Below are 144179 nucleotides of genomic sequence, written 5' to 3'. Positions count from 1 at the left end.
GCTAATCAGATTTGTAGAAATACAGGATTGATGCACCCTCTAATTTTCAATGGAGAGGTCGAACCCTCTCGCTGTCTCTGCGTCTCTCTCTCTATCTTTCAGCAGCCAGTGTGACACACTGCATTTAAATGAGGTAACTTCCTGGAGCCTGTCAACGCATTATCAATTAGCAAATCACCACGTGTGGTAGATAAAATGCAACATGTTTAGAAACAGTGACTGGTAAAGTAGACATACACATTTCTTTAAAGTGCCTTTTTGTCATGCTGTCCAAGCATCTTGATAATAAGCGCCTCATTTGTATTGGTTAGAGCAATTCCAGCTTTGATACAGAGTCAATGGAATCTTTAATTCTTGTATTCATTCTCTGTGGGGTTTTTCCATTTCACAAAAGCTCATTTGATCTGTTTGATTATCGGTTTACAGCTCAGAGGAAGTGGAGCTGTTTGCTTTTTGTAACTGCTTGTTTCAGAAAGAGTTATGAAACACAATGGTCTGTATTTTGTCTACAGTAAGCAATCCATAACTACAAAACTATCAGTTATAAGATATGCAGAAATACTAAAATGATTTATGTGTCAAATTCTTCATAGGCCAATTCCCTATCCATTTGGCTACAGCAACCAATCATATTTCATGTTGTTTATCAGAGATGAGGCTGCAATGACGCTGAATTGTAAATAGCAAATCGCATTATGGTGTGATGTGCCAGCTCCGGCTGTACACTTGGATATATATATATAAAGAAACAGGAGAGTTTATTAGCTTTCAAAGGTAGGTACCAATTACTACTTCTGTCAGGCCAAGTTTATAGTGTTTCAATCTAATTTCGGAAGATGACCGTGCTGGCCGCGGGTAACAAATTATCTGCACTTCCATTGGGCTGCTCTAACCAAATTACCTGCAGTACCTGCATAAATACAAGTAGTTCAGCATATCTGAAGGCAAGTTTGGGAAAATGTATGGAGGTAATCAGCCGTTGATTATGTCAGAGGTAGGAGATACTAAATACTTAAAATGCTATTTTTGCAACTGGGTGCATTGCCATGATGTGAAATGCTTGAAGACAGAAAAGAGCTGCTTACTCATTCTTGACAGTTGCAAAAGGTCACAGGTTGTAATGAGCTCTGGTCACTTTCCCAGGTGAAGCAGCAGTGCATATTTTCTTATCGCTCCAAACAAAGGTGTTTCTGTTCTGCAGCCTGCAGCTGATGAGAAACAGAGTCACTCATACTCAAGCTCTACACTGTTAGAGTAAGCTCAGAGACACTGCTGCTTCAGAAATACAAAATATGAAAACATTTGTCAGGTAACAGTGATTTGAAGTGTAGTTACCATTGCAAAAAATGCATCAAGGTAACACATATTTGGCTCTCAGCCTCGCTCCTATATACTTTTTGCTAACAGCATCGCAAATTAATTGCACTGCATTACTACAAACACTAGACCTTGGTGCAGGTACAGAAAACAACTCTTGCTGCCTATTAGCACGAGCACTCGAGAGCTCTCCCCTCTCCAATCACGCTGTCCTTGGGCTCGTGGTGCTTTTTGGTCCTTGATGGTGAGTCAAGTTTATTTAAAGTGAAAGGTTATTCTGAGCAGTGTCCTGATAATAACATTGCAATGTTTCCAATGCTATCCCAATACACAGACACGGCTCTGATGAATATTCAGTAGTGTTATATGCTGCCTTACAGGATATTACAATGCAGTCTCTCAAGCATTCAAGGGTTATAGTCATCAAGAAACCTTTCAGTTGTATTACTGCCGTGAAATATCTGGTACAAGCTGCATATTATGGTTGGAAGAATATTATATTTTGAGGGTGTTTATTCCAATTCGCACAACGGATCACCTTATAGCTCGTTTTTTCTTCTATAGGAAATGTAATTGTATTTAACTTTGAGAAGGCAGGGGAAATGTAACCAGACCTTAATCCGCAAGCTCTTCTTTGAAATAGCTTCTTGGGATATCTAATATCCACAAAATAGGTATGACCCCAGAAAGCCTCACCTCCATCAGCACAATGCATACACCACCTAGCCATGAGTTTAGGCTCTGAAGTCAGATTTCTCCCTACAAAGCCAGCTACCACATTTCCAGCAGTATCCGATGTCTCTTGGAAGTTACCTATCCAAGTAAGGTTCAGTTTAGATTCTGAAGGTATGGTTACAGACTGTTTTGGAAATAAGAACAGATCAAAAGGTTACTAATGACTTGTCACAGGAAATCATTTGTAGAAGACTGTCAGAAGCAGTATGTCGACACAGAAGCGAAGTTTTGTTTTTTTCAGTCACCAAAACGGTTGTGATTTTTTTATGGCATGGTGTGAAGTAGTGAATTCAGATAATTCTGCTGATGTTTTTGTTTTCAATATTTGGGATAAAGGTTCTGCTCTGCATTTGGCAGAAAAACACAAAAGTAATATTGTAAGTAATATTGAGGGAGGCAGTCTAAATTATGTATACACTTTAATATTTCTAGTCTCTTTTGGGTGATCAAAATGAATCAGTCTTAAAGATTAGTTTTTTTTTTTTTTAAATCTCATTAATTTATGATGAAAGTGTAATTTAAATCCTGCGAACCAAAGGTAATGAAACACCAGTTTAGTCGTACTGGAACTTTGTAACTGCATATTTCATATACACTTGGTAGCAATGTTCATGAATTAAAATGTAATTATATTAATGGTGCTTGCATGGCTCTATAAGATTAAGGCAGTGTTACAGGGGATCACATACATGATCTGTGGGGCCTTACTGGGGTGTCATTCATAAACTGAGGACCACTTATACTTAACAGCTAAGTCTCAACTTGAATCATTTATTTCATGGTTACAATAAAATTGGCAACCCACTTCAACAGGTCTTCCATTATTATTATTATTAATTTCTTAGCAGACGCCCTTATCCAGGGCAACTTACAATTGTTACAAGATATCACATTATTTTTACATACAATTACCCATTTATACAGTTGGGTTTTTACTGGAGCAATCTAGGTAAAGTACCTTGCTCAAGGTTACAGCAGCAGTGTCTCCTACCAGGGATTGAACCCACGACCCTCCGGTCAAGAGTCCAAAGCCCTAACCACAATAAAAGTGCCAGCATTCTCTAAAAAAACATTATTATTATTATTATTATTATTATTATTATTATTATTATTATTATTATTATTATTATTATTAGACCGCACAGATATTTTTTATTGGTAGGTTATGCACTAGTCCTATACTTTTAACAACATATTTACAGCAAGAGCTCTCATCATTGCCACATAAGTAGAGACGGTAAAATGGCGAGAGGTCTCATCAAAGGCACTGAAAAGGTCAATAGAAACTAGTGTTACTTTCAAGTCAAGAAACACAACATGTATCAACTTTAAGTGCGTCTGCTTTAACAGGTATAGGTAATGGAGTTGGGATTTCAGAAACAAACATGATTGTTCATGCCCCCCTGTCAGGATTGTATCAATGTCTGGCAACAAGTTTCAGCAGGCAGTTCTCACTGATGAACATGGGAGCCAATCATGGATTTCACAAGTTGACACAAGAACCAAAAAATCTGTCCTGTTGGCATCTAATAATAAGATAAAAATGATTGTCTGCGGCATCTACTCAAATAAAAAATAGCGCAGATGTACAGTAAGTTGTTGGGACACTCCAAACGTTTTTCTGATTTTAAATATAGTACTAGTAATAATCTGCAGGAGGCAGAAGATGACAAAAAGGAACCCCTAATATGTTTTACAATAGTTTCTTTTATTTTTTTATTTTTTTTTCACCATACAAGTCAAAGCACAACACACACAGTCTAATTGATCTAACACAGGCTTTCTTTTATGTTTTATGTCTTTATGCTATTTCCCTTGTATGGACTTGTTTCAAAGTGAGATTGTGTGTTTAAAAATTCATTTTGTATTGCTTCGTTGCTTTATCGGTCTTGCTTTTTTGCTTTCATGTTGTAAAACTTTTATTTCTAGCTATGTTTTCAAGTGTGGTCCAGAGGGAGAGTGACAAGAGATGTTTTACTAGTAATGTATCCCATGAAACAGAAAAGGCAAGTAACTCCTCCTTGTCTTTCTCAAAGTCTATCCCAGATATAGAAATAAGGGGAATAACAGGCCAGAAAGAAAATATTTTGTCCAAGTGTCAGCACCCAGGTTTAGGGGATGTCAGGTTCTTTCTGTTTTCTACGTACAATTTTCAATAACTTCAATAAATATCATATTTGCATTTTCTTCATAAATAGCTTTATTTTTCGTATAATATTTAAGAAGAGAAAAGTAATTATTTAAGAAAGTTTACAAACGAGAGGAGGCCATTCAGCCCATCTTGCTCTTTTGGTTGTTAGTAGCTTATTGATCCCAGAATCTCATCAAGCAGCTTCTTGAATGATCCCAGGGTGTCAGCTTCAACAATATGGTATACTTAATTAGGAGATTTTGTTTTTATGCATGTTATATGTTCAAGTTACAGTTTTTTAACATTTTGTTCATTCTTATTTCTCTAGAAAAAGAAAAAAAATGTGTGTGTATATCGTGTAATATATACACAATGTGTGTGTGTAAAGTACAGAAATACACACTTTACTGAAATTCGGTATTGTTTTATCAGGACAAACTCAATGTGAATTGCAATGCCAATTGGGCAATAGCATCTATCTGCTGTTGATCTTTCAATCAAAATTGAGACAGAGAAAGAGAGAGACGGTGACCATCAAGATTTGTGAAATATTTTCTGGCATATGTATAAAATAAGCAATATACTCACTATATAAATTGGCTTTGGCATATTCAATTCCAGTGGGCTATCTTTAATGAGGTTTAACAGCTTCAATCCGGCAATCTTTTATAGCCACTGGCCAATGAGAATGCAAAAGAGACCTGGAACTAAGTGTCTGGCGCTGCTACAAAAACTGCTGATGGCCTCCACTAGCATTGTGCTTGTGCTTAATTACCTGCGGTTTATGACACATGATGAATTACAGCCCCATAATGACATGCATAAAGATCGATAATTGTCATTTAGAATTGTGAATACTAACTATCGTTAATCTCTTCAGTGCATGTGTGACATTCATGTATATCTTTTCACCAGCTAATTGCAACTCAACATGCCATATATCAATCTATAAAGTGAAAAGCATTTTTTTATTTCTCCTGCAGCCAATTCACCTGGCCTGACTTTAGATACTGATGCACAAAAGAAACGCAACACTCAGGTCTAATGGATTTTATCAAATATTTTAAACATAGATATCAAACAAAATCACAGAAAGATACAGATCAAAGAATCATGATACGTTTTTAGTATGAAACGTGACACATTGTCAAAATGAAAACATTTCAAAGTTAGTATCGGATATGCCCTCCCTGAGCATTAACACAATCCTGCCAGCGGTGATCCGTAGGCTGGACTGCTGTGGGATGGTCCGCCACTCTTCCTGTGCAGCTGCAGCCAGCTGGCGAAGTTTGGCTGGTCGCGGTGGTCTCCTGTGGATGGCACTGGCGATTTGGTCCAACAGCTGTTGTATTTGACTCAAGTCAGGAGAAAAAGCTGGCCATGGCAGGACCTCGACATTGTTTTCTTGAAGTCAGGCAAATTGTAATCATTGTTCTTGCGTTAATTAAAATCATGTCTTTTCGAACGTCTATTTATACAGATTCTTAATCAACTCATTTTGGCAATTGTAACTCAACTCAAATACCAAATACTGAGCACCTGGCATATTTATGAAATCACATGATTGAGCTCAGTATTTTGTTTTCCCAAGGAAGAATACTACTCAAACAATCAACAAACCTATCTGCTCACTATTTAAAATGTAAATAACATTGTGTATGTGCCCAATGAGCTATTGATGTAAAACTTACCGTTGCGTTTTCAGTGTGCATCAGTATATTTCTAATGCTCTTATTTCCAATAAATCATACACTTGTCTTTTGGAAATACATACAATTATCATGCAAGGATGTGTGTGAGAGTGTACATTATATATATACACACACACATACACACATACACACACACACACACACACATATATATATATATATATATATATATATATATATAGGCAGAGTAAGGGGAGGAAAGATGTTTATTTTAAATGTAATTACTACTACTGTATTTTGTAATAAAGTTACTGACTCGCTACTGTTATGTAGCGCTCTCGGCGTGCAGGCCGTTCAATAGAATGCTCCACGTAATGCTCTGGAGCGCTGTGCCTATTCAACGCACCCCGGGTCTGAAATGTTTGAGGCATTCTGGGGGATGTAGTCCTGCATCAAACCCCTGGACTACATCTTTCCTCCCCCTACTCTGCCACTATATATATTCCATGTGTGCTGCTAAACTGCAATGCTTTTCAATGCATTTGGCAACAAAGACCAGTATCCCCTCCTCACATTTGATTTGATTTAATTGGTCAGCAAGGGAAATCAGCCATCGAAACAATTGTACTGAGATAGTCCGCTGCCCCGGCTAGTGATTGCTGGGGAGATCTTTTTTTTTTCCTGTTGGCATTAAAACATGTATGAGATACTTCAATTACCTGCCCATCTGAGAATTCATTACTGCAGAAGGCAAAGGGAAGGGAAGAATGAAAATGCCAGATAATAACAGAAAACAAGTCAGGCTGTTTAGTTTAGCAAAGAATAACTGTTGTGTACTTCGGAGAAGATTAAAGTAATGTTATGTCCTTTTTCACCTTTAAAATGACCTCAAAAGACACAAGCCATCTACATAACAACCCAATATATTTCCATGGAATTTTCCTTACAGCTCCTAAATTACAGAATTACCTTCTCTGATAAGTCCTCAGTCAAGGTTTATGGGGATGGTCATTAATATTGCTGGACATTGTACTGGTATTGAATAGTCATGGTTAATAGTTTGTTTAATTTCAATACAATATATTTACCTATATTTTAAAAATCAAGAAACCTCAGTCAACATAAGCATTGTAACTGAAGTGCAACATCATTTCATTTGAAGATCAATTGGTGAAGGTTATGTCCTTCCAATTTCACAGACTTTACACATCAGGTGCCAAAGCTTGCACACTGTCACATTTCTTACCTGTCGGTAGCTCACCCACATTGGATTAAGCGTAACAAAGGGAGATTTTTCATATGTCACAAAGCATTAGTATGTTAGAGAAATAATGGTCGATGATTGTCAAAATAAGTTACTGTAATTACTCAAAAGTTGGCAAAAAATGCCATTACGAAGGTTTGTTCTACAAAGATTAAAATGCAAATGACATGTGCTGCATGCAATCTATTACAAGTTCTCATTAGTTCTGATTTCGTTCACACCTTCCAGGGCTGTAATTCACAAGCTGTTGGAATCAGAAAAACAAACCTTCCTGGAGACATCCTTGGAGTCAAATTTCAATAAGCAGACTTTGATGATCATCCAGTTTGCTTACAAAAGGTCTAATCAATTGGGACACAAGTTCTGCCTGATTATGGTGTGCTATTAGGACTGCTTATTGCATCAGCTAGTTGTGTTTCTGAGAAACTGTGTTGCTTAATGTAAAGGATTTTTAAAGTGAAAACCGTAATCAACAATTCATACCACAATAACAACAACTCATCCAATAATAACAACACATTCATAGAAAATCCTATTAAAATGAAGTATGCATAACACCTTCAACAATGCACAGGGGTTAAGGGAATACAATTAAGTCCAGATTTAAGGCATGTGTCCAAGCAACAGTGAAGGTCACAAAAAAAGACGTGGGATGTTTTGAAGTTGAGTAATATCATACAAGTGACCTGGGATAACTCTATTAGCTAAGTTGGCTGAGTATTCACCCTTAGGTTCATGTGTTCACATCTCCTCCTGCAGCCTGACAGTATAAAAACTAGTCATGTATGGGTGTCAGCACTGGATTTGTACATAATGTACATCCAGAATCCCAGGACCAGAAGTAAAAAGTAAGAAAACAGTCAAGCTGTGGTCCATCATCCAGCTGTCAGCAGTTAATATATACCAGACTGCAATTTTGTGAGTAGTGATCTGGGTGGAATGAGGACAATAAGACTGTTGCAGAATAACCCATTAAGAAAAAAATTCAAGGCTTATCAAATAAATGAAGAAACAGAATTAACATTTGCCAGAAAGATCAATTATGTGTCAGAAAGACAACAATGTTTGAAGATAAAACCTTTTGTGTAAATTCTTGAACAGCTGTCAGCTGACTGTACTGTACTTGAATTTTAGTTGTTTTATGATTAAGATTTATCACGTACAAGCAATTTGTTACTATTCCCATAACTTGATGATCATTGTTATTTTTAAACAGCCCTTGAGTCACTGATACCAGGGCCCCATTTATTAAACACAGTATATAATCTGTGTTGGATTACATACATTTACAGTTCATTTCACCTTTCACCCTCATTGGCAACCTGTGATTTATTGAAATGCATCCCACTGCGCAACATGACCAGTTAAGGTCATGCTGCTTTGAGTTTCAGAAGTAGATGGCAGATCTGGACACTTGATACTTGCAGGAGAAGTTGAAAAAGAAAAAAGGTTGAGTATTTGGTTGGGTATACAGGGAATTTGTGGAGGTTTTTTATAATTCATTGGTGACTCAATTGCATCAAAAAGCAGTCATTATGGGCAATTTATTTATATTCCTGTACTGCTCTAATGAAATTAGTTTCCTTTGCTTGCTACTATTTATACAACTGAGGGACTCATAGCGTTTGATATTTTCGAGCTAGCTATTTTACAATCAGGACTCGTTTTACTAAAATCGCTTCTAACTTTATAATTGTAACTCTCTTCAAAAGATTAGCCTTGATGCTGTTAATCTGTAGGTAACTGTATGATTTAATGTAAAAATTATTGAACTGAATTTGTTAAAAGAAAAAAAACCAAAAACAAAACAATGGTGTCTCTTTAATGATCTAAATGGTGGTGGATCTTAATAAGCTTGCCCTAATATTTATAAACCTGATGACCTGTGAACCCCATGTCACTGTATTTTGTATGGCATATAGTAATGTTGACAAGAGGCTAAAGAAATCACCCATGGGGAAAACCCAGCTGGATTAAAACAGTCAAAGGAGCGGCAGTATTTCGATCTACAACAGTGTATATAGTTAAAATAAACCACAATGCCCATACATTAATTAAAACCCACATTGCCAGACACTTTAAAACAACACACTTCAGAATTCCAGTAAAAAGCTCAGCATAACCTACTGAGGTTGATATGCATGAAGAGATAACTCAGAATAGCCTTCATAACCAACTTGACACTTATGTGTAGCATAGATCCAGGTTGGAGTCCTTGAAGAAGAAGTAGGTTTACAGTATCCCTATTCACTAAAAGCACAGCACTAGTCACACACCATACTGGGGTAGTGGCAGATGAATTAGGTCAAGAAATACTGTAAGGGGTCATCCAATACGTCCTGTAGTGATGGGCAAAATGGTGTCTCCCTAAACACTGACAGTATAGAGTTCCCATGCACAAGGTATATCGGATGGAATGGCCCAATACAACTATCAGCTCCATATAGTACTATAAAAACTACAACAGTACTTTTGGAAAATAAATATATGTACTATCGTGCAGTGTACAAATATATATTATATTTTCTTAAAGAACAATAATGCACTGTTAATGTGCATTCAGGAAGAATAATGAGAACATTTGAGAGCAGTCAATTATGTTAATTGCTTAATTATTGCTTACAAAACAAAAAATAGACAAGGGGTTTAGTCTAAACCATGGCAGAACACAATGCACCCATCCTATATTAGTTTTTTCATCATTGTTTGTTTTTTTAATATACCTCATCTTTTATCTTAGAGTTCTTCTATTAAAATTGCCTTTATTTTTGTTGATGGCAGAGATAATTAGCATAATATTCCTGCTGATGAGATTATACAATGTTTTCAGATTCTTTATTTATATATATATATATATATATATATATATATATATATATATATATATATATATATATATACACACACTGCTGTGCAAAAGTCTTAAACATGTTGCATTTTTCTATTCTGATGCATTATGAGCATCAACAATTTACTCAAAGCCTCCACTAGTGTTTTCTACTATTATAACAACCTTGACTTGCATAAAGAAGGAAAAACATTCAGTGAAATAGCTCGCATCACTTGATTTTCAAGGTGTGGTATCCGAAGCATAATCAACAAGTACAGAGAAACATCATCTGTAATTGACAAACTCAGGACTGGAAGACCCAAAAAGCTGTCTAACAAGGATGAACAATACTTGAAGATAATATCCTTAAGGAATAGAAAGAAGACAAGCGCTGAATTGACAACAGAAATGGCAGAAGGCACAGGTGTCGTCGTCCATCCATCAACAGTCCAAAACACCTTTGACCATTGTTCCATAGCCCAATTTCTGTGTTCTTGTGCATATTTTAGCCTTTTAGTCTTGTTCCCCTTTCACTGCAACACATCCTTTAAGTCCTGATTTCAATGTTTTTTTCTTCTTTATGCAAGTCAAGGAGGCTTTGAGTAATTTGTTGAAGTTCATAATGCATCAGAGTAGAAAAAAGCAACATGTCTAAAACTTTTGCACAGCAGTTTTTGCTCAAAGAGCCAAATTCCCAACATTTTGTATGTTTAACATACCTTTGTCAAGGGAAAGTATCTATATACAGTATCCCAAGCTGCATTTTTTCAATTCCCTCCAGCAGTGTCATTTTTCACAGCTTGGCTGCTGCTAAAAGTGTTTTCCAAAAGACTCCTTGAAACATATTTCTAAAAGTTAACCTATTACTTTTGAAGTGATCTGTCCATCAAAGCTGTGTAGATCTATAAGGTACTGTCTACACCCGTACTGCCCCAGAAATATTACAGTTTGTGGTTTTAGTGCTAGACAGCCTCAACCCTTTGCTCTAAGTCATAAATTCCAGGATGGATTGTGATCATATTGAGCCATTGGCTTTCTGATTGCCTTGTAACCTTCATAAACTACAAATCATTACTGAGCTGGAGGATGTCCACTTCCTAAACAGTAAAAAATTCCATGATTGGTTTACAGAAAAATATGCTGGTTTTCATATTCTTACAAGTAGTGAAAAAAACGGAGAGGAATTTAGCTGTCAATTTTTTTATAGTGGTAACATAGCAATTTTTGTGCTGCATTAAATAATTTCAGAGCAATCGGAGTAAGTTTATTTTTAATCAAGCTAGTTGAAGTTGTACATCGTACAAGCGTCAGACTGTACAGAAGAAACGGCTGTTTTTTTTGTAACCTTTCAACTAGTAGGGGATATAAAAAATGACAGGATTAACAGAAATTGAGATATAAAAGTAACGCTTGCTGTGGCATTAAATATATTAGCTGCATATAAGCAGGGTTTGAACTTTTCAGTTTTTATTTTCTAAATCTCTACCTCCCTTTTAAATGTTAATTAGTTGTTGTTAAGCTGTATCTGCATCCTAATAAAGAGAAAACCATTAATTAAAGACTGGGTTTCTTTTTTTTTCTTTGGTACAAATCAAGGAGATTTTAAATGATGGACTTGCTATCAGTGTACAGGATCAGCGATGAGCAATTAACGTAATTTGTCACATCTGTTTGAAATAAAAATTAAATGAAACAGAATCGGACTCAGTCAAGATATGAAGGTAAAATAAGTGACATTGTTTTGTAATTAACAGCTTTGTTGGAGTTTAATTAGGAAACAGAATTGGCTCAAAATGAGTTTAAAGGGACATCACGTAATCGAAAATAAAACCACAAAACTTCAAGCCCTACATATAAGTTAGAGCAGGATGTCTAAATACAGTTCAATACTTGTACTGAATACAGTTATGTATTCTAAATACAATTATCATCAGTCTTCCATATGCTTCAGTTGTTAGTTAGTGCACTGTAGAAAAAACATTGGGGTAGCTTTGTGGACACCCTGTACAAAGAGATATCACAGTACTGGGTAAGATATGATATGTATTTGCTTGTGAATTATTTAACCTCACTCATGTGAATCACCCTAAGTGATAGATACTCTGATAATACAAAAAGGGTCTTGTCAAGATATTGTATACTAGTTATCTGATTACTACTAGTGAGTATAACCTGAAGTGGCATGTAGCAGAGTCACAACACATTTGTCCTCTTCCCTTTTTTATGAGTTGATCTTTGCCATTGGTAGTTTATCCATAACTTTAAACTCTCTTTAAACTCTGCTGTCTTGGCTACCCTTGGTCATACTGTAGATGCTGGGGGTCAACGTCTTCATTTTCTGACCCATGAGTGTCTCACAGTGTCTCATGATACTCAGGACAGGTTTCTTATTAATCACAGGTCTGATGGAAAACGATTACTGCCCATTAAAGGCTCACGCACACCGTGTTCAACGCACCTGAGCACTGCCACATTGGCCCGTGGAGCTGAAGAGCTCCAACATGAAAATGGTTAAACAACAACTCTTTATAATGTGTCTTTTCTGTTCTGAGACTCTGTTATGGTTTTGTAAAGATATAACTTTATAAGCACTGATTGCGTCCCCTAAACTGTCTGAAGCTGAGACGGCATTCAGTTTTCACACTTCATTTCATGAAGGGGTACCTAATCCCCAGCTGTACGTAATGAAGAACTAATGAAACATTAATCCACTCTGCTCAGTTTAAGTTGCTATTAGCTAATGCAGCATTAATACGCCACTCATTAACTTTAAATTGAGCTCATTTACAACAGGTTTGTACCCACTTGCCGACTTCAAAACATTTTGGTGTCAATTTGAAGTGGAAATGTAATGACAATTAGAAACATTTCTTATACGCACCAACTCTAGCAGCGTGTGAAGTAGTGGTTAGGGCTTTGGACTCTTGACCGGAGGGTCGTGGCTTCAGTCCCAGGTGGGGGACACTGCTGCTGTACCCTTGAGCAAGGTACTTTACCTAGATTGCTCCAGTAAAAACCCAACTGCATAAATGGGTAATTGTATGTAAAAATAATGGGATATCTTGTAACAATTGTAAGTCGCCCTGGATAAGGGCATCTGCTAAGAAATAAGTAATAATCATAATAATTTGAATATAGCATCAGCTTTCAGCCTCTCAGCTGTCACAATATTGGTTTAACTCAAGGCTACTCCCTCTTAGGAGGAAGAGTAGGGGGTCTGTACAGCTATTAAATGACACTGAAATCTGATACTAATTCTGAATCGTGTGCTTTTGAAATAGTTTTGATGTCAGTGTTTATATAAGTTATGACAAGCCTGTTTTTTCACTAGATCTCAGTCATGCTCAGCAGTTTCTTCAGCTAAACCGTGAGTCATCATGACTGAAGTTTGTTTGTTTGTTTGTTTGCTTAACCAAGAAAGGGGGGGGGGGGTTGAATAGTAATGGACAGTTATGCAGTCTTGTGTAAGAATTACAGTTTATTAGAGTTTCAGCAATATGTGCTTGAAGACGTCTTATTATCAATGCAAACTGTGCTCAAAGCCTAATTATTATTTATTTATTTATTTGTTTATTTAGCAGATGCCTGTATCCAAGGTGACTTACAGAGACTAGGGTGTGTGAACTATGCATCAGCTGCAGAGTCACTGACAACTACGTCTCACCCGAAAGACGGAGCACAAGGAGGTTAAGTGACTTGCTCAGGGTTACACAATGAGTCAGTGGCTGAGGTGGGATTTGAACCGGGGACCTCCTGGTTACAAGCCCTTTTCTTTAACCACTGGACCACACAGCACTAATAAAATATTTAATTTATTAACATGTTTTTTTGATGCGATTAATTCCCTGGTCGATGCTGAGGCCCACCGTTTCAGAACCACTGGGGTATTTTCAGATTTTCCAGTTGTATAAACCATGTTAGAACTCTAGTGGTCTTTTGTACAATCTGTAAATGAGCTAAAGTCTTTGCAGGTATGCCAGCAAACAGTGCATCGCAGTCATCAATCATAGACTAATAATAAATACGTAAAATAAAAGAGACTTAAGTAACATTCTCATTTTAGGCTGTAAAAGGTATGTCAGAGTCTAAAACTACTCCAAGGTTTCTAACCCCCTTTTTTGGTTCCATAGCAAATTTTAGCAGATTTTAATGTGGTAAGTGGATCCCAGCAACATTTTCTGTTTTCTCTAATCTGTACTTGGGCTTAAAATACTGTTCCAGACTCTAGGCACTGTTTTACCACACACGACTTACATGATATGTACTTTAGTTTCAGAGTTAATGACAAATACCTATTGGGAAGTGTTGGTTTTCAGACCCCTGTTTCATTAGTATGCCAAATATACAGAATATAAACACACACCAGACAACAAAAGTGTTATTTATGTAAAGGTTTTCAAGTGACAGAGGGTGTTATTTTCTAATAGCCTGCTGTAGCAAGTTTAAAAATAGCCTCATCCCAGTGTAGACACCGATGGTAGGCTTAGGGCACTTCATAAAGGCACTCTCAGTAAATTTTAATCAAATGCAGATCAGAAAGCCAGTAATTCTCCCAGTGTCTGTCACCGTTTTATCTTGTGTCTTGCGGGAGCCTTGTCAGGCTCCGGTTGGGCACCACCTGTGTCTCAGCTCCCCTTGTTATGCCAGTCAAAGTGCCCATCTCCCTCGATGTGACTGAGGCAACAGCAGCCCTCGAACATGAAAAATGAAGTACGCGAACTCCTCTCTGCAGCTCAGCCTTTTCCTGTATTTGCATTTCATGACTGTATTTCTCATGCCAGTTAGCTCTCATCGTTTAAAAGACAGAGTACTTTTGTTTTTGCTTCTTTCATTTTTAAAGTTGGTACAATAACTATCGGCTTAAGTGCAGGAATTATGTAGTTGTTATTGATGTAACAATTATAGGCATAATGATTGGTCTATTAGAAAACTATTAATTGCCTTCCACAGCACTAAACTATTTACAGTTGATTAGTCAAAATACACTGTGCCCTTTCCATTTAATAAGGAGTCGCAAGCTTTTACATATTGCACTGTACAAACACATTTCCTTGTTAATTAGCATGAGAGAAATGGATGTGGTGCATTGAAGTGCTGAGATTCGAAAATAAGAGGGCAAAGGACCATTTTGAACTATGAAGAAAAGAGTCAGTAGATGTAAAGCATCTGCATACGAAAAAGACTAAAAACATCCATTTTTAGGTCAGCGAAATACAGCCTGTTATTAATCATTCCCATCTAATTGCATTTCAGTAGAAGTGTGCTTAACGGAAGATACAGGACAAAAGCATAATTTCTATGTTGAATAAAGCTCAAACACACAATCTTATTGTAGGTTAATAAAATACATGCTTACAGGCAAGTTGTTTGAAAGACAAATAAAAAAAAATCAGTTGCAATCGTTGTGATCTGTTTTCAAAAGATTTCAATTTCTGCTTTGTGTGCGAGGTGAAAGATTATCTTCTCCCACTGACTAAGAAACTGACAATTTATGATTGGATTATACATTCTGAAAGAGTAGAAGGACATTGCATTCATATTGTTTCTTGGGTTTCATTTGTCTATGGGAAGCTTTTAATATGTAGTATATCTTCTGTCAGTCGCTCCTCAAGGCTTGACAGCAAGCAAGAAGCAGGAAAATTAGTACATAAGTGAGTTTGTTATAAAAGACTCAATGGGCCTCATTTACAAAAAAACATTATGGTCCACCATAATTGCAATTCGTGTGCACGTTCTTGATTTCCGTATTTACTATGGCAATTTTATTAATTATGGTGATACTGATTTTATTGTGCCACACTATTGTGCCATGCATGATAATTTATTTAAATGAGGCACCCCGATCTGATAATGAGCTTTATGGCACCGTATTTACTGAAGGGCGATAATCATAGTGTGCACCTTACACTGAGAGATAATTAGTTTGTTTGGAAACCAGGCTTTAACCACTGATAGGCGGACTATTTTAACCTATTTTTCTGGGCTGAAATCGATCTGGTATCATGGAGGCATTACTTGCATACAGAGGCTGTATGGGTAGGATCCGAAGAGCTACAGAGGCATAGGAGGAGAAAGAGGAGGAGAAGAAGGGAGCACATTTTCAGAGGACCACAGACTGTTCTTGGGCTCCCTGAGGAGGAAGAGTTGGGAAGGTATTGCTTGAGCACAGATATTATATTGGCTTTGTATGATCAGCTACAAGCTGGCAGGAGTAGCGCTGTGCTTGGTTTAGTGAAACTGCTGCTGTTCATTACATTATGTAGCCTCTGGCTCCTTTCAAGCGACTGTGGGTGCAGTTGCTGGGGTTTCCCAGCCCACCTTTTCAAGGTGTTTCCAGCATGTACTGCATGCCCTGCTGAAGCTCACGGGGAATTAGATTAAATTCTCCACACAGGGTACAGTGCAGGATGTGAAAGTGGGCTTCTACCAGGTTGCTGGCTTCCCCAATGTGATGGGTGCTATTGATTGGACTCATGTAGCACTGTCGCCACCAAGTGAAAGGGAGCATATTTTCCGGACTAGGAAGTATTTTCCCTGAATGTACAAATGGTGTGTGACTCTAATGAGAATCCTGAATGTGGTTGCCGGCTATGCTGGTAGTGCCCACAATAATTTTATATTGTGACACAGCCGCAGCAGAGCAGCAGTATAATATAGCACACATGACTACACGCTTCATTTGGTTTGTTAAAAAGTCGATTCAGATGTCTAGACAAATCAGGAGGTGTGTTACAGTATAGTCCTGCAAAATGTTGTGAGATCATTGTTGCATGCTGCATTTTGCACAACATAGCTATCAACAATGGTTTACCAGGAGACATGGTAGACAATCTTCAACCGATCCACCTATGAAGCCTGCGAGAGTTTGTGGGAGAAATTCACGTTACATAAACACTATGGAAACGATTTGCATACCTAGAGGAGCATTTGATTATTATGTCTTTCTTCTTGACTTTCTTCCAGGAGCATCCTGATGTGTTTGCTGGGGCATCCCTCCTCTCTGGCTTCGCAGACCAATTGTGCGTGTGGCTGGAGGACAGACATTTGTAGTTGGAGATGTTGAGGGTGCAGCTGTGCTTGCCCTTGAAGTAGAGTCCTCTGTGGTGGAGGATGTGCTGCTGCTGTTGCTGCTCGTAGTATTGATCTCCTCCAGAGCGCGGGCAAGCGTGGAGTTGAGTGCTGCGATTCCTGCTGCTGTGTGTCATTGTCCGCTTGATATAGAGGCTGACATCATCTGCAGAGCTCTGCTCTGCTGTTCTAAAGCTTTAGTTTGTCGGCCCACAGCCTTAGGGAGATTTCTTGTAGATGCAGGCTTCTTATAGCTGTGGTTTGCTCGTTCATTCCACACATTTTTACATTCGACAGCCCTGTCTCTGTTGTGAATTTAGGATGGCTCTATTATAACTAACTGCATTTGAGCCATCTAATTCTTGTATTTCCTTTTCAGGGGCTGCTTCACCTTCACCTAGTGATGGGGAAGTTGCGGGCTCCAAGTCGAGAATGAACTGGTCACCTATGTGGAGAAACATCTGGTTCCTGAGAAGTTTGCTCACCTTCATTTGTACCCTGTGGTTCATCTGGTGGCATATGTTGATGTTCCCCTGTAGAGCTAGAGGCACCTGTAATATCAAGACGTGTTTCTTTACCTATAAGTTTAATAACTATGTTTTAGTATTAACGTGAGGTGTAAGTTTGTGAGACCGAACAGACCAAACACAGAAGTTTTCATATAGAGCAGTGAAAATTACCTGTAAATAACAGGTTATATTAAGCGTGAATAAATGTGAATGAATGTTATAATTTTTTAGATTGCATTTTATACTTTATTGCATTGGTACAAATAGCTTATTCTTTGTTGTGAAAGGCGCTATATAAAAAACAATTGTATTGTATGTTGCATAATTATGAAATACACTTTATAAAAGCAATGAAGTGGTTTGTGTCATTTGTCACTTACCTGGTTGAGAATCACCTTTAAGTCGTGTGGTTGTCAATGATACCCTGCACACCTTCTAGTTGTTCTGGGGAGAAGATGTTCTCAATTTTCTTTTCCAGTCTGGTCAGTTTCACCTGTCCAGATGGTCCTCCTCCTGTGCGTGTTGCCGCAGACCGGTTCTGAGCAATCTTCTCTTTAGCTTTTCTTTTCAGCTCAGTCCATTTGTCTTGGCGGTGACCCAGGGCATTGACCTTGTATTGTATGTCTGCCCATATTGTCTGCTTTCTGGAAGCAGAAGTTTTGGAAGAGGATGACCAAACAAGGTATTATAATTTCAAAAAAACCGGCTCCTCCACTAGAATTTCTCTGCGTGCAGTTGTAGTTTGCGTTGCCTCTGTCTGTCCCCTACGGAGGGCTGCGTTTGTTGATCGATAAGGCACTGATCAAAAGATATGCCAGCACTGCTGGGGCTTTTTATGTCTCAACATTATCGTGCACATTAAATTATCCTCCACAATACATGTAGTGTGTACGCTATGGTATGTAAATTAGCTAAATATTGTGCATGTAAATTAATGCGTTCTCTGTCAGTGAATGGGGCAGTAAATTTAGATTTATGGTGCACATTAGGCTCATTACTTAATTTATCAAGAGCAATTTTTGAGTCGATTGGTACTAGTTTTGTATGGAATTTATAGAAGAGGAACATGAACAATAGTAACAACCAATTTGAACACATATTTGAATTATTAAATTAATCATCTGAGCTGATTGCTTCTAGCTTAGTAACATGAACAGTTTTGCCTGTTGTTCCTGGGACAATCCTGGGAATTACAACTCAAGAATTCCTCTTAGCTACCTTTAATTGTAATAAAGTTACAGATGCTCTCCCCATGATCTTTTTCTCATGGGATTCATGTCACATGTGATGTAGGTCACTTGCACTCATTTTCTTAGTATAACTTTGCGAACTACTGGTTGCTGTGTGACTAATGATTGGACCATTGGACACATATGTGAAAATGCCTCTGTGACAATAAACTTGCATGCAAAAATAGAACTGCAGTATTGTGGTGAACTTTCATGGTGATATTTGGAGGAGGCATTGTTCATGCTGAGATACACACACTCAAAACACAATCAGTCATCTATGGATACACAAATATTGTACATACATTATTACATGGTTCATATGCGTACGCATAGTATAATAAGAATATCATACAATGCATTAGCAATCTTATCTTGTTTCTGTTAGAGCTTCTGTTGCATTGTTGTGTTTAGTGCTTCAAAATATTTCTTATAGGCTGTTTTAATCTCATACCTTGGGGTCTTCTCCACATTTATTTCTATTGCTGCAACCATTCCTACATTATCTCCTAACACACTTGTGAAAACAGAAAAGACAGAACCTATTTCTGAGTCACTATATACCCTGCTCTACAGCTGGCACACCAAGTTGTTGTTAATGGCAGCTGAGAGCTCTGAACCAACAGCAACAGATATTAAAAGTAAACTCTTACATTTGCCTATCCAGAATTGCCTCAGACTATTTTTTCTTTCAAATTAAACTCTACCGAAGCCAAGATTTATTTAAAAAAAAGAACAATAAAATAAAAACTGTGCTTGGCAAGAGCTACAATTGTGATTTGCAGATAACTCTGAAGAAACTCAATGCTGTTTAAACATCAGAAAGACACACAAGAGAGCTTCTGACAGGATTATTGACTTTAGGCAACAGGAGAAATGAAAACACCTCCTGGACTTGCTTTTGGCTCTTTCTATTCTTTACAGTTAATTAACTAATCCCATCTGTACAGGTGCAGGCTTCTCTTGAGCAGAGCGGCTGATACTAATCCTGCAGTATAGATTTACATCAATCAAACCAAAAGTATTTGAGCCAAATAAATAAATAAATAAATAAATAAATAAATAAATAATTAAAACCTCAGCTTGGGGAACAACTTTTTTTTATGCTTACAAGAAGATCATGACACATTATCCAGCATGAAAAAATATATGCATACTTATAATCAGACCAAGATTAAACTGCTTTCAATTGTGCTGCAGGAATTTGCTCTGCTGGTGGGTGTTTCCCAGTGAGCATCCAGATGAAAATGAGGCAGGTGATCTTAAAAAGAGGACCATTCATCTTTGTAGAATGGATAGCAGAGTTCAGCTTGAATTGATGGCAACCCCAATGTGGTGGTGTAATAACAACGTACCTAACAGAACTGTCAAATTGGCACAGCTGAACTCACACTTACATTAAAGACGGTCCCTTTAGACAGAATACTCACAGTGAATAGCTGAACAGGTTGTGCGCTAAAGCTCAAACAGTGAAATCTGAGCTGATCTGAAATATGTATTGGACAGTTTATTACAGCTTGGTTTCCTATTTAGCATTCTTTATAGGGTTACATTCAGTAATGTCCCATCTAAACCAAAGTGCAGATTAGACGCCAGCATCAAGGAATTTTGATTACAGCAAGTCATTATTTTGAAAATAATCATTTCAGCCATGGTACATTAGAAGAAACCTGGTCGGTGAGAATGTAATCTAACCCTTGATTACTAATTGGATACTTTAATAATGTGATAGCCAGCCAGTAATTGATTCCAGAGAACAACTGATTTTAAACAAAGAGTGCTTAAATAACTAACATGGATATGTTAAATGTTGCTGTTTACAAAGAAGCTCATTATAGATACTGTAGCAATAGTAAATATGTTTTTGATTTAAACACCCAGGTTTCTTCCTTTTCAACCAATCACTGTTACATTTGTATTGGGTTCAAGTATACAGAGTGTGGGGATAAGAAGGCCATGTTCCCTTACTCATAGATGTTGCATCCTAAAATGTATTGTAAAATATATTCCTTTTGTTATTTCATTCATGGAACAGGAAAGCCAGTTTTTATTGTACATGTTTAGGTTTTTTTCCCCATAATTTGCATACAGTAAAATTCTCGCCTGTCAGAAAAAAAAGATACCGGATCTGGGATCCCTATGATCGGACACAAATTAACCCCTGTGTACAGTTTTACAAAACAATCACATTGTTTACTATACTCACAGCAACTTTGAATGACTTTGAATGTTGGAATAGCTGTCCAAAAATGTGTAGCCGTATGTTTGTCCCACTTTGATTTCAATCCAGGGTACTTCATATTTTTCACCAGCTGATACTAAGTCAAGTTTCAACATGTCAGTCAGGCAGGTTTTGTTTTAGATTGTTTTAGACAACATGCAATGTTCTCCTATATCACACTATTACAGTACCGTATACATTTTGCACTTGCAGAACTGGTTCATTTGTACAAAGAAGGGGGTGAGAACATGTGGTCAACACTAGACTGATGATGCAACCACCAGTGCAAGCCAGTTCTGTTAGTTTGGGTCTCAGTGACCTACTTTCAGACAATCTCAGAAAGCAGCTCAACAACATGTTTTGTGCTGGACTAAAGAAATCTGGCTATTTAGAAAAAAAGGTTTTGTTTCCATTGCCAGAAATGAAATAGTGTCATGGGAGCCCAATATCCTCCCAGATTATGTACAATACCCTGAGGTAAAAAGAGGATGAATCCAGCCTGTGTCATTTAGTGATGAGATAATATATCCAATGGAAGAAACAGCTGCACACTTTGGATTGAAATTCTGGTTAAGTTATTAGATCACCCTGAGGTTGACCGTATAACCTGTTTTTTTAGGGTTGAATTAAAATTGAAGCCACTGTTTAATATGCAGTTTTGTGTAAATGGGCTAACCCTCACATAATGTACACATTATAACTGTTTCAAATCAATTTCAGTCACATAATGACTAAGACAGCAAACCTGATACACCCTGGTTTGGATTAAATCATATAGCAGTGCCATATCTATTATATATATAAGTATGGCAGAAATAATTCAGGCCTTTGTGTTGTTTTTGAGAGCTGGACATCTTTTTGGCTAGCGTGTCTATATCCAATAGTTTCTGCAGAACAGACTGTGCTAGCCAATGTCATTTATCAATGACAATTTTTGTATTTTGCATTGAGAAAACGGGAGGTTATTTGGTGGGTGGTGGCTGGTGGCCCATTTATTGATTAAGCTAATGTGATTCATCATATTGTCTCATCGTTCCCAGTGTGGACTTGACCTGGCGTTTTACAATCGAAGGTGCCGAGTTTTCTGAGGAAAGTGTCCAGTTCATACATCACTGTACTCTGTAATTTAAATAAATCAAGATTGCCACTTTATCTTTATCGACTTCACTGCTTACCAATTGTGTTCTATACAGTTTCCAGTAAACATTTTGCCTTGCTACTTTTCTGGCACTTTCTATCATGACATGTTTTTATTAATTCCTTAAAAAGTAGCGCTCTGTGTTGTTGCTCTTTACCTGCTGTTACAGTTTAGCTTGATACATGAAACTGATTTGGTTTGGGATATGCCAGAAGGATAATTCATTATGTATTCAATCAGAACCAGACAATGATCTGATCCTTATTTTGGAATTTGTTCCACGTGATAATTCATATTAGTAAGCTGTGTACTGTTCTTTACAACTAAAAACATGTTCACTTATAAAAAAAATAAAAGGTTGCAACAATACACCAAACTGATATTTTGAATAATTCTTCAAGTACACCCACTTGTTTTTAGATATCAGAAGAGCTTGTGTACACCTTGCTGTGAAGCTGTGTTGCCTAAACTCATAGCCATAGAATTAAACATTAATGGCAGCCTTGATGACTTGTGTTGCTGCCTGACAGCTCCAGGATCTGTCACAGACCACTTGTTGATTACAGAGCTCTGGCAGCTGTTGCCATCTATAACTGCTGTTTTGCCTTTTCCTAACATTCACGCATTAGCACACAGACCTCGTTTTATTGTTAGCTGTGTATTTATGGTGCTACAGCCCTCTGACAAAGTGTCCAACATCACATAGAAATAATTGTTTTCAGGAACAAACACTGGTATATTTCAACTTTGCTATTTTGTATTCTCATGGAGTCTGGCAATACCACTTTTGACATTTGAAAAATAGTATAATGGTAAAGGTACAAAGTTTGTTTTCAAGAACGGTGATACACTACTGTTGAAAAAAATCATAAATATTCTGTACAACATTTCCCCACTAAGGATATAAAAATACGATGTTCACATTCCTCAAGTCTGTGGTCATTTTACTGAGTGTGTGATATACAGTATGCTTCTATATTACGATAATTACAAAAAAAGATCTAGTGGTTTAAGCCTCATTCGCTTTGCATGGTCCGAAATGGCCTCTTTTATTATCCTTGAAGAGGTTGTGCAATCACAACATGGCGCCTTCTCGCAAAATGGTCTATTAGGCACATCAATTTAATTTTTCTTTCAAACAATTATGAAATTAAATAATGTATCTTTTCATACTAACAAATGATTATCATTTTGGGGGTAGTAGCCACATGACTGATTTGGCCCAAAAATGGGTGGGATAACACTTCTAGGATTAAATATCAACCAAGGCCGTTTAATACTGTAAATAAATAAAAGCCAAGAAAGGTGACTGAGTTTATTTTAGCCTGTTAGAGGAGAATGGCTGAGGGAGACCAAGCTCAAGCAAGCAGAACTCGTTTGTAGTTAAATTCAATATTGGCCCAAATCTGTCTCATATCCCCGGGTTGCCATACGCAGTCTACTTTAAGCTGTTTGCATGGGTAATAGGCTAGTTGAAATATTGAGTTATTAGCAAGAGCACAGCTTGAAGCTCTTGCCTGTACTGTGCTGCTTCTCCCTGATGAAGCTACTTTGGCTCGGAAAGCGCATTTTTCATGGAGAGTCTAACACGGGTCATTTGACTGAAACGGCCATCTCAATGAGCTAACAGCCTTCAAAGAGGTACAGCAAGGGCATGGTTGATAACCATTGAAAACTTCTCTCCAACTGACAATTCTATCTGAATTTTTAAAACCCTTTCAGTCTCTTCCAGGGTTGATTAGACAGAACATAGTAAGACATGTGACATGAAGCACACACTTTTGTAAGGACTGGTTTGCACCTCGCATGCCTGATTAATTTGTTATCAAATGAAACCCCTGCTATTTATTCTGCAGCTTTTTTTTTCAAGTCTGTCTTGGTCACAGTGGGCAATACAGCAAATGTTAGAGCGCTGATAGTACTGCAGGTGTACAAGACTGCTCTACAGATATTTCACAAGGAACCGCTACAAGTGTAATACCTCTATGCCTCTGGAGAGCATACTTCAACACACAACCCTTAAGAAAATAAAATTAATTGAAGTCAAGAATCTTTCCATTTAAAGTCCTTGCAGACTTGTCAAGTTGAATCACTCTAGCTGCTTATGGTGGCCCAACTCTCTAATGACTGTCTTATGGCAGGAGTTCCTAAGATGTTGTACCACCCGTGTATGTTTGTAGGTGTTGTGTATGTCAGAGAGAGAGAGAGATAGAGAGATAGAGCTGTTTAGAATTATTAGCAGACAGTGATCTAGTGCAGAGGTTCTCAAACTTTTTTTGTTGACGGATCGCTTTTCAAATTGAATAGTAATCATGCCCCCCCCCAACTAAATGACAACTACATATAAAGACGTATTGTTAGTAATGCTTTTAAGAAAAGTATTTACTTACAGATATCAGTGAGATAGATGTGCCTGATTCTCACTGCAGAGTCTGTCATTCCTTGGTGTGATAGTTGAAAAGCAAACTTGTAAATCATTCTCCACTTCCAGTTGGGACCTAAACTTTTTCTTCGTAGCTGCCATAGCAGAAAATGCTGTTTCACAAGTATATGTTGTTGACAAAGGTAGCGACACTTCCATTGCTTCTGTTACTAAGACTGGGTACTCAGCAGCAACAGATGGCCAAAATTGGCAAGGTGTCTGTTCCTGAAACGTATTTTTCAGCAAGCTGTCTCAGGACAGTTTGGCCAGCTCCTCTTCTGCTTTTCTACTCAAGCCACAAGATGACGTAGCAAAATTTGAAAATGGATCCCAAATTCAATCATATTCATACATGTTTATATGTTCAAAGTAAACACTGAAGTACTCTGCCAACATTGAAAGGTGAACAATGATCCTCTCTTTCACACATTCAACTGTCATGGTGTTTGTATCCAGAAATGCTCTCATTAGCGGGAACATATTTGAGATTCCATTGCTCAGTCTAGTTTTCCAAATTTCTATTTTCTTCCTAAATGCTGTAATCTTGTCACTCACCTCGAGTATGGTTGTCTTGCCCCCTTGTGTGGAGAGGTTCAGCGCATTTAACAGGTTCAAAATGTCTGCCAGGTATGCAAGCTTCGTTATCCATAACAGGTCAGAAAAGTTTTTGGATTGTGTAGGATTGTGCACAGAAAGAAAAGACAGCAGGTCTTTGCGAAGCACAACAACTCTTTCCAGGACTCTGCTGAGAGATAACCAACGTACTTCTGTATAAAACAATATTTTTTGATGTACCCATTTCTAAACACAGCTTTGCAAATAGCCATGAATTCAAAGCCTGGACTGTCACAGCTGCATTTAGCCCAGCATGTAATTCAGGTTCCATTCTCTTCGATGCAAGGGCCTGCCGATGCAGCATACTATGTGTTATGATTACCTGTGAGTTTATGGCTCTTATTCTTGCTACAGCACCACTCATATTGCCTGTCATAGCGGTACAAACGGCAACACACTTCTCCCACTTGAGCGATTCAGATTTTATGAAATTATCCAGTAATTTGAATATTTCCTCACCTGATGTCTGTGTTGATAACTCCTGACAGAAATGAAAATCTTCCATAATTTGCACTCCGGTACTCCGGGTGCTTTGTTATGAGGTGTCGCTTCAGTTTTGCAGGTTTTATTGCTTCGTTTGATAACATTTGTAAGCACACAATGCACTGCGGTCAACCATTACTAAATTCCATAAATCCAAAATCAATATAACTTTTGTCATACTTTCTGTTCTTTTGCTTCCTACTACTGGTCTCTGCACTGTCCATGGCTTCAGCACAACTAGTACTAGCAGTACTAGAATGAGGACGCTTCAAATATTTATCAGTTTTCTCACGCACTGAAAAAGATCTTCTGTCGATGCAATTTTAACCGCCAAAGACGTTCATCAACCATGGAGGCATTCCACCATCCTCTCTACACACGCGCTGTCAGGAATAGCATGCTGTGTAAACAGAAAGGGTTTCTACGCTCATCACCACATGGGAAATTGTTCTGTTTTCAAGCAAGCATTAGGAATTGGGGTTGCTCAGATGGCACCCATGTATTGATATTTCCTGTTATACACTGCAGCATGTGGATGGCATGTGTTTGAAGCAAATCTGCCTGCTGCAAGCAGTACCCCAGATGAATACCATTAAAATAAATAATACATAGATACCGACAGGCATCTTAGCAGTGCTTGCCTAGAACTGTCTTTACGAAGGAAGGTGATAATGAGCAGAACAGCTGCAATGACTCAGTGACCTAACCACCAAGGCCTGCAGACATACATTCCAATTACTCTAATTAACATAAAAGATGGCAAGATTTCTGTTCTATACAGTCTGGAACCAAATTTATTACTGACCTTTTTCTTGAAACTTTTCATTAGTCAAAACAAAACTATTTGCTCAGGTAAATAAGCCCTCCGGGTTCAATCCTGTATGCATGGCTGAGGGCACATTGAAGCATGCTGCCCTTAATGAAGAAGTGGAGAACTGGAAGATGTCTTAGTTCTTAGTTCTTTGAGGTGGGGTAGGGGCTTGTAGATAAAGCTAAGGAATGGGAGGCAACAGGATCTATTGAGTTAAACGAGATTGGGAGGTAGACTTTAGAAACCGGTAAGCAGTGTGGCCACCTGAATCAATATCTGTTTGCAAATATAATAATTGGAAGAGATGAGTAAAAAAAAAAAAAAACATTGCTGTGCTGTCTATATGCCTGTCTTGCATCGAGTCTTAGATATACAGCAATACCTTACAGCTGGATTTGGAAATGGCAACGGTCATGCATATTGTCTCTAAGCAACTTATCAGTTAATATATGCCTTTGCCTTTGGTATTTGATGGCTGTCACATTGTGCTGAAGACTGCTGTCAGGAATCTTAGTGTTTTTTTTTTTACTCCAGGTTGTCTTTTGTCATTTTCAGTCCATCACCAAGATTGTCAGACATTGACCGTTTTTCTGTCAGTGCTTTCATCTTTCCCACAATCTGTAATTATTTTCATTTCAAACAGATTCAGTAGTCCACACATGGACAACTAAGACTACTCTATATCAAGTGTATTTGATGTAAACGTGAGTGCTGGTTCTTTTGGCTGGGTTCTGCTCGAAGAGGTTGGCTGTGTGCTGGCTGACGCAGAACCAACGATTAGGTTAAGCCATAAGAAAGCCAAGAAGACAACACTTTTAATAATACCTTCTTCGCTGCAATAGGTTCATAGGTGAGGCCAGGATACTATTATTTTGGGCATGCGTGGTGACACCCTGTGACATTAGTTACTGTTGAGAATTGCCAGCTCAGCAGCAGCAGAAGCTGGACAAAGTATGAGCATTCTCCATGATCCTTGGACAAGGTAACAATTCCGCTAGCTCCTGGAAAATAAACAATGCTCTGTTATGTTTGTGTGTGTGAGAGAGAGAGAGAGAGAGAGAGAGAGAGAGAGAGAGAGAGAGAGAGAGAGAGAGAGAGAGAGAGATGTTGATTACTTGCGAAGAACAGAGCTTTATAGGAACCAACAGTGACAAAGAAAAAACAGACTGCAAACCTCATCCAGCTCTATTTATTCCTACTTCATGAAGGGGAGCTTGAGTTCTCTTTTAGTACTAATGTAGAAATCAACATATTCTTTCCACTGAAAGTTTTATCTTATTGATTTTAAAAACAACTATGTTAACCCTTAAAATTAATCAATATAAATGATGTAACGTGAAAAATTAGAAACACTCACTCAAAACCTATGGAAATAGATTCCTTTTAATGTCTTTGAATATGAGATTTTGTGTGTGCACACCTTTTTAAATAGAATTCAAATTTGAAATTGTCTGTGTAAAAGTATAAACTCCTGTTGTTTGATGAAAGGAATTAATTCAATTTGTGTTTGATAACACTTTAGATTAAGTCTCTCTATTTACTATGCATTCACATAGTAGTTGCAATGTACGTAACGTGTACATCTTTTTGCATGATATATGTAAGTACACAATTGTATCAAAAAAGGGTTATGTTTAGAGGTAGAGCAGTTAGGGTTAGGCTTAGAGTCCAAACATTCAAGTAAATGGGAAATGGGAAAACAGTAAAACCTGTATTTAGAGCATGGGAATTTACAGGGAGGGCTGTGTCTCACTGTTTCATTTTGTATTAATTGTAGTTGTTTTAAGGTTAGGAACTGACCTGGCTGGTAATGGCACATCGATCTTTATGATCGTCTTGTCAAGGTCAGGAAATGAAATGTACAGTATCTGTTCTGTGACGTCAGACGGAGGTGAGAATGTAAAGAAAATACCATTTGGTTGTTGACTAACTACAAGCTTTCAAGACCGTCATGTGAAAGTGAAAAAGGGCCCCCTCTCAAGTCTTGAAAGCTGTATTCAGTAAAGAGTATCTGCATATATAATGCTGTGTACCACTGTACAGCCATGGCCAAGTTTTGCATCACCTATAATTTTAGGATTATATCGCAAAAGTCTACCAGAAGCCATAGTAGTAGTACATTTCAAAATGTCACATTTTTCTATTTTTGTCAGTTTTTAAGTATATGGAAAACTATGAAGCCGTATGTAATTCAATATGTTAACGTAGCATTATGAAGCATTGACTTTATGAAGCATAATGAGTTAATTCTGTTAGGTGATAGAATTTGGCCATAGGTAAACATGACCAAAATGTACATGAGTTGCAAATGAACTAATATACTCATGTGCATTAAAACCATTGGGTCGAAATGCACTGCAATAGCACTGTTTTGGCCACACCTTTCCTGTACACATTAGTAATAGAAGATGCTGATCAGAGAGTCAGATTTGTAGTTGTTTTCAAACCTGAGTACCTTTCTGCAAATACTTTTATTGACTGCAAGTGTGTCTGCCGCCCTGCAAAAACATCCTGGACTCTCGTTTTTATCTGAAGAAAGTAATTTTGTTCCGACAACTCTGTAACCCCAGGTCAGCTGTGATGCATTTAGATGCTTATCAGACCTGAGACAGAAATGTCTCTGGCCAGATCTTCACCTGGCTAGATATCGGAGGTCCCAATCTATCCCATGATTCTTTGATTTAAAGTCTGACAGGAAATCGCAGGAGTGCAGCGTCTAGTGTAATGCCTTATTAGTCTATGATCTGGATTACCAGAGCGTGGCCACTAGGAGGAGGAGGGATGATTTATGGTTAATGCCAAAGGATTATATGACAAAGTGATATTACTATGCTCCTTGAATGCCAGAGCTGTACCTCCGGGACTTGGATTCCAATCTCTAGAGGAGGCCGGGGAGCGTAAATGTCAAATTAAATGCGCCCTTAAGAAGAATTTGCGAGATACTGAGTTAATTCTGTTTTTGTATCACACATGTCTCGGCACTTCTCACTTCTTTGATATCATACTGACTGTCTTTTTTGCTGGATGCTTGTCTCATACCATTGCTCACAGACACACACCTCCACAGGGTTTAAACCACTGACATCCAAAACTTGGACCATAAATCACACGTGTGAGTTATTTCGATATAGCTGGACACATTGTTTTCCGCAGAATAAAGTTTCTTCTGAATTATACACTGTATAAGGTTGGTAATACATTTCTGAGTGACTATATTGGGATCCATCTTTGTTTAGATCATTAAAATAGACGTATAGACTTGTGTTTTTTTATATTCATTGCTACCACAGTTTTAGAATTCTTTGGCAGTGTTGTTGCTTAATTCTTAAATTACACACGCTTTAAAAAAATATCAAAAAGTAGGCTGTTGTATCAATAACTGAATGACTGAGCTTAGGCCCTGATGCTTTATTACAATGAATGACCATTGAAAATATTAACTACCCATTGTATTGCATTGTATAATGTGTAAATACATTACGGTGACATTTCAGCAGTGATTAGTAAGTGGTGGTGGTTTTCCAAAGTGCAATACTCGTGCACAGAAAGATAAAGAACTTACTGAGCGTTAAACAACAATGGAGGTCATTCATGGTTCTGTAATTGAACTATGGTGGTGAGCGTTAGGCATGATCTGAGGTCAATAACAGAATTAATGCTTTTTATGGTCAATACAAGGTCCATTTCCCAGCAGTGTGCACGGTCGGACTAAAATTAATTCATCTGTGAAGGGATCTGAAAGCCAAAATTATGGACAAATATATCTAAAATGTATATGATTATGTGTCCACTGCAGTAATACAGTATTATTTGTGTGTTTTTAAAAACAAACAATGTGCTTATATGCGTCTATGTATGTACAGTATGTCGGATCAGGTGCATGTAATATAGCTTTCTGATAACATAATACCTTTATGTGAGATATATCAGTATATATTTGGACATAAGGATAAATGTTCATGTATAATTGATTTTCCATATGGAACAGGCCCCTGGGATCTATTAAGATCAGAATACAAATTGTTACGGCTACAGTTCGCTGAGGTAACCATTCCACTGGGAAGTAACATTTAATTGAGCCGAAACCTACCTTCTTCCTCTCTCCTTATTACCATTCCCTGTGAGAAAGTATATTATTATGCCTCTACCTGACGAACCTACATACACACTAATGTTACTTTTGAAATTACAAAAAAAAAATGTTTCTTGGTGGTAGGAAATATTTAACTGGATCTCCAACTAAGAATATTTTACTATTTTGAGCTCTCGAATTTGTCTTGTTATCCAAGCCTAAAGTCCCACTGATATAAATCATGACTCTCTTAATTTAAATTTGTATAAAAGCTGGCTATATAGGTCAAAGCTCAGCTGGTAGGGTCTGACTAACAAAACTAATTCAATGGCATCAATAGTAACAGGACTTGTTACTATTGAGTTTCCTATGTCTAGCACACTTTCCTATGTCTAGCACAATGCTGTAAGAGCATGCTCATTTTGGGCAACATTCATGAATTTGTGTTTTCTCAATAAAGTGAGGAAAGCCAAAGTGGTTACCTGCTTATACCAGGTTGTAAATCACAGAATCGACTTTGGAATCTATAGTGTAATAAAGCTGTCCATGTAAATACAGCTGAAATTGATCATGTTATCATTGGCAATGTTTATGACTAGATGACATACTGCAAAACTCATTGCATAAACATCTTATACAGCAGTATACCGCCAATTAACTTATCCATTTAATGCAATGGTTTTGTCTAACAATCAAGGTGCCAGTATGCTGTTTTGATTAGAATCATACAGCTGCTATGACGCCATTGTGAAGTTACCTGGTTGTAAGGTTGGACAAATATTCTAACTGAACTGAACTAAAACCATTTGGTAGAAATAGGTTACTGCCTGGAAGCTTGTGTCCTATACTGCAGCTTCACGCTATGGGAAATAAGCTGGTCATTCTGGCATATATAGTTGATAGAAAAGATTCCAGGCATTGCAGACAGCGTGTGTGTTTGTATGTGTGTGTGTGTAGGCATGTACAGGTGTGTTTGTGTGTGACATTCTCTCTGCCGCTCACAGGGGCTTTCCACAGCTGCCTCTGACTGCTGCCACAACCCCATGGCGCAATCACATTCGCTGGAAGATCACAGATGGCAGCGTCCGGGTTGGGAAAAGCATGATTGTGGATTTCAAACCTGATTCTCCTCTGCATCACAGAAGAGAGAAAAAAGAAACGACTAGGCTACTAAGCACAGGGCTGCATGCTTGCCAATTTTGAACTTAACACTGACAAAATTAGCATATCCTATATATATATATATATAGAGAGAGAGAGAGAGAGAGAGAGAGAGAGAGAGAGAGAGAGAGAGAGAGAGAGAGAGAGAGAGAGAGAATACCATTTACATAAATAATTGGGCCTTTCAGGTAGCTGTTGCTAGAAATTCCAAATCCTTTATCAACCCCTTCCCTGTTAGCCTCTTCATCCAGGGGCCCGGGGTTGCCAGGCAACAGTATCATGTAGCATTGTATTTGTACAGTAGAATCCTAGCATTGCCGCCCAACCTCATGTCAGAGCCTTCAAAAAGCAATACTTACCAAGAAAGCAACTCTTAAGGAATGACGTTATTAGCATGAGGGACCTACGCCAAGAAAAAAATATTAACGTTACAAGAAACAGTCTGTGGTGAATCATTTCCTCTGTGGGATTTTGCAGTCTGAACTTTACCTCCAAGCAAAGATGATTAAAAAAAAATAATAAACTGCATGGTGGCTTTATTTTCTACTTATGTGTAGAACTGTCACGGATGGCTAGAATGGTGCGTGTGGGTGGTGACGTCAGGTTCAGGAAGCAGCAGACTGAGGTACGGGGTTGAAACTGAGGCGCTACGCCACTCAGCGCGTTTATTTAACAAACAAACAAAATAAAGATTTAAACAAAACACATAAGGAACAGGCACATTGGCCAAAGCAAAATAAACACAAACAATTAAGCAAAACAGTCTTTCTCAATTTTTCCGCTATCATCCTCTTAGCTCTCACTACTTTAATGAGCCAAGGCGGTCTCTTTTATATCCTGTTGCTGGAGCCTTAACTACCCATTGATCAAACAATTACTCCAGCCTCATTCTCACAGGTTTACTTAAGGATGGGGAAGTAACCCACCCTTGCCAAATAATAACAATAATGTCGGCTTTTCGCCGGCCACATAATAATTAATATTGACGGATGGTTTTCGTCCACCCGCATAAAACACAATACAATAATAATAATAATAGTAATACATAACTAATTAAAGGGGTGGGCACCTTGCCACTAGAACTATAAACAGTGTGTGGTGTGCAAAGAGGAAGTTACATCATTACTAGCACAGAGGGGGGCTGGGGTGTGGTTTAACCCAACACTACCCCTGCTTTAACACAGCATTTCACCAGAGATGCTCCACGTGACTTCCTCTCACACAAAACCACAATTTGTGCAAAAGCTTTGTCAGCTCAGGTATGCCGGCGCTATGCAAAGCATTGCATATTTTGCATATGTGTTCCACAAGCCATGAAATGTGTCTTTGTGTTAAATATTCATAAGATATGACGATAAGCAAGAGTAATGTGGGTCAAAAATAGTTACAGCCGAAAGGCACACAAACTGTGTTTGTTTAGATCGCTATTGTTGGTTCAAGGGTTACAGCAATAGGCTTTCCTGTTATTTTACTAATGTCCAGTTTTGACCATCAGCATTTCTGTCACCTTAATTTGTAACAGTTTCATTAAAGTGAGGTCTATGGAGTGATGGCAATACATACAGATACTAGGTATGATTTACTGGAATTATTAACTCTATGTATTTTGTACATGTACAACTGTTTTACTGGGAAAAAGCTTATTCATTTAAAAATAAACCCTGATTGTTATGTGTTAGAAAGTCAAACTTCTTACACTGCTGGCATTTGGGCAGTGGCTGCTAGGGGACATTGATTACTGCAGCTAATTTGGTACATACTTTGCAGACAATTAAAGATTTAGATTACCTGGTGCTCTGAGATTAATCCCAATGGTGTAAGATAAAGCATTGCAGTGTTAATCAAGGTAATAACACATTGCTCAATGAATTTAGGGCTAAAATGAACACCAACTGATCACAAACAGCACCCTGTGGTGCAATTTGACTCTGCTAAACCATACTGTGGATCTGTACTTTCCTTTTCTTATCACATGCTAACCGTTATTGCTATATACTTTTGCTTGCCTTTTTCTTGAGACACTCCTATTTACATATAACAAGTGATGGCGTCTGCACAGCTGTCTACATTTTGCATATCAAGGCAACATGAGGAGACCTTTTTGCCTTTGGGGGATTAGACAAGCCTTTTTACTTCCTTATTACACTGGTTGTTTGCCCATACTGTGATTCAAGATTGTTTGTCCTAATTCCAAATTTTATTTGGAACAACAAGGATATGTAAAAAAGAAATACAGAAACACACACACACATGCACGCACACACACACGCACACACACACACGCACACACACACACACACACACACACGCACACACACACACACGCATACACACACACACACGCGCACAGTGGATTGGCTCCATCGCACTCATTTTTAGAATGATAAGAATGGACTGAAGATCCAGCAATCCCTGGAGACCAGACTATCTATATATTAAATATCTATAAAAGTCTATACCATCATCCAGAATCTTTGAGCAGTTCGTTTAGAGTAATATCAATGACTGTACTCAGTTTGTTCCTGAACTCAATGTACTAGTAGCATCCTGAAATACAATCAACAGGCAATTCTGACTTTTTCTGGCTCTATCAACTGCCTACAAGACAAATTTATAATGGTGACGCTTGCATAAACTATGTGAATCACTGACATTCCCCTTAGTGATCTGGAACCCAAAATTAACATGTCAACTGTATTCACGTAGTTCTTGCATACACCTGACATTCTCATTCTATTATTCCAGCTTGATAAGGGCGTCCATGCTTCTATTATGACAACAGCATACAGCATTTTGTGGCACCTACTGCACCTGCTGTACAAGATTAATGACTTGGCCTGTCAAAAAATATATAATTTAAATAGATGTATGCACTCTCTGTAATGTAATTATGAATTTGTTACAACATATTTTCATTTAGAATTTAAAAAAATATATATCATTAGGTAACACATTTCCTGTTTACACTCTCAAAAATGTTTTACTCTTAAAATAATCCTTGGATGGATATGGTTTGTTTTTTCATGGTTTGCGCAAGTGTTGGTCAGTTGGTCTATTTTGGTATTTGATGTTGGTTGTGTGTGCTGAATGTTTAGTCTCTTTACAAAGAGAATGAGAGTTGTTAGGTAACACGAGACCTGATTCCATGTACTGTAGGGATATTAACACAGGACACAGCAGGGACCTGTTCCTTTGTTATGTCGAAAGTGCTCCACCCCCCTCCTGTAAAACAATATCCGGGTCAGATCAATTTATTGAGCTTTTACAGCTGGCTTGAGACTTGGATTAGTACTAATCAGGTTAGTACTAACTTGAATTACTTTACTTACAATAACACTGGAGGCAGTGTGGTCCAGTGATTAAAGTCCAGGGCTTATAACCAAGAGATCACTGGTTCAAATCCCACCTCTGTCACTGAATGACTCACTGTGTAACCCTGAGCAAGTTTGCTAAGAAATAAATAATAATAAATAATAATTAAGTTACTTAACCTCCTTGTGCTCCATCCTGTGGATGAGATGTTAAATCAATTTTCTATTGTAAGTGACTCTGCAAATAATGCACAATTTGCAGCCTACCTCTATAAAGTGCTTTGTGATGGTGGTCCACTATGAAAGGTGCTAAAAATAAATATATTATTATTATCAGGTAGTCCGAGATTAGTGATAATCTAATTCTGTGAAATCAGCCGTTAATGCATGACAGCAGGAGAAAAAAAAAATCTCCATTTCACTTGTAGGCCACACAGGGACCATAACTTGGATGCTATTAGATAGTAACAAATTCCATAAATGAAACAGCCCAAGAAAAATTGTTTGGTAGACTCAGTGTATAAGCTGTCAGGGTGAATTACGCATTGAGGATCTATGGTTCACAACTGCAGAAAGGGAGAGAGAGAGAGAGAGAGAGAGAGAGAGAGAGAGAGAGAGAGAGAGAGAGAGAGAGAGAGAGAGAGTAATGGCAGTGTGTGTCAGTGTCAACACTGTATCTGTTAAGCTCAAGTGTCCAACTGCAGTAATGTTACACTCCCTAATTAAAATGTCTTTTCTATGGGTAATAATGAAGGAGCAAATGATGACTGGTCCTTGCCAGAGATTCCATTCAAATGATTCATCTTCCCAACCCAGTATGGGAGGAACAACATCAGTGAGCTCACATAAAGTAGCTGCCCCATATAAATAACATTAATTATGATTTCCAAGCCATTGCTGAAATGAGTTTCAGCTTCAAGAGTGGCTCTCCATTATAAATCTTTTAAAATAAATACATCAATGGATCTCAATCAATGCAGTAATAGCATTCATCCTTTAAAAGTTAACAGTTCTAACCCTGGGAGATAACAAGGACAGATGCAGTATTGTATTCCTGAATAAGACATCAGTGTCCCAGTGAAAAACATACCAATTAAATGAATACAAAAGGAATTCCTTGAATTTCCAGAAAGGAAGGGGGAGATGCTATGGGGATACCAGCCAGTCAAAATAACTAAACTGGTCCCTACCACTCCCAGCCCATTGTGGCAATGCTTTTACCAATGATCACCACATCAAAAACAAGGTTTGTTTCTGTTGCTTGTTCTTTCTCGGATTGCGAAACAAAGATATCAGTTGTCAGCAATCTTAATCAATCTTAATAAAGGTATTGTGATCAATTAGTAATGACTGTGCTTGACCTGCGGTTGCTGTGCAGTATGTTACTGTAGTGATTGAGTGATGTCATGTTTTTTTTTTTATAACTCAATTATTTTGATCCAAACAGTTCAACCTTGAAAAAGGAAACTTGGTCTAAAAGTGCAGATTTGTGAACAAAGAAAGAACAATTTATCAATAAAAAAAGCAATGTCTCGATTTTCAAAATCTGCTGATCAAAGGAATAATTGAAATTGCAGCTAGGGGGGTTGTTCCTGGAAATCAAACTGTTTTAATCCTGTATATATCTTGTCTTTTATATTTAAATCAAATCTTCTAACCTGTGATCGTACCTTCTATAGTGCAAGCAACAGCACTTTCAAGAATACTTCTTAAAGTTCAAACCAGAGGGGTCTGATGTTAGCTGCAGAGAAAGCAAGGTGCACAGAAACAATATGTCTGGTTTCCTATATTCTTGTTCAGCTGAGAAGTGTCTTGCTGTAAGCAGAAGGCTCTGTGACTAAACTATTGAATAGCAATGATGGTGGAAGATGTATGCACAGGCTCTTTCATCTCTATTAAGCATCCATTGCCAACATCCCTGTTTGATTTGTGTAAAACATCAAAAGTCAAAGTTGGTCAAATAAAATAAATAATAAATACATACATATGTTTTCAAAATGCAGAGTAGAAACGGATAAGGTTATGCATTTGGATTGACTTAACTCTTTTAAGTAGGTTTTTAAAGTGCAGTTTTCCAAAGTTATATAAATTACTATTGATAGAAGCTTTAAGGCATTCTTGACATACAGTATGGCTCTCAGTTGCTGTATTTTTTATCTCAGATTTTAAACTCCAGTTTGCAATCTAATACATTGCCAATGAACTGTAGTTCAAAAATAAAACTGAAACCAGCATAATGAACAGCAATGCATTCAAAGTAAGTTTTAATGTTTAGCTTTTAGGCCTAAAACAAGTTAGTTAACAACTTTTGATCATGAAATTGTTCAGCAATTATTAAATATATTTGCGAAGTAGCAAAGTATTTTGACGGCATGCTTTTGCAGGAAACCAAAAAAAAACTTTTCACATTAATCCCAGTTTTGCAGATGGCATTGCCACACTTGGTTTGTGTTTCCGTTTGATGATTAAACTGAAAGGTGTTTCTTTGGATTTGCCTGACACAGACAACAGCACTTATCAATATTAAACACAATAAATAGAACATCTTTCAACAGTGACTGTCCATAAGAAATCTAGCTGAAACATGGGAGCATTGTCAATTTGTCAAGCCTAACTCAGACGCACCCATCTCTACCTGCTGTTGACTACTCATACCATCCCCAAGCAAACAGTGAAGACCAAGAGGCTGATGAAAACAGGCAGGCTAATATACTTCAGCTTGGCAGATGGAGCTGCTTATGTGTCTCACCTGGTAGAGACCTAGCTTTGGAGCTTGATAGTTGAAATCATGAGATCCCCTGTGTTGCATTACAATAGCTCACTCCTTACATGTCTTTTCTGATGCCATCTGTACTGGTTTTCCACTGCAGTAGAATTAGTCTGAGGCATCTCCTAGGATTATACAGAATTCCTACAGAGAGACTGATGTCAAACGAGCACCCCACCATCCCAGGCCATGTGTCCTGCTAAAACTTAAAAAATGTTGCAAGCTACAGACCTCCTGCATTGGAAATGACTGAACTGAGAACATAATGTTGCAAACTACAGAACTACTGCATTGGAAATGACTGAACTGAGAACATAATGTTGCAAACTACAGAACTACTGCATTGGAAGTGACTGTGAACTGAGAACACATACCCTGCAAGTGTTCTTGAATACCTGGTTCTTGTTTAGAACTTTAGGGTACCGCCAACAAAGGTTCTGCATTATCGCTGGAGGGCTGTGGTGCTCAAGCTTACAGAAGCAGTGAAATGTATTTTCAAGCGCTAGGATCGAATTCTGAACAACTACAGGCCAAGAATTCAAAACACCTCGCCGGTCAGTAAATTGCATCTTTGACTGTCCGAAATACATTTTAGGATTTCCAAAAACAAACCTGTAAATCTTCCCACGGACATTCCTGAGACTTAACAGTACACCTCTTTAAATTCTTCAAATAATTTAGCACTCTCTGGTTCAGGTTCACTACCCTTTCATTGAAGTACTCCTTTGAGTCTCGCTTCATACAACACTGAATTCATCTACTTTCCTTGTCACCCCTGAATGATTTTTAAGTGTCTGAAAATAATTTTCACAGCACCTGAGTCACAAATGATCTGGAATATCATGAATTCTATGATTGGATAATTGATCCATTGATTTATTAATCCATTCATGAATGCATCAGCACGTTAACATATTAACATATTGCAACAAAGGGCTGGTTCTGGGACTTTGTTATTGTGTGTGCGTCTGTGGCACTGTGCTGGACTGCATTGCCTTGCAGCTGTGATTTCCTGTGTGCTGGAATGCTCCCCTGCTTGCAGCCCCACTCCCCATTCTGAATTATTGATGCAAGTTTGCACCAGCACTGACCCTACCAAGCGTGGGGAAAAGGCCCCCTGGAGAACATTGAGTGCACCCTGTTAAGAGCTAGGGGAGGAGGGCAGATAACAGCCTACTGATTGGCAAGGGTTTAACTACATTGTTGCAGAGTGTGACAAGTAATGTTGTTCGATATACCAGTGTGTAATTCATCAACCTTTTGCTGTTAAATTTCATACGTTAAAGGGAGGCATGGGTTGGTGAAATAGAGGAGAAGAAGCACATCTTTCACCCTCATTCTGCTCAGCCTGCTGCGGCCAGTCTGCCTGAAACACATTACTTTTATGTGTTTTTTTAACCTGCTATATAGTCTTACTGTGGTGCCAGACTTAAAGGTGCAATCCATGTGAGACCTTCAAGTCTAATGTATCTTTGCACTGACTGTGTAAACTAAAGTGTACATTCTGCAATCACAATGTAGTTAGAGACACTTAATGTAAAGTGTTAAAGAAAAAAAAGTGTAAATTAAATAAAAAACACAAAAAAAGCCATTTGTGCTATGAAGAAAAAAAAAACATTATACGGTTCTATTTTAGGGAATGTTAATTTAAAATTAGAGAGTAAAAAATACAGAAAATATCATTTATGTAATTGTAATTAAGGATTGACTCACATTTTCTGTCCTAATTCAAAATTCCACATTATCCAGAACAATGTGATTCTGTGTAAAACAACAAAAGGAGAACACTTGGAAACAAAGGTGAAGGTACATAAGGGACGGTATTCATAAATCTCACTGGTGTCATGCACATGATTACAATTCATTTAGCAGCATCTAAATGCTTTAAGAATGGGGCCCAGTTTACTACTATGTTGTTGTTTCTGTTGTAATTGCCTGACATACAATGTACACAACGTGAAGAGTTTCATTATGAGATGATTATGAAGTTTTAAGAACAATAATAATTCTGAACGCCCTGTAATTTTCCCTTCTGCTATATTATAATTTAGCTAAAGTGCTCAGCTGACTGTTACCTTGAGCATCAGAGACTATCATGTCAGGATGTGTCCAGTCTGTCCTCTCTTAACCAATATCAAACATATTAATAAAAGTATGTCAAAAATATGGCACATGTGGTAAACAGAGAGGCCACACGAAGAAATAAACACAGAGTGTTTATTTTTATTGAGTTGCAGTAGCACGTAATTAACATTTACTTATCATGACTGGTGAAGACGCTGCTGTGATGTCACTGAAATATGAAAAATAAATACGCTTCGGAACACCAACAGGCATAATATACAGTGCAGCAGAAGAGGTGCCATAACATGTAGATCATGGATCACAGGAGGGTCACAAAGATAAGGCTGGTGAAAAAAGTTGATAAGAAACTTCAAACACTGCCAAGGATTGCTACCAGCAGCTCTAAAGATGTTTTTTTTTTTTTTTTTTTTCCGGATTACTGGTAGACAGTCCCCATGCCTTATAAAACTAAAATCACAGAAAAGTGGTTTATTACCAAGCAGGAATGTCCACTACGTCAGACACAAATGTGAAAGTTATGCAGTATCCACCTTGACTTACTCACGACAAATCAGAATGAGTTGATCGTTTGCCAGCATAATGGAACATGAAAAGCTCATATAAAGCAACACTTGAGCATTAAAGAATACTCAATACACTCTAGCATGGCGCCGAGCCATTCTGCAATCAACCGAAGATGCTGCAGAAAACCCAGCAGAACAAACCCTCCACTGAAAGGTGAAGCACGTCTACAGGGTGAGAGAGACATTTTATCAATTATGCACCACCATCCCTGACCTTCCAGATGAGGGACTCTGCACCAGAACATTGGCTATCCTACACTGCAGCTATTTGAATTTCACACAAACACATACGATAGAGCATTCAAATTATATACTGTGATATATATTTCATTATTCGTTGCCTGCCTCTATTTGATTTTCAAAATACCAAATTTTCCTATATCCTTATCTCTTCCTGCTCTCTCCCCTGTAATTGTCAAGAGTAACCAGTATTACGGTCCTGCTCAGGCTGGCATGGAGAACATGTCTCTTGCAATCTGTTCAGTTCTACCTGAGTAGTTACCTTGAAGAAATCAGTTTAAGTTTATATTGAGTAGAGAGTATTTGAGTCCTACTGGGTACCCTCTCCCTAACCTGATTTACCTCCTATTTCTTCTGAAGGAAAACAGATCCCCACAGTGTTTAAAAACACTTAGAAACAGCCGATACAGTGCAAACAACTTCAGTGAAAATCATGGAATACGGTACTTTAAAAAAAGGGACTGAGAGATTGACAGCTGCTGTACTTCAGCGATGCTAGTTGGTGACGAAGTGGGATTTGATGTTTTTCCTAAAATAATTGTTAAACTTTGGCTTTCATTAGGCCAAATAGAAGTTACAGCTCTGGCCAAAAGTTTTGCAACACCTAGAATTTTATGATTGAGTCAGAAAAAAAAACTGTATAAATAGAATTTAGATCTTTTATATAACATCATGTAATCAAAGAAACTACAAAATGATATTGCAAAAGTCCACAGGAAGCCTTAACTGTATTACAGTATTTCATGTTAGATTTTGGAATGTCACAATTTTTCCATTTTTTACAGTTTTTCATTAAGTATGTGGAAAACTACAAAGCGGTATGTAATTCAATATGTTAACGTAACATTATTCAGCAGGTTTCATTTGACTTTATGAAGCAAAATGTGTTAATTCTATAGGGTGAAGCCAGACTTTTGGCCATATCTATACAGTATGACACAGACAAACACACACACACACACACACACACACACACACACACACACACACACACAATATATATGAGGTCAGAAAGGTTATCCTTTGGCTAAGCTGCTTATGTGTGATCCAAATTAGTCACTTTGTCAACTGTCAGTAGAACCACTCCAAAAACTCTCAGGGGATATTTTGTGACACAACTCAAAGACTACTGTATTAGTGGTTGCTAATCTGTTGTTTTTAGTTGCCCAAACTGCTGATGTTCTTTGGGTATATTTGTTTTGTAGTCTTAAGTCTAAATCTCTGATGAAGAGACACTCCTCCAGAACCCACTTGATATTATTTTGCAGTATAGTACAGTATCAATGTATTGTGTTATACTGTTTTATCATAGGCAATACTGTATTTGTATTTACAGCTATGGCCAAAAGTTTATATGTATATGGAAAACTACAAAGTGGTATGTAATTCAATATGTTACTGTAACATTATTCAACAGATTTCATTCAAATGCTGGTCTGAAGTAAAGCTCCTTGACTGTCTCTAAATTTGTTCAGTTTATCTATCTGCAACCTGTTTAGTAAAGCTGTTTAGTAGCCTTAGCTGCTAAACAATGCATTTCCTTGATGATCACCCCTATAACACATTCCCCGTGCTCCTCCTCCCTCAGCAATCTTGTTTCATTTTCAGCATTCTTGTTTCTTCCATCAGGTAATCAGCAGTGCATTTCATTGCCACAGCATTCTCTCTCTAGTAGTTGCATTCCATATTCCATACAGTATCTCCATGATTCTGGAGCTCGGCCACAGCAGTCTGAGCTGCTGGAACTGAATGCCTTCCACATCGCCCGACTGGTTCAGCGGTGCCTAAAAAACAAAGAGTGTGTGACAGCTTACAAACCAAGCCAAAGAGTTCAACTCTCTCTCCCCCTATCCCCCCCCCCCCCTCTCTCTCTCTCTCTCTCTCTCTCTCTCTCTCTCTCTCCCTCTCTCTCTCCCCCTCTCCTGCTCTCTCTCCCGCTCTCTCTCTCCCCCTCTCCCGCTCTCTCTCTCCCTCTCTCTCCCCCTCTTTCCCCCCTCTCTCTCTCTCCCGCTTTCTCTCTCTCCCCCTTCCTATCTCTCTCTCTCTCTCTCTCTCTCTCTCTCTCTCTCTCTCTCTCTGTCTCACTGGCTTCTCTTCTCCAAACCTGAGAGACAGTGAAAAGGGTAGAAGAATTAAAAGAGAAAGAAGAAGATCGATTGGCCATTTCAAAGGAATTCATTTGAAGCTTGGACAGAGGCCATCTAAAGATTTTTTTTTAACAGCGTAAAAGAAAATTCTGGAGCTGTGAAAATCCAGGGCCTGAGCCATTTTATGTTGGCTAAATAAGATGTGACAGCGATCTGGAATGCTGGCACCAAACAAAAAACAATTCGTTGGGAAGTAACCATTTTAATCTCACCATTGTTACGGAAGCCATAGTTAATATGATTATAAATAACAGATATAAAATGACAGGCTTTTTAAAACCTATTTGTTCTGCTCCTCTAAATCGGAATCTGCCTATTGAAAATAGTTGTGCAGCTGATATTGTTCATGATATAGTTGTTGGTACTATTCTTTGGCAACCTTTGCTTAAGAACACGTTTCACCATTTTTTGTAGGACATCTACTGTGCCATGCATTTTGGATAAGATCAAATGATGTTAGAGATTTGACTAAATGGTTCCATCATTACAGTAGATAATAATAACATACTGTAGATACACAAATACATCATAAGTAGGGAACAGCCAAATAGTTTTTTGAGGACTCACACCCAAACATTACAATTTAGCTGTGGAAACCAAGACAACTCTACATAATACCACATTGGGAGTTCACAGATAATTTTCAAGGGGCAATTAGAAGGTGTACACAGACATATGTGTACTCTTGTAAATGAAGAAAATATGAATGGCAGTAATTGCTATGTAGTTACCAAGTAATGTTACAATAATTACATAATGGTTATAACAGTATATTACATGGATAATTAAAAAAAAAAATTATTACTTTGACATCAAAGAAACATCATTTTCTCATCTGACATCACATTGCTGTCATAGCTTATGATCTAACCAGGGCCCCTAGATTTAACTATGAACATGTAATTCACAGCACACCATTGTTCAGTAAAACACAGTTCTTTTGACTTCTTAATCACCCCTGCATAATGATTCTGTGATTACACTGTCATTCTCAAACAATTACTAGCAATTACTGTGCAATGCGTCCTGTAAATGAAAGCTACCAGAGAGGAACATGAACGTCAGAGATCCCCATCCTAAAGTGGATGTCTTTAAATCCAATCCACTTATTGATAATCATCTGCATGCTGTGGGTGAGATCGGGGATGGTAAGGGTTGGGTTAATATTGAAAAGTTATGCAGAATAAATGTGATTAATTTGACACCACCTAAAAAAAAAACTAGTAAGATATCATCAGCACTGGCTATAGCTGGATAGAACTGTATCAAATGGAATGTGGAATAAAGAAATTGAAACAGAAACCAATGTGAGATTATATAAGCTTTCTATTATTCCGTAGAGTGTGTGACTTGAGTGAATCATCTGTAATTGTACAAAGTGAATCATCTGTAATTGTACAAAGTCAGGGTTTTGAGATCAAATCAGTTCTTTCCTTATTCCAATTAAATACTGTTTTTTTCACAACAGAAAGCAGTATAATGAGGGTGGGGTGCGCTGAGAGATGAAGAAATGGGAAACTTAGAATGCGCTGATTTGAATTGGCTTCACTGATAGGATCAGAAACCCACATCTCTTTGAAAGCATGCTGTAATTTGAATGTCATCACCATGGTACATACTACTGTAAGAGTTGTTTGATAATTGCCTTAAAAACGGTTATTCCAGTGTCATGTATTATTAAATTCTGCTAGCAAGTTTGGAAAATCAATGGATATTTTTAGAAGAAAATGTGCTCGAGGTATTCATGAGCTTTGAGGAAACAATCTTCTCCCAGTTAGACGGTTAAAGATTTAAAAAACATTCAAAGGCTTTGAAAGTATTTTTTTCCCCAATATGCCTGTTCTTATTAAATTTTAAAAAAAATAAAATAAATGGCATCCTCCCTCCAGCAGCTTTTAATTTGACATCTCTCCAAAACCATATTGAATAATAAATTAAGTGTTTGGCCTTTTTGCTGTGTGTAATTGAGAAACCGGTCAGGCAAAGGTCGATCTAGTTAAATACAGGATTGAAATTTGTCCGAGATCACTTTAAGACGGCCCCTGGCTGCTTCTTTAGGGTGTATTATAGGAAATAAATTATAAGCTTGCTTCTGCTCACCATATTTTTCTTCTTTCGTCTTGTGCAGTGAATATTGCTGGCTTTGTTCTTTAGCCTGACTTCATTAAAACAAAACTGTCAAGATTCAACTCAAAAGCTTTAAGTGCATCAGTAACACACGATTGAGTTGATCTTCACTTTTCAATATGTGGATTAAGTTTAGATTAAAGTAATTAGGAATGTCCAAACAGTACAATTTAGAGAAGAAGCTGGTCTGTATTTTTATTAGTATTGGAAAGCATTTGGTTTTAATGAAATAGCTATTAGCACTGTTAAACATTTACACCACATTGACAGTGGTAAAACGCACTGGTGATCAGTGACGTCAATAGAAAATATCCTCATCATGCGATATATAAAAGCCAATGAATGTTAATAAGCTCAATGATGGGACGCAAATCCACTGTGCAGTAATGATCAAAATACACTATAATGAAGAAACATCAAAGCAGGGAAGTGAAGCAGAAGACATGCTTAAATGAAGATGCTAGAAATCTGAGAAGGGGAGGACAGAAATTAATGGACAACTGAATTCAGTGCAAAAAAAATGACCATTGCTAGGAATTGTGAATAGTTAAACTTATTTGCTAAAATACTAACCAGTAATGGGACTATACATCCAATCCCAATCTGGTCTGTAACACCAAAGACATGTTTACGCTGAAGCAATTTGCGGTGTCTGTGGCGACACTGATGCGGAAATGCCAGTAAAATGCAGCCACACTTTATTCCGCCACTGAGCCATCTCTTAAGGTGGTTGAGTGGCGGCACAGTGCAGGTACTGAAGTGCATTACTTTCAGTGTAAACTGCCATGCCATCACAGCCACCGCATTTTGCACTCAAGGTGGATTTTTTTTCCCACGTAAACGCAGTTTCCTGTTCCGTCACGTGTTGATTGAAGAAAAAAAAATCCAACATAATGGCAAGTGACCCAGGCAGTAATTGGGCCGAAAAAGAAGTAAGGGAGCTTTCAGTGGTACAGTCCTAAATCTTAAAGTACCGGAACGCCAATTAAAATATATTTTTCTAAAACAAATTATAGGAACTCCCGTTTTATTTGTACATTGAACTTGAGGGTACATTCATTTTAATAGGTAATGCATGCAACATTTAGGCTACTGCCCCAGTGCTGAGATTGCCGTTTTTCCAGCCAAATTTGCCCTGTTTTGAAAGCATCTAGTGGGATAATTTTGTCTTTGGTGGTTTGGTTATTTTTTTGGCTATTTTTATCATGCATGTTTTTTTCTATTTTTTTTCTATTATGTCATCTCCAGCGCAGAACTTCAGTCTCCACGATGCCCTGTATAGTATATCACATCCTCCCCCCATCTTTTTTCCGGACCTCTGCATCCAATAAAATTACGAATCACACAAATGCTCAGTATTTTTATTCACCACCAATTTAAGAACTGTATATATATATATATATATATATATATATATATATATATATATATATATACAGTACTGTGCAAAAGTTTTAGGCAGGTGTGAAAAAATGCTGTAAAGTAAGAATGCTTTCAAAAATAGACATGTTAATAGTTTATATTTATCAATTAACAAAATGCAAAGTAAGTGAACAGAAGAAAAATCTACATCAAATCAATATTTGGTGTGACCACCCTTTGCCTTCAAAACAGCATCAATTCTTCTAGGTACACTTGCACAAAGTCAGGGATTTTGTAGGCATATAGTCAGGTGTATGATTAAACAATTATACCAAACAGGTGCTAATGATCATCAATTCAATATGTAGGTTGAAACACAGTCATTAACTGAAACAGAAACAGCTGTGTAGGAGGAATAAAACTGGGTGAGGAACAGCCAAACTCAGCTAACAAGGTGAGGTTGCTGAAGACAGTTTACTGTCAAAAGTCATACACCATGGCAAGACTGAGCACAGCAACAAGACACAAGGTAGTTATACTGCATCAGCAAGGTCTCGCCCAGGCAGAAATTTCAAGGCAGACAGGGGTTTCCAGATGTGCTGTCCAAGCTCTTTTGAAGAAGCACAAAGAAACGGGCAACGTTGAGGACCGTAGACGCAGTGGTCGGCCAAGGAAACTTACTGCAGCAGATGAAAGACACATCATGCTTACTTCCCTTCGCAATCGGAAGATGTCCAGCAGTGCCATCAGCTCAGAATTGGCAGAAAACAGTGGGACCCTGGTACACCCATCTACTGTCCGGAGAAGTCTGGTCAGAAGTGGCCTTCATGGAAGACTTGTGGCCAAAAAGCCATACCTCCGACGTGGAAACAAGGCCAAGCGACTCAACTGTACACGAAAACACAGGAACTGGGGTGCAGAAAAATGGCAGCAGGTGCTCTGGACTGATGAGTCAAAATTTGAAATATTTGGCTGTAGCAGAAGGCAGTTTGTTCGCCGAAGGGCTGGAGAGCGGTACACGAATGAGTGTCTGCAGGCAACAGTGAAGCATGGTGGAGGTTCCTTGCAAGTTTGGGGCTGCATTTCTGCAAATGGAGTTGGGTATTTGGTCAGAATTAATGGTCTCCTCAATGCTGAGAAGTACAGGCAGATACTTATCCATCATGCAATACCATCAGGGAGGCATCTGATTGGTCCCAAATTTATTCTGCAGCATGACAACGACCCCAAACATACAGCGAAAGTCATTAAGAACTATCTTCAGCGTAAAGAAGAACAAGGAGTCCTGGAAGTGATGGTATGGCCCCCACAGAGCCCTGATCTCAACATCATCGAGTCTGTCTGGGATTACATGAAGAGAGAGAAGCAACTGAGGCTGCCTAAATCCACAGAAGAACTGTGGTTAGTTCTCAAAGATGTTTGGGCCAACCTACCTGCCGAGTTCCTTCAAAAACTGTGTACAAGTGTACCTAGAAGAATTGATGCTGTTTTGAAGGCAAAGGGTGGTCACACCAAATATTGATTTGATGTAGATTTTTCTTCTGTTCACTTACTTTGCATTTTGTTAATTGATAAATATAAACTATTAACATGTCTATTTTTGAAAGCATTCTTACTTTACAGCATTTTTTCACACCTGCCTAAAACTTTTGCACAGTACTGTATGTATATATGTATATATATATATATATATATATATATATATATATATATATATATATATATATATATATATATATATATATATCTGCTGAGAGTTTTAAATAATTTAATCGTACACTACATTCTGAATATTAGCTATAAATAAATAAATAAATAAATAAATAAATAAATAGCGGTTCTGGTATTGTAAGTTGTGAGTAACATTACCTACCAGTGTTTTTTTTATTTTTATTATTTTATTATAAATAAATGTGTAGCACTTATTTATGTTTTTGTAATATATACTGTATATTAAATCTTAAATGCAAGGACAGTCGTTCACTCCAATCCCCAGGTCACTGTGACCGATGTACAAAACAGCTTTAAACCCGTATTTATGGCCACAGTCGTAGGATGTACTTTTGCTGTCAGCTGTCGTCATCAGCATTTTTACAAAAAAAGTGTTATCCTTCTTAAAGTAGTACTTTGTAATTGAAGTACTAATGTTCTCTTCAGTGCATCACAAGGACAACTGAATCAGACGATTGTGTGGGAGATTTGACTACAAACATTTTAAATGTGTGCTGGTTATCAAAAGAAGAGATACATGCACAACTTGATGGAACTGTGCGAGATGCTAATGTGCATTCCACAACAGTAGAAAAGTTAATGACACGCGGTGTTCTGCGTAATAAAAAGCAAGCGATGGCTAAATTCTATCTGCATGTCTTCCAATGTTTGCATTAGTCTATTGTGATATTCAGAAAGTATAGTGAAAAATATCACGCATACCACGACAGGTACCAAAGGCATCATTGTTTTGTTCACGGATACTGAACACTAGCAAATTATGTTAACGCGAGTTCTGTGTAAATGGGGGTAAGTCGCCAAATTGCCGACGCTGAATTGGCAGTATTGTTGTGTGTAAAAGGTGAATGCAGACACTGATCCTGCATTTTCTGTGGGAATACGTCTCAAGTGAGTGCTTTATAGAAGTATGTACACTTTTCATTCTACAGGGGTGACTTAACTGGGACTAACTTAGTGTTACATTGCATCATGTACCTATTTTAACAATGTGTAAGTGCCTGCTGTATTTTGATTTCCTGTTATACATCTCTCCCGTGTCATGTATGTCAAGCTCTTGTTTGAAACAACAAGAAACAGGAAAAGTACAAGCAGTAAAGAATTACAAGCAGTAAAAACTTAGCTACCAAGATGGAAGCCACAACCTCATCATGCATGCATTTCTGATTTATATATTTATTTGTATGTATTTTACCAGAAGAACTCCTCTACCTCCCAGATTAGTAGTTTTTTTTCACAGCAATGACATCCTAGGAAACAGTGGCAGCTGCAGTCATACCTACTTACAATTCAAAAGCTTCTCTCACACACAATTCATTGCTCGCTGTCGTAGTATAAAAATGAATAAAGCATCTCCCAGGGGTCCCTCATTACAGAAGGAAGCGTATTTAGCCGGATGGCATTTAATAAATGCTGTACCTGCTTACCGGATGAGAGAAGAACTCGTCTAGCCAATTGGGGACAATACTGTTGAGCACCTAATTAGAAACTTGAAATCGGTGATTTAAATAGATGTTTATTATTAGCTCCTAGACACTTTGTAAATTGTCTGGCAACTAAAGCAGGCCTTGTCTTTTGACAAAAGTAGATCAGATGAGAGACTGAGTTGGCCATGATAACAATGTTCCAAACTTTATAACATGGCTTTCATGGATTTTGGCTTCAGTCTGCAATGGTAAAGCATTTTATTCATTACCGTTCTATGAGAAACGTGTCCCTGTGTTTGATATGCCATAGGGTGGCTATAAAGTAAGTAGGCCATTTGTAATGGAACAAATGGTGCCGATTTTAAGTATGCAATGCAATAAAACATCTACGTGACAGGGCTCTTTATGAGCTATGGAAGTGGTCCTAGAAAGTTGTTGCTCATTTGTTGGTGCCTCGAACTGCTAAGTTAATTGCTCTCTGGTGAATATTTTTTTTTTTCCACTACCGTAGGCCTACTGGCTTTAATACATACCGATGTACCATATTCACAAAACATTATTTTATTGTGAGTGCCCTACATAATTTAAATTGTCATGCCCCCAACATCAATTTCCAATAAAAAATAAATAAATAAATAAATAAAATTCTAGACTTCTGTTGCAGACAAATATGTGAAACCATCCCTTATGAACTTATAATGTACATATATTATAGTACAGGAAACAAGAGCTCAACTGAGCACAGAAGGTTCCGTATCTGAGCGAACACTGCTTGGCAGTCAGTGGATTAAAATAAGCAATTCAAAACTAAAGACAATTAAACACCATATGTGCTCACTACAGCCTGGTTTAAAACATACATAAAAAAATAACATTGTTTGGAAGCTGCTCAATGTTGAACAGCCCAAAGAAGTGTGAGGGACCTGCTACTGGCAGGGAAGGAAGAGGGCACAGCAGGGAGCTGCATGTGAATTACTGGGTACATTTATAGCAGTGGCATACAGTCTAGTGGTGGCTGAATGCCAATGAAGGATTTGATAAGTATTCAAGAGTGAAGTGTCTATTTGCAGGTGGTCATCTAAAGCAGCCTTTTGGCCACTCATTATCATTTTCAGAATTATACTGTCCACATGCCTGAGCCTACCTACTCCTATTCCAATGGTTCTCAAACTTTCTGGACCGTTTCCCTTCCTCTTGTCTGTGGTACTTGGACAAAAGTTTTGATAAGGTATCTTTTTTGCGTTTGGTTCCTTTACCAGGCAACAAAAAGTTCAGATAGCTATGCTATCTGTTTTAGTTTCTTCATTAATTTGATTGGTTGATTTATTTAGCTGTTGATCTTATTAAAATTCTCTGTCGTTCAAGCCGTTTGCAGAATGGTGGATCATCATTTGATAGAAGTTATATGATTAGAAAAATAGGGCATGGTAGCAGTGACAAACCTAATCATTACAAAATGCTGATCAAAAGCAATGGAATATATAAATACCAAAGATTACCCATTAGATTAATGATTAGCCGTACAAATATATATTTTGAACTCAAATACAAAATGTTAAAATGTATTATAGCAAAGCATAGTCAACTGCATGGAAAACACAAATGCATTTGTTTTTTTTTATATTGTTGCTTATTTAAGCTTAATCTGTCATTCACACACAGACACAAAACTGTCCTGGGATTTATTTTATGGTCGGAGAAGTTAACTGTCAATACAACTTTTTCTGTTTTAGCGACCTCTGAAAGCAGAAAGACAGCAGAATTTACAATCAGCATTTTTTTTTTTTTTTTTTTTGCACAACGGCATATCAAGTGTGCCATTTTAATTTCAATAAGGTCTGCTGGAATATTCTGATTTTGCAATGCTAATATTCAATACAGAGAGAGAATGAAGGAGAATGATAAATATTTAGATTATATATTCAATATATTTCATGTACATTAGCTGTGCTGAATATTGCAGCGGATTATCTGTAGATATTTGGCTTACATATGTGGGATCATTTATATCATAATATTGAGCTCTTTCATCGAGCTCTAAGGAATTGTATGTGTATATAATATAATTGTTGGATTGGGAAAACTTGGATCAGACAGACACATCTGGACAGACAAATGATGACATATAAGCGCTACAGTACATGCAGACAATATTAATGTCAGCTGCAATTCAAGGCAAACACACACTAAAAAAAACAATCAAAATGGTTGTTAAAACAAGGAAACGATAAAAAATATAAAAGCGATGAATTTGGCAGAGGACCTAATTAAAGTTGGCGACCACATTCTAGAAATCTGGATCCTGAATTTAATTGGCAACCTGTCTGTGATAAAGCATGTCCTAGGGGCTGACGATAATGTGGGTTTAGAGACCTGAGAGAATACTTTATTTTTGCCCTCTAGAAAAATAAAATGGAATAAAAACACATGGCCTGTGAATAACCATGAGCGTTCGCAAATGCTGGTGAGTGTTTTTATAAAGTGAAATTGACCAATGGCAATTGTGCCTGTTGTGTGGAGATAACCACTGCAATTTTTTATACTTGGCATGTTGAATAATAATGTCTAAGGTGCTGCAACTTATATGATATGCACATATAAAAATCGGATACCTGTTTTGGAACATTTTTACACTCATATTAAAAATGAATTACTTAGATCAAGCTCTGCAACTGCTTAGCAACGGGTGTCATTTTAAACACGGCAATCCACTCTCATTGGATTTGATTGAATACATACAGGATTCTAAAAACGAGAGCTGGTAAAAACAAATATATTTAAAGTTATATATATTTATCCAGCTTTGATATTTTTTTTAATACAAAAAAGTTTATCAACTTTTTTCTATTAAACTCTTGTTGGATATACATTCGGTATTTGTGGGTTAAAAATATTAACGGTTGTGTCTATGTTTTTTTCTGTTTTTAATTTAATCTATCTGTGCACATTCTTGTTGATGAATATTCGCTTTTTGTTGTGAAAGTAATACGAGTTCATTGGTTTTAGCTCCACAATATTGCTGGGCACGGTTTCATATTTTGACACTTGACATTTTAGCAATATGCTGCTCATTTATCTGGAGATGGCTTGTACTTGCATTGAAATCTTCATTTGTTTTTAACTTTACTAAATGACAAGAATATATGTTTAATAATGTTTTTGTTGCACACCAAGGTAACATAATTTAATTTCCCATGTTTCTTTCATATTTGATTCAGGGGAACACTAAAACTTGATTTGATTAAGAAAGTAAATCTACTAAACACTGAATAAGCCAATATTGAACCCTCTGGTTGCAACTCCCCTGCTTTCTTCTCAGTGGATTTCTAACTCCCATTGCCAAAATACATTTTCAGCAGTAAAATTGCTTATTTTTAAGGGTAACAAATCTTGACAACAGTTTGCAGACAATAACATAAAACAATATTATAAAGGGATCATTTCCCCTGATTGATGCTTAACCACTTTAATCACGATGTCAGCTTTGTTTATACAGAATAAACCTTGGGGCAAATATTTATTATTATTTATTTCTTAGCCGACGCCCTTATCCAGGGCGACTTACAATTGTTACAAGATATCACATTATTTTTACATACAATTACCCATTTATACAGCTGGGTTTTTACTGGAGCAATCTAGGTAAAGTACCTTGCTCAAAGGTACAGCAGCAGTGTCCCCCACCTGGGATTGAACCCATGACCCCAAAAGTCAAGAGTCCAGAGCCCTAACCGCTGCTCCACACCGCTCCCCATTTACAGCGGAGTGGGCCAACGAGCAGACATGTACTAGGACCACAACGAGAAACAATATCAGGAATGTATAGTACACCAAGTTTCTTGCATTGAAGACAAGACATGAAGTTTGCCCCATCCTCTCACCACACATTTTGATTTGTTTTTGGGTTATAATGTCACCTCATCTCTTGAAATTTCACAAAGAAAAAAAAAACATATGTATATTAACACAGGTGAAAATAATTCCAATGAGATGCAATACCATGTTCATGTTGGTCTTGGTCTTTATGTTATATGATCTGCTGCACCATGTAAGACGTGGGTATGTGCAGTATGTACACCATTCATGACTGGAGGCCTGCATATTGTAGCGTGTGTTGCATTACCGCACTTTGTGGCGTAAGCCCCATTTCAGGTATCCAAGGCATTTTATTTAGTTTTCTCCCAAGAAATGATCTGCAGGGACTGAAAACAAACAACACATGCATGTATAACAACGTGTGTACTGTCTTACTGTCTTGACTGCTTTCTTGTGTTCACTGTTTTAAGATATTGTATTGTAAAGACTGTTGAACCTGTAAAAATACTGGAGAAATAAATAGGGGCTTCCCAAGCCATCAGAAATTATCCAAGATATTAATAACAGCCTTCCTTTCCAACACAGGAAACCTGAGGGTAGGAGAAGTAATACATAAAGCAATACAGCTTTCTAATAAAAGATGCATGAGTCTCTCAGCAGTATTTGAGAAATTAAATTATTAAAAGCAAATATTGTACCAAATAGGTTCCAATCTATCTCAATAAAACTTACATTTTCCTATCACTGTCACATTATCACCTCTTGGCTGTAAGTCTTAGAAAACCGAGAAAATGTGTGGAAAGCTGTACTGTAACAAATCAATCCCAGCACACACACACAGACACACACACACGCTTCAACACACTGACATACAAGCACAAACCAGCACTGTAGTTTACTTTGTGAATAATTTCGAATTGTTTTGGACTGATAGGTATTGCGAGTTAATATATTGTTGGATTGCGAGATTCTTTAGATACAGTAAATGTATGGGCCCCCTTGCGGGAGATAAATGCCTGCCATATTTCATATTGTCATTTTTTTTTTGCCACCAGTAAGAGTGTATTTGTGAACATGCCCACAGACAGAATACTAAAATAGTGCCTATGTTAGCTGTCACTTCAAGAACGAGACCACTGAAGTTAAATAACCCTCCCTGCCAATCAAAGCGGGTAAGGTGCATTTTCTAGGTTGCTGGATAGGACCTAATGGTTGCTTAGCAACACAACTTAAGTATGAGGCCTTGTCATTTATTTATTGTGAATCTCCTTTAGAGGCATGATTGTTTGAGTGGCCGTGGGTATATGTGTTTCATTATATCCACCTATCTATCTACAGGTACCTATATTATACTTGCATGAATCTGAATAAGTCAATTTAATTAAATTATTTTCATATTGAATTGCTCAATTCAAAATAATATCTACTCCCTCATCAATTCACCACCACCAGATACCAGTTTATATGACTTTAAATTAAGTGTTTCTTAGAACACTGTAATTACTTTGTAGTAAGACATGTATGACATGTATGATTGTGTAGTTTAAATGCCTGTGTTAAAGGAATGAAAAATGTGAATTTATAATTACACAATATTTTTAGAGCCACTTAAAGCAAGGTCCTACCTTATATTATGCTGTCTCTGTGTCATTTAGCTTGGAGAAAGAACACGTTAATTATGAACCACATTATAGGTAAGTTGTTGTGTCTTCATACATTTTCAGTTTCATACAAGTTCAGTTTCTCAAAACACAGCAATGAATTAAGACCTGTTAACTTGCAGGGCCAAGATAATAAAACCAAGCTGCAACAGAGGGAAACAAATGACAGAGATACTTGTTTAATCACGTCACACCAATTAGTTCCTAAAGTGCAGCGCTCCTTCTCATGAAGGTACACTCTAAAAGTCAGGTATTTTTTTCTGTATATTCTGATTCATATATTAAATATGATATCAGTCCTATAGCCCACAGCTGCCTGGTTCAAAGGAAGTTTCTCATCATGACTGAAGCCCATGGCTGGCACAGTCAAAGCTGTGCCAATTCTGCCAGGGGCTGACCATTCTCAGGAAGGAATCTGCTGTAGCTTCAGTTCAAGTGTGCCAAGCAGATGGGCATGTTTGTCATATGAAAGTGATTCATAGCATTACAATCTGTACTAATCACATTATTTACTACCTTTAAACCTGAGATTTGTCCTAGTCTCCATTTAGTTTACAGCATGTTTTTTTGTTTGTTTTTTTAAACTGCCAATTGTGCCAATCTGTGGTCCATATCTGTAAATGGCTTTAGATTGCAAATGAGAGATTGCAAAGCTCAGCCAGCAAGCTGTTATGTTTTGAGAACTGTGTTTTGTAAGTCTGAAAAGTCAGCTCTGAACAATGAGTCATCTTCAATACCTCATGGCTGGCATTTCCAAGCAAATCTCACAAGAGGAGTCTCCAATAGAATGTAGGAATGTGCTGCCACTCAGCAGTTGGGGTGGGTTTAAAGTATTCAGAGCAGAACGATGATAGATACAAGTCAGGAAGGAGGGACATTGCCCAGCTGCACTGGAAAAGGCCGTTATTTATTTATTTATTTTTTGTAGTAGTTTTTTTTTATGGGAAAGGTGTGGTCAATGTGAATTGAGTAACCATTTCCACTGTTTTTCTGGTGTTTTCCAGTGTTTATTGGCTGTACACCGATTTAATTTTTTTTCCCCAAAGCCCTAGTTATAATGCACACACTGAATTAGGTAGTACTGCATGAGGGGCATTGAGGAGCTAATTATGTGGCTGTGTAATCAAATAAGACTGGGGAACCATTGGTGCCTCAAGCAAGCACGTGATGGACAACTAAGTAAAAGCCTTACAATAACTTAATTAGATGTTCAGTAACTGGACCTGAGGACATCTTTCAGTAGCTTCTTACAGGGTTGAGACATAATTCCAAGAGAATCTGCTTTTGGACTGGATTGATTATCATTATCGTTTTGTGTTATAACACTTTTGTTCATTCCAATGGGTGTTGCACCTGTTACAAAGCATTGTCTATCTAAGAGCCATATTTAAAAACCCCTCCAACAACTGCAACCCTAAATAATGCAGATACAACAGTGACCGTGACCTTTAAATACCACGAGAGAGAGAGAGAGAGAGAGAGAGAGAGAGCACCATTGGCAATCTGAGAATTAAGAGTTAGTAAGTGTGTGTGTGTGTGTGTGTGTGTGTGTGTGTGTGTGTGTGTGTCTGTGTCTGTGTGTGTACACAATGAAGTGTTGAAGCCCTATATTAATGATTGAAATTCTCAAAGCAAATTCCACCTGATCACACACACACACAAGCGCACATACACGCACACACGCACACACACACAAGCACACACACACACACACACACAAGCACACACACACACACGCACACGCATGCACACACACACACACAGTTTGGCCTATCCTGCTACTACTTACAGAAGAGTAGCCCAAGTTAATTTTCACAAGTGGACGTGATTTACAGCTGGAACGACAGTTTTGTGCTTGGCTGTCTGCAAAGTGTCTTATCATTTATGGAAAGGGGATAAATATTCTATTGTATTTTACCTATTGTACCTTTCACCTTTAACATATTGTATTTTTGCTACAGCTTCTTGCTCTCTGGCTTACCTCTCATATCAAAATTGCACTTTAATTAGAATTTAGACAACACAAAGACAAAGGCTATTAAACGGGACACAGTAACCATTCTCTGTTCTAATACCTGTATATAGTGTACCTGGGGAAAAAAAGTTCCAGACAATGATAAACCACCTTCAGTATTGCCTTTATGATGTCTCTCTCTTTCTCTCATAATGGACTCCTACAGTCAGTGCAGTACATGGCCTGCATTGTATTGTGCAACATGTTTAAGGATGCAGTACTTCATTGTATTGTATACCCTGCATGTCTTAGTTTTGTACCTCTTTGTGTTACAGGTAGTTGATCTCTGACTATCTGCTTTTCCCAGAAACATACTACATTGGCTTGGAGGTCAGAGGCAGGTGCAATATTTATCTCATACATCATCTTTCTGACAGGTAGTAAAACAAATCATGACAAATGAAAAATAGCAGTATCCACCAGTTCAGGGGCAATGTTGATAATCTGCTGCCCATGCTCAGTCACTTGGGTCCGGCAGCTCAGTGGCTGTCAAGCCTTCAGTACACAAGTGTTCAGCTTGGTACACTCACCACTAGCCTCAAAAATAAATTTAAAAAAAGGTGTGTTGAGAGAGACAATGGGAAGCCAATCAGCAATAACCAGCAATCAGCAATAACCTACTCTGGTGTGCCTTATTGCTAAAGTGGATTCTACATGTTCAAAAAACATAGTATTGTGATCAATATGTGTAAGTATATCCAGCTATAATACAATGATGTAATCCAAGCATGTGGAATGTCTTTGAATCCCTACTTAAGGTCAGTACTGACAGAAAGCCCTCTGATGGAGGGTTGATCTGATCTCTTGTCAGTAGGATATCAGCTGTTATTGTGCAGCTACAATATTATTTATAAAACAAAAACAAAAATGCTGTAGAAATGCAAAATAACCGCTTACATGAATGTGGGCGGGAGATCCACAAAGAGAAACTGAACTCCTACAATATTAAACATCAAACATAAAGTGGTGGTGTTGTATTGTAAAATAATGCTATGTACACAGTACTCTTCAGGACTGATAATATCAATGTTTGTAATGTTTTAACTGAAGTGTTATTGTATTTGAGCCATCCCTGGAAATGTAAAACGAATCCAGTTTGTGTATCTAGATTCAGTATACATTAGTGGATTTACTAATACATTTACAATCACAAAGAGGCCCCTTTTTTAAAATGACTGTTGGCTGCTTTTAAATCTCGCTAACTGAAGAGCCTTCGGATACAGTCATATGGATGACTGCTATCATTACATTGTGTTAGTAAGCATTAAAACTTAAATCGGGTCTCATATTGAGTTTGAAATGCTAATTGATGTTGTGTGCAACTATTCTGCAACAATCACAGGAAAGCAACAGGAAGTCAGTGACTTAACAATGGGGCATGATAGTGTCTGCAACTGAGTCATCCCAAAGTCTCCATTAAGATAATTTCTCATGTATTTCTGGAATTGCAGTGTTTGAACTCCAGTTGCAGATGGATCTTGACGGATTGGATTGTGATGGATTGTGACTAGAAACAGATTTGCTACAGTGGCCCAAATCACCTGCTGAGTTGTTGTTTTGGGGAGCATAATAAAGAAGTGAATACCGTACTATATAGCGTAAATTAAAATCCTTTCACTTTTATCTGATATCATGTGACATTTAACCATTTTACGACTTAAGTTACTTGTTGCCTAAAGTCATTTAACACTAGTTTTTACTAGTTTCTTGGTACTTATTAAAACTGTAGTTAGAAACCTTTTGTCCCCCTTAGATTTAATTACAGTTTTATAAATTATTGAGAACTAGTCATTTAATGCCCACTAGCTTAATGTATACTCAAATTAACATGTAATTAAAAAAGGACAGACAGGCACTCTCAGTTGCAGTTTAATTAAGTACCAGTAGTGGTCATAAATTAAAAGGGTTTTTTATTGCTTATAAGGCAGTCAATATGTAATAAAACATTAATGAAACACTTATATGTGACACTTCATTTGTGGTACCTAACTGTTTCTTGAGAAATAGGCAATATTCAAACAAGGTGTAACATTTTAAAGGATTGTTAAAAAATGCATAGTTATTTTTGTCAGTAAACTAATTCAGACTTTTGTTGCAATAAGATACTGGTTAACAGAGCTCTGTGGAGCCAAAGCATTGTTCTACTGTAATTCATACATTAAACTATTGATGTGTTATCCTTTCCATTAGTTTATAAATGGCTACTGTATATTAACAACACATACTTAATATGTTAGTAAGCTCTTTGCAAACAAAAAGGGGTTCTTTTAAGATACATAGTGAATAGAGAAGATATGTCATTGGGTTTTCTCTTTGTAAAAATTATAATGCAGAAAGTGCTTGCAAGTGGTATGCAGGTTTTGCTGTGATTTAAGTTGTAAGGAATGTATTTTCTGTAAGGAACCAGTTTATTCTAATCACATTATCTCTGACAAGAGGTGTGAACATAACCTCTGCTCTCTCTCCTGAACTCTCACAAGGCCCATGGGGTGTCATTGCACCCCATAGCCAAAATTAGATTCTATGGCTTTGTGATGTCCATTTATATTATTAGCAATACTACAAGGTACAAATTGGTAGTTACCTGCATTCATTTCTACAAAGCTTATTTTTTCTTTAGTTAGGTTTTATTTTTTGTCAGTAGTCATTCTGTTTGTTTGTTTTTCGAGCACTTCAAGGTTGTAGAAATGTTCAATCCTCATCTCATTGATATGACTTATAATTTTGTGTTGTTGTTTTAAGGTTGTTGTATTATGACATGGACGTTGGAACAGCACATTCTATGTCGCTTTGTTTTCCAAGGACAAAAGGCACTTAATTATCGAAAGCCAATCGAAAGGACATGACAGGATGTTAAATTGGTTTCCAAAAAGGAGTAAACAGGATACAAAGATTTACCTAACATCTTATTAACTATTAATGAACACAAATTAACCTTTAAAGACGTGGGTAGGCTACATGAAAAGTGTGCCATTGAACAGTGTAGAGAGAAGTTGAAAAACACTGAGTCTGGGGATCTCCTTAAAGCTAGCCTTGTTAGGAAGCTATGGAATAACTGAACTTGTTAATGTGCCATTGCTAGAATCTGTATATGACAACTAGATGCGCCCAAACTCGAAACCCCAAACCCACACCGGACTGGGATTATGAGAAAGAGACCTGCTTCTGCCCGGCAGGCGTACTAAATAATAATCCAAGAGAATCAACTCTTCCTTTTACCCTTAAAATTCCATAAAACCCCATGAAAAGTTTTTTTTTGTTTTTATTCATGCAAACAGTAGCTCTCTGTATAGAGGAAAGGTGCGATAACATGTGTTCTGATAAACTGTGTTTGTACTTGTACTTGCAATTCTGTGTATCCTGTTAATAAATGCTTCCTATTCTGTTTGAATTATTAAATCCCTCTTTAGTATTGTACTCATTTGTATCATATTGCTTGCATTGTTTTCATGTGCCTTGCCTGCTACCAATTGGGACCCTATTAAAACGAGAAAGCTTTATATCAAGAGACTGTATGCTGAATACATAAAAACAATCTAGGCAGTGCTTTCTGAATGTATCAATGAAAATTAATTGATAGCAACAAATCCACGTTTTCTCCAGCAGATTTTGTTGGGGATTTGTTTCTGTTTGTTATGCATTGCTATACATCTAACCTGTGGTAAATTCTTATTGTTGGTAGTATTTCCTGTAACTTAATGCCTACCCTGGGAACTTACTAGTAATACATTTTCCTCGTTATAAAGAAACAATTCCTCAATCTTGGAAAACGTATTTATAAAAGATGTTTACTTCACTCTTTCAAAATGAGGCTACTTGAAAGAAAAAAAGACATCAGTGTTAAAATGAAATGTTCTGTTACTGTCACCCTGTGACCTAAAGAATTACAAAAACAGTATAAGCTGGTAGATTACCGACTGTGTGGGTACAAAGCAAGTGCTTTAGTTAACATAAGCAGTGTCTTCTGTGACAATGTTTTTCAACAATGAAATTCATAGTCTTTTCCTGCAGTGTAGTTCAGTTAGATTAAATAGGTGCAATTAAATTCAAAGTAATGTTTAGGAAACAGGTGTTATTTTTATATCACAGTTTGATTTAAAAAAAAAAACAAAGAAAAGAAAAATGTTTCAGTTTTTTTATTGATTTTGGAGATTATATCTTCAAAGCAGCTGGAAGAATAGCTGAATAAGCAGCTGTCCCAATTAAACTAGAGGCATTTGAGAGGACTTTAGTCACACTTATATTCATAATTTACGACAAGAGATAAGTATGTTTTTTTGTATTTCTAAATGAAAAGGAAAATAATACAATTACAGTTAGTACAGTGCAAGTAGTAAAATCTCTTCCTTTTAAATCTCGCTAACTGACTTTGAACTTGCTTGGAGAATCCTTGTTGTTTTGGCAATTTTTCTGGGCTTTCTGATTCTAGAAAAAGTAATGTGACACTGTGACCTTTTGTTGGCCTCTGTTCTGTTCTGCTGTGATCCAGTGCGTCTTTCCAGTTCAGACTTGGGGATAGGTTTCATGTTATAGAGAGGGTTATGGTGAGAGTCAAGGTTAGTGTTAGGGTTGGATTTCTCATTAGACTATGAATGTGCTGCACAAGAATATAGCAGCATCTACAATATACAATATAGGTTCTGTATGTGGATAGGTGTTTCCTACTTCAAGCATGAAAACTGTTATTCGTAAGTAATCTTGCTGTATTTTATTTAAAAGGTAATTTGATGTTAATTAGTTCACATTTGCAGATCTACAGTTGGACTCTTGGAGGACAGAATAGGAATGTTGCACCTGGAAGCTGACTGTGCAACACCTGTGCAGCATTTAGATAGGCACCCTCTCCAGTTCATTGCTATTACAGATAGACTCTCCATGCAGATTGCAGGTGGTTTGCAGTTCAAATAGAGGCCTTCATAAATGGTAAGTTCCAGTTCTATTTCTCCTACACTCTCTCACTGTTCTTTTAGTTTACCAAGAGAATGAGGGGATAGCACGCAGTTTTGTGCTGTCCCTCACATGACATGTCATTTAATGTGACTAACAGAGCCTGTAGAGAAGGCTGACAGTTGGCATTCAGTTTGCATATTCAAATGTGAAATATTCCACGAAGAGCTGTCTCAAAAGTTGATTCTGTTCTGATGAACTTACTGCAGATTTCAACCCCCAACATTCCCACTTGTCACATATAACCATATCTGGTTATGGTTATATGGTTACCTGGGTGACAGACTCTATTGATAATGTTATGACAGCTGTTTTACTGTTTCATTGTGGTCATTGTAACACTATAGAGTTAGCGCGCGCACACACACACACACACACACACACACACACACCCCTTCCATTGCACAAGCAGTCCCTGGTATGTTCAAAGAGGGCTGTAAGTAAGAACGACTGAAACTCTTGTTGATGAGTCAAGTGTAGGGGGCATAATAATAATAATAATAATAATAATAATAATAATAATAATAATAATAATAATAATAATAATAATAATAGGAAAGGAAAGACACTGTCTTAATCCTATGCATGAACCCCCCCAATCCACACACCAAAAACAAAGAGGTGGATCTCAGTGTGGGGTGTCCCGTAGGAGAATCAGCATAAACAATAAACAACATTAACAATGCTTTCCGACGCTGAGATAAAAACTGAGGCAAGCTTTCCTCTCTAAGAGGAGAAAGTGTGATTAGCGTATTAAGTATGTATCAGAGCCCATCCAAGCTGCCCATACGAGCGTGCCTCAGATAAGATAAAGAGCTTTAATATCACACATTGTGATAGCATGGCAACAGTTGCTTTCCCCTCTGGGATGCTAAGACTGTTCCCAAATGCGCTCTGCGGGGCTGAGCAGACGGTGACGCCACTCTTTGGAAATTTCCCCTCCACTGACCCCGCGAGACCTCACAGACAATGGAGAGTGAGCCCAGCAAGAGGGCTTAGGGGATGCCTGTGAATAAAAGCAGGATAATGCTGCATGTTTTTCCCTTCTGAATCTCCACGGGGTACCCCTGACCCTTGGGTCATATTTCAATATGATGAAGATGCTATCGACCAGCTTGGAGAAAATGCTGCCCCTCAATGACCTCCCAGCCTCCCTTCGTTGTTTACCCTAGTACAGGTTTTAGCCAAGATTTTTCTTCCAACAAAAATACACAAAAATGAGCATGTGTGAAGCTATCTGTATCTCTATTTTCTTTTTTTAATCCCCCAACCTTCTGGACATGCAGTAATAAACATGCCACCTGCGGTTTTGTGGTGTCAGCCAGATTCCAAAGAAAACTGTTTGTTTTACCTCAATCTGTAATGCACTGTTATTGTGTGGGGGGGGGGGGGGGGGGGGGGGGCGGGGGGGGGGGTTGTGCTGATTCCTTTTAAAATCTTCAGGTATATCAGATGTCTATTATCACACCTATTCAGGGTCTGGGAAACCAGATATTAAACTAAATACTAAGACACAGTTAAAACACCATTTGTAATGTGAGTGTATTCATGATAATGCTATCTTAATAAATACTAAATTCTGTCTCCATGCAGTTTGGCTCTGGATGATCAAATAAAGCGTGGTAAGCTTAGGTATAATTTACAAGGGGGGGGGGGGGGGTCATGGTCCCCTCGCTTTTTCTTTAAGGTGGGATTCTCGTCACCCCCACTTACACACGCACTTCTGAAATGAATTTTATGTCGATTATAGAGACCCAAGTCCCTTGCAGCCATCTCATTTCTTCTGACCAGCTCTTTGAAACATCATATTAAGCTGAACACTAACACAGTCTGCTCTGACTCTCTTAAAGCCAGTACTGACCATAGCTAGTGCATCTGTCAGACTAGTAAGATGTACTCTACCTTGTACCCGTTGTTTCTTTCAGCTTCAAAGATGAATGACCTTCAGATGTCCTCCTCTGTTGATATACTGTCACCATTCTGGTATGTATTTTTATCCACAAGAAACTACACTTGGTTCCTGTAAAGTGAACAACCATTGGTCTCTGATTGCCACCATCTGAGACCATATCTGTGCCTCTGTTGAAATCATTTACACTAAGCCATGTCTTCTACAGCAGATAGGAATTTTATTTTCAAATCAATTTCACTCAATACATTGTAAGTGGAGCTGTAACATTAAAAAAACAACACACCACTATAACCCAGCATTCTGTGTTAAAAGCACAACCTGATGGGGGATCTAATGTAGGGCCTATACTGGCAGATTCAGAATTACTGAAGAGTGACAAAATCAATAGCATTGTAAAAAAGACATGCTATTTAACAGATTGTGTAACATATAGGAACTGTCACATGGCTACTGTACAGTATATAAGACAATGGAGATTGCTGATACTTGCATGGCCAGCAATATTACTTATTTTATTGCATGTAGCTCCCACAGTCTCAAGACCCACTTGTTCTCTTTTGCTTGCGATGCTCTTTAAGCCTGATATCTGTTATTAGCTGTATGTCTATATTGCTATTTCAGGTTTTGCACTCCATCTTATTTGTATGATTCTGTATGACGCACCCACAATGTTCAGAATTCACATCCTAGCCTTGTATTTAATGTATTATGCCTATATTTAATGTATTTGCATTGTTTTTTATTGTTTGTAGTTAAGTACTATGCCCTGTATTTCACTGTATTTAATGTACTGTCTCTCATTATCTTGTAAAGCGCTTTGTGATGTTGGTCCACTATGAAAGGTGGTATATAAAATAAATATTGATTGGTTGATTGATTATTTTGTATGAGGGTCTGGATCAAACAAAAATAAAAGTAAACTTAATAGCAAATTAGCGATTTTCCTGAACCCCCTTTGATGTTTCTGCTAGGCTTCAGAATTCCCCCAGAAAGGGGATACCCTGTTGGGAATATCCTCTGTAAACATGTTTGGATGAATAAATAATGCTCCTGAAGACACAGATTTATTAGATTTTCTATTCCTCTGAGGTAGAAACAATATCCCTTACCCTGTGACATTAGCAAGAAGACCTCTTGGATCAAGGACATCTACCACAGGTCCTCCGGGGAGGGTCTGTTCTGTCCTGTGCGTGAACGAGTCTAAGATACCCAGTCTTTACCAGTACAGTATATTTTAGACTAACATGGTGCCGGTAAGTGTCATGAGAGCTCTCGCAGATTTAAGTAGCACAGTGAAACGTTTTCCTGTGTACATCAGCTTTGCAGGTTGCAGTTAGATTGTAGCTAATGTTTAGAAATGTTTTTTAAAGTGTACAGGCATCTCGGATTACCTTTAGAACAAAAACAGGAATCTGACTGCACTTAAAATGAGAATACTGAGTGCAGGTAGTCTGTAGTTCAAGTGAAGGTCCTAAAAAATGTTTGGGGTATAGACTAAACACCACCCTGCCAGATATGGCAAGGGACTAGAAAGTAAAACACTAAAAAACAATACCTTATGTGTCCCAGTGTGGTACAGAGGTGATGTAATTTGAAAGAAAAAAGTCTACAGAGGATCACTTTTGACTGTATAACTCCCAAAACGGTATAAACAATCTCAGGAATAGCTTGTCTTTTTTTTTTTTAAGATACTAAAGTAGTGCTGCTCTTAAATAAAAAAAGGAAAAAAAAAACAATCTTCAAGCAATAACTTACACTTCTAAAACTCCTTTCATGTAACAAACATCTCGATGGGCTTTATAAAACCTCAAAGCCGCCAAAGCAAAAGCTGACAAAACAATATAAGAGATTGAACGAACCTAGTACACTTGAAATGCCTAACTAAATTAAATAACATAACAATAAAAACAACCTGATATTTGACGTATAGGACCTGCACCCCTGATTTATTCAGAAACACATAGGGGAAGCGTATGAAGTGGATGCTTGGCACTTACAGAAAGACATCCAGACTCATCAAGGGCTTTAATCCAAAGTGCAATTTGCAACATCGTGTGCAAAAAAAAGAAACACCTCTTGAACAAGCTACTCAGAATGGAGCAGGCTCAACGTTGTGCTTTTTCTTTTGTTACCAAACAAATTTTAAACAATTGAGGATGTTATTTTTCTTTCACGAAAAATGGCTTAACTTATTCAGACCTTTAGAGTCCAAATCAATTCACTTTTAGCTTAAAAACAAATAGAATATTGGAAACAAGAGGAGACTGTTTGATCCATCAAGATGTGCCCCTTGTAATCACACCATTAGCCCCAGGCCAGTATATATTTTTTTTCTTGAATGGTCCCAGAGTACTTGTTGTTTGGGCAAAATATAAAAATTAAAATTGATAGTTTTGATTGGACATTCACAGTATGGCTTTTCATGTCTTGTTTTAATACACCTTTTGCAGGGGTAGGGCAGTGGGACATGTGTGACCTAGCACAGCCATTGCTTCTGTTTAAAGTGTTTTTTATTTGTTCAAATAAAAAGAAAAAACATTTTAACCATAAAGCTCTAGCCACAATGCTGAAGTGTATTGTTTCACTCTCTGTACAAATGAAATACATTAAACTTAAAGTACAAAATACTAGCCAGCACCAAGTTGTTGTTTGTTTTGTTTCTAAAAACGCTTCTTAAAGGTCACTGCAAAGAAGCCCTGTTGCTCAAACTCAGGGCCCATCAGAAGGAACATTTAACAGAAGCAATACTCTGATCAACATTTAAATTGCTGCTGGCAGAAGTAAGAACTAAATTCAAACTAATGAGCTCTTTCTGGTGAGTAAAAAAAGTGAGAACATCAGTATATGTCAAGCCTGACCAAGCTCTGGTTGGTTAGTTACCACACTTAATGGAGTGCAGTTTGACACCATTGTCTTTAACAGGCAATACAAAAAAAAAACTATAATGCCAAAGGTCATCTGCAAATGGAATAAAAATCAAAGTTTATTATGTGATTAGTTTGATGCAAATGCTTCATTTTGGAAAATGGTATGCTTCGCTTCCTCTGCTCTCAATGAACCTGTTGGGATCCCAGGTAACACTTTATATTAAGGTGCTGCTTATTAATGTTTTATAAATATATCGCGTATGCGTAATAACTATGTTATAGAGTGTTAGTAAAGCGTTATAGATGGTTTATAACCATGCAATAGCCATAGACAGAATCACAGTATTATAGAGGGGGCAATTATTAGCCACTTATTGTACTTTGGGATGTTTAAACGTAATTCTTACAAAAGTTATAGCTCAGACCAGGTACTACAGGACATCATGTTGTTACTGCTATTAAATTAGCCTGTGCCAAATTGCTGTAATTCCTATATTAATAATTTGTAGATACACCCTTACTCCTGCTAGCCAAGCTTAAAATTTGCTGATGCCCCCTTGCCAGGCAGACTCCCCCTGGCACACCCCTAGCAATGCCAATGGTTATAACAGATTTCATTTCAGTGCTTTGTTTTGATCATTGCTTTTAATGATTTGACATTTTGCATTGATCTACAGCAGATGATCTCCTTTGTAAATTAGCTTTAAGCTGAATTGGAGTTCTTTGTTGAGTTTAATTTATGTAGTTAGACATTTACAGTAGTTGACAGCTTAGATCAATAATTTCAGTTTCTGTACTGCTACTTTAAAATGTAAAATCTTATAAACGTATTGTACCACTGATCTTGAGCCCATAAAGTCTCACTGGGATTATATTCACAAAGCTTTAACTTACAAGTTTTTTCCTCAGTCTGTTTCGACTGGTTAATAAAGTTTTGCATTTGAGACAGTTCTGTTGTTTATTTAACAAAATACAAGTTTCATGCAGTAACAGCTTAAAGATATGTCATAAATAATCAATAAGGCATATTTGAATGTGTTATTACACATGTGTTTTAAAAAGTATTAGTTAATAACAGGATATACCAATACACGTTCCTTTTTTGGTAATAGGAATGTTAAAGTTTGAAAGGAGGTATAACTGCAGTGTGCGTAAATTATATATATATATATATATATATATATATATATATATATATATATATATAGATAGATAGATAGATAGATAGATAGATAGATAGATAGACAGATAGACAGACAGATAGATGAACTATAGTGTTATCAAAATATCAAAATAGCCTCTTTCTTTTTTATCTTTCTCTGAGACTCCTAGTTGGTTTACACATTCCATCACAAAACTTTGAGTTCAAACTCCTTGTCCACTGCCTCTTCTAGGTGTATACCCAGAGGATTTTAAGGCATGTCTTACTGTTTGAGGCCATTGTTGCAAAATAAGGCCCCTAACATCCTCAGGAATTAATTACGTAATTTGAAACAGCTGCAGAAGGCTAGTAATTAGAGGAAATCATCTTTAATAAAACCAGAATTCACACAGTGTCTAGTGTTGGCCTTAAATAGCATTTTATTTACCATCTAACACATGTACAATACTGGCACTTGGGCTCTTTTTTTTGCACAATTGTCACAAAATCACTTTCTTTTTATGCCTCCTTAATTAGCCATTCCATAGCAACTGCAGTGTACCCTCATTTTACAAATTGTAGTCACAAAGCAATTACTAAGTAGTTACTATGGAATTACAGCTCAGCACATGCTCTTTGTACAATGGGAACGATAGTGATTAAACTGCACTGTGACCCCTGCTAATGGATGTGTCGTTGTGTCTGATGCTGCACTCAGAAAGATTGTTGTCATTCATGTTGCTTTTTTCCATATTTATTTCCAACCTGAGCCTGTGGTTATATTTACTTTAGTCTGAGAAAAGGCTTGCGCTAACAAAAGATAACATTAAGATTAAGCTAATTAGTGACTTTAATGGTGACCTCAGAACAACACTGCAGCACCAGGGCATGGGTGCTGGCACATTAGTGTGGACCAGGAGGGTGTGTGTGTGGTTAAACATCCTTTATCTGGTATGTCTATATGATAAACTCTGAGCTTCAGTCTCCAGTGCGTTCTGTTATCTTTCATGGGCAATGAATTAATATAACATAATCAGATGCAGGGATTAAGTACTGATAATTGCAGTCTGGTCCATGCAGAAAAAGTCATAATACACTATTCTAAAAAAGACAATCTCATAAGTCACTGTTGTCACAACAGTGAATTATCACTGTCAATCTCGTTTTCAACTTGGACAGATGAAGGTTTTATTGTTAGGGGTGCATAAATTGTTAACGTGTGAGTTTTAGATAGAGAAGCCCACGAGAGAATACACTGACACAGAGTGATGTTAATAAAATATATTTATTAGTGTAATGCAAATAGAATGCAAATGGAATGGAGTCACTCCATATCATCTCCTATAATGTTCCACAGAGTTCTGGGCTACTTCCCCTTTTATTCCCCAAAGTTGTTCACATCTTCTCTCCAGCTACAAATTGTTGTTCTTCAGCAAGCAGTCTGAGAGCATCCACTATATGCAGTGTCCAATAACCAAATAACCTGGTTGGCCATTAGTCTTTAATTTGTGTATGTACAGTTATTTGGATGTAAGCACTTGTCCACTGAACTGAGACCCTCTACAGTAAGCATTTTATGTAGGTGCAAATTAATTATAATGAATTTCAATCACTACTGGGCAGGAGTTTATTATCAGGTCTGGAATAGCTGTATGAGAGTCTCTATCTGTATTAATGGATAAGAAGGGAAGCTTATCACAGACATGCTCCGAGACTGAGAATTGACTAATACGGTTGTCAAACATCCCAAACCCTGTCTTGGGTCCAGCAGGGAAAGCTCATTACTGGAGAGATTTCATCTCCCAGTGCTCAGTTAACACCTCGTCTCTCCAGTACTACAGCAGAGCTGTAGACTTTGCTACTGTGAATCATTTGTCTCCTTCAAGGCGATAGACTTTTACTCGCAAACTCTATCTCTTTGTAATATTTGAAATATACTCAAACAGTTTGGTTAACTCCTACTGGAGTACCTGGTTGTAGTTTCAGAACAAGTATTTACTGTACGTATTTCTAGGACAGCATCTTAATAATGCAACACTAGAATTAGGAAAGAATAATTATTACAATTCCAACTGTTTATATTGATTAGGTTTAGGGATCCGAATTGAGGCTTGTGCTATTAAAATTTAAATATTGTGCTGCCCATTTGCAAGCATTTCCTAACCAAATATCAATGAATGGATCAAATATGTTGTTATAAAAGACAGTTGGCTCTGTATTAAAAATAACATAATATATCAGGTTCTCTCTTCTTTGTGCCTCTGGGGTTATACATTGGATTTAGGTCAAAACTGGGTTTGGGTAAAATATGAAATCAAATGAGGTCAAAGTTGGGGAATAGAACTGTAACAAGAGAAGTGGCTTTGATCTGTGAATCTGGTTTCCTATAACATGCTTCTATTGCATTCCTATTAGATATGATTATGTGGTTTTGTTTTTTTTGTGTTTTGTTTTTTTTTTCTGTACGATTTCGCCTAAAAGTGCATTCATAGAATCTAACAATAGCATTCTGAGTAAAGTACTGCTGTTTATATCATTCTTTGCCCACAATAGCTTTTTGTATCATGTGAAATTATTTATGACATGGAATTGTGCTTCAGAAGGCAGTTAAGAACAAGGGTCACTATGTTGAAATTGCTGTTGTTCAACAAAATGTTAGAAAATAGTTTTTCCTTTTTTTCTCTTGGTTGGTAATGTGCATCCGGTAAAGTATAGCCCAGTAGCCAATCCAATTGTTTTAAAATAAAAAGGACTCCGGACTTTTTAGTAGTTAAATAGCTGACTAGCGCACAATGTGTTTGAGGGACTGAACTCAGGATCATTGGGCTCCTGCTGTAGTCCTCAACTGTAAACAGTGGAACTTGAAAGACAAACAGACTGACAGACAAACTGGAAGATTAATGGATGGTTTGATAGATCAATAAAATGTTGATGAATAGATGGCCGATAAGAAGAACTACTGATGTTATTTGTGAAAAGTAACAATTAGTCAGCATGCAATTCTGGAGAACAGATTTTGCTGCAGATTGTTATCCCATCCTTCCGTGTGGGAAAGCACTGAGTCAGTAATCACTTTGTTTACAGGGAATCGCAGCCAAGCTGGTGGGCGTGTCCCGGCGGAGTGTCTCACCATATATGGGAGTCACTGACACACCCTGAGGCTGGTAAGCTAATGACAGACCGTCTATGCTACCTTGACAACCAGTCTTTCTTCTGCGAACAACAAAAGAAAACTAAACCTCTGACCTCCGTGTGCAGAACCGTGGTCAGGTTTTCATTCCAATGAGAAAACTAAAGGAAACCAAAACCTCATACCACCCTGTGTGGAACCGGGATTGGGGTTTGATTATTATTTGTAGAAAACAGGGATTAGTTTAGGGATTTTAAATCCCACAGTGTCTGTGTCAGCATGACCTTCCTGGGTAGCTGGAGTAGCGCTTTTGTTACTAGCTTGTTTTCAGAGTGTTTTGATTTGCTGTTTGTGTATATTCTGTTCTGTTTATGTTGTGTGTAAATAAGTCCTGGGTGCCTATGAGGCGTTTCAACATCAATTTCCTGTGTCTCTCCCCCTCTGTCAGTGGATTATCTTTTTACACTTTTTACACTAACAAATGCAATTACTCATTTCCTATGTCTGACTATTGAACAAATATGATTTTTTTTATAACTTTTCAAATTAGACAAATGTTTTTAATGGGGTCTCACAACTCCCATAGTTCATGCTTCTTAATTACACCCATACTTTGAGAATGTGATTCCACTTTGGTCAAAATGGAGCCCATAGCTGCTGCCTGGGCCCTGCCTCCATCCCTGATTTCATATTCAGTCTACAACTGCCTGACAATGGCACTCTGGCCTGCACTGAGAGAGATGACTGAAGTCCATGCACTGAGGGCTGCCTAATTCAGCCCTAGTTACTGGGCTCTTGAATAAAGTGCTGGCTTTGATGCAAGGCAGGTAGCCTTTCTTTCCACCCATTGTGAGGGGTAATTATATACGAAACTCATTAGGATATTGTCCTCATTATAGCGTGCACAATGAAAATGGACTGTCTTCTGAACATGGAGTTATTACTAAGTATTCTGTTTGAACTCAGAGATGAGGGGTTTAAATGTCCAACTACGAATGCATGCCCCGGATCGGAAGTTTAACATCATGACCCGTGTGCCTACTCCCCCCAGAAACAAAGGGCTTGAGCTCTGCATGGGATTTCAAAGAGCAGAGTAGACCAGAGCTTTAGACACATTATTTATTTATTTAGTTAGTTATTTAATAAGAAACACCAGGATTCTCTCAGGATTCTGGTTTGCAGTTTAATTTCCACCATCCAATTTGTTTAATTTTTTTCTAAACATTATTAAATGACCTCTATTTATCAAAGTGGTTTACTTCAGGGTACAATTTGTACATTTTCAGTGAAAGGAAAACACATCACTAATGTTACAATACCAATAATAACAACTTCGATGACTAGGAACCCATGCAGTTTTTAATGCTATTCTACACATCCCTGTTAGCTGCTCAAAGCTTGAATTGGTGACTATAGTAAGAATGCATACAAGCTTTCTATACTGTATAGCCAGTCCCTTCAATTGTTCTTAATTGACAATCTGTTGTCTATTCAAGAAGCCACCATTTCTGGAACATAACACACAACCTTGTTCCATATATAGGTTTTGCTGCTAAATATGAGGCGGGTAGTGTACTCAGGTTAATGTATTCTATAAATCATAGTATGGTGTATTTACACAAGAACATTATACAAGAGATGTAACTTAAGACAGCTTAGTCGTGCACATTATACACAGCATGCAGTATATTCCTATCTAAAAGCAACAAGGCAATACAAAAGTTACACACCCTGTCACCATAGCTTTACAATCATGTTCTGGAGAATATATTTTAACTTGATAATAATTGTCACACGTTTTAATACAAATGATGAAAGTTTGATGAAAAAGCATTTATCTCTTCCCTATTCTGCAATGATTCATAGTCATTCAGGGCATAAAGGCTAATACATTCATTAGTGTCTTCATTATAACATAAGTTTCTATAAGTATTTTTTTTTTGCATTTCTTTTATTTCTCAAGATTATACTTTCATTATGCTGTTTATTTCTGTGACATCTGCAACCAATTTTATCAGCTAGAGAGGTGATTACTAAAAAATGCCATCAAGAGCAGGTAGGGCCGGATTAACCCATCACGGGGCCTTAGGCAAATATACAATTCTGAGCCCCTATCTTCTTATATGAATAACAATAAATATACCATTATATATATGTATATATTAGCTTAACTCACGTTCCACCAATCTTCAAAGGGTATGGTTTTCGTTTTTTAAGATATTAGACATGGTTTTGATAGTGCCAAATTCTAGTTATTAATTATGACGAAAGTTCCACGCATGCTCTGAACTAAACGACTGACCGAATCTGACAGAAACAGTTTAATTGAAGGCGGTGTGCTAAATACATTTCAAAATAAATTCGGAAAAACCTAAAGACTACGTCAAATCCCATAGCGGAGCTTAATAATCTCCTTTTCTGATTTACTGAATAAAAATACAGCAGTTCGAATACAGACAAGAGCATATGTTGATTGTTATCCATTTTAAAAAAGGCGATACTTCTATATAGGAGGGTGCTTAAACTTTTGTCCCCTAGCTGTAGGTCCCCTATAGTCCACAAAAATATATATTAAAAAAACAAACATACCTGTACATTGTCGTGTAATCAAATCCGGGTTGCCAACCTTGCAATTTTGTTTTTACAGATTTACAGTGGCCTATTTTTTTTACTGGCACTGTGTTTTTTTTACCAACAGAATTAAAAAGAAAATAGAAAAAATAAAATACATTATAAAATAGGCTAGTTTTGTGTACTTACATTTCTTTAGGTCTTATTTACTTCTTATGTCATACATGGACACATTTGCAGACTGGATCATCTTGACGCTTCTTCGATACCATGTGTTACCATGGTTACCACTGTACGTATTGCGTCATTTCAGTTATCTACACAGATTTGTATATTTCGTGGGGACAACTTGGCTTGCTTCCATTACTATGCTGTTTAAGTACCGTGCTGACACGGAAATAGTAATCGTGGAAACAAGGTAAAAGTGTTTCAAATTGGTCATGTGCAATGGATGAAAAAACTTTGAACGTTGTATAAACCTGGATATATCATGAAGAGCTGTTTTAAACACAATCTATTTAATAAGGGAAAGTGGGAGACAGAGTGTTCACCTTTATTGGGTTTTTTTTCTGAACTTTTTCCAGGAACCAGTTTACAACTGTATGAATTTGATGGTGGTTTCAGGATCTAACCTAAAGTACTGCCCTTTGAGAGCTAAGTTGAGTCAACCAAAGTCTTATTCAAGGCCTCCAATAGTGACAAACAAACCCAGTAAGCAACACCACATAGCTCTCCAAAGAACCTTATTTATCAAAGATATGTGGTCAGCAGTTACCAAATGGCATTGCCTTATATTTATTTGTGACTCAGGGTTAAATACTGTGCAATTGCAAAAGGGAGAGAGCCGAGCGAAGGAGAAGTAATAGAAATAGAAATAAATTGCTGTAGTCAAGGTAGAAATAATAAGGCTTCACTATACATGCATTCGAAAACAATCTGAATAAACAAGGCTTTGAAATGCTAGAAATAAATATTACGGTTTGAACTGATATAAATATGTGGATGTTGTATGGATAATTCCAGGGCTTGTCACAGGCTGAAGGCATCTGTCCAGGAGTGGCTCTAAATTGGCTGCAGTGCTGTACAACCTCATTAATACAGGGCCCTAGGGAAGGAGACAATCAGTATCCCTTCTTGGATTTGGTTGTGACTCGATTGATGTTAAACGTTAAGCACTCCAGCCGCCCAGAGTCTGTTGCCTGTTTTGCAAAATTAAAAGTATCATATGGATGAAAGCTGTTTTGAAAAAGAGATGGGGATTTTATAACTGTTTTATTTATTATTCATGTTTACAGGATTGTCCTTGTCAACGGTTTGGCTGGAACAAGGAGCATTTCAGCTCAGTTTTTATTCATTATAATTGGTCCCTAAAAACGCATCAGATATCAGAAGGGATTTTTATAGTACCCTGCAGTTCTATTGAATTATCCTTTTAAACTGCAAAAAAAGCCTGAAGAATAAATAAGGATAATTTAATTGTATAGACTTCTGAGCAAAATATCAACTTTAATCAGGGTAGATTCAGCAAATTAGCTAAATTGAGTTGAAAGTGTCAATCAACATAGCATACAGATTTAGAGATGAATAAGCATGTTAACTGACATTTTCAGCTCAGCAGAGTCAAGTTTTCTATTTCTTTTCAAGAAAAGGAAAAATGATTATGCTATGAATGTATGAACAAGAAAGAGAATCTGGGAAACTTCCAGTGAAACTAAATAACCGGGTTGAATGTATGTTTTTAAATAACTGGCATATCATGCAAAACCTGTATACATCCAGGTGATTTATTGAATAGTATTGATATCCAGATAAAGCGATTTAAAAAAAAAATCCATACTAAAGTAGCAGAAATGAGGAAGATTTAAATAAAAATTCTCATAAAGTGAACAGTTGTCATGCAAAATTAAGTAATGCTATGAAGTAAATGAACAGGAAGGTACTGGTACTGAAATCAGGGAAACTGATTCAAAGACGCAAGAAAATTGACCATAAATCAGTCAGTTCAGGTCATCCTGCATTGAATTAAGCAAACATATTCACACAGGCACCCACAGCCACCTACATTAACATCTTACATTTAGATTTTCCTTTTAACTTAATTATTTTAAAAAGATTGTGCTGCAGGTTTTCTTATTAAGCCTCCACACAATTTAAGACTTGATGAAAATAGTTTTAGAATAACCTTTTAATATTAATAAGGAGTGCCTGATAATTAAGACTCATTAAGCAATAATTAAACAACCCAAACTTTTAATGAGGGTGTTTAGGGAGAAAGCTCAATAAAAGGGTGTCATTATCAATCCCATATTTACTGGAAGATCTTTATCAGTTATTAATTATTATGAATTATTAATTAAACATATTTAAGTGTACTCTGAGTTTGAATCACTGGAGGAATATGAAGGTCAAATAAAATGGGTTTCCACATGAAGTATATAATGATAAAAGAAAACGAAAATTAGCTATAATTGGTTTAAAATGTCTAAAAGTAAAGGGCCTTATGCCCTGCAGTTGAATTCACATTTCTTTCAGTGTCTTTGAGTTGTCAAGTGAACAACTTCACAATTAAACACCAGGGTTCTGCATTTTGTCGTATTTTTGTTATTAAGCACAGGTGTTTCCAACTCTTAGCCAAGGTTTTTTTTTGTTTGTTTTTCTATTAGCTTGACAAAAAATAATCAAGCTAGTGCTCCTGCCTGTTAAGTGCTGAAGCACAAACACATACATCCACTCTCCAAGAAAGCACACCAGGTGATGTGGAGGGTTTGGGAACAAGAATGCACATCAGGTGAACAAGAATGTTTAGAAAAGAAATGTTGGGGAAAATACCAGGCCTTTCTGCCCTTCAAGAACTGTCTTTTACTGGAGAACAATTTGCCCCAGGGCGATATCGGCCTTTTTCTTGAATGACGTTTTCACTGCTAAAACCTCACTGTGTAAAAAAAAACACACACACACACACATGAGTTACTTTAGGAAGTTATGTTGAGGGAAATTAACCTATTATGCCTAGAACAAAGAAGGATCAGGGGGACTTGATTGAAGTCTTAAAATCCTAAAAGATGTTGACAAAAGTAATCTTAACTAATTCTTTAAAATGGATATTAGGTGGAGATGGACTTTGGTGACACAGATTGGTGAGGGTATATAATGATGCTGAATCATGATAATAATCTTTATATAGCACCTTTCATAGTGGACCACTATCACAAAGGGTGTGTGAACTATGCATCAGCTGCAGAGTCACTTACAACAACATTTCACCCAAAAGACAGAGCACAAAGAGGCTAAGTGACTTGTTCAGGGTCACACAATGAGTGAGCTGGGATTTGAACTAGGGACCTCCTGGTTACAAACCCATTTATTTAACCACTGGACCACATTTTTAATCAACTGGGTGAGGATAATGTTCTTGTGTTTTTTTATGTACAGCATTACAGTATTCACAGGTTTGGTGCAGTAACATTCACCAGATACCTCAAGTTACCCCACAAAATGTTTTTATAATCAAGATGTCAAAGTGCATTTCCATTGTAGTGTGGAGTGCCTACAGTAACTATAGTCCCATCACACCCTGCTGTTTACTACAACTGTTATTCATTAAGGTTAAACTCTTCTCCTCGTTCTAATGGTGCTGCCCTAAAAGATGTTCTGGCTGAACGAGCACAAGGGCTGAATAGAATGCTAAAACATGGTGAAGTTTGTAAATTCACAGCATTTGTTGCAGGAAACTTTCAGAAGATTTGAAGATCTGGTCTAAATCATCAATCCACTTCAGTGTATTTTTAGAAACACAACGTTATTTATTAAAACAGAAATGTGCTTAACTCTCCATTATTATTCAATGCATTGCACACCACCCTCACCAACAAACTACAGTCCAATAAACCCATTTGAGGGAGGGGGCAGAACAATACAGTGCAGAATATTTCCAAAAGATTGGAACACCTACCAAACAGCATGTTTTCCTGATTGGGTGTTTTCTTTTAATAGCATGCACTGTGTACAATACTGAGAGCACAGCAGTGCAAGGTAGCTTCAGCCACTATAGACAAGACAGCTGGCACCCACCAGCATATTACACATTCAAACTAAATACTAGAAAACTATCAGATGTTTCAACAGCAAGCTTTCTGCTGTTGAACTCAGAAGAACTGTTTAAGGAATGTTCTGAGGACTATTTTTTTAAGTCAATTTTGTTTAATAAAATACATTTTACAGTTCATGAAACAGTGAGAGGGTATTAGTTTATTCTCACTTGCGAGAATGTTCAGAATACTATGTTCACCGGTGCTAGCTCAGTACCTATAGCTGATAGCCTGGTTGCTTTCTAATGAAATCTGAACCAATGTTTCTAACAAAAAGAACAACAAAAGGAATACTAAAGCGAGAACAGTATCCAGAGATACATTGTTCTCATGAAATAGTAATAAAACACATATTTTAGTTTTCTATAGTTCCACAGAGGTGAGAAAATAAACCTGAGCTAAGAATTATTTAAGGAACAGGGCATATGTTCTATCCAGATGTTTAAAGGAATTGAATATCATATACAATTTTTATAGTGTGAAAAAAATCAATGACCTGTTGAAGTCAAAACCTACTGTCAGTGGAGGGTTTGAAGTGAAAGGATAGGCAACTTATAGACAAAGGTGCATTGGGACATCTGGAGCCTAGAACAGTGCAAAGCTACCCCTCCTGTTACCTGTTAGCAAACCTCACAACTCCACCTCCACTTTAACTTTACCAGTGACAGACATTATGTTGTATTCATAACATAACCTTCATCAAGGCTACATAAAACTATAGAAGATAAATATATTAAATGAAACCAACAATTGAAGTAAATTAAGCTATCACTGCTACTGCCTTACATGGTTTACTCCATAAACATTGTCTCCTTCTTTTTGTCATTCATTTTAATAAAATATTTATTTCAGACTTTAATTATGAGAAGGTCTGTGAGTGAATTATAACCCTAAGTGCAAGCACATGATAAGTCCTACTTTTTTTCTGAAACCAAGTACAACCAGACCTTTCTGACAGGCTGTGATGTTTATTTACATTCTTGCTCTGCTCTTGTAAACTGTTATGCCTGCTGTCTTATCTGGGCCTCATTGCAGAGAATGTTATTTACAAATATGTTTGAGGTTCTTTTTTTTCCAGTTATTGTGAATTGTATTTACACATGTCAAGAAATGACATGAAAAACAATCCCTGCACTCCCGGGAATAGATTTTCACAGAAGCACCATGATTGGTTACCCGCCAGTGGAATATTAATTGAATTTCTGAGAATGGCTTTGATAGCATTTCATCACGGTGCATGAGATGGGTCACCTAGAGTGGACAGAATATTAAATAGCATCTTTTAGAAAAAAAAAACAAAACATTTAAACAACGGTTAAGATATGTATTTTCTAAGGTTCAATTCTGGATAAATGTAAGGCCAGTGTTTATTATAATTCATTATTCCACATGTCTCTTAACTGACATTTAGTTTTTGATTTTACAGCTCACAAGAAAACAGCCTGATACCATAAGAGACAGGGTCAGCTATGCATATTAACCTTAATGACAACTAGCTGTGTCGGAACCAGGGCATGTCTAATAAACTGTGGAGCAACTGAGCAGGCCCTCAGTCTGATGACACCGCCACCTGGTTACCATGGTTACCGAGTCAGAGCTTAATCAGAGTGGACTAATGCAGGGGCTGCTGGAGAAGATGAGACTGATAAAAGTATTCCTTCACAATCAGGTCATTTTACTGTCCTAAAAAGTCTTGCTCTTTGCTGTTTCTTTCCTACATGTGCTCATGCTTGCTGATTTTAAAAGGATTACTGTATGGTGGTGCAGTCTATATCTCATGGAGAATTGACAAAATTACTGTAGCATGTGTCCCAAGAAAAAAGCTAGCGTAAGACACATGCAAAATTAATGTGTAGGATATTCTTAAACCCTCTTCAGCTACTGTGTCTCTTTTACTACCCTATAGGTATCAGTGGTATCTCTCACACACACACACACAAATTAAACATGCAAAATTTACCCAGGACTTACAGCAAGTATTGTGGTTGTGCTGTATGTGCGCCAGTGTAAATTCACAACTTGCCTCATTACTTGCTTGAGTTTTCCCCATAATTAGTCTTTTATTTCAACAGTAGAACTCATTATTATTTATTATTATTTATTTCTTAGCAGACGCCCTTACCCAGAGCGACTTACAGTTGTATACAAAAAATACATATCAAGAATTACAGTACAATTAAGAGCAAGATACAAAATACAATGACTTCAGTCCTAACAAGAGCAAATACAAAACACAGTATGATTTGATATCAGGGCAGTTCAAGAGCAGATAACAGTGCTGATAGTTACATCAGGGTTAGATACGAGTGCAGGTGAAATACAAAATACTCCAGATTGAGTTAAGTGCAGGATTAAATACAGTAAAATAGTTAGCAGATAAGTTAAAGTGCATTAAAGGCAGAGTGCTATATAGTCCAGAAGGGAAGAGTTGAGTTTTACAGGTGTTGTCTGAAGAGGTGTGTCTTGAGGTGGCGCCGGAAGGTGGTCAGGGACTGGGCATGCATGAGAGCATGACGATTTAACCCAACTCTTTTAGAAAAGGTTATAGAAAAATATAACTGTGGTACCATATGGCTCAGTGACACTGTTGAACTGCAATGAATTACCATTGTTTAATAATGTATACCATTGGTAGTGGAATGTCAAAATGTGCTACTAGTGCTTTTAGTGCAGTACGGGACCATTGATTTGCTATTGTAGTGCCATGGAAGATCATTTGGTAAGGGGTAGTCTTTAATGTGAAATGGCATTCTTCAGTAAAACATTGTGCTAAAATTTGGATAACTGTTTTTACACAATTTAAATATGGTATACTGCGTAAATATTTAAACTTAGGCTAACAGTAATTTTGTTTTTTGTGGAAATGGTATACATTTACTGTTGGGTTGCTTGTTGTCTGATAACTCATCTCTTTACTGAAGTCATTAGATATTCCACTTATACCAAAGTACAATAGGGGAGCCTTAATATCAGTTGAATTTTTAAACATTCTCTGTGTGTATTTGTTTTTCTCTCACAAAAGAGTGCTGCTGCCTTGATCTTAGAGAAATAAAACTGGAAGTTATTGTAGTGTTGTCATTAATAAATAAAACATACAAGCCTTGAACAAAAGTATTGGCACCAGCAAAACAACAACAACAACAAAAGCAATCAGGGAAATGTCAGAGCGGCACAGCTGCTTCCTATAGTGATCAGGGCTTGTTTTACTATCCTCTACTGGTAATACTTTTCAAAGCTTGCAATACATTTCATTAGATCGTGAATCTGGGGACATATCCATAGCCTCGAACAAGGTTTCTTTCGATTAAGAAATGACAATTTAGTATCCCTTACAAATCCCTCCACAGACTGGTAAGGTAAAGCTGTGAGTAGGCAGCGTGGACCAGTGGTTAAATATAAGGAAGAGGAGCTGGGATATGTGGATTCTGGATGCAATCACATGCATGGATTTTTGATCTTTAGCACATTAAGTCTATTTCATTTTAAAAATAAGAAGAAAGACACCTAGCCATCTTATCATTTTTTTTTTAATTACATGGTTGTCAGGTGTAGAAATTGCATGTTATAATTTTGTTTAACATTGCATCATGAATAAGCCCATGATTCAACTCCTTTGCCTCAAGGAATTCACTCAGGCACGGAAACATTTTACAGTTTCCGTTCTCAAACTGGTCTTTCCACAGCATAAGTTTTTTGCGAAATGCAAATGCTTTGTCACTCAGAAGCAGAATATTGCTATTCCGTCCTTGAAGTGAGATTGTTGAGTTTGTCAAAGATGTCAGCCAGGTAGCACAGTACGAGAAGCCATTTTTCATTCAGAGAGTGTGCTGCAAGTGTGGGGTCCAACAGAAAAAAGTGAAGTTCATCTACAGCTGAACAATGCGCTTCAGTATTTTCCGTGGGGCAAGCATTGCACCTCTGTGTGGAACAGGAGCTAGTAATATCCCATTTCATCACACAGAATGGTAAAGAGCATGCTATTCCATGCTTTTGCTTTTACGAAGTTCACAACACTAACGGCATCTTGTAGCCCTTTGTTGGCTGCAATTTTTTGTAGTGAGTGCTTCCCTGGGTATGATACACAATATAACTATGCATAATAACATTCTAATTATGTGCAAGTACACATGTATTTACTAAGTGATTTCTATGTAAATACACAGTAATTGTTACCAATGAAATATGAAATTGTCTTCTGAAATATATTGAAAATGCAACAGTGCAAAAGTATAAACTTTTGTACAGCTGTGGAAATTAAAGATCTGTTAGAATTTTTTTTATATATATATATAAATTCCATTTTTAATAATTTCTGGCAATGAATTATTCATCAGCGTTTCATTTGTAATACACAGTCTCCATCAAATTGGACAATGCATGCAAGAACAATTTGAAAATATGAAACTTACACTTCAAAAATAACCTGGAGCTTTATCCTATTAATCGTTCATTTGCACAGCAGTATTAATGTTTTTGGAGACACAGCAGTCTAATATTTCATCTTTAAAAGAAAAGCAATATACAGTAGGCTATTTAAAAAGAATAAAAGCTTGTATTTAATTCTTGCTGAAAGGGAAAGTTTTTACAGCGTATGACTGCCCTTATAAAAATGTACCATGCTGAAAGCATATGTAGTAAATCATAGTGAAAGAATGGTAAAGCAGATGCAAGAATTATATTGCTTATAATGGTGATATACCATTGTAAGCAATATAATGCAAAATTGCTGGTATCATACAAATTCACCTTGGTAAAAATTTTATACAGATGTATATGATTTGTGTTAACATGTAAAGAAAAATATTTAGTTTGGTTCTCTTCCTAATAAGGGTATAATATTTATCAGATGTGTTAAAACTAAATAAAAAAAAACTGTAATGAAAAAAATCACTGCTACTAAATACCCCTTTTCTTCTAAACATAAAATGATTACTCCATTGCCCGTCTTCCTCCTCCGTTCTGGGAAAGATGTTATCGGATCAACCAGTTTGTGTTCTTTTTTAAGGCCTACTTTCATTAAGGTTCATTTGGGATGCAAATGCATCACCTGCTTCCAGTGTTAAAAACCATTTACTGCAGGTTTCACAGGCCTTGATTAGCACTAATTTTGGGCTGCCTTTCATACAGTGACATTAGGTAGTCCTAGATTAGAGCTAATTGGAGTCTGTGAATTAAGCCGATAAATGAACAAGTAAACAAAGCCAACCTTAAAGTTCGGCCTACAAAGACACTGAGTGTAAGCCAACATTTTTCAGAAAGTACGCCTGAGCTACAATATGAAATTCAGTTCAAAACACAATTTTTTTCTACTGTATATTGTGTTATTTTTTATTAAATATCAAGATTATGAAATATAAAGAGTTGTCACGCATGAAAGAATGACACCCTCTGACCAGCTTATAAAATGACATTGTTCACGGCACAACTAGCGCACATGCTACAGTAAAAAGAAAAAAGAAAACGGTTGTCATGACAACCGAGATAATTGCGACCCACCTTTTTGCTTTATTCTTCGGTGGCAGATGAAAGACGAGGAACTGATTCCCCACACAGGCTAATAAATATGGGCATCACTTGAGTTAAATTGGGAGCTTTTTTTTTTTTTTTGATGACTGAAATCATTGGAGAGTTGATTGTGGATTTTCTTACTTTGTGGGCAAAGCTGCAATTAGTAATCCTGGGTCCTGCATGTGAGCATGTCAGGTTCTGGTAGATAAAATTAGGCTGTCATGTTCCTAATCACTACACAACCAAGTGGTTAAGAGGTTCTTTGAAAATGAAACAGAATAATAATTTGATAAAAGAAGAAAAACACCAGACCTCCACCTCTCCAAGGAGAAGTAGCAGGGGAGGTCTCTATGACTTTGAGTTTAACTTAATGCAGTGAGGGTGGGCTGAGTTTAACTTAGCATTGGGTTGGGCTGGGCAGCCCAACCCCTTTTCATTTTTATTATTCAAATTGATTTGATTTTATACACTGTAGTAAATGTTGTTATGAAGCTGTAGGGCCTACTGACTGACTCAGCAATTCAAATAAACAAAAGCTTTTTTTTAACCAAAAAAGATATTGTGTACAACGAACACATACAAGCAGCACATTACAATAAATACAATGAGATTAATAAATTTGTTCATATAAACCAAAATCACATACTTTTTTTTACCGTGTTATTATTATAAATATAGCAGATACCAAATACCAACACTATTGTTACCATAATAAATATAACTAAAATGAATTAACTTAATAAATACCCACCCATCACAATGCATAATGTATTACAAAGCTATAAACATTACCATTGTATTAACAATAAAAATTACATAGCTGCAGTTCATGACTCAGACTTGTCTTTGTTTTAACCAAATTTTTAATTTAGTTGTCAAACTGTTATAGTCATAAGAACCTTTTATATCATCTGATATTAAATTACAAAACATGGTACCCTTAATTGAGAGGACTGTCTGGGCAAACTTAATATGTCGTCTTGGAACTATGCAATCACCTCTTATAGTTGCTCTAGTAATTCTAGCGTTATTACCTGAGCAGAGTTTTATAAACTCTTTTAATGGTGGGGGAGCTAAATCCTTCAAAGACTTAAGAAAGCATCTCATTCAATGGGCCTCAGTTTCAAAGACTTTATTCCAGCCTTTAAATAACTACTGTTTTTTTTTTTTTTTTTAACAAATACATTATTGTGTTATGTTACAAGTAACAAGTAACAAATCAAACAGAAACTGTTTTAGAGACCTTGGCTTATATAACATAGTTGGTTCTAGTTTTGTAAAATGACCTGGCGTTAAGGCTGGAGTAAACATTTCGAGGATGTGCCTTCATATGTCACTGCTTGGTTTACATTGCGGTTGTATGCAGTTGTTCGAGTGTCTGTTGCCGTGGTTTATTGGGTTACTAGGACATGCATTTAAAAAATATATGAGCCCCCACACCCCTCTGGTTTGATCATTTAAATATGAATAACTATATATATATATATATATATATATATATATATATATATATATATATATATATATATATAGTGCATGTCTTGAGGTTTCTTTGGTCTGTGAAAGTATGTTAATCACCAGCCTGGGATCAACCTAGTAAAATCATTTAAACCGCAGAAGCAGTTTGATGGCCTGCTGTTTAGGTAAATTGAAAATAACCCCCATCATGTAACAGGTAACAATATCTAAAAATATCTTTGTGCCTGTGTCCTGTCTCCATTATTTTGAACTGCCCTTCAGGACTGCAACTATATGCATGTTCACAAAAGGCAAAGTTCGAGAAAAGTACCAAAGTTCAGTGTGAAGGGGGACGGGGGGAGCGAGGGTTGCATCTTCTTCCCTATTGCTTCGCACTGTCCCATTGTTATCTGCATTTCTGGTGTTCTGTTCACAGAGTGAATTTGCAGCATTATTTTATGAAATCCCTCAAGGACAGCTCTCCTAATAACAGCATACCGTTCCATTAAAAAGCAGGTTGGCTTTTGAATTGATATTGAGATTCATTAGCGGTATTCTTGTTGAATTCAGATTTCTGTTTCCCGAGGGGACAGGTTCGCCGTTCCTGGCTCCAGTCGCGTCACGTTCATTCTGGAAATGAAAAAGCAGTACCTTCCTCTGTGTCACAGTCTGCCTCAGAGGGATATTTTATCAGCATTTTCTATTAACCTTTTGTAGTGTTTGTGTTCTGGGAATGTCTTCTCAAGTGGAAAACCAATGTAGCATGTATGTCCTGTATGTTGTCTTTTATTAACTATAGGAAACTGTCCCCTTTTTTATACAACAAAGGTTGGACAAAATCACCTGTGATAAATAACATATATGTTTTTTGTGTAGATGAGCTGTATACTCTATAATAATGCAAATAACACTGACATATATTCTACTTACTAAAAAGAAACATAATGTTAAATTAGACCAGCGTTTCAACGTGGAGTCTTATAATGATATTGATAAATCTTATATTGATTTTGGCTGTTACCCCAACACCATATTGACAGTGTTTCTGTATATACTTTGTGTCACTAAATGGAAAACAAAAGGTTCATGGAAACATTCATCTTCAACTTCAATTGACCATATTCCATAAAAGGCAAAACAAAAAGAAAAACAATATCTATTATCCATAACGTTTTAAAAAAAATAAATTGACAGATGTTACAAGTTTAAAACAAATCAACGCAGATCATTTTAGTTCACTATCAATTTGATTAATCCTAAAAATGATTAACTGTTATTGTTATTTATTTATTTTTTACCTTCTAGAAAGCCCCTGAGATGTGAATTACACAGCCATTACTTTTTAAATACATAATTAATCCTTTAAAAAAAAAAAGCAGCTTTTCTCGATTGGACAGATGTTTAGAGCACAATAAGTGGGTCAGGATGAAAACATCAGCTTTTAATCTCGTAAACTGTTAATACCAAGGGCAAATGGTGCTATAATTTAAAATGTTCCGCCAACAAAAAGACCTGAAGGAGCAATCAGAGTCTGACAAATTTAGAAGCAGGGTGTTGCCGACCACTTCAAAGCAAGAGGAGACAGGTGACTGATGAATAGCTTATTCAACCTTTTACATTCCAGCCATATTCTCACATGGCTGAGAATTTTGCCAAACCGGGATTTAAACCATTCAAATCCTACCAACAATCGCCATCTCACATGCATTGGCACACACAATACAATATGTACATAATATGCAGGGATGTATTTTTTTTAATTTATTTTTGGTTTGTTTTAGTAAAGTTAACTGTTTAGGGCATGCTTATCTTGGTAAAGGGAGTTTTGAGAAAATCTGCTTTGGTTTTACATTAAACTTCAGTTTTATGCTCTTTAAATATTGTTAAGTTCTTGTCGGTTAAGATATGTCATTTAAGTAGACATGCACAAATGTCTTGGTCTTTCTTTAGTTTCAGCGCTTTATCAGCAGAGATGTACTCAGCAGTTGGTAATTGATTGATTGGGACATTTTTTAAAGAATACCCATTCTGTATCAGTACACAAACCAGACAGACAATAATAACCCAGGGTATCCTCCATCCATTTCTTCCAGTGCAGCGAATGCCTGGCTCGTCACCCTCTGCAAGGAATTGAACTGCAGCCCACTTTCCACACCTTTGTGTTATTTGTAGAATCCCAAGTAAATAAATCTCTCAGCGTCACAAACTCAGAATTTCGTGTAAATAACAAGTTACATCTGATGAAGGATAGTGTGATTTCATTAGCATAGCCGCTTGGAAGCGCTGTCTTCAGCAATCATTCACAAAATGGGCTGAAGAAAAATCCAATTTACTACACCTGCTTCATAAAAAATCGGAAAGCACTCAGCCTCAAATCTCATGGCAAATTCAAGACGATTGTTCAAAAATGTAGTCAACATCTGAAAAACTTTGATAAAAACTGTTATTTACTAAAAAAGCACCAAAGTGGAGTTAGGATGCTAAACATCATTGTAGAAAGTCTTTTAAAAGTGCTTGTCTTGGATATTAAACACATGTTAATTTACACACTTCTACATTACAACAGTGTAGTATATAAGGCAGCTGTTTAACTGCAGTAAAAAAGCATACATTTATTCAAAGTTTAGTTCGATTGTAATTTCATTTCCTGTTACACTGTAGTTTATTACTGTGCTAGTTACAGTGCAATAATGTTAACTATGATACACAGTTTTAAAACTATATCAGCTATGGAAAAAAGAGACCTGACGGAAACGTCATTCACAATGGTTGTGATCAACAGGACCAGTCTGCAGAATCTTTGGTAGAGCTTGTCTTTGTTATATGTCTACGGTGGGTGACTCGCCATGGGAATTGTTCTGCTGGGAAATCAGCATATACAGCAATTAAACAGAATTTGCCATCAATAGAAGACTTGCAAAAATGGTTATCCATTCAAATGCATTTTTCCCTAGAGACAGTTTAAATGCCAAGTTCCCAAGCAAATCTGTGAGCATGATGCTACAGACCAGAGATAAGGACAAGCACTGAAGGATTTTTAAGCTCGTCTGGTTGCATTCCATGGATTTGGGGCTTTCAAATTCAGTTCCCAGAGGTAACATTTCACTGTACACCGGTAGGAGAAGCAATGTGCATAATAGGCCACTTTCTCAAGACACCACTCCTGAGTCGAGGTTTTCAATGCAAACTAACACATTCTGTCTCCAGCATGCAATTCATGACAGTGAGTAGAAATAGCTGTGTAGTTTGTACCTGGCATGCCTTTTGTCATGATTTGAACTGATTGGATGTTGTGATTGTCTGAATGTGTGCCAGGTATAGTGTTGGATTGGGCTTTGATTAGGGAGCAGATCTACCTATCCTCAGTGCTATAAATAATGTGTTTGTGAGAGGAGTTATGGGGGGGGGGGGGGGGGAATCCTCAGCTTTTCAAACTGCATTGTACATCTTAATTAAATATAACAATATATGCCTAAACATACAATCAGCAGGCAAATATACAGGAATACAGGCTTAGGAATAATCTTTTTTATTTTACTGAAGAGCAGACTGTAGGTCAGTAGATATTTCAATTTTTTGTTTGTTTTAAGAACCCATATGTCTTTATTTGATCAAGCACTGATGATCAAATCATTTTTACATTTTTAGTTTTTTACATTTACACACACACACACACACACACACACACACACACATATATATATATATATATATATATATATATATATATATATATTTGTTTTGTTTCTCTTTCTGTGCTGCAGCTGCAGCAATTACGTATGTTTCCTTGTGTCAGACTAACATGTTCCCATTAGTAATTAGGCTGTTTTTGCTGTTATTTTTTCATCCTATTAATCAGCAGCTGTACAAACACTTTATTTCTATTTTGAAGCAATTTGCTACTATACAAGAAACAAAAGACTTGCTGTAGCTGGTTAAAAGCTAAGCTGCTGCAATAGAGGACATCAACAACAAATTAATTAGGACAGTGTATTAAACCTTTATTCAAGGGCTACTGTGTTTCATGTTTACACTTTTTGCAGCTGTTGTACTGTCTGACAGTGAGTGACAGTAGTTCATATTAGGCAATGCACCCTTGCTGATAGTGAGTTGCAGCCGGGATACATGAAAAGTGTACTATACCTGGCACAAATACCAAAATATGACTTCAGGTAATAAATAGGTGGCCTCACTACACCCCTGGTCCTATGGCTTTCCCCATGTTTGGTGGCAAACAATGTTTTGCTCTTTTGCATATTTTAAGCAACAGCAGTAAATAAGTGGTGCTTTATATAAAAAAAAAGATATATGTAACAATTATGAGGTAGTTCACGTTTACTGCTGTGAATCTATCTTTGGGATCTGATGGTAATACCAAACAAAAGTGCTTCACTGTTATTTTTTTTCTCCATCAGATCCCCTTGAAATTATACAGTTATATTCCACCACCGGTCATCTATTACTCTGTATGTAGAAGGATTCATTGGTCCAGCAAGGATGTTTCACGTCTCAAAACTAAACAGGAATATTAGAAGCATGAATACTGGAAATGAGGTTTAACACACCAGCAGATAATGGACTTGTAAAGAATTCATTGTAAGAATAAGAACATCTCCAATAGCATCTCCTCACATGCACGGACTCACATATGCTGTACATATTCTGCTAGCACCTATATAAACTGAAATTTGAAGTGACATGCTCCTGTAATTTTAGCTATTCTTTGCACATTTTTTTTTTTGTATCACAGAGCGGACCAGAATCCATCTCTTTGAATTACAGAAATTCAAGAACAAGTGCTGCTGAGCATTCTTCTAGACATCAGCCTAAGATTTGTGAAAAAGAAAAAAGTTATGTGGATATCCATAAGGCAACAACAAAACACACATACCACATCTCCAGACATTTTCTTAAAATAATATCAACTAAATTACATATTAAGAATAGCGTTTATTTTTTAGTACTTTTGTTTTTTATTTTTTAGTACTTCAGTGCTGAGGTATGGGACACGTGCAGCGCAAACGCACAAAGTTCTCTCGGCTTATTGTTCAGAAACTCTGTATGGTTTTGCAACAAGAAGCAACCCTCCCAGTACTTGGGGAATGTGAAAGAAATGCTAGCTGGATACTGAGTTTAGGTCAACCAATCAACCTTCAATAATGTACGTCTGTCGGTTGAGCAAGAAAGATTCATTGCCTTGTGTGTGCAGATGATAATAGAGGCACAGAAGGGCACACTTCAATTTCTTGAGCTGGTATCATTGGTTCTATTCCGAGTAGAGCGGGGCCGGTGGTGGCTGTTGTTTTCCAGTTCCAAATGGGAGGCACTAAGCAATTAGGACCCTGAAAGCTTTCAGAGGGCAAACTAGTAGAAATCCTCCATCGCAACACTGCAGTGGATGGATACCAAAGTTAACAACAAATAGAGATGTGATTCCAGAACAGAGAAAACTATTCCATTCTCGCCAGGGATGTTTAACAGTTTTTCAAAGGATGCGCAGCCTTGACTGTGCTGTTTAGACACCATATATACAGTATATATATAGTAACAGGACTGGCCTTATTTTGGGTTTGTGCCCCTATAAAAACGTGACCCAGAGACTTTCATTATGTAAAACAAAAATAAACAAACCTAGCTCTTACAAGCGCTTACTAAACATAAGCAGGTCAGCTAAGCTGTTTACCTGACATACAAAACATATAAACACTTTTACACAAACGTATATAAACCAAACATAGGTTTAAGCTACAGTTAGAGAGGAATACCACACTCTTTCCTTACCATTCTCTTAAAATTTAAAGAGATAGCAACTGTGGGATGATCAGTTGTGTGTCTATCCATTATTAGATGAGTTGTTTTTTGTTTTCTTTTTTTACTGTCCCACAGTGACAGTAACACAGACTATTTAAACCAAAGTGTCTTTAAGTTAATAAGCCCCAACACCATCTAGTAAATGCCTACTGTGGATTAAGTTTCCTTAAGTAATTGCATCAAAAAACACTGAATAATTCCAAAGCAAACATCATAAAAGTATAGGGCGATGATACAAAAATATAATAATAATACAATAAAAAATACTCAAATGTAATTTGAAGCTATTTACAGTTTAAATAAATCGAGGAGGGGTGAGGATTGACTCAAGGAGGGATGAGGTCTGATGTCTGACAATTGACTTAAGGAGGGGTGAGGATTGACTCAAGGAGGGGTGAGGATTAACTTGAGGAGGGGTGAGGTATGATGTCTGACGATTGACTCGAGGAGGGGTGAGGATTGACTCGAGGAAGGGTGAGGATTGACTCGAGGAGGGGTGAGGATTAACTCGAGGAGGGGTGAGGATTGACTCGAGGAGGGGTGAGGATTAATTCGTGGAGGGGTGAGGATTGACTCGAGGAGGGGTGAGGATTGACTCGAGGAGGGGTGAGGATTAACTCGAGGAGGGGTGAGATCTGATGTCTGGCGATTGACTCGAGGAGGGGTGAGGATTGACTCGAGGAGGGGTGAGGATTGACTCGAAGAGGGGTGAGGATTAACTCGAGGAGGGGTGAGGTCTGATGTCTGGCGATTGACTCGAGGAGGGGCGAGGATTGACTCGAGGAGGGGTGAGGATTGACTCGAGGAGGGGTGAGGTCTGAGGATGTCCTAAAATTGACACCGTATCAAGCACTTTGACTACACAAGGCACATTGTGCCAGTGTCAAGGAAATGGAAACACAAATGAACAAGTAATGTTGTTTTTACACAGTGTGTGGGGCTGTAATATTGTCATTCAGTACATCTGGCACCCACTGGATTCCCTGTGGTGGGTCTGTTTCAATGATCTAAACTGAGGTTGACCTAAATAACAATTCATTCCGATTTATGGTTTTCTCCAGGGGTTATTTACTATATTTGCAAAATATAATAAAAATATAGAGTTACCATATTCGGAATCTTGATTCCAGTGGATTACCCTGAAGAAACCCTCGCAGAACCATCAACGGAGCACAGCGTTACAGCGCAAGGATTTTGGAACAAATATTTTACAGCGACCATGGTACAGTTGTACACTGAAACTAATATGTGTATCTGGTACATCAGAAACAAAAATGTTACCTTTGTGGTATCATTCTACCAATGGTCCCTAAAACTGTAGCTTTCCTCTTTATATAGAACCATTGTCGTTTTAAAGCCACTGGATTGATATTGATACACTAGAACCAAGATTCAAACCTGAGCCATGCATAGTGAATTACTGTCAGCGTGTTCATTCCACTGTTCCTCCAGTCTCTTTTTGACTCTTGGTTTGTCCTGTTCTGAATATAAAATGTATGCAGATCTGTGTGAATTGCCTTCAAGTAACACACCTTCAGTTCATGTGTTTTGCAATTAGCTGGAAAAATGAAAACAAACCAAAACTAATACATATGTCTGTGTAGGTGTGTACATAAAACACAGAGCATTCACAGATACACGACCAGCAGTGTTTGTTTGGCTATCTGACTAAAGCAAGTTCCAGGTTTTATTTAATATTTTTCTATTGAAGGTTTAACTTTTCTTTTCAATTCACAGGCCTTAAGAGTGTAATGAGAAAAGCAGTGGTGTGAAATGTCCAGCATAATCTAAAGCATTGTTTCATACTATTGTATGTCAGTAAGTGGAACCTGACCTGACAGTTATTTGAAATACATGTTCACACGGTATCCAAACCCATAGCTACTGTACATATCTACAACCCATAGCTACAACTAGTTGCAATGAAATGTGGAATTATAATAGCCATGCATCGATCTCACTATTAGCTTCCCCTAGGGCTTTGTCAATCAATCTGAGTCATTTCAGTTAACCCTACTTGCTAACCAAATCTCATGGCCATCTCATCTTTTGATATTCATGAAACTGCTCTCAACCGCTGCTGGCTTCTTTAACAGCAGTGTATGTGTGCATGTACTGTATATACAGTATATACATTGTAGGCGAGTGTGCAAATATTTGAACTCATTTTTCATATTTTCACTACCTGAGGGCAGGCACTGTTGTAGTAAATTAATATAAAAGCTTGGCTTTCTCTTTTATCAGTTTCTGCTTTTATTGTAGTGATTGGTATGTACCCTCTGGGATCCCTGTAATGTGAATGCTGATTTTTGGCTTTGATTTCTTCAGTTGTATGTATGTATTCTGAAGGGATGAGTTACTTTGTAATTTTCTAGAATCAGAAGCTTGACTGCTTTGTCTTTTCCGAAGGGATGCTAACTCTCTTTCTGAGGGGCCAGGTATTTGGGATGTTACAAAAAAAAATAAATGAGCCAATGAGCTTCAAATTATTTGTCCATTCATGTGTAACCTAGAAAAAATAACACCCACCCATGCCCTGCGTTTAAAATGCATGACAAATAAAGAAGAATGAAACAACTACTGGTTTATTATTTTATTATGTTATACCAAGCCTTTTAAATAAACAAAATAGACTTTTTAACAAAAAATCAATACTAACAAATTGAACTGCATCAAAGTGCTGACATGAATGATCAGGGTAACCTGTCTACTGTGTTAGCTCCTCTCCCATTGTGCTTGACAGTAGCAATGTATGGTATAAATTGAAGTGTTTACATAAGAGATTGCCTCTCAATCATTTTAGATAGTCATTTATAAATGCAGCCGGGAATATCAGAAAGTTCTTATATTCTAATCGCAGTCACTTCATGATAAATGACTAACGGCATTCATGTTCCTTTTTCACCCACAATGCATTGCAAACCTATCTAAGGCAGAGCTGAAATGAGTGAATTTCCATGTGGTTTTCGCTAACTCTGTATTTAAAGTGCCATTACATATTATAACTGAACTTCAGCTGCACGTATGCTCTATATTGTTAAGGTATCTACAGTCTAGCTATACTACCACATGTGAAGTTACATTGTAACTTTAATATAAATGTTTTTAATAAATACAGGTTAATCTATGTTACCTAGCATACAGTACATAACCCATTCATAAAATTATATTTGAATATATGTGCCATAATGCCAGATACACCACCACAGGTTGGCTGTGGAAACTGAACAGGTACCGCTGTACAATAACGTTTTAATACAAGGACATGTCTTATACTGTACAATAAGAGACACCCTACACAGAACATATTGGGGTCTATTTTAATTATATAAAACACTGGTAGATTGTTATACTTATTTTCACAAACCTAGTCATGTTAACAAGCAGGTCAATACATCCCTCATAGGGGAAACCCCAGCTGGATTAGTATAAAGTTCAAGGTATCCGATCCTCCACTGTTTAGATCATTAAACTGGACCCGATTGACTTGTAATGAGTCACACAATTGAAGATGGCATTCCTTTATTCAACATATAGATTCGTTAAACTTAAGAATTATGCTGAAGTATCCTTTACACAGGATGACACCTATACACAGTACTGGGATTGTGACAAATGCAAGCCTTCCTCAGATGTAATGCTATATAATGCTCCATGTCTACTTGGGAGATGGAAAGGAACTTGTGAAGAGTAATAATTAGTTATGGGGATATGCAGAAATATACAGAGCATATACAAATCACAGCATGTTCCTCTGAAAACCAGCAGAACCACCTCCGAGCAACTTAAAACCTGTGCCCCTCAATGCAGGAATTTTCATTTATTTTGTTGTTTGTTTTGTTTTCTTATTGTTTTTGTTTTGTTTTTCCATGAATTTGTGGATTGTCCTCATTGTCGTGTTGAATGGTGTATTGTTGAAAATTAAAATTAAAATTCATCGCAAAAAAAAAAAGTTCCATGCTTACATATGCACTAATTCCCATCACACACACACACACACACACACACACACACACACACACACACACACACACCCTAAAGCGAAAACTGGTGTAGGTGACATACAAAATGAGCAACCCACACTTAAAAAAAGGAAAAGACAAGGATACAATATGGAGAACATTTAATAGTTTAATAATAAGCGGCTGTATACATTCAGTGATTATTTTATTCTGATGTTCCTGTTGCCACAAGCTGTTGGTGAGACCTGTAAACATTCAGGTTTGAGCACTGTTTCATTTCAATTCTAATGTTGCTGCGTTTATTTCAATGTGTTTTAAATTGCAAAGCAACTGAAAACCCACTGATTGGTACCATTTATTTTTTAAAATCAGTTTCCTAATTCAAATAATCCAGTACATATAGCTTCAATATTCATGTATGTTTTTTTTTTCTCTCTTTGCTTCAGCATTTTTGTTTTTCATAGTCCACAGAAAAAACACCTTTGTCTGGTAAACCACATTAGAGATGGGAAGAGAGCAGCTGCTGGTATACAGCCCACTCTTCAGTTCAGCTGCATCTACAGTACTAGCTGTGGGATATTTCATTTCCAATTTGGATTCCCACAGCCTCCCAACTGGGTCCCTCTACCTCTCCTTGCAAGACAACAAACTCACCATACTAGATCAAAAAGACTATGCATTCTCAACACAGATATAAGCATTGGCTTACATACACAGAGTAGCAGAAATGTATAGACTGTCTTCCCAGTTCACAAAGCTAGTTTTCAACTTTTTTTATTTTTTTACTTAAATATTAAGATTAATTACTCTCCCCTCATTTTTCCATTTTTGGTTTGTCTTCCATTTTTATTCAAGCTAATTTAATTGACGTACCAGGCATTGAACTATGTACTGTATTTACCCACACAGCTCACAAACTTGATGGCACAAGAAATTGACCAGTAAGAAACTTTTTTTTACAACAAGGTAGACTGCAAATCAACAGTTGCCAGGGGTAACATTTCAAACTCGAGTCCATGTTCTTTTTGCAAATAAAAAAAACAACAAACAACAAAATAAAAAGCCTGTTAATTCAAGTATAACTTACTAATAAAATAACTATACAGCATTACATTTTACATAGATTTTTTAAATTATTTATAAAATATATTTTGGCATATACTTTTTACTTTTCTTTTTTTTTTCTCTGTGTGTTTGTGTAACAAAACGCTAATTTTGCTTCAGCTGAACACCCCTGCTGTTTATTTTTTAAACTTGAAAACATTAAAGGGATTGTCACAAAACAACTGGTTATTTAAAAAAAAAATCTATACAGAGCTTTACATACAGCAAGACGTGTGAGTGATGATCATTTCTATACCAAGTCCCATAGGCAGTTTAAATGAAGTTAGGTCCCAAGTATTAACAAACTGTGCCCCAATACATCTCCCTTTCCCACCCCAAGCCCCTAACAGAGACAGGAGACTCCAAGAATTGAGTCATTTCTTTTCCTTCAAGGTGGTAAACAGATAAATTTCCTAGGCTACAGGTGTCCACAACTGACAGTTAAGTTCAGCTCCATCAGTGTGAAAAATAAAGACCATCCACCACAGCTTCTTGATTGTGAGGAAGGAGGGAGTATCATCTTGAGGGAAACATCAAGGGAGAAGTTCTGTTATCATACAAAGGGAAGCTTCGGGTAAAATGAGAACACACTGAGGATAGGTTTATTTTTTTTTATAATATAAAAGCACTGTAGCCACCGGTGACTCCTTAAAAAAAACACACAAATATTAATTTTCTCACAGCACAGGACTGCAGATAATGAAAGTACAATGTTATGGTGCCAGTAGTAAAAAAAAAAAAAGAAAAAAAGGCATGATTCTATTTGTGTCCATTTTTACAGGAGTAAACTCTTCAGGTGGTTTGCTCCCTCTCCGGTGAATCAAAGGGTAAGGATTTGGCAAGTTACACGGTAAACAGCAACCCTACACTTCCCTCTGCTAGGACGGTGAACGAACAAACAGCTAGAACACAAATCCACAACGGACCTCAGTCCAAGACACCCCTGCTTTCCAGCCAAGCTTATCTCCTATCGAGTAAGCGACTCAATCCTTTCAGGAAATAAGCATATACCCTTATGTGCGCTGTAAATTATGTTTAATTTGTTTTGAACCTTTTTATTTCCTCCACTTCTTAAAGAACAATATCTTTGAGCCGTTTCCCGCCTGGTGAGTCTTTGTCTCTGCTGTCGTGAAGGAGTTGGTTGATTTCCCTGACCGATGGCTCGCTATCCTTCCCCTCGGGCTGTCGCAGCAGGCTGTGGTTGGCGATCCTCTCAGCGTCGCGGCGGTGCAGGGTGCTGTAAGAGGCTGGGGGCTTGGAGCAGAGGGGGCTCTTTAAGTGCACAGGGGATGTGAGGGGGCTCACGTCCTCTCGCCCGTTCCCTGCCTCACGGATCGCCCCGTTGGCCTTGGGGCTGCAGATGGGTACGTCAACTGTCCTTTTCACTTTCACCTCGCCCCTTTCCAGATCCTGGCCATGCTCAGAGCCGTCCTTGCCGAAGGTGGCAAAAGTCCTTTTGGTGCCACAGTCCTCATAGGGCTGGACGTCCACCGTGGTGGCCTCTATGGACAGGGCAATGATGTTGCGTCCATGCTCCGGAGATTTGGCTCGGGCTGGTACTCCGACTCGTGGCATCCAGCAGCGGTCTGAGTGCCCGAGAATCCGGCATTCCTCCCGGCAGTGAAAGGTCTCATTTGGATCTGCGTAGGAAGGAAAAAAGGAAACATATTTGAAGTAAAATAAACATTATCATAATTTTTGTTTTGTTTTGTTTTGCGGCTGCCGTGGTTATAAATATATAATTAAGGTGTATAACAGGAACAAAATGCACTGTATACAGTCAGTCTTTTGTTGTATCACAAAGACATGGCGGATTTCGCTTCATTATACAGTATGAAGCAACAATCTACATTCAAGATGAAGAGCTGTCTACTTTTTCTTTCCCATTATTTAACAAAACTGCTTTTAATAATTTACTCACGTTAACATAGTACCAGCTCTGCTGTTTCAAACGCTTTGGTTCATTCCATAAATATTTCATATCAGGCCATCTGGACAGATAACCTTCCCTTCACAGGGACATCTAAGTTGATAATACTTACCTACACACACACACACACACACACACACACACACACACACACACACACACACACACACACACACATACACATACATACTGAGAGAACAGGCGCACACATACAGACACACACACAAACAAAGGATTAGGCCTCCAACGGTGCAAATACGTGCATATATGCTGGCAGATTTACAAATCTATAGCATTCTTGGTACTGTTACTGCCAAAAATGTAACAGCCCCCCTAATTAAACATATGAAAATATGATTATCTTTACAAGCAGTGATACATTCAGCTTCCAGAATGCAACAGGTAACATATGAATCGGCTGCTCAGACACTCAGTCACGCACACTTAGACAGCATACATACATACATGCATGCATAACCACTTATTATTTTATTTTAGTTTTATCTGTTTTAGAACAATGAAAACTGGAGAAAAAAAAACCACAAACTGAGAAACGGTCAGTTTCCTGCTCAGAATCTGTGTCCCTCTCTATATTGCAGGAAATGTATAGTTTTGGAACCCAGGTACTGTTCAGATACACAAGCAAGCTCGGCATACTCACACGAGCATAAAGTATGCATGCATGCACACTAACACGAATAACCACATACTGTACAGAAAGATACTAATCTACACTAGCAGACACTATTACATTCTGTCTCAGTGCACAACTGCTAATGTCTGCTTTGTGACAAAGTCCAGTAGGAAACAAACTTAAGAATAACATTCACCAAGATGCCTTGGGGTCAAGCTCCACAGCTTGTGAAGTTCCTCTCAGGGATCTGAGAGGCAAAGACAGATAGCGAGGGCGTGTGGGAAAGTGTCATTGAACCAAGTGTGCGCTTCTGTCTTGTGCTTCTGACAAGACATATGTCCCAATTAAAGTCACCAATTATGCTGATTTCTCTTTCTAAGGTGCGTTTTGGCTCTTGGGCCTGGATCAATCTTTAAAGGTTGAATGCCAGGCTATGCTCCATGGCATTAAAGGGGGCAAAAACTGCCAGTGCAATTTGAGCAGGCTGATAAACAGACTTCTGGTTCAGGAAACAAGGCCATTCTTACACTCAGGTGTCACATATCATTAAAGGAAGTGGCCAGGCAAGGAAAAGGAAGGAAAACTCCAGGAAAGAGCAGAACTGCTTAGACCAGGGCTCTTACATCCACGGATCATCATTAATGTTTTATGAAAGGCTGTGCTGTGGATTTCTTTCACTAGCCTTTGGGGTAAACATTTCACCTTAAATATCAGTCAGGGTTTGACCTTCTAGGGACCAGTATAGTGTCCATCACAACAGACGCATCCATACTCGAACCATATATGAGTGTTAAATGGCTTTACTACTTTCCACCTGCAGAAAAAGTTAGCGTGTGGTCTATACAAAAGAAAAAGAACACTATTCCACCACAATAAGTGGCTCAATGTACTCTGTAATTACCAGACTCACACACACAGGCCCACATTTTGAAAGGCCTTTTCATCACCAATTGTCAATTGCGTTGCCACGGCAACAACGGCCAGTCTCAAAGACACACACACACACACACACACACACACACTTGTGCACCTGTCAATAGAAATCTTAATACAGACCTATTCAGGTATTCCTATAAGAGTAAAGTTCTCACTGTAAGGGGTTTATCTACACACAGGCATTCCCCAGCTCTTCAATAATAACACTGGCTTTTAAAGGATTCCTATTGAACTTAGATCTCGATCTCAGTGGAAGCGCTTAACCGAGGCAAAAGCACATTTTCACACAAAATTATGCATGCAGGTCTTCTTAATAATAAATAACTTCATTATAACTAAAATCTGGACCATTTAAGAGCAGCTGGGAGTCCGCTGAAGGGCAATTTAACATACTACCATGTTGTTTCGAAGTGAAAAACAACACTCAGAGAGTATATTGTGATTAAACTAGCTATCACCCTGGGTTTCAGTGAGTCACACAAAAGTCAGGCATTTAAAAAAATAATTCATATCTGAACATATCTCTATACAGTATTCATCTAATAAACTAAGCAATTAAACACTTAGCAATATGAATTGGGCAAGCAAGATAAAAAAAACAGGCCCCACCAGCTGCAACTGCCTTTTGAGACTCCATTGGCTAAAGGTTGCCAAGCATTACAAATAGCAGAGAAACAGGAAATGCATAGAATTTCATGTTTATCAGTTATAATATAACATTTAAAATCTTATGAGAGATTTAAATTGGGATACAGATGTTGTGTAGATAAAGTTCTTTTTTTGACATTTTCAATAATAATAATACATAATTGTATATATTACATACATTTTAACAATATTTTAATCAAATTCAAAGTTATTAGTCTAATAGCCCAAATCCAAGGCAATCTTTGGTACCAGATGGAGTAAAAATGTTGTATATTATTTGAATTACTTTTAAGGTATATGGCCAGAAAATATATATAGTTAAGTTCATTACATTATGCCTTCCATCTTTTCGCAATGCATGAGGATTACACAAATCTGCTGTGATTTTCTGTTAATGTAGCAAAAGGAATATATTAGCAAAAGACTAGAGGGTTGAAATCCTTAAACGTGACAGGGATAACTGCTTATATGAAGAAAAAATGTCCCAAAACTTGATCTCTGTCAAACATTCATTCTGGTTAGTAGCAGTTGGGTTTGTCAGGTTGGGAAACTGAAAGTGATGAATACAAATAGCACTATAATTGTAAAGAAGAAAACTTGACTACGGTTTCAAACCCTAATGCTTAGACAGGTACTTATTTGGAAACGTTACAGTCACAGTCAATACTGAACTGAGGAACGATAATGGATAATAAGGACTGTCTCAAGTCTCTGTTGTAGGAGCTTTGTGGTACTGTTGTGTTTCTATTGTTGGTTCAACAATTTTATGATGGTTGTTATTCACAAATAGGAGGGTGCTGAGAAATGAGCAATAACCAAAAAAAAAATGAAATAATAAAATAAAAAAAATACACTGCTGTTTTCCTGTTGAAATCATTGAAACAGAGGACGCTGGAACAATATAAAGTAATCAGATAACAGGTCAATCCTTAAAATCAAATGATTGCCATAAAACAAGCAGCACTAGTCTCTCATATCTGAAAGTCATCCTGGGTCCAGCTATTCTCATTGCATACAGACGGCATCTTGTGTTATGCAGTATAATAGCGAACAAGATACCTCCTCCTCTCACACGCTCTTGGGCTGGCAGCCACAACAAAAATAGCCAAGCCATCTTCTCTTATATTGTCACATAGAGAGGAGTACAGAGACACCTCTGGCAGCTTGTATTTTGTCTGCTTGTTTGTCACTAACAAAGGGTATCTGTCTGCATCTGACCAGCTCTGCACTTTTAAACAACGCCCAAAACTGCTTACATTGAGCAAAAATCTGGAGTTAATAGGATCCCTAGACCACCAGCCTGCTATCCAACAGGACAAAGTATCTGTGCTCCTGTGATGAGCCAAAATATTTAAAATGCTGATGGTCTTATTTTTGTATGAAGCAAGGACTTCAAAACTACAGTAATAGATCTATATATTTATGGAAAAAAGAGTCAGGGACTCTGCAAGGTTAACAAAAATCCACTATAAATCTGCAGTACTTATGAAATTATGCATATTCCCTCTGCTGCTTATTGAATTTAGAGCTCCTGACTGGTGATGGATTGACAGCAAAGGTGGCGGAGGATCTGGATTTATCTGCAAATATGGTACAGCTCATCTGGTAATAATGTCACACAATGTTTACTCCAGGCATCTGATTTAAAACGTCCTGCTTTTTTAAATGGATGTACGACGAGAAGAGAGGCTGTTCATTTTCATGAGGAATTTTACTGCACTTGACGGACGGATTGATGGCACTGGTGCAGAAGCCAAGAGATTTCACTTTTCGGGCCACTTTTTTTTTTGCTTCCCACATCACTCACTATTGTGTGGCGTGATTAAAAAGGAATGCATTGGAAGAATGAGTGGAGTTGTGTATCGTCAATGGCATCCTGTATGAAATATCCTGGTTAAAGAACTTCATACCAGGTCAATAATCCAAACTAGGTTAATAGTAATCAAAATGTGTTCTTTCTTGCTAGGCATTTATGAGAAATTAATTAGTTTGGTCCCAGCCCATTGTTATGCACCAAACTCCTATTGCAGAAATGGACACTTGTGTATGTAGCCTTATCCATGGGCTGACCTTAAGAATTGCCCTTACTTCCTCCCCCAGTGTACACAAAGGCTGCTCTTGATTTAGTGGGTCACAGATTGAAATCCAACACGGGTATAATACAAAACAAACACCCCTCTGCATGCAGGTTCAAGGTGTATTGAACTCTGTGACCTAACCAATGTACCCCTCTTCGACATAGGGACAGAACAGCAGCCCTTTCGTTCATCTTATAAGCACTACATGAAACAATAAAGGGCTCTAATAAGACAAGACCAGTAGGTTTCTCCCCAGTACAAGGGTCAGGCTCTGTGTCCTCTCCCTGTTGTTAAATTGGAGTGCAGTGACATTAGGAAAATGTTCTGCTGTATAGCTCCTGTTAAAACTCACCTGGGACAATCCCAAATGGCTGCTGTCGTCCTGAGTTTGCAATCCAGTTTTCCTCCTATAAATCACCCAGGAGAAGACTCCTTGGGGACTGTAAGATGGAGTGTTATGATCTTGTTTTAACAAATAGTGGAAGGGTACCCTTACAGAACTGGGTAACTAATCAATCTCCAGTACAAGGTAGTTACAGAGTCTCACTTTCCAGTTATTTCCATCTCCCTATCCTTCAGTTCCTATTCAGAGTGTATTTCTGTGGTTCCAGAGCCAGTCAGCCAGCTAGTCAGCCTGCCTTTCACAAGATATTAAGTATTAATGAAATTACAGCAATCCAGCGTTTCTGTGAAGGATGTCTTACAGATGGTAAATCAAGTGTTTTTTGACTACTTACATTTCATAGCATTAGTACCAGTCAATTTATCAGGAACTAATTCTGCGGTAGTAATGAGTACATCTGACAGCTAGTTTCTGCATTGAAATTGCACTGCTATCGTAACAATACAAACAGACAGGGCTAGTTATATCGTCAGTGACCAATATAAAATCACACATAACTTTATGTGTGACCAAAAATAATCCTGTAAATATATATGATGTGTTAAACAGATATAATTTAAAAGCAGATAACAAGGAATGGATAAGATGTAATGCACATTACATACATGGGTTTCTGTTTTACCGTATCCACCATAAGATGTCATATCTTAATTAAGCTTTCCCTGGTGAAATACACTGTATAACCAAACAACTTAATGAATAAATAAGCAATTAGCTTCACGACTTGAAATAATGAGAGCAAGCCTTCCTCAGATTGGACCTCTCAACAAGTAGAAGAATTGCAATACATCAACGCCACGCAAGCAACACAAAGTCATGCAGGAAAGAAAGGGTCCCTGGGGGAGAAGATGGCAGGAATAATGGTGACTGATGCTGCACTTAAAGGCAGAGACCATATTGAAAGGCTGCCTAATTTACAATGAGATACAAACCAATGTTTTGGGGGTCACACAAGGCTTGTGGGCCATGTAATGAAGGCCAAGGCCACATGATTTATTTGCAAAGTACTGTTATTTGAAGTCCCTGATGTTTCTTATTAAATCTGAAACAACACAGAGGTTTTACACATTGCGTCCTAAGGGAGCCTCAGAAATGCCCTAATTTAGTGTCTATCTTGTATTTATTGGTAGTAGTCCAAATGCCATTGGTGGGGGGGGGGGGGGTTGGTGTACAGGTGAGTGCATTTTAGGAATATACATTTTAACAAACGTGTGTCTTGTGTTTCAGCTTGACTGAACTATCTGGCTAATTTACAGCCAGGTCCTGTAGTGCGTGAAGTGCAACAGTGATGAAGCAGAGGTTTCCTTAGTAGGAAACCACTTGCATTGGGGGGTTGGGAGGGGGGGGTGCATTTTCATTGGCAGTTCAGCTTTCTAAAAGAGTAAATTAATCTCTGTGAACCACACTGTTCAAATCATTAAACGTGCTACTAATCCCTGCCTTTGTCTAAAACACACTGCTTCATTCCCTGTACATGTTCGCTTTTTTAATGTCTAAATGTAGTAAATACACACACACACACACACACACACACACACACACACACACACATGAAAATAATAAAAGGTGATTTATTTTTCACATCAGTAGTCATTGCAATCTTCTGGCTGACTCAATGGGCAATCTCAGGAATCAAGGGTAGTCTCAGGAGAAGTATAGGGACCCTTGATAACAAACAGAGGCTAAGCTTTCTCTTCTCTGCTTTCTCCTTCAATTCCGATCTCGCCTCCTGCATGTGCATTGCAGGATTCAGCAGGATTAAGGAGAGGTAGAGAGGTCAAGCTGCCTAATATTTAAACCTACAGGCTGTCCTCAAGATTAAAAGCCACCTATCAAATGATACTGAGGGTAATCTTAATGGAATTAAATGTGGATGTCAAAAAGGAGGACAGAATTAAACATGGATGTCTAAAAGAAGGGTTTTTGTCATGCTATTCTGAAGGGTCGAAGGGGTGACTTAATAAACACCTTGGCTCTGACGTGACAGAAAGCAGCTAATATTATTACTGTCCTGGGTGTCCTAATCCAGAGATACGGCAATCAGTTTAACTACAGCATGTGACAAAGGACCCCATTCATTAATGCAAATCAAGCGGAAAAAAATGCAACCACAGACCCATTTGTTTTAAATGCGCCAACATTCACCCCTAATTCAGAGCCAATCACCCTGCAGAGTGGCCTGCTCAAAAGCAGAAGATTGTGAGGTGATGTGCTCTAGTGGTTAGAGCTATGGGTTGAGGGGCAGTGTAGCTCAGTGGTTTGAGCTGAGGACTGTGAGCTGAAAATTTTAGTCATTAAATACTCTACACCCTGTTTTAAAGGGTTCAAGCAGAATGTACCTGCTTACAAATAAGACAGTGATATCCCAGGGCATTAAATTCCATTACCCCCATTCTGCCCATGACAGATTTAAACCCACGTGGACATCTCAGCCAAGCGCTGCTCAACAAATCAATTCAGCCTTGCTTACGACAGCTGGGAACTCTGCACATGGCTGTATGCTCATGGAATACAGAGATCTCTAAGACTTGATTTCCCAACAAGATGTTGCCTGCTTGAAAATAACGGTTACATAATTAATGTAATGTGAATTATCATTCAGGCATGTGCATTTGGATCTGTGTGGACTATATAGTTTTATATTCTATTTTATCCTTGTGGTGTCTGGGCAGAAGAATGAGTTCCTTCTTTTTTTCTTTCTTTCATGACTTAAAAGAGCCTATGGAAGTAGGACAATATAAGATTGTACAATGAAGCCAGCTACCCATGCATACAAAGGTGTTTTTCAGATGTATCCCCCTCGAGATAGAAAGACTGAAGTGCCCAATGTCAATTCTAGGACTCTGTTTGATCTCAGTATAGCAGCTGTATGGACATCACGGATCCCAATTCTCAGCTTCAACTATTTTGCCAGTTTCTGAAACAATTATAAAATTGACGCCATGAAACATGAAATGTTTTTGACTGCTGGAGGAATTAAAGTCTGCGAGAGGAAAACAAAGTGACAATGTGGAGCGATCTGGAATACCCTCTAAACAGCTCAGCTGCAATAGTGCTTGACTGGGAGTCACTCTGAATAGGGCAGATAAGGGTCTTCCCAAGGGCTACCTCCTTCGATCGAGGCAGGGAATATTCAAGACGGCAAGGGGCAAAAGAGACTGGAGGCTGTAATAGTGGAGTTTCACCCTTTGAGGAGAGAAGCCACTGAGCGTTTTAGCTGGAATCTGAAGCCACCGTCGCTGCTTATCTTTAGTAGTTATATGGCTGGTGCCCCTCCTAGGTACTGTGAGCTGTCAGCACTATCATTAAAAAACTCATTTCTGAGCATTCCTGTAAGCTGTGTAATTTTACAGCTACTTGATTCTTTTTTTTCTTTTAGGAAGAGGTGTGTGTTTGTGGGGGGGGGGGGGGGCGGCTGGCCGAGCAGTCTGTCAAATTATAAAGGTTAATTGATTGCCTTAAGGGTGAATGATTTGAATTCTACCTGCTTCATCTGGATGGCCACATTTCCACCTTAAAAAAGACTGGGTGGTGTTAAGGGGTTTGTAAATAGAACCAAACAAAAACGATAGCATGTCCCCCAAAACCTTCTGGCTTCATCTGCTGGAGTTTAAAAACAATCCGCTAAGATCTCCCGTTTACTTATACAATCTCCTGCTGATAATGCATAATCCAGCCAAGATACAGCTTGCTCTAATGCTGTGAGTTTTAATCCTATCATGGGGAGCTCATGGCAATAATTTATATTATACCAGAATCCTATGTGATCGGTTTGTGTGTGTGCAAAGGGCAAAACATTAAGATGGAGGTGAGTAGCTATCCCTTGAAAAGTAAGAAGCCGGCTGGGCTGGAAAAAAGGACATCAGCTCACAGACCTTAATGTTTATCTAATATCTGTTTATAAGTAAATACATACATTTAATAAAATCCCCTCTCTATCAAATTAACTATGATGGGATACGGACCAAAGATCCAGGGTAATAACCTTTTTTTCCTCTGCTACTAAACTCCTGTAATTATACCACAGCAGAGAGACCTATTAATAGAGAGTGGCTTCATTATATTGAATTTCAATAACATGTTAATATAATGGAATTAAAACTGACAGAGGTAAACTGAAAAGCCCTATTGGATTGCCAGAATGAAAAAGAAAACAACAAGTGGAGTCCCTCTTTTCTTTGGAAGCATAATTACAAACATAGACTCTTAGATAAACAGGTCTGTAGAATCTGATAAGAAACAACCACTTCAGCATTTTCATTTTTACCTGGAAAAATTGTAAGTATGAACACGAGCAATCTGCAGAAAAAGGAGGGTGTGGGAAAAGCGTATTCTGTTTTTTTTTTCTTCAAGTCGAACTGTTGAGAAAGATAGATTATGTATTCTGGACAGAAACTTGGCAGCTTCCTTTTTATTCTGTCAGGAGATAGTTGGTTATCAAACAATAGATATTGTTTTCCCTCTGCAAACGACAAGGCTTTCATCTTGCCACTAGACCATTATTTTCCAGGAAAGAAAACATCTTATTTAAACTAAAGACTCCATCTTTTTTTTAGATAGAAAAAAGAAAAACATAATGATCATATCCCTCCACCCCCGTAAGGCTTTAAGTGATCATTTGCTCCAAAATGAGTGAGTCTGCTGTAGTTAATGGAATGCTGTTGAAGATTCCTATGGGACGGATGCCAGAGTCTGTAGCAGACAACCTCGGCCCCAGAAGGACTAGACTCTCTGGTGTCAGTTGTGCTGAGCTCTGAGTAAAAAGAACTCACCAGGCAGGACTCTGCTCGGCTAAAGAGAGTCATGGCAAAGAACCAGATAGCCACAGGTTGTCATCAGCACTGTGTCAGAACTAAAGTCAGGTTCAGACCTCTCATTCTTGGAACCACATTGGTTTAAAGCTCTGGTTTGTAAAAATTCAAAAGGAAGGTTAGGAAAGGGTAAGAATAATAACCGAATTTCAATTTTGAAACCACAAACTGTAGTTACTTGGTCTCACAGTTAACGGATCTAGCCAGTCTGCCCTCAGTCCATCCCTCTATAAACTAAGCAACACAGTATCTTTAACAGACCGCTAGTCCAAACTGCCTCCCTGTTCTCAACTCCAACCGCTAGATTGATCTACCAGCCAGTCGTCAGATCAGTTCATAAAGCCATTTGTTATCACCCTGCCTCAGTCCTAGCCTGCAATATCCAGACCTATAGGTTTAACCTGCCATTGTTTTCCCTACCCCTGATGGCCCCAAGGAGTCAGACCACCCCTGTTTGGGATCAGCAGTACGGAAGGGCATGTCGGTGCACAGCACAGCCTTCTGCTGGCCCAGCAATAGAACAGCTCCTGATGTCAGACTCAGATCAATGTGCATAGCTAATGAGCCCGAAAACAGACTCATCGCCTGGGACCACCACCAGGAAGCTCAGATTACGGGCAGCATGGCCGTCTGTCTCATTAACTTTTAAACAAGTTCCGCTTATTAACTCAGCAAACTCAGCTCGGCTTCCTCACACGCAGCTGAAGGGTAGAGATCCAGGTGAGGGACTTGCTCCAAAAAACCCAGGTGATCATCGGCTGGGCAGGGGGAGTTCAAGGTAGAAGGTGAGGGCAAAAAGACTTTTAGAATGAAAGACTTCATGGGGTCTTCTAGGGTCTCAAGTTTTACCCCAACCCAGTCACTTTTAATTTTTCACATATTTGTTTTTCATATTCAATTTGTCACCCTGTTCTTTCAGTACTCTGGCCCTTTAAAATAATTAAATATGTATTATTCTTCCAAAAAGGGTTATGCTAACCCGAACATCCAGTTTTAATGATATAAAATAATAAAACAGGAAAAAAAAAGTAAAGGACTGAACAGACAATAACTCTATCCCTGACAGCAGATGTCAATATCAGTAATATAAATGTGGTCTTACAAAGGTTTTTAAATAAAAATGAAGTCTGTCATTCTCACTTTGACCTCGGCTCTAAGCTGTGCAATCAAACCCATAAACTCAGTGCTTTAAGGAAGAAAAAACAGGGCTATTCTCCAGCACAACAAAATGAAACCCACAGAACTCAGGCACAGCATCAGCAACAAATCCATCCAGTGGCTGTATTAGTAACAATGACAACAACAATAATGTATTAACTTATGCATTTCCTTGCACACAGCTTACCTATCAAAATATATATCTCACCATCTAACCTAACCAACCACTAATATTTTTTATGCAGTTGTCATTTGTCAATGCCCAAACATTGAAAGCATGTTCTCCTTTCTTTTTTTTCTCTTTTACTATTAACACAATGAAAAAACCTTTAGACTCAATATTAAGTGCCAGTGTTATTGCTATTTGCAAGCTCCGGGCCGTCAGCACAGCTATTACAAACCTCCTGGTCCACCGATCAGACAGGGGAAAAACTTCCAGAAAATGGAAGGATGATTATTACAAAGCCCACAGTACAGAAAATAAAAAGCCTTGATGAACTGCAAATGAGGAGCGCCAGCACGCGCTTGATTCTAATGCAGCTCTTGAGTTTGTCTTGCCAGCCTCATAGTTTTAGCAAAAGAGAAAACATTTGAGTTGCAAAATGGAATACTCACTGGCGCCTCCAACACCCCTCAGAGCTGTATTTGAATCTCCTTCCAAAACATTACAAATATAAATATTCACTTCTGTTAGACCGGTAACCTGTTAATTTTTAAGTTCTGCTGGGTGTGAGGCTAGTGGGCACCACCAACCAGTCACGATGGCTCTCAGTCGGTTTTACATTGTGTTTAATGCTACTGCTGTTTAGAGACAATAACTCAAAATCAGATATACTTGGTTTGCACTTCAAATCTCCACCTAATCCCATCTGCTACTAGTAAAAGCACTGTAGCAATTCCAAGTAAATTATAATAGTAATTATTAATAGTATATTACTATCACAGGTTTTGCTTAGGAAACAGCAGCACTATGGGAAATAACCATAACATTGTTTACAAATGTAAAAAAAATTATATTATTTAGTCGGAAGATGTGTGTATATTTGAGGGTTATGGCACGGTACTGTGGATTAATAAACTTCCTGTTACTGTTGTTGCAATAAATATTTTTAAAGAACAGCTGTATACTGATAATGTGGGTAAGCAGTCTATGGGTTTGTATGGCTTGCCGAGAGGTTCATAAAATGAATGGCTTGAAGGCATAAGACACTCTTTACTTGAAATAAGTGACCCAAGGACCCACCCTACCCCTTTGGGTATGCGGTAGCCCCTTTTAGCTTGCTAAAGCACTCACCTGATTGATTACATTGGGGAAGAGTGCTGCACCGCAACCCTCTGCACCCTCCAGGCAGAAGCATCACAAAAGAGATATAAACAGTATCTCTCTTTGAGGCTCCAAGACGTCACGATTACAATAGTACTAAATAGGGTGTAGGCGGTCTCAGGGTCACAAGATCATAGATTAAAACACTGCCTTGGGACTCAGAGCATGTACCTTCAAGCAACATCCCAGCATGATGTGTGGGAAGCTGAGCTGTAGCAAAATGAGGGTTTAGTCTGCTTTTTTGGATGTGAAAAACTCCACAGCAGTTATAAAAGAGTTCTGAACAAAATTCTGTCTAAAGGAACTATAAAGTCTCTTGAACATTCCAATCATGTAGGTATCAGGAAGGCTAAAAGGGACTACCCTATAAATACTATATCTTCTCATCCCACATATTAGTATGAGGACGGGGTTTCTGAAAACAAGGAAGACAAGCCTCCCCTGTGCAAATATCAGCAGCAACTGTGAGAATAATAAACATTTACACTGCAAAGTGAACCAGAGAAAAGGGAATGGGTTTTATAACACCCTCCTTCCTTCCCCTGCTTGTGTTTGTTTGAAAGAAAAAATAAAAAAGGAAGACTCTGTAAAGAAACCCTCCTTTTCCTTTGGCAATTACTCTGTTTGAAATCTGCCGTAATCCCCACAGATACTCCAGCTCTGAAGAATTCCCATTACAGATCTTTAAAGGTTGCATGTGTGTCTTGTTTTATTGCTTGTTTTTCATGTATTTTTACATTAATGAGTGTCTCTAATGACTAATGTCGATTGACTTAATACTAATTAACATTGATTAATGTTTTACTTCCATTTTCTTTTAACAACACCAATTGCAATATATACATACCAAAAAAAACAATAAACAAAGACAGACAGGGGTTTCAGATGAAAGCAAATAAAGCAAATACATATTGACGACTATTCATTAATTGTTACTATGTCCCTGTTGCCCTAAATGGCCAATGTGACTATTGTCAGCCTGAGAATCTCCATAACTTGATGTTCCTTTACAGTCAGCTCTCCTGGAATCCCTAACCCTTCTTCTCTGTCATCTGTGTTGCTCTAACTCACACCTTTTCTTGCATGGCTTCTTTCATCTTTCTTTTACTCCTGCTTGTGAGCTACTGAGCAAACACTTACCCAGCACCTTCAGTTTCTCCCCATGCTGCAAACGCTACAATTACACATACACAAACTCATGAATTCTGCTGTGAAATGGAAATCCACCTTCCTTCGAAAGAATTCCTTCACTGCACCAGTCTCCATTTACACCTCCAATAAATCAACCGTATCAGTTATTTGTAGGATGAGGGAGAGTTCCCATGTTAATATATCTAATCTGCTATTAGAAATGCAATAGGTTCAGTGCTAGGAGGTGTCCTTGTCTCTTGGGGTGTTCTTTCTCAATTTTATGATTTCAGATATGCATTGTAGGGCTGTTATGTTTATTATTTATTTATTATTATTATTTATTTCTTAGCAGGCGCCCTTATCCAGGGCGACTTACAATTGTTACAAGATATTACATTATATACATTGTTTCACATTATACAGATATCACATTATTTTACATACAATTACCCATTTATACAGTTGGGTTTTTACTGGAGCAATCTAGGTAAAGTACCTTGCTCAAGGGTACAGCAGCAGTGTCCCCAACCTGGGATTGAACCCACGACCCTCCGATCAAGAGTCCAGAGCCCTAACCACTACTCCACGCTGCTGTTTAGTTTCACATCTTACTAAATTCCCCTAAGAATGTGTTAAGGTGTATAAATAAGAACACTGAGAACATTCACTGATTCAATCGGAATGCCTATCAATTCTTCTGTGATAATACCTTTTATTTTAACTCTGTTACTGTAGAGGTTTCCAATAGAGTGTTTGAAAACAGTTTTTTTTTTGTCTATTTGAGCTGTAATCTAGAAAGACAGCCTTGCCATGTCTAAATCACAGTCTGAACACAGAACATCACACCCCTAAGGGTCTGAAAATACAAGCTTTTGTATCTCTTCTCACAGGTGGTATATACTTCTCTTCGAAAGCTCCCCTAACATATCAGTGTGACTGACAGTGGTGAATGCCCATATGACCTCCTACACTCAACAGCATCTGATGTCTTTACAATAAAAAAAAAAAAAACATTAATTTCCACTAAGGGATGTAGCTGAATAATGCATGAGTTTAAGAGAGAAAACAAAATGCATATTTTAACCTTCCACCTTCATTAGACTAATTGCTGCCATTCATATTGATCTGTTTTGGGATATTCATAACAAAAACAAAAAAAATCTGAGTTATCAAACTTCATGAAAGTCATTAAAAAAAAAATCTGTTTATTAGTATGGCTCTCTTCTGTCTGTCTGCCTGCCAGCCTGTCTTCCAAGGTAAATCTTTTTTGATAGCCCCAAAACAACAGGCTCAATAACCTTGCATTTTCACTGAAGAACAGTCAAAGTATATGAGGTGTCAGGTAACTGGTTATCGTTATGGAGCCGACTGTTATACAGCAGAGCTCCTGAAAGACAAAAAAAGGTTCCGACCATCAGAAACCAGTTCACGTGTCGTGTTGAAAGCTATCAGAACAGCAGGTCAAATCTCCAGATAGTTAACAAGCCAGTTAGTTCTCCCTATGGCACACACGCTCAGAAAAGGTGAGCTTACCTTGGTCGGGGAGCTGAGAGCCGGCGGAGGGCACACTCATATTTAGTACATCATTGACGGCCGTATCAGCGTACAGCCCTCTCTGGACATCATGTTCGCTGTCAGTTTGGTCACTCTCTTCGTGACCACTGTCCTTGAGACTGTTCCCTTCCAAGTCCTTGAACGTTGAAGTGCTGGAATGTAGAGCAAAAAAAAAAAAAAAAAACAACAGCGTTGATTTACTGTCACGTCAAGTCCGATCAGATAACGTGTCTCTCCCTCTCTCTCTCTCTAACTCTTGCCCGAAGCACGTCTGCTCTCTGCAGCCGAGGTGTCCAGATGGATCAGATTAATAACCGGACAACAAGCAATCTCTAGCTCATCTTGGCAGGCCTGACTAAATATAGCCCATCATTCCTGGCAGTGTGGTAGGCAGCTGAACTTGTAGAGTGTTGGTGGCTCAGAAACCTAACCTCTCTACAGGTTGTTGGTTCAGTTGATGTGCTGTTTGGGTGTAGGGATAACGCTGTATATAGTCCATATACCAGCATAGTGCACTGGGGAGGTGTGGGGGTGTTTCTATTGAAGGATAACCTGGATCTACAGTTATCTTCTATCATTGTCTGGTAACTGGGTCTGCATTTCTGCAAGTTATGAATAACCAGGATTTCTTCCAGTAACTGAGCTGGGGATAACGTGTTCTGTCTGTCTACCCTCAGGTAACAAAAAGGCTATTTTATCTTTATCTCTGACCACAAGAACACCCTATTTCCCAGTCCACTAAACCATTTTCATGTTGGAGAGCCCACTTGTAAATTGAACAGCCAACAGTTTTCCTAATGTATTTCATAAACTGGTTTCGGGGTTGCAGTAACAGCAGTATAGGCAGCTGATGCTATCAGTGTAATTTCACCTATCCCCCGGTACAGTCTAGACCTCGAAGGGGAATTCCTTTGTATCAAATGGCAGTGGCTTCACTTAAATGCTGTTTGTTTACTTAAATACAAGGCAGTGTTTAGAGACTGGGCTTAATGGATTAAAAACCTCAAGCCCCCCCACACACATAGACAAAGAAAGAATGCTCTATTCATGCAGGTGAAGTAAGAATCATAACAGTAATCACCCTGGACCCTCCACAAAGTCTCTATGTTCTATGTCTTCATAGTCCCTTGTTGCCAGACTCCAGGTGCATGTTATAATTATATCATATTTACACTTAAACGCATACCCCATTATTAAATATATATTATGGGGACATTTTCTAAACAGTTTCTGGTCTCTACAAACCTTTATTTCAAACTGTTTTTTTTTTCATTTTTTTAACAGTTGGATCAAAAATGGACCACGTTTTAATTTCAGAAATATATTTGTAAAAAAACAAATCAATAAATAAATCAAGAACAAATTATATTAATATCAAATAGTATTCACATTTTTAAAACAGCCTGATGCATTTTGTTGAGGCAGTGATTTTGAAATGGAGACACCAATATCTAAATGACTGACATCCAGACCCACTGTATGCATGAAAATGGTGCACTGATAAACAGATACACGCCTGCTATTAAAATAATATTTCTGGTACACGTCATTTAGTATCACTATAAATATTGCTTGGATTACTTTTGGCATAGTGAATATTAGCACACAAACAAGCACTTTGCAGCCATTGCCTGAAATGCGCTTATTTTTACATAATATAGTACATGGGTGTATCTGTTGTTAAAAAAAAAACATGCATAATATGTCAAAGAAGATATACCTTTTAATGAGGTGAGCCCTGCTGTTCACATAACTGGAATCAATGGAATAGTTTTCAGTCTGAAAGGCAAAAGAAAAGAGACAAATGTAATTACATGGGCACTAAAACAAAGAACATTTCCTTCCAATGTTTTATGAGAAAAAGGTTAGCTTTAGATAAGATACATAGTTAGATTCAAATACTGGCAAGGACAGTTTAATTTTTACTGATTACAATAAAAGATACACCTCTCGTTAATGTGTTATGAAAAAAAAAACACATGAATACACACCTAAAATACCTTGCAAATAATTTTTTTTCTTCTTGATTTTTTTTTTTAATTTAAAGCTACATATTTTTAAACCAGTTACATCTGCAAAAAGTTCTGACGTATCAGTTTCTTCCAGCAACTTTTTGAAATAGTCATTCGGATCCAAGAGAACACACAGAACATCAAAACAACCCTGTACTCATGGGGGAAAGTCTATACCCCAAATAACTGGTAGCAATAACAGGTTAATGCATGCGGCAAAGAAAAGTAACTGGTTTTCAGAAGAATCCCCTGTAACCTCCAGGCATGCAATAGGGCTGCTCTGAACCCTGTTTGAAAGCATGTAATCCAGCTGCCTAGGGCTCAGGGTTAAATTCCAGTGACTTAACGGTTTTCACATCCTGAGTCACTGCTGATCTCTTTTCATACCAGGATACCAAAGTGTATTAGTCACCATGGAAACTCGGCCTGTCTTTCAGTGCAGCCTGACCTAAAACAGTACTGTTCATTCTGAATTTAAAATCATATAGCTCCCGACAAAATGTGTTCACCATTTTTGACAGAACATTCCATAATTGTAATTTAAAACCCAGTGTGTGAGCCAGCATCTCAAGAACCACCCATGTTTAACCGAATACTACTTTTGTTGACAACTTAAAACGAATGCTTCCCATTGCTATAACTTCCTCAGGTAATTGTTCAGTTTGTGTCATGTATATGTTTCTACATCTTCTTAAGACTTCAAGTGGTTCAGTTACACCAGCGCATTTAGTTAAAAAAGGGAAAGCACTCTAAAAAATCTTAGCGAAGTACTCCAGGTGGCTGAACACTGTAGGTGTGCTTAAAACGAAATAAACAAGTAAGGTCATGTGTATTGTTTAGGTGCGTCAGTCTTTAATCACGACACAGGCAAGATAATCTTTTAATTACTTAGCCATAACAGGATGGTGATTGAGATTTGTGGCGGTGATGCGATTTGGAGGCAGTGAAGGTGAACATGGAGCTCTGCTACTGACTAATTAAACCTTAACTCATTGTTATCGGCAAGGTAATTTTTAAAAGTGCTTTAATTAACATTTTATTAGTAGCACTTAATTGGGCAGGCTACTGTTTACTCTCACAGTTGCTGGCAATGGTGAGGGAGGTTGTGGTGTCTGCCTGTACAGTGGAGCATCCAATGTGACACCATTAACACTGAGATAATTGGTGTTGCCAATTATTTACACACTTGCGGGGTGTATATTTTTCTGAAGTGCCACCTGTGTTCCAATTTGGTCCCGGTGAGGCCTCATTATAGTTCTGCACAGGTACCCAGGGTTAATTAATGAATGAGAGTGACAGAAAGAAACCAGGGTAAACTTAATTAAAGAGACAGTGTACAAATTTACAATGAAACCCAACCCAGATTCAGGTTCTAATTGGTTCAGATGGAAAAACTGTTTGCTAATACTGTCTCTTGAGAGACTAAGTTCAGTCAAACTGTGGATCGCCCTACATTTGTAGCGAAACATACCTCCTTTACAGTCCCATGCCCTTGGGTAGTGTTAATAATCCATCTGTATCCCTTGTCTATCAATGAGATCTCAACTGTGAGTCTGGTTGCACTGGTTATTCACCATGCTATTTTTTTTTCCCTAGTGTTGTGATTTGTTCCATAGTTTTGACTCTAGTTTACTTCTCGCACATGTAATAACCATCTCAGCAGGACAAGCGCGAGATTTGAGAATATACTTCAACAAGTGGTTCAAAATAAACGCATTGTATATGTTTGCTTTTGTATTTCTGTATTTATTTTTTTGCTGCCACTTGCCCCTGTACCTTCCTCTAAATGAGATGTGTAGCCTCTGGGAGTAACTATCCTGGAACTTAATTGAATAAAGAATAAAAAGAAAAAGTGCAATGTTTTATACAAGTGCTATTAACCTCACATTAACCCATATTAGTATAAATTAATTTATAGGCAGGTGATTAGTATTCTTGTTTATGACATTGTAATAGCATGTAATTAATAGGCAATCATCAGAACAAATATATATATATATATATATATATATATATATATATATATATATATATATATATATATATATATATATATATATGTCTATAATAAATGTGCCTAATTTGTTTTTCAATTAATCAGGTAGGTGTAGTTTTCCATAAGGTGTAATTACAGGTGTAATTACCTTATGCAAGATACCTTGCCTTGTGGAAGTAACTAAGGCGATGAGCCAGCTTGCCTCTATACATCACAGATTTCTACCATATTTCCAAAGAGAATTAAGCATCAACAGATTGTTGCTTCAAAGCAACATTGTGCAATAAGGGATTAACAGCAAACACAGAAATTGGATGGTTTTGACATGCATGCTAACTCTTTGTGGATATGGAGTCTTTTGCTCAACAAATAGAAATGGAGGTGTAGGAGTGGTGTTGGAGTAGAGGTGTACAAGTGGGGGAGTAGGAGTAATGTATGAGTGGAGGTGTAGGAGTGGGGGGTGTAGGAGTGGGGGAGTAGGAGTCTGGGGTGTAGGAGTGGGGGTGTAGGAATGGAGGTGTAGAAGTAGAGGTGTAGGAGTGGGGGTGTAGGAGTGGCGGTGTATGAGTGGGGGTGTAGGAGTGGGAGTATAGTGTAGGAGTGGGGGAGTAGGAGTGGAGGTGTAGGAGTGCTGTAGGAGTGGGGGTGTAGGAGTGGCGGTGTATGAGTGGGGGTGTAGGAGTGGGAGTGGAGTGTAGGAGTGGAGGTGTAGGAGTGGAGGTGTAGGAGTGCTGTAGGAGTGGGGGTATAGGAGTGGCGGTGTATGAGTGGGGGTGTAGGAGTGGGAGTGGAGTGTAGGAGTGGGGGAGTAGGAGTGGAGGTGTAGGAGTGCTGTAGGAGTGGGGGTGTAGGAGTGGGATGTAGGAGTGGAGGTGTAGCAGTGGGATGTAGGAGTGGGATGTAGGAGTGGAGGTGTAGGAGTGGGGGTGTAGGAGTGGGGGTGTAGGAGTGGAGGTGTAGGAGTGGAGGTGTAGGAGTGTGGTAGGAGTGGAGGTTTAGGAGTGAGGGAGTGGGGGTAGAGTTGTAGGAGTGGGAGTGCAGGAGTGGAAAATCACTGCAAAAATAATGTAACACAATTTTTGTTCCTGGGTAGTAAGTGTTATTTCCTAATTGCTTATGCCTCAAAAGTATAGAAAATGGCTATTATTCCCCACAAACTTTGCTTTTGTGACCAGGACAGTGATATTTTGAAATTTACCTATTTCCAATGAGAAAACGGGCGAATTTGTGTCTTTTCGTTCACATAAAGTCAGAAAAAAACAACATATGAATCCAAATTAACATGTATTTATACTAAAGTAATACAAAAATGACTACAAAAGATTTAGAAGTGAGTAGTTTTTCGAGATTTACAATTATACTGTAAATCACTTTCATGAATCAGCCCCCAAATGTAGTCTCCCATCATGTTCTCGTTATACTGTCCTTGGTAGCGGCGTTCAAAGTCCAGTATATCCTGGTGGAAGCGCTCACCTTGCTCCTCCGAGTACGCTCCCATGTTCTCCTTGAATTTATCAAGATGAGCATCAAGGATATGGACTTTGAGGGACATCCTACAGCCCATTGTGCCGTAGTTCTTCACCAGAGTCTCAACCAGCTCCACATAGTTTTCGGCCTTGTGATTGCCCAGGAAGCCCCGAACCACCGCGACAAAGCTGTTCCAAGCCGCTTTCTCCTTACTAGTGAGCTTCTTGGGGAATTCATTGCACTCCAGGATCTTCTTTATCTGTGGTCTGACGAAGACACCAGCTTTGACCTTTGCCTCAGACAGCTTAGGGAAGAAGTCTTGAAGGTACTTGAAGGCTGCCGACTCCTTACCTAGAGCTCTGACAAATTGTTTCATAAGGCCCAATTTGATGTGCAGTGGTGGCATCAGCACCTTCTGGGGGTCCACCAATGGCTCCCACTTGACGTTGTTCCTCCCCACAGAGAACTCGGTCCGCTGTGGCCAGTCCCGCCTGTGGTAGTGCGCCTTGGTGTCCCTGCTGTCCCAAAGGCAAAGATAGCAGGGAAACTTGGTAAAACCGCCTTGGAGACCCATCAGGAATGCCACCATTTTGAAGTCTCCTATGACCTTGATGCCATCTCAGAAAAATGCAGATATGTATCCACTTAGGCAGTTGGAACTAAACTGAACTGGTGGGCTTAAGGCCCCTGTATTTATACTACTATTTATATTACTTGAAAGTTCTAGAAAGTTCTAGAAGTTACTCCAAGTTTACTCAGCACTGAATCTATTTGGAATGTTCTGGAAAATAGGCAAATTTCAAAATATCACTGTCCTGGTCACAAAAGCAAAGTTTGTGGGGAATAATAGCCATTTTCTATACTTTTGAGGCACAAGCAATTAGGAAATAACACTTACTACCCAGGAACCAAAAAAAAAAAAAATTGTTACACGGTGTAATGTGGGAAACTATAGCAAACAATTCATTAATACCTGATTGAGCTGGTTGTTGGTGAAACATGTTAAAAATAACAAAAGGACAGATGTTTAGAAAAACATATAAATAAACCAGTAAGTGCCATCAAGCTGTGTGACAGCTTTAATGTTTCTATGTTTTCATACAGCAATAATAAATTGGAACATTGTGTGCCTAAAGTGGCCTCTTCCAAAAAAAATAAAAAATCCAATTTAGCAGAGTAATTACTATTGGGGAACCACACTGTAGATTTGCTGCAAAAATGTTGTGGCCCCCTGAATTGTATTCTCTCTCTATCTCCCTCCCTCGCTCTTTCTCTCGCCATTGTGTGAGGTTAACCCGTTCCCTGCTAGCCTGCTATCCCAACCAGAGAAGAAACACAGATCCTTGTACCACATTGTCTTTGAGCTACACTGTATTGTCCCACAACCAGGTACACTACCTCCCATGGTGTATGTTTACTACCCCTTCAGTAGTCTTCTGTGTTCCCTGATTTCCTGTTTTTAATGCACATGAAACTTGGGCGCCACTATATTGCTCTGTGAGACAAATAATGCAGCACCAGGATGTTATACAGATAACAAACATATGGACATACATTGCAAACATATTGGGTGCTATAGCTTTCAATGTTTAGACTTGAACTATAATGCCCTAAACTGGCTAATACAGTCCCTTTGTCTCTCCAATAATTCTCCACAAGATTGCATTTTCTATTTCTTCCCATAAGGTAAAGCATGATGAATAAAATGTCTTGTAAACCTTTCTATAAAGCCCAGGTTCTAACGCAATTTATGAGTAATCAATCACTGCAGCAATAAAAGTGTAATGTCATGCCATATTCTTTGTATTATGATGCTATATCACCTGTCAATTCATACCACACTCAATGTAGACAATTGAGAATCAATCTTGTGGATACAATACAATTTAACAAAGAACAATGCCTTATGAGGGCTGCAATTCAATAAAGCAGACATTTATTTGACATGTCAAATATATAAATTTGTCATCAACTATTATTGCTACCCTTTTTTATTGTTCTACTTAATACTGGAGCAATTAAAATACATAGATGTTCTTGTCACAAATAGAGACTCTCGTTGCATGCTTGTGGTGTTGAACTAATAGCATGACATCAAATAGTTATACTTATGGGTGGTTACCTTTGAAAGACAGTCAGTAATAAAAAAGAGAGTTTGTCTGGCATGCTACTTCCCCATAACTAGAACATACATAGTTGTATAGATTTTCTATGTAAGCCAGCCTCTAGTAAAAATGTGATAAATTATGCATACATTAATAGAGATTGCATTAATAAGTCATCCAGTCAGTGCCTGACAGACAACCCCATCACTTCCAGACAAAGATAAAAAAAAAATATTCTCATTTTGAATTTTTCAGCTGGGGTCATCTGTTTTTAATCTAGTGGATTCGTGGTCAAAGCTTTGCAATGTTATTTAACTGTGTTTGATTAAAATGTTCACGCTAACTAACTGTGAATTTGCAATTATTTATGTGCGCCTATTAATAAATGTGCCCACTGTCTGCATTCATTAGACATTCATCCACGTAGTCTGACATTGCTAGGCGAAGTGGAATGCACTTTACTTTAGCAATAGAAGTAAACAGACTAGCCTGGCATAGTCATGCTGGATGGATGAACTCTCCTGCTTCTTTAAAAGAGCCCTCAGAACCCAATCAAATCTAAACCCACTCGCACGCAATCCTGAGGGACTCCAGTTTAAATCTGGTGTCAAGAGGAATATTCTCCCTCCTTCAACCAAAATCCAAAAATTTCAGTTTCAGTTTCAAATCACCTGAGAGATGTGGATTTCAATCCCCATGATGTACCTGAAATCTATCCTCCACACAAAAGTGTGGAATTTTATCTGCTTAGACAGATTGCTTTTAGGCATGCTGATTCTTACAAAAATAAGCATGACATTCGGGTCTGTTACCTTTCAGTTTTGCCTTCCATGTGGATTAACATCAAAGTGATGCCAAAAATTTGTGAAAGTGATGCAATTCTTCCTCTCTGTGTTTGTTTGTCCATGGAAGCAGGTGGAGCAGTTGAACTATCCCTAATCTAGTTTGAGAGCCTCACAGTAGTATTTTATTACGGGAATTCTGAAATCTAACTAAATAATTTAGTAGTTTGCAAAGTAGTTTTTGTTTTCACAGACAGTAACAACTTAGTACCTGACACATACAACAAATTATTATTTGCAGAGACAAAGTACTAAGGCTAAATCAAAGAAGTACATTTTTAGTAAATGTTTATATTGAATCTTAGAGGCACTGATAATCTTAAAAAAAGAGAATTCTGTAGGACAGCAGTTTAAAAGTGTGAATCTAAGTATTTTATGGGTGTAGGGAAACCAAAAGGGAAAAATGTCAAAATCAACCTTCAGTGCAAGTACCGATTCAAATCAGAAAGGTCCTGAGTCTAAGCACTGATTTTCTGTGTAAGAAATTTTGGATAAGCTATGAATTCAAGCAATGGCACCAGTCCCAACTGTGCATGAGCTTCTGACTATACCTCCCCAGACATCTTGAGAACCAGGTCCTGGAACTGAAGTATTGTGAGCCTGTAGTTGGCTCTGGAAACAGTGTGAACTTCACAGTTCTTAAGAAAACCCATCTGCCTATCACAGCCTAATGAAATATCTTTTCAAATGATTTTACTTTAATGAAAATTTGCTACATTTTATTACAGACTCCACTGAGAATAGAGACAGATGCACACGGACCGGAGACTGAATGGGGATAATCTCATTTGGAGTTGGATTGAAAAAATTTCATTATTGACATTCCTTAATCTGACATTATACATAAGATGAGTCGTTGTTTTAAGACCCATTAAAGCCGTACTGGCAAAAAGAGATCTACAGAAGGGATAGAGAAAGGGGCACTTCATCATTGCTTATTAATACCAGCATCCTGGTGATTTGTTCAAACAAATTATGTTTACACAGTATGCTGCTGGAAAGGGCAGACTAGGTCAGATTAAGCATGGGCCAAAATATTCTCTAGCTGTGCTGGGATCGAGATAAGTACGGGTGTCTCAGCACCACTCATTCAACAAATTATGAACCAAATTATTCCACCAACACCAACTGCACCAACACTCCCCAATCTGCATACTGCCCAAGGATTAATATTCCAATGCTAGCCCACTGAACCCAAACCACCCTCCCACTGGCAAAAACTGCAAGTGCAGGTTTAATAAGATAACCATTCTGGTGGTGCCAGGAGTCCCCTTTAACCCTACCCCTGTAGGGGATCCTGGGAGCTGCATAGCTACCTTCTGCTCAACGCTACTTAGCAAAGGAGAGGCATCTTGAGCACGTAAGTGGACTGCTGGGGCCAGATGCACTGGGCTTGACCTCAAGAGTTCAGCAGGGATTCCACCAGCTCAACAATACACAGGGATCAGCCGCAATGTGTTCAATTAATTTAATTTGCATTAGGCTTTTTTGTCATCCATTCAGACAAAGGCAGAAATAGGGTACGCCTGGGCAAGACCAAGGCAGGAGCCAAAAAATAAGCAGTTTGGTAAACCCAGTGAACATTGCTTCCTGTGTTTGTTCTAAACAGTTTTTTTCTTATTGAATCAATGTTGTTGTCACCAGGTTAAGTTTAAGATATATCTAATTTCCCTAACACAACAAACCCCTCCCTTCTTTAGGCAACATTGCAGACCAATAATGGTTCTCCTAGCTCCTAAAACAGATCATACCCCAATTGCCTTTTAATGACTTTGCAAAGCTACTGTCCTCTTCCTTTTTCAAACAGCTTCACATCCCATGGTTTATCAAATAGTGCTTTAAGTTTTTAAGAGAAACTGCTATGATATCTCACAAATCCCAGAATGCACTATAGGGTCATTACACAGATCCCTATCTGTTGATCTCAGATTCATCCCACACCTGTTACAGTGTCAATCTTGCCATGCTTGCATGCATGTGCATAAATATCTAAACTAAACGATCATGTGCTTTTATCAGCTACTAAACCCTGTTTTTCAATGCAAGTTATGACAGAGGAATAAACAGTCACCTGGTTTTAACAGCCCCAGACTAAAAGACTAAACACAAGACTAAATAAAATACAAGCCTATGTGTCTGGCAGCTACGGTGTTAACCTGCTTTTTTTCACTCCCATCAGACAACGCAAAGCTAGAATCTATGTAGAGGCTAATGTACCATGCACCCAGGAAAGTAGTCTTATTATAAGTAGATAAAAATAAAAATGTTCTGAAAGCTGTAATTGCCTTGTCCTGTTTCAGTTTTGTAAGGAACACCAAAGCAGTTCAAGTCCATTAAGCTCTGCAGTTTATAGCCAGTATCAAGACATCTTCATTGAACAACAACAACAAAAAAAGTTAAAAGCACTTTAAAAAAATAATAATAATAATTAGATTTCCCCTAAAATATAATAATCTACAGGATTCCCTAGTAATTTATTCTAAATCCCCTGGCAAAGATGGATAAGCATGAATTTGCTTCATTTCTCTTACTAGTGAGAGCATACAGGGGTTGTACAAAAAATTATAAACACCTGCCATAAGACTGTTGCATAATGAATGAATCAGTCAGTGGGAGTATAGACTTGGACTTGACTTCCATTGTTCATCCTTGGCCTGTATGAAAATATAATTGTGGAGTAATGGGGCAGCAGTGTGGAGTAGTGGTTAGGGCTCTGGACTCTTGACCAGAGGGTTGTGGGTTCAATCCCCAGTGGGGACACTGCTGTTGTACCCTTGAGCAAGGTACTCTACCTAGATTGAGCAAGGTACTTTACCTAGATTGCTCCAGTAAAAACCCAACTGTATAAATGGGTAATTGTATGTAAAAATAATGTGATATCTGTATAATGTGAAATCTTGTAACAATTGTAAGTCGCCCTGGATAAGGGCGTCTGCTAAGAAATAAATAAATAATAAAATAATAAATAATGTTTAAGCTGAATAGTTTTAATTGGATCAATGATTTTCATCAACATACACTGTACATTACCAATCAGTGAAGATTCTATACCATATACTTTCTGCTATTTATAAAACAGAGCTCAATACCTAATAAATGGGTGTAAGCGTGCAGAATGTGAGTTTCAAGTGCCACTTTGCCCTTAATCACCCAATCAGTGCAGGAACAGAGAGGGGTCAAATTGATGCCACTGTCTGAATAATGGAAGGCTGACGATCGATGCTGCAGCTGTGCTTAAAGACATTGCTTTCAGCTTGCAGGGGTTCAGGCCAGCACCCCTGCACATCACTTTCCTGCAGAAATGCATTAATTACTCTAATTAACCTGCCCCAGAGCTGCAAATTCAGATAGCAGCACCGGCAGCTGCTTTGATCAACCTGCCTGGAATAGCATAACTGTCCCTTCCAATAAATCTGAGATAATTACCAGTCTAGTTTACAGAGCTTGTGTGATGGTAATAATTAGTCCTACTGTACGAAAGGTCACGTTAAACAATTTGGTGAGGATGCTGCCTGCATGCCGATTGAGGTAGTTGGCAGGGTTGGAAGCGTCAACATGTATTCTATTCAGAGCAGCGAATCAGACTTCAACAACCATTTTTCTTGTTTTCTTTTATTTATTTATTTATTTATTTATTTATTTATTTATTCATTTCTTTGCACAAGGCTCCAGAACAAAGGAAATGATCATAAATATAGAATGAGCTACAAAGTGGACCCAATTAAATTTGAATTACTGACAAGTATGTGGGAACTGAAGAGGGAATGCCAGGCTCACTTTTGTATTTTATGCATCTGTCTAACAGTATATAGTAGGTTGATCCACCTACCTTAACTAATTTTTTCCCCCTGTAAAATCGGCATTTTTTCTTTTAACTTGAATGCTATGGGAAATCAGCAGTGAACCTCATTGAACTAGTTAACAAATAGGTAGACAACCAGACAGATAGATATGATTACACCTCTGTAAAAAGGTGTACTGCTTTGATCCCTGCAGTATGCAGGAGTGATTATTAACAAGGATGGCGTTCATTAGCACTATATAACATAAACATGCACCAATATATCTATTTCTGTCTGCTCCCCCTGGTACTCCAGGCCAGAGATTTTGTTCAGGCTGAACACTTTTAATCTATTCCCACAAGAGGGACCAGCGGTTTCTCCCCTCCCTACCAATGAAACCAAACACTGTCTCCTGGTTCACACTATTTCAAACAACAAACCAAAATTAGAAATCCAGAGATAATCCCTGTAGTCTCACAATCAGATGATAACAAAATCAGCTCAAAAATAATGACAGAAACCAGCAAATTCCACTGTAGAAATGTACGTTCACGAATCAGTGTCATCAAACTCCTGAACCATCGCCTCTAAAATCCTTCATACCATCTTAAAACCAATGCTGCTTAAAGCTGGATTTTGAACCCAGATTCCAGTTAGCATTCATGGCTCAACAGTTTGTTGGGGGGCCTGCTTTAACTCCAGACAAAGAATAAATCACTTTAGCCCTCTAACCAGATAATCACAAAGAAATACGTTTTGTTTGAAGATTTTACACATTTGATGCTCGCAACCTATCTTCTTCCATTTTTGGAGTCACTATGATAAGCATCCCTGATCCTTTTAAAGATGCACCCATAATCCCACAGAAGGGAAGCTGCAGCTTTAAGAGACTTAGCCTGGATTAGTCCTCCAAATTAAACCAAAAGTCATCTTTTTGCAGTTGCTCATGCAAGCTGCAGCTTGGCTGGGCTACAAACTAAACCCACCGCTGCTCAAGGGCTATAATTAGAAATGCTGTCTCTAACCCAATAACCAGGGCGCAGGTAAACAGGCAGCCAAACCCAATTCAGCCTCATAGGCACCCCAGCTGGCCTCATCCAGCTTCAAGCCTTTTGTCCTGTTTGCCGTGCACCTGGCATCGATTGCCATTCATCTTAATTCCAGACAACATTTCCAATCACTGTGGGTGGCATAAGCCTTGCTGTTGTATCAGCCTCCTGTGTGACATGGCCAAATCGGAGCTTAGATTTACAAATAAATAAAAAAAAAAAAAACTGCCCCAAAGCAATTGTTTTTTTTAAGCCACAGCTATGGCCAAATATTTTTACCCTATAGAATTAACTAATTTTGCTTCATAAAGTCGGCCATAGCTGTAAACCAAAACACACTAGTACCAGGAAAGCAAGTACATGGTGAGTCAGCTGATAACATAATTCTACCCGAAGGGCCAAAAGTCCAGAGTTTTAGAATTTCAACCAGGGAAAACCTTGTAAAATCTACCTGTTAACACCTCAGCATGATGTGTTTGTGTGTGGCTGTGCTAAAGTCTATTCTGCTGTGCTCAGATTAATGATCCTTCAACACTTGTTAAACAATAGCAGAGGAATAGACTCAACCATACCCCAGTATAAATTTCCCTTAAGAGGCATCAAATCCCTGCACTTTCTCTGGAAAATAAGAGTGCCCACTAAGAACAATGTATGCACAGAACAGTCATACAAACACATCCTGGTGTTCTGTAAACAGGATACTGAGTGTGAGTCAAGAACTGGATAAAATGACTAATCTGTTTTACTCTTCTACCGTATCTGTTCACAAAAGGACTGTGAAATATTTCCAAAAAACAAATCTAGCTCCCTACATATTAGATAAACACAATAAACACAATATGCAAAAATATATTAATCACACAAGGAAATGTTCCCTGTCAGTTCTTTGGCTCTTCTCACACTTTTTTGCATATTAATCTCCAAGAACTTGTTTATACTCTGCACCCGATATGAATGAGCAAAGTTTCTCTGTACTTTCCATGAGACGAGTGAAATTCTTAAAAACAATTCAGGTCTGGATTTGTCAGTCTGACACTGAGGGAAGTGGTGCTGCGATCTCTGTACCCAGTCATAGCCGATTAAGTACAACGTGTGAGGATGCTACAGCTCATTACAAGCTCTGCCTCCTGTTATCAAGATGAAGACTGCATAATTACTGTGTCCTGCTGTTTCATAGGAACCATGCCACTGCCTGGATCCTCTGTATTGCCTCGCTTACGTGGTAAAACTACCCCAAACAAAGTCAAGCTGACACTTGGCCAAAAAGTGAATTTTCAACTACGGCATTAAAAAGGACAATTCATTGAAAAGTCTGTATTCTTTGAGTAGTTACAGCTATAAATCAGCATTCTCTTTCGGAAATTTGCATATTTCCGACTGCACAGATTTACATCGTTCCACATTGCTAGATACGCCAATGTTGCCCTGCTCGGATGGCTGTATATTTTAAACTGCATTATTTATAAAGAAATAATTCAACACTGGTAAAGCTTGCATTTGTGGTTTTGCAGAGCATTGGGTTAAAAAAAAAGTTTTTTGTTTATTTTAATTTATTTGAGCCAAATCTCAGTCACACACCTGCAATTCTTGCTTGTGTTCCTACACAAAACCTCAAACAACTGCTGTAACGGCTGTGGAGGTGTTTGATATTTAATTAGATACAATAAATATTACTTTTGTACTTACAGAACCATTACCTAAGAAATTGTGACACTATGGATATGGAATAAATATTTCACTCTGATGCAGTAACAAATTGGTACTGCTATGATACCATGGTTCTGTAGTTTACTGGTGTGCATTGGTTAATTCTATTGTGATGTCATAGGTTCCATCGTGGTACCATTCTACCAATAGTTATAACATTGCAGCTGCCCTTACATAACCATTACCATTGCAGTGCCACTACTTTACCATTGAATCATTTTACAGTGTGGTAATGCTTGAATGTTTCAATAGATATAATACATTTTAGATTGTTGCAGTCTTTTTATCTATATTGCATAGTACTACATAACTAAGGTCAAACTGCACATTGTCAGCACTGCAAAGTGTTCATTAGGTTCAGGTATGATCCTTTAATTACTGGGACACGAGTGGAACAGCGGCTGAATAAATCCAGAAACGAAACAAGGACTCAACCCATTTGTGTTCTCTTAGTATCTTTATTCATGGATTTTAATTAATATATTTTTCCAGTCTTGCATTTGTGCAAAATTAAATGTTGCTCACCCATAGGATGGTTAGTCTTCAGTTTAGATGCCCCCATGTGATAAAAAGGGACAATGGTTTAATGTCCTTAAAGACCCACCCCCCATGCATATATACACACATATGTACATATGACACACATACATGCTTTCCAGTCACTCAGTTATAGTACCATCATGTTACACTAAAATGTCACAGGAAGTTCTTGTTACTAAACTTTCCTTGTTGCTTGCATTGGCACAAGCCCTGGAATTTCTTAAATATGTATGAAGGGAAAGGTTTTATGCAACAGAGTGCCAAGGAACCTTATTGCTCTGTGACAACTGGTCTAACTTGTGTTACAGAATCCAGGCCGACCTTTCACTTCCTGTTAATTTAACTGCAGGCGATTTGAAAGCTGGCACTGAAATGTATGCTAATGAGAGATGGGAACAAAAAAAAGAGAGAGATTTTAATGTTATAAGTTATTTTCTCTCCTGCAGTCCACATTGTCAGTGATTTCTCGAGACCAACACAATTGCAGAAATGCTGCTCTTTTAATTGTTTAATTTATTTTCATTTATTTAAACCTTTATTTAACCAGGTAGGTCGTTTGTTTTCTTGTGTTTGAAGAATGCATGATGGAAGATGCACTGGAATGTTACCACCTTTGCTTTGTGATCTATTTGTCTCAAGGGAAAAACAGACAAACCGTGGAGCGATTTGTTTAATCCACCGAGCAGGTAAGGCACCAGCAGCCGAAGTATCATATCCCTGACTTTGCCCTCACAATGTACCCCCACCAAGCCACAGAACGTGAAGGCAGATGGTGAACGAGAAAGAAGTTCAGTCACTTTGCATTTCCTATTTCATTCTTGGAACATTCTTGCTACCCCTATTGCTCTTGTGTACTCATCATTTGAATACACTTCTATTTTGATGGAATTTTTTTTTTTTTAATCATTCTTAATAACACATCTTAGAAATATCATATCTATAAGTGCTCTTTTCTGCTTAATCATGAAAAATGTTTCTGGAATCTGTTAAAACTATTTACATTTGAATGTGGGCAATAACGTAGGAGGAACAAAAATAAAATAAAATAAAACCAAGCAGTTATAAAAAGATATACAGTTTGCTATATTATATGTAATTATGTTAGTTCTGCTGATTACAATGGCTTCATAAGTAGAGTATGTTTTACAACATAATATTCATGACAATCATATTTACTATTCTATAGATCCTTTAAAAGTACAATATAAACCAATGCACATGCATGTGAAGACTCCTCATAATCTTGGACTATATTAATGTAGGGGAGGGAGGGTTAGGTCGGTCAGGGTGTGCTCGCACCAGCGACCCCTGTAGTCTGGCCGGGCGCCTGTGGGCTTGTCTGTAAGCTGCCCGAGAGCTGCGTTGTCCTCCAACGCTGTAGCTCTTGGGTGGCTGCATGGTGAGTCCACAATGTGAAAAAAGCGGTCGGCTGACGGCACACGCTTCGGAGGACAGTGTGTGTTCGTCTTCGCCCTCCTGAGTCAGCGCAGGGGTGGTAGCGGTGAGCTGAGCATATTAAAATAATTGGCCATTCCAAATTGGGAGAAAATAATAAAAAATAATTGGCAACGACAATTATATAAAAAAAATAAATTATAAAAAAACAGCTTATCAGATAACACCAACATGTAATCTGAAAGGACTGTAGGAGGCTAGGAAGATAAATGTTTGAAAAAATGAGAAAACAGACAAACGAAAGGACACATTTTAAATGAGGAGTCTCAGGCACCTGGATCTGAACTCATAATCTGCTTTAGGCTGGAGACCGGGATGCCTTGCCCTGTCTGTTCTTCTTGTCATTATTCTTAACCCTGCTCCACATGAAGCTGTTCCGACCCAGTGCACAAAGTGAGCTAACATCACATCTTGTTACAGGCAGGAAGTAGTGACATGCTTATGTCATCCTGTGTCAGGCCTCTCTGTTTTTGACGCTTTTGCTTCGGAATGCACGCATTGATCCAGACTAAGGTTGGGGGCCTGCGGGATGCAACGTTTCAATGTTGGCTTTGAAAACTTCTTTATTAGAAAAAAAAAAGAAATAGAAGAAAAAAATGCATTTTTGCAAACTTGCATAGGCTGTGACATTTCTGCAACATAAATTTAAATTTCTATGACATTTCTGGAGTGCTTCTCAAAGGTAAAAAGAATATATTTTCTTCATACAGCTGCCCAATTCTACCCATTTATTTCTTAGTCAGATTGGAAAAAAGTGCTGAATACCTGCCTGCTAGGACCTAGGATCAGATCTACCAATGTGTTGCCAATGTACTACAATGCATTCAAGCAATTCACTAATTGCAAAGCACTAGTTACAATGCAGTGGGCTGAGATTCATCTCCAACAAGAACATGAAAGTGCACAACACTTGAACTCAAGCAAAGTTGTTATCTATCAGGAAAACATTTCATTCCCAACCCTGAGGATGAGTGAGATACTTTATTGAAACTGTTCAAATCTTTTCATCGAATCAGTGCGTCTGAACTCGATAAAGTCTTTGCATATAAAGCCTCTCAAAGCAGACACTGTACTGTGACCTTTACTTTATCTTGTATGGGATTTTAGGCAGATTATTTGGATTAGTTTTATGAAATTTAGGCGAGTGCAAAATCCTGCATGTTTAATTAATGAAAACGGCTTTGTAAAGAACAAATAAAACACAGATGATATTCCACACCACAGTGCCCACATATGTATAGTCTGTAGCAAACGTCTGAACGCAGAGCTTAAAACTGTTTATTAGAGCTACTGTAAGACACCTGTGAGAAAAGAAAGCTCAAATCCTAATCATGGTATGATTCAGAAAGCCTACATCAAACTTATTGCTTAGAAATTCAAGACTTCTAAAAAATGTTTTAAGCAGTGAGGTCAAGAAAAACGATCTGGCAAACTACAGAAGAGTAGAATTAAGCCTTGACTAAGGGAAAGTGCACATTTGATTAGCCGATTTACAAAGCTTGCATGAGACAAGCTCCAAACACATTACAGAGAGGAGACACCTGCAACAGTCACACATATACCAAAATTATGCAATAATAACAGCTAGTATTGGTTAGTACAATATGCTATATGATATATAATGCTACTTTTCTTTTTCTTGTAAAATGATTAGCTTACTGCAACAAGGTGAGGTAAGCAGGTAATTGTGCCAACATATTGGCAACAGACAATAACATTTTTTTCTGGCAATTTTAGCAAGGTGCCATTAAACTTATTAAATGTCTTTTCTATCCCAGTAGTAGAAATGTGTTATGTACTGCACCACAGAGCCAGGTTTCAAACAAACCCCATGGCTTGCTCCTCATTCAGTAAATCAAACTTTGAGTCCACCACAACTGAGTCCTCAAAACCTCAGAACAAGTGCTGTAATTTGGAATCTCTACCGTTACATATGACTCTTGTTTGCTCACGTTCCAATTACCTCTTGCTAAGTGGTTCAAACTACAAATTAAGCTGTATCGAAGTAACATATGCTTACATTACACTTTATGCAGAATCCTGTAGGTGAAGGAGAATGTAAGCATCTTGAAGAAGAGCATTTGCAGTGTATTATAACAATAAAATACAATAGGTTTTAGACTTTGCTCTAAAACAAACAAAACAAATACAGTAAAGAAAATATACAGTAATTCAATAATTTCCTTAAATTGATGCTAATGTTCCCATTAACATGTACTAAAACATTTCAACCATAAATAGTTATAACAATGGCTAATGCTTTTCCTTCCAAATTAATGTGCATTTCCAACTCCTTCGAATATTTATTTGTGGTTCAAAGTAATAAACTACATCTGTGGTTCAAAGCAAATAAACTACATCTGTTCATTTCCTGTTTGATCCAAATCCATGACGCTGCCTGTTAAAAAGTGCCAGGTTTTCTCACACAGTAACTCTTAAAACAAAAATCCAAAACCTGTACTTCATTCCCCAAATCCTTAGCCTGAATAGTTTAGATGTGATTGTGAAAGCCCATTTAAATATATTATGCAAATGGTGTTGTTTTCAAAAGATTTTCCACAAAGCAGTTTCAGTTCTCCCACTTGTCCCTGTTTTCCCACCGTGTGCCTTCATGTTTGTAAAGCAGCAGCTGACTAGCCCTGCAGATAGACTGTGTGGCTGGTGTAACAGAGCCAAGGGGAGTCTCTGAATCTAATGGAATTCTACATACCTGACTTAGAAGCTGTCAGTACAGCCAGTCAGTACCAGAATGTTAAAAAGCTGCCCCTCGGCATACACCTGTCACTGCCAAACGAATGGTGTAATTCAACAAGCTTCAGACCCCCCCGCGAAAATAATTTAGGATTTTAGTTCCTAATCTCTAGTGGCCAATATCAGAGCATTAGGCAAGAGGACTGTGAGCACTCAGAAAATTAACTGTGGTGACATTTTGCTCGCACACGCCAGCTCAAAGTCTTTATGATCTCCATTGGGCTTATTACAGCGTGAAATTCCCTGACTAGTTTTTTCTTTACTGTTATCCCTTAATCTATAAATTAGTTTGTTTTGATTAAAAAAAGGATGGGAGGCCAGTATATAGGTTTAATGGAGGGGGGGGGGGGGAATCTGAGACACATGGGGAACAGTACCCCAGAACAGATCACAAGGTGGGGCTTCCACAGTAAGGATGCTAATTTCCATTAGAAGTAGACGTTGCATTTTCAACTCTCCCAGCAGACCATGCCACCTGGTTTGCTTGAAGGATTGTTTGATTGATTGAGTGTTTAAAAAAAATAATAATACACCAGCAATGGGGGAAATACATTTTCACAGAAACTAATGCATTAACAAAAACTGCCATAGAAAAGCCAACATTTTATAAGGACATTATTCTGCAGGATTACTGTATGGTTTATACAAATAGTAGGTTACTAATTCCCATATATTCAAGTCTCTATAGCTTCTGGCATCATAAATAATGTATTATTATTATTATTATTATTATTATTATTATTATTATTATTATTATTATTATTATTATTATTAAATGGTTAGATCAAGTAGAATATTGAAAATATTGTTAAAGAGTTTCATGTGGAGAAGAGAGGGGTCACAACAGTGCTCAGAAATGAGAAACCATGATGGCTCCAGCCACCTGGTATCATGGCATACTCTGGTGGTATCTGGTGGTATCAAACATATCTGGTGGACTTTGCATAAGATAAGAAACTAAATCAGTCTGCAGCTTTTTTTTTTCATTTGCAGCAGAGACACCACACATCTAGATATATATGTTTTTCTTCCTTACTACTGGGTCTTCTAGCTCCCAAAGGGAGCTACCAAACTTGCAGAGGTCTATTTATCGACAAAAAGCTTTAATTGGCAATCCTCTACACACACGCATACTGTCACACTTTCCTCTGCAAGCTGAGGACATGTGCTAAATCACAAGGTAAATCTCCTCTATTCCATTGATCCATATTGACCGACAGACCATGTTGTTTATACCTGCAGGAGGCTGGCTGTGAGTAGCGCAATGTGCCGATAATGACAGCGATAGTTTTTCTGTCATGCGATTCAGGCTGATTTCACTCGGAGGGTCTCCCTTTTAATGCACAACAGAGAGCCTGGAGGCCTGGGCCGATTGATTTGACTCACCCTGCTTGCAAGCACTGCAATCCATAAGCTAAGGATCAGCTGGCCTACACAGAGGCAACGTCAGCCTAGCAAGACTCGGCATTAAGGCCTTTGGCTCGAGTACAGCCATCTGATGCTGCAAAGCACAAGTTTGCTCTTAATAAACTCTTGGGGAGTCTGGTTCACCAAACTGCAAATTCAGAAAGATGCAGGGGGTAAGCACCCATGAATGTACACAGTACATTTTTTTAGACTAACATTGTGCAGTATGTAGTACATTTTGAATGTGTATTTGTATTGTATCTGGATTGCACGGTTTACAAACTCAGTGTGCTATTTCTGCACTCTTTTCAACTAAAGTGACCACTGTCTGATTTGGATTAGTAGTGAAACCAAGTTCTACTTTCTGAAAATTAAGCGCTCTTTCAAAGAAGAGTCCTGACTAAATTCCAGGTCAAACACAATAATCAGGCTTGCTTATATTCCTCCCTGCCCAGTCAAACTGAGCTCAGTGAAGACTGATTTACTTACCAGGCTTCAAAAAAATGCTAACTTGGCATCCATGAACACTAAATGTCAATAATAACTAATGAGGGAGGTCATGTTAAATTGGAGTTTCTTGTTTTTGTTTTCTTTTTTTGTGATGATTTCCTTTTTTTACTTATTTATATTTTCAATAAAAAATCATAACAATAATATCATATGCATATTATTATTATTTATAAATAATAAGTTTCATTAACAATGAAATAACATAGCATCTGATACCAACCCCCGAGGGGTTAATTTGCTCTAATAATTGTTTCTGCTTTGACTTTGCTCCATTCTAGCAGGACCCTTTCAAATAAAACCTGTTGGGTGTTTGGATCACGGTAAGCCACCAGAGTGTGCAAACGCAAAGGAGAGGCCTGAAGGGGCCTTCCTCCCCAGGCAATAGCAGCACAGCTTAGGATTTAATGCGGCTCACCTCTGGCAGTGGCATGCCGTTGATGATGAGGTCAGGCTGCTGCTGTGGGCCCTGGCCGGTGAAGGTTTGATGATAGCCGTGGTTGGGGGCAGCGTTGCGAGAATTCTGGTTCTCCACGTTGAGGAAGGTGCTTTCCGTGCGCCGGCACCCCAGCGGCAGGGTCTGCTGGTGGTAGTCGAAGTAGTTGAGCGAGGAGGTCAGCGAGGAGCAACTCACCACGTTCATCTTGTCCGTCTCCTCCACGTCGCGCGGGACCAGACGGATGTCGTTCTTGCTGATCTTCTTCTTCTTGTTGGATTTCTTCTGGCTGCCGTACGAGTACTCCGCCACCCTGCGCAGAAAGACACAACTAAGTGGGATCAATGCACTTGCAAGCTCCACTCTTCATACTTGAAATAGTCTGAGGTAAAACTGTAAGGATGTAAAGTAGACAATATGTTTGAAAAAGACATTTCATTACCTACAGAAGTGCTTTCAACCATAACTGTAAAACACTCAATATTGGTCAATTTAGAAATGCTAACAGAACCCCAATGACAAATATAACAACTAAAAGTATTTCTCAATGTCTTCAATGTCCCCACATAAGTGCTTGTATATTTAGTGTTTCTTTATGTATATGTGCATGTAGTACTGGTAATGTTAACAGGCTTTGAATGGCTGCTAATAATCTGTTTATTTTGATTTACATAAAGGATGTGTGTTACACACACACACACGCACACACACGCACATAAACATGCAAATGTCAAATATATTTAGCCGTGGTACATGATTTGCATTTAACCTTCTACAGTATCTTTGCAAATGTGTAACATTTCACCAGAGCAGAATAGAAAGGAAAGGCATCTAAACCGATAGGGGCACACTCCCAAAACAGCCAGGGCGAGAATGAGGACGAAGAACACATCCCCTTTGAATACACCTCTCCACCACAAGCCTCAAGTTTACAACCTGGCAGCTATAAGAATAATAGTATCTTTGCAGTATCTTGGAGTGCCCCAAGGCAGCTCACAGCAAAGAGGCACTGGAATAAGTAAACCTACAGTACATGGTCAGTTACACAGGTCCTGCATTGTTAAGACAGGCTCATGCAAGTATACCCGTGAATATCTTGCATCCTTCATTGTACACTGGGTTATATTTAAATGTATTTCTTCATTACAATCTTAATTAAAGCATAAAATACTCCACTAATATAAATCCTAATCATAAATAAATCAATAAATAAAAAGAGAACAAACATGTGTAAAATCTGGATAAACCTGGGTGATCAATAAAAACAAAGCAGACAAGGCTGTTGCTATAAATAGCATATAGCTCTGCAACTACTGTACAAAGCTCAATTTAAAGCAGCCTGTATATTGATGCATTCAGAGACTGCGTCTCTCGCAGACCATATAGATTTTTGCCAGGAGGAGGGGTGTCCAGGCCGATAGAAGATGAGAATGTAACTGTTCTGTTTGTCTTTAAATATTTGAGTTAGGTTGGGAAACATCCAATTATAAAGCTGCAGCATTTGTTTAGCTGTCTATTGTTATTATTGACTAGCTATTTAATGAATTCATGGATCTTTTACTGGTAAACACCTAAGGGGATCAACAATCTTTGCCTCTACCTGCAGTAGTAGCTGCACTCAACTCGTTTGGTTTGCTGTAGGGGATCCCATGCTCCTGCTGTAAAGGGGCTGCAGGAAATCTGTGCGCTACACTGTAAACTGTCTCATAAGACAAAAAATATATTCATTACGGTCAGTTGCTAAGCAAGGAGGTATTAATATCAATTTCTGCTACATGTCTCTGTCTGGCACTCCGTCTTTCGAGAGTAGGTCGTGCTGGTGCTGATAATGCATGCTGCCTCGCTCGCTCTCTCTTAGTTTGATTTGAACAATAAACGTCAGTCAGGTCAACCTCAGGACCTCTCTTGAAAGAGCATTCTAACCTGGCATTGATGTTATATGTGCGTGTATACGCGCCAACGCAAAGATTTCATGACATTAGAATGAAATTGCTGCTGCATTTAACATTTGTTGAATAATACATTGCACGCCTCTTCCATTCCAACTAACTTCAAATTTATAATATGCCGATGTTTCAGTATGTCTGTCATGAAATAATTTTGCTTCATAAACTCGAATGAAACCCGCTGAACAACGTTACGTTAACATATTTTATTACATAAAAATATTGAAAAAAATTGACATTTGCAAATCTAACATGAAATACCTAGGCTTCCAGGCGACTTGTGCCATATACTTTTTTTAGTTTCTTTGATTACATATATATATATATATATATATATATATATATATATATATATATATATATATATATATATATATATATATATATATATGTCTCAATCCGAAAATTGTAAGTGATGCAAAACTTTTGGCCTCAGCTGTAGGCTGCTGCATGAAAAATAATTACAGGGGGATACAGCAATTGAATACATTAGATGCGATCCTGAGGCAAGTTTATTTTAAATATATCTCACAATATTAAATATTAATATCTGCCTCGCACATATATATGAATAAAGTAAAAAAAGTTTCAATAATTCTAGCCTATATTAACCATTATTTCGAATACACTGCTCACATTTTTTTTTATTGCAAATGCGGGTGTTTTATTGTTCACAGTTTTTACATTAACATTATTATTGTCTCAGGTTAATGAACTCCACGTCCCAACAGTTAATTACTGTCCAAATTATTTTTTTAATCCTCAAAATGACAGAGGAAAACGAAAAAGTGAAAAGTGAAAAATCTAGATTGCAGCCCACATAGAGCTTCAATTATTGTGTTGGAAAACACAGTCCTGGGAAAACCGCAAGATTATTAAATATCTCATTTCTTTAGTCCATTTGATTGATTTGATGCACACCACATTGTTGCGTGCATACACGCTCAGAACGAGATGTACGTCACAGTAAACATAAATGCACCCAATGAAAATTCTTAAAAGCTTTGCATTTATTGAGTGGAGCTGTTTTGCCTATTTAATCTGAGCAGGACAGGCGCGGTGTACTGAGCATCAGAACCTGCAGCCTATACGCGTAGCTGTATCAATCTGAAGCGAGCCAGCCAACAGTTGAAGGATTACAGCAATAAAACAGAACGATAGAGTGCTGTGTGGTCAACCGAAAAAAAAAAATTCCCATTTTTAATTAAAAATCTGGTAAATTGCTGAGGAAAGGATGCCTTAAGTATTTGTATTATGTGTTTAACACTAGCTGCATTGTAATAAGGGTTACAGGTAATTTCAATACAAGGGGAGGTTTTCACATACACACACACGCACACACAGGCACGCACAGTCTTAAACTCACACAAATATCAATTGTTAAATGATGAAAATCAACTAACGTTTATCTGTAAACGATTATATAAAATAATCATAGATTACAATAAATACACACTTGGAATACAGTAAACGTGAGCCTGTTTTGACAATTAAAAAAGTGCTTATTTACCTGCAGTTGTATGTCCTGATTTCCTTGTTGTCCCTTTTGCACTTGACTGCCACGAAGATCATAGTGACAAATAGAATAGCAGCAATGGAGCCCAGAGCAATGATGAATATCAGCGACAAATTTACTGGTCCTATAGACTCCTGTGCATCCAGCGCCGGTGAGAGATAGATTAGGATCAGGGCAGAGGCACTCAGAGACGTCTTGCCGTGGTCGTGGGCAACCACAATCAACTCATATGCAGTCTTTGCGTTCTCTCCAAAGGTCCTAGTGGTCCGGACTTCTCCATTGACCTGGTCAATCTCAAAGAAACTCCTGTCCCCTTCGGAAATAGAATATGTTATTCGTCCATTTTCGCCCTCGTCATAGTCATCGGCTTTTACTACGGTCACCAGGTAGCCCACACCTGCATTTCTCGGGATGTACACCTCAGCGGTTCCATTTACCAAAGGTGGTGCGGTTATGACTGGTGTGTTATCATTGACATCCAATACTATAACGCGCACAGTGGCGTTGCTGGTGAGGGATGGGTTACCCCCATCTTTGGCCAAAACCTTGAATTCAAAGGACCTGGTCTGTTCATGGTTGAAAGATCTCAGAGCATAGATATCACCCGTTGGGTTTATGGACACATAGGTGAAAACTGCCATGTCTCTGACTTGAGATTGCAGGATCTGGTAAGAAACACTGCCGTTCGATCCCAGGTCTGGGTCCCTGGCTGAAACCGACAACAGGTAAGCGCCTGGCGTGTTGTTTTCTTGGACAATCACTTGATAATATGGCTTGGAAAAGTGGGGGTGGTTATCGTTCTCGTCGGTGACTTTCACAATAAATGATTTGGTGTTTTGTAGAGAAGGGATGCCATTGTCTTTGGCTAAGATGGTCAAGTTGTAAGTATCCTTCTGCTCTCTGTCTAGCCTCCCATCCACTAAAATGGTGGAAAAACTTTCATATTCCTGCAGCCTGAAAGGAACGTTGCCCAGCAGCCTGCATTGCACTCGTCCATTGGACCCTGAGTCTCTATCAGAGACCCTAACCAAGGCTATAACATACCCCAGAGGAGCATTCTCACTTACTTCCACCATTTCACTGTTCACAGACAGTAAATTAATTACTGGAACATTATCGTTTGCATCCTGAACCTTGACAGTCACTTTGCAATGCGCAGGGATGGAGTTTGGACCCAGATCTTTGGCTTGAACATCAATCTCATAAACTTGCGTGTCTTCGAAGTCCAACATCCCACTGACCGTGATCACTCCAGTTCTGGGGTCAATCTTAAAAACGTCTCTGGTTTTCTCAGACACATAACTGTTAAATGAGTACACCACCTCCCCATTTGTTCCTTCGTCTGGATCTGTTGCATTCAAGTCGATCACTATAGTGTTAACGGGAGAGTTTTCCAGCACGTCTACAGTGAAGACAGGCTCGTCGAAAACGGGGTTATTGTCATTAGAGTCTATCACTTTGATATTCAGCTCAACTGTGCCAAAATTAGGGGGGTCACCCCCGTCCAATGCGGTGATCATGTAGCTGTAATGGGACTGCATTTCTCTGTCTAAGCTTTTCTCTACAACTAGCTCTGCAAACCTGGACCCGTCTCCCCTGGTCTTGATCTCCAGTCCAAACAGATCATTTGGGGTGATTTCATAGGTCTGCACCCCAAAGCTCCCGGAATCGGGGTCGTTAGCGCCTTCTAGTGGGATCCTAGTGCCCGGGGTTGCCGTTTCTGAAATCTCAAGGTCTATGTGGTCTGTGGGGAAACTTGGTGCATTGTCATTTAGGTCCTTTATCTCAACTTTAATCACACATATTTCCATAGAGTTAGACATCACTTCCAACGAGACAACGCATTTGGGGGCCTGCCTGCAAAATATATCCCGGTCAATTTTTTGCTTGGTGACCAGCAGACCCGCGGGATTGATGTCCAGCAAATGCGGTGCGGAATTAGAGATGACCCGAAAGGCAGGCTGCCTGAGATCGACCACAAATCCAGCATCTTTAGCATCCTTTGCAATATTAGCAATCACAGTGCCGGCTCTCTGCTCCTCGTCCACAGAATATTTCAGATTGATCACAGCTCCTGCTTGAGTCCAGCACAGTAGAAAAATCGGTAGAATGTGTAATACATCCATCTCCTTGACAGGGACTATACTTGTTGATTGTGATCTTGCTGTTATTACTATTGTAATAAATAATAACTTAAATTAATCATTTCTGATCATCTGAGCGCCCCGTCTTTATCAAAGTGTATATATATTCAAAATGCACTTAATTTAAAAGTTATTATCAATAAAGGTATTGAATGCCAACATGACAATTGTAGGCATCAAAAACAAATTCCCGGTGATAAGGATATCAGCAACACGCTTCTTGATCTGATTTACTTACTGTGTAACAGATCTTCATTTCATTCACTTCATTGTATTAACGGTTGAGTCATGTTATGCAGTCTGATATATTCAAGTAATATATATTAAGACAATTTACTCACATACGGTGTATTTTGTAATAACTGCAAAACAGAAAATAAGCTTCACCATTACAAATGCTGTTTCAGTTTCGTTATGTAGTAAAAAAAAGATGATATCCTTAATTAAAAAAAAAAAATACTTAAATCCACACAGAAAAATCCATTAAAAAGAAAATATGTTACTGTGTAATATGTTGCATTACGGTATTTTGTCTGCAAATACAATGGCATCCAGAGGTATTTCTATTAAGAAATCGGCCGTTCTGGTTCTTTTTTTAACCAGTTAAACAAAAAAAATGGAAAAAGGTTCAGTTTTTTAATCTTTTCTTTTCAGAGTAAAATGATTTGCAATTGTGCTGCTGTTCGGGTACAAAACAGAGAGCTTTCCGATTGAAATCTTGGTGAAAAATCCACATTTAAATAGTGCTGTATCCAGTCGTGCAATTACAGCATGATATCCGGCAGAAGAAGCAAGATGCTGCTGTTGAAGGCACAAGTCTTTACACTTCCAGTCCAGTCCAGTCCAGAATTATCCAATTTTCCTTAAGACAGAAGGTTGCTTCTCCAGAGCTAAGACTTACAGTTTTAGTCCCCTCTACAACAGTAACACCACATAAGTGTATTTGCTGTGTATTTCAATACACTTTATAAGAAATCCAGTATTTGTTAATAATAATAAGTAAATAAAATCAGGATGCTGGGGAATGATGACAGGAGGCAGAGGTCGTGCTCAGATGTACTGTGAAAACGGGCTCATAAAATTCCAGCCTGAGGATGGGATACAAAAGCGACTCAGTACAGCCGACCCTTGTCTGCTCTCAGCTTGCATCTCTAGTGCAAACTGCTGGCTGCACAGCCCAGCGCCTGTCGCTCAGTCTTAAGACCCGCACCCCGCTCAGCCAATCAGAGGCCACACTCGAGGGATCGATTGACTGGTGGGAGGAGCCAAGTGCAGCTGCGGCTGAAGTCGGCAAACTTCCCTGCATTTAGTTTTCAGAGCACGAGAGAAAGGCATGTATTGTAATGGCCATTCTAGCTGAATTCAGCGCCAGCCTGGTCTGTTCCACAGATAACCAGTGACTCTGTAGCATGTAACTGTTTCCAATGTAAACATCCACATTACGTTTGTATTAATTAACATTTTTGAAATCTGATTATTCAATATAATTCGTCGTTGTCTTGCAGTCTTTAAACAGGCACGGTGTCCGTCGTTAAGCTTTCTTCTCTGGTAAAGAATGGAGGAAGTGTTTATCAAGACTGTCACATCCCTTTTTTTTCTTTCGTTACTCCACGTGCTCAATCATAGCACTCGTTTTCTTACAACACACATCCTCGTTCTTTTCATTCGGAGATGACGGCATAGAACAAGTATTCGGAAAGCGCAAAAACGACATTATTTTAAATAATCCATGTTTTATTTATTTTTGTAAACACTAGCAGATCTGTTATTGCCTCTTATCTATATTGGAGCTAGAGAGATGGCATTTTGCGTTTCACGAGACTGTAATAGGAGCAGGACCACGGATAGCTACAGCGGCACTTCCACCGGCTTCACTCGCCGTGTCATTTGAATGCTCATGTAAGATAAATATCGGTGAAACGAGTGGCCTTTTTATTTTCTTGTTTTGCTGGACTTCCAGACTTGCTACAGCTTGCTACACTTTTCTTTTAACAGTGTGTGGTGTTATCCTTCAAACAGAGAGTCCTTTAATTGGCAGATAAAATTGCTATGATCTCTGTAGCCCGTTTAGTAAACGTCATTCCTTAGCCATGCTTGTGTGCGGGCAGTGGATTATATGATCATTATCAGTTACTAGCGAAATATTCCCTCTTTTGTTTCTTCACATTGAAAATTTTACATCAGATGTGCCAGCAAACTTCAATAGGAAAATAAAATATACATTAAGCTATAACATGATCTCTTTACACATGACACGCTGCATATCATTTATGCAGTACAATACAGCGTCTAAATACGAGTGTAATTATAGCAGAAAACTGCAGACGGCACATTCTAGGTCCTACATTAAGTTCACCAAGATCACAGCAACAAGGGAGCTGATTGTACTTGTTTTCAAATGGAATTACATCTGTCTCACTGAAAGTACTAGTAACGGGATATTTAAGTCTACAGCTCGTTTCTTTTGTTTTCCTAGTGCACATGCATTCGCTTAATTATACTTGATAACACAATGCAGAATAAAGCCTCTTCTGCTGAAAAGTTCCACACATTCATCACTCCTCTACTGTTCACCCAGCAATCGTGATAAGAATATAAATGAATGTCTAAGAATTATTTGATCCCTTTATCAGCATCAAATTGACTCAAATATATAAGTCGTATTTGATCATATTCTGTTTATTGCATCCGCTGCGCACGAGCTTTGGCATTCTAGGCCTACAGGCTTTTTTTTAATTGCAAAACCACAGTAGGCTATTGATTTGACAGATAAAAAACCGTTTGTGATTATTACAGCAACATTGGCTGTTTTTGAAGCATTGTAAGCATTTTTTTTTTTAGCTCCATGTCTTTATTGGTGTTTTGAAGAAGTAACCCCCCCCCCACACATACACACCGACACACACACCCTTTACCTCGCCCCCCACCCCACACACCCCACACACCCCACACACCCCCCACCCACACCTTTGCACATCATTTAGCCCCCAAATCAATTACTTGCATTGCCGTTCTTAAAGGCATAATGCATGTTTAATATGTGTTATTCATCAAGTACTTAAGTTGTAATTTTTTTTCATCAAACGTCCTGTTTACTAAGATCGTCTAGTATAAAGCACTGTGAAGGACAGCACACATTTATAACGGCACCGTTTTATTTTCCACGATGTGGCGCAGCCGCGGCAAAAAACAAACAAACAAAAAAACAGAGAAAAGGAACACAATATAAACTTCCAGTGTGTTTATTAAATGTATAGTCTTGGGTATTTCCTCTGGTTGGCGGTGTAAGCAAACTGGATGTTGAAACCTGATTATTGTATCTTATTGAAATTCTAATAACTAGGCCTATATTTGTACTGTTTTATGTATCCCTAGTGGATAAACAGCCAGTCGTTTTGAATCTGGTGCCATGGTTCTTCACAAGGCCACTAAACATTATAATCGCGACTGCAATCCGAAGAGTAATTATTCATTTGTCCTATGCTTCCTGTGCACCGGGTCCAGTCAGTTTTTGAAATAAGATTGTTATTGGTATTTGCTTCAAATCCTTAATTCGCTGTGACTTGTTTGCATCTGTTTATTCGTGTATGTACCCATATATAAAAACAGTCTTAACATGAACATTGTGAACACTGCAACAATATAGAGGAATTTTCACTTTCCACCTTTTTTTTTTAACCAAATGGATATTCAAACCCCCCAGTTATTAGATAGTAAAAGAGATTAAGTAAAAAAAAAAAGCTTTTAATAGATCCCAGTGCAGTTATTGATTTCTAAAGATGTGCTGCACTTCCAATACCACCTATGAGCCAGACCTGCTCCTATTCTGCATATATATATATATATATATATATATATATATATATATATATATATATATATATATAAGTGGTCTTGGATAAATGCCCTTTTAGCATGCTATTTAAACAAGATAGAACTGCTGATATTCCAGATCTTGTCTCTAAGGATGCTCAGCCTTTTTTTTTCAGCCAGGCTAGGTCTTTATTTAGTTATTTTCTTGTTTTTACCTGTACTTCAATACAAAGTCTACATTCCCATGCAAAGGATATCAACATCATTGTGCCCCCAAACACCCAAGCAGAGTCTCTTCCCAAATGGAAAGGGGCTCCTGAACAGAGTAGTTGTTGTCTGTCATTAGAGCCCTGTAACAATGGCAGGATTGTTGCTTGTTCTACTTCCTAATTTTAACATTCCTTAGAGAGGTTTGTAAACTTCTATTTCAGATGTTTGTACTTGCAAAAGCATTACGTAAACAGTTCTACTGAAGGCCTAGAAATAAGACTTGGCATGCTGACATCTATTTAACTGTGTCAAATCCCAAACAGAAACCAAGACTGTTTTCTAGGATTTGATGATCGTGTTTTCCCCCTGAATTCAGATTGAGATGTGGAATTGCAACACTGTTAAACAATCTTTTCTGTTAACCTTTCAGAAAGTTTTTTTTAGTTTGTAAGAACTACTGTTTTCTCAATACCATAAGACTA

The 144179-nt window shown here is 37.9% G+C and overlaps 1 protein-coding gene across 4 annotated transcripts; it reads right to left on the bottom strand.

The window, feature by feature from the left end:
* Window positions 1-92917: 92917 nt before the first annotated feature.
* On the bottom strand, window positions 92918-140830 carry LOC117430735 (protocadherin-19). Of its 4 annotated transcripts, none has more exons than XM_034902776.2 (5): window positions 137525-140830; window positions 134051-134399; window positions 113733-113791; window positions 111992-112164; window positions 92918-97045 (listed from the first exon to the last, which is right to left on the bottom strand). In XM_034902776.2, the coding sequence occupies exons 1-5, from the start codon at window positions 139654-139656 to the stop codon at window positions 96477-96479; spliced, it is 3282 nt and encodes a 1093-aa protein (XP_034758667.2). In that variant the 5' UTR covers window positions 139657-140830; the 3' UTR covers window positions 92918-96476. The 4 variants fall into 4 exon arrangements, with proteins under 4 accessions (XP_034758667.2, XP_034758670.2, XP_034758668.2 ...); XM_034902779.2 differs by having other exon boundaries at window positions 134267-134399; XM_034902777.2 differs by having other exon boundaries at window positions 134051-134381.
* Between the last annotated feature and the right edge of the window lie 3349 nt (window positions 140831-144179).

The sequence above is a fragment of the Acipenser ruthenus genome, chromosome 16, assembly GCF_902713425.1.
Source record: "Acipenser ruthenus chromosome 16, fAciRut3.2 maternal haplotype, whole genome shotgun sequence".
In the NCBI taxonomy this organism is placed as follows: domain Eukaryota; kingdom Metazoa; phylum Chordata; class Actinopteri; order Acipenseriformes; family Acipenseridae; genus Acipenser; species Acipenser ruthenus.
This window is presented reverse-complemented; position numbering and strand designations above follow the sequence as displayed.

Excerpts from the sequence above, each read along its gene's own strand:
- LOC117430735 (XM_034902776.2), bottom strand. The coding sequence starts at position 139,656 with ATGGATGTATTACACATTCTACCGATTTTTCTACTGTGCTGGACTCAA. Across the intron at positions 134,400-137,524 it reads ATCAGGACATACAACTGCAG|TTGTGTCTTTCTGCGCAGGG; the intron begins GTAAATAAGCAC and ends GATCCCACTTAG. Across the intron at positions 113,792-134,050 it reads ACGGCATGCCACTGCCAGAG|ACTGAAAACTATTCCATTGA; the intron begins GTGAGCCGCATT and ends TTTGCCTTTCAG.